The sequence below is a fragment of the Sebastes fasciatus genome, chromosome 6 (genome assembly GCF_043250625.1).
Source record: "Sebastes fasciatus isolate fSebFas1 chromosome 6, fSebFas1.pri, whole genome shotgun sequence".
Classification (NCBI taxonomy): Eukaryota; Metazoa; Chordata; class Actinopteri; order Perciformes; family Sebastidae; genus Sebastes; species Sebastes fasciatus.
Genome location: NC_133800.1, coordinates 25,302,722 through 25,418,736, shown reverse-complemented (window position 1 = coordinate 25,418,736; position 116,015 = coordinate 25,302,722). Strand labels below are relative to the sequence as shown.

The window sequence follows — 116,015 nt, the reverse complement described above, 5'->3', positions numbered from 1 at the left end:
TGTTTGGCAATGATTTCAATATTTTAGTCACAAAATCAACGCACGAGAAATCATATTTTTATTTTATAATATTTTTGACCGTTTTTATAATGAATGTACATATTTGTATTTGGATAATGTTTTTGTTATCTTATTAACATTGTTATTGATCTTATTTGTTATTATCTAAGTTTTGCTTGATTCATTATTATAATAAAACGACTCCATTTGGAGTCAAAATTATACAACTTTGTTGTTTTTTTTATTGATTTTATAGTGTGCACAATGGTAGAATCTGATGATGCACAGGGGAAATGTCATGGCCAAAGGCTCCATTGTGTGCACATAGCCTCCTGTAGTGGATATCAGTAGTATTTTATAACCAGATTCCCATTCAAGAGGTAGAAAACCCATTTGGCACACCGTTATTCATTTCCATATAATTTTTTGTCAAAGCCACAGGGAGCTACTGCAGAGTCTACAAAAATCTACAATATTAAGACCATTTCAAAGTTTTAAACGTAAAAATTCTAAATGTGTCCCAGTTTATTTCTGGTTGCAGTGTATGTGAATAACATCAGCAGCTGACAGGAAGTACACATGGACACAAGCTGTTGCCTAGCAACGCAATTCTGTTGCAATTCCGTTGCAATTCCGTCAAAATGTGCTAAAACGGAGCGTTTCAGACAGAGGGTAAATACAGGTATATTCAGGCAGACAGTATGAGGAAAATAAAGTTTTTTTTAAACATTGAAGTATGTAAACATGTTCTAGTAGAAACCCAAAATACAAGTATGAACCTGAAAATGAGCACGATATGAGACCTTTAAAGTGTGCATGCATTCATGCACATACAATTTGTTGATCCAGTATTGCCTGTCACTTTTATAAATATAATTAATCAAAAATACATTGTTTTTACATTTCTCTATAAAGACTTTACAAGTAGCCTACTACACATCCCTGTTTATGAATGCCCATAGTGTCACATGTTTTTTTATTTTGAAAGGCTGCAGCGGAAGCGTTGGGGTTGCTGTCTGTTGCCTTGACGACGGAGTGGTGGAGGTGGAGGGATGTGAGAGAGACAGCAGCGGGAGGAGGTGGAGTCTGTCCAGCCTTACATCTGGCCCGCTCTCCCTCTCTGTCACCCCGGGCCAAACCCGCCCAGCTCCTCTCTCTCACTCACTCTCCGCCTGTTCTCCTACACGGCTCGGCTCGGCTCGGCTCGGACTCACTCAGCACTAACTCACAACAACACACCACAGAGAGGACACGCAATGGAGACGGAAGGGAGCCAAAGCAGCCTAGTGTCCACCTCGGACTCCCCTCACGACCCCTGGTAACGAAAACTTAACTTTCCTCTACTTCTGCTCCAGAAACAAACCTGCTATTCTACAGGAGGAGAGTCTCTGGTGGTGTGCAGCCAGACTCACACACACCTCCACACAGAGAGCCTTCATGTGAAATCAGAGATATTACACTTGCAAAACCTCAATAACAACTTTGTTTTACTGTGTGACCCCTTAGATATTCATCTTTTTGAATTATAAAAATGCAAAAATATTTATCTTTTTTTTTTTTTCCACAGCAAAATGTTCATAGGTGGACTCAGCTGGCAAACAACACAAGGTAAATCTTTTTTCCACCACTCACAAAATGTCTTTTAAGAAGCCTAGCTGGCATGGATCTAATAGAAGCTTATTTGAAAAGCTGTATTTATTAATGTTTGCTTATGTTGTATTTGTTTATTTGTGTTATTTTGAGTATGAATCCTGCTCCCAGAATGAATGCACCCATTCAGAGATCCCATAGAATGAACGAGTGATTCTTGTGAAAACTCATTTAACAAAAAAAAGGGTGCAATTAGATTATTCAGTTTGTAGCAAGAAATTTAAGTTGGAATTATTATGTTTTTTTTAAGTCCATCATTTTATGCTTGACACATTTAATTGGAAAAAAAAACCTATGAAGTTTGGTGAGGGGAAATCTCAGCAGAGAGGAGGAAAAAAAAAAGTTGTGACTCTCTGTAGCCAAACTCCTTTGCTGATTTTATTAAAAAAAAAAGTTGTCATTTCGTGAATTAATCTTCTCTCAAACTTGTTTTTGGCTTTCCCAGAGGGTTTGAAGGAGTACTTCTGCAAGTACGGCGAGGTGAAGGAGTGTATGGTGATGCGAGATCCGGTTACTAAGCGCTCGAGGTGAGGGAGCCGCTGTGGAGGCCGGCTTTCTACGCCGGAGCTGAAAGTTTATCTGACCCTCCGTGATTCCTCTCTCTGCTCATAACATATCATTACATGCCAACATCAGTTTCTGTGTCATTAATACCTAACCCCCCCCCCCCCTCTCCGTATTCCTCCCCTGGTGTCTTCAGAGGGTTTGGATTCGTCACCTTTGTTGATCAGGCCGGCGTGGATAAAGTTTTGGCCCAAACCAGGCACGAGTTGGACTCAAAAACAGTGAGTTCTCTGTATTTACTTCCCACCACCGGCTAATCCCATTGCTCAGTGTTTGATTAGTGGATTTCCCAATAATCCGCTAGAGAGGTGTATCATTGCTACATTTTTAGTATGTTTACTGAGGCTCCACTGTGCTGATGTTTTTCCTCAAACTATGTCTCAGATGTGAGCACTTTTTACACGACTAGTGGAGGAGACACACGGGAGAATGTGCTCTCTCTCTCGCCTCAGCCAAAACAGGCAAGAAAATGTCACCCAGTGTCAATTTCCATAGAAACAAGAGGAACCAGACAGGGTTGCTCTCACTGCCAATCTTTGATTTGGCCTCTAGGAAGTTTTTTTTTTTCCTGCTTTATTTTCTGTCCCAAGGGGGTTGAATTGACCCCCTTTTAAAAAAAAGAAGTTTCTCAATGGAAGAAGCAAACGCAACCTGAAACCATCAAGGTGTGAAAGCAGCAACGAACCTCACAGCTTCCTGTTGATCTCACGAACACTGTGAGTGCAGTGATGATGAAGCCCTTCCACCTATGTGAATTGTAACTTAAAAAATGCATTAATCGCCTGTGTTGCAGTGTGAATGTGTGTGTGTATGTGTGTGTGTGTGTGTGTCTTTTTGTCAGTAATGAATGTGGGCCGGTCTGGGAACAATGTGGCCCGTTGGTCGCCATAGGGACCACTGCCCCCACCTCTCTCCTCTGTGGGAGTGGTGATGGCTGCTGGTTAGTCACTGTATTGAAATGAGGGGAGGCTATTTCTTCTTTCCCCCTTTTGTGCTCTGAGCGATGCACCTTCTCGAATCTTTGGGGGATAAGTGGAGGAGCTGAAGAAGGAAATAAGAAGGGAAAAAAAACAGGTTGTTTTTGCTGTAGAAAGTTACAAGGATATTAGTTTTGTTCTTATGAATCCAATATCAGGAAGTTGATTGATAGAGAAGTCAAATTGAATGTGTTTTTTTGTTGTTGTTGGTTTCCCCCAGTGCCCTACTGCTATAGTGTCACTTGCAGGCACAACAGCTATGACAAGTAGCGGCATCATGGTTGGACGCCACTAACTCGCCATGGGGTTTGTTTCCATAGTGACCCCCCTCCACTCCCCCACCCACCCCTCCACAGTTGAAGAATGGCTCTGTCACAAAAGAAAGGAAGATAACAATGCACATCGTTTACAATCATTTCTTGGAGACCAGAAATCAAGACGGCATAAACAGTCACAGATATTAGACGGTTTATCCTCGCGTCGCCTCTCCTAAAGAGCAACTTATTAAGTTTATTTATGGAAGACTCCAGAGATGACGAGTCCCTTTTTTTTTTAATTCTAGCTTCTCCTCTTAACTTGTGCATGTGTTGACCGTGCGCAGCCTCGTGGGTCGTGGCGGGGCCCCTTGTGGCCGGCAGTCGGGTGTGTCGGTCGGTGCCGTTTTGGTGGGGGGCTGTGGCAGCCTCTCAGCCTCTCAGAGAGTGTGTGTTTGGCGTGGAGAGGGCTCAGTGATCAGCCACAGGGGTTGGATGGTGAGTAGAGTAGGCCTTTTTAGACTGCTCACCCTGCCCCCCCCACCCCCGCCCTCTCCCTCTCTCTCATGCTAACAGGTTATCCTGTTAGAGAGGGGAGAGAAAAGTTCTCCAGTGGCAACAGAAAGAATGTGCCATGCTGTGACCGACTGAACCGCTCCGGCACTGGAATTAACGGAGCTTTGCACGGCCAAGAGGCTGAAGAGCAAATACAGTGCTGCAGAGGAATTTATTGGTACTTATTGTGTTGAAGGACAGACGCGGCCCCGGTTTTGACCAGTATAGGAAGGCAGGTTTTACTGTGATTTATGTAACTGCTGCTCCGTTAGTTGCCCCTTTGGGTGAACCTCCCAGCTTCCTGCTATCTGTAAAGTCAGTGACGGCCGATGCAAACTGCACCTTTGTGGGGACAAAGTTTCCATTCAATCGCGGCTCCAAGGTGCACGGCGCCGGACAACAAAGTCACACAGCTCTTTGCAGAGTTGCATCAGGCATATTTGTGGCCCCCCGTTAACCATTTCCATGCTGACCTGAGTGGAAAGAAGAAGAGGGGGGGAGGCAGGATAACCCCATCTGTGATTAGTATGGCTCTCCTAACTAATAGGATTGGAGTCAACAAGCTTGAGTTGTTCCTCAGAGATGTGGCCGCCCAATCGGTATGTTGCGTTAAGTGCACTCCCGGCTCAGGCTGGTGACAGGCAGCGCGCTCGGCCAACTGTTGCATAGCTGGGGATGGAGTTGGTCAAAGGGGATTGCCCTGATTTCATAAACCTCTCTTGGAATTACGTTCAGCTTCTAACTTGCTGTGAGTGCGGAGAGGTTAGGCCCCTGCCTCTATGACACCTTAAACATGTCTTTATAAAGGAGAAACAGGGTTTTTTTACGTTAAAGACCCCCTCCAGACTTGTTTTAAAACACTGCATGGAATAATAAGTTGTCTGATATGTTTTTTCCACAAAAAAAGTTTAATTACCTTATTAAAAATTCTCAAAATTATAGCTACTAATTCTCCCCCATTGAAAAAAAATCCAGAATATAAAATATTTTTTGTTTAAAAAGTTTAAAGGTCTTATTGATAAAATTTTTATGTAGATAAATATTAAAAAAATATATATATCCACAGAGCTTCTAGAAAGGTGCCTAATAAAAATATGTCTTTTCGTAAAAAACTATTATGATTGTGAATTGATCACGTTAAAAATTTTGGCGGGTCCAGAATGAATGTTTTGTTTATCTCTGTGGAAGATATCTGACGTTTGGTTCCCACTTTTAACAAGGCTTGTGAGCCAATAGTAAAACGACGTTGGTATCACGTGATATCTCTGGGTTGTCAGTGATCAAGTTGCCACTTGAAAAAACTGGGTTAAGTGCCTGGCAACCACTTGTTGTGAAGTGAATGCAGTGGAACGGAGGAGGGAGAATGCAACATCTAGTGGCTGAATGTTATACATTTTATCAATAGCACCTTTAACTGTTGGACACAAGATGTCTCTTACTTGACAAAAGAAAAAGTCCAGTCAAGTCAAGTTTCCACATCACACTTGTGTAAGTTGCACACCGGGCCACGATTGGCTGCCAGACTAGTTGTGTCACAAATCATGCTCGTACGTAAATGTTTTAAACTGTTAAATCTTAGGTAAGTACAAAAACTAAAGAGGCATCTCCCCTCATAAGATGCCTTTTAGTGTCAAACTCTGCACAGTGAAGCTCAAACGTCCTGGTGAAGTAAAGACCCAGACACACCAAACCGACATCAGAGAACTAGGGGTGACAAAGGCCGACTGTTGCGTCGCCTCACGTCGCCTTTGTTTTGGCCAAAAAGTTGCATTCGAACACACCGCAAAGACTACAGCCGACGGCCAGTTAGCATGTACGTTCTGCGCCTGTGTGAGGGGAAATAACTCTCCACACCAGCAGGCGGTGGTAGTCTGTATTTGTTATTCAAAAAGGGAAACCGGAAGACCGAGTACGGTGGATACACAAGCTGTTGTAGTGATACGTACATGAAAAATAGCAGCGTTTGCCGACCATTTTCACACCACTCTCACTCACCACTTAGCTTCATTCCATATGGCCATGTCGCTGTGAAAATATCCATGTGTTGGAATGATCAGATGAGATGAAAATGAAAAATGAAAAGAGCCTTCTGTGTTTTTCCTCTTGACTTTACTCGTTGTCTTGCTTTCCTCACGTCCGTTTCTCTTCTCGTGCACTGATTTGCTTAAGCTGAACAGCCAATCAGAGTGATTTCTCTCACCGACGAGCTCTGCCCCCGACTCCACATGCTGAAACGGCCAAAACACCTCCGACACGGGTCGACAAGAGCCGACAGACGCTCACAACGGCCCCAAACTGTCTGACGGCCGACCGTCGGCTTGGTGTGTCGGGGCCTTAACAAGAAGCAAAACAATCTTTTAAGCAGAGGGTGACTTTAAATACTTCTCTTGACTTTGCTGTGATTTTTTCCCCCCAACGACACAAACCGATTTCAGCCACTTTTATCTGTTTAACGTCCACAATTTCCTCCCCACGGATGTGCCTTGTGCTGCCATGTGTTTGATTTTGTTTGTGTGTGTGTGTGTCTGTTTGTTTTTGAATGTGCACAGGAGTGTTGGACATCAGGAGGGTTGGTGACCGGAGGTGACTATCAGAGTAGTCTAGCCACCATAGAAACTAAACAGTAGACTCTGCATCTGATCCTCCAGTCTTAGCCTATAGTCTTCTCACTCTGCTCTCTAGAACAGAAGAAAAAAAGAATAAAGAAAAAGCTTGCGGAGAACTTTTTATTCAAGTAGAAACAACACTGTTACCCTGACTCTGGTAAACGCATGTGGTTTACCTTAGAGGCTTTAGCTCTCTACTGTAGTTCAACTCTACCCTCTCATGGTTACGGACTAATCTTAGCGCTGTACTGTCTCACCATCTGTTAGTGTAACAGCAGTACAGTGTGGAGTAGTCTAGTTGTTCTCTAGATCTATTAGACCAGTATAGACTAATATAGAGGTCTCAAATTCCAATTTTACAGCCTGTCTGTGATTGCATCCTCATGGCATGGTGTGGTTCTCTCTCCAATCTTAACCTTGGTGATATTCAGTGGGCTCGACCACGTTATGTATCAATTTCTATTGTTGTTTTTGTTTGTAGATGTAGTGTTGAGATTAATATCAAAAAAAGGTTAAGCTGGTGTTTTTTTCCTGGGTGTAAACGTAAGGAGCTGCAGGGCAGAGGACGATCCGGATCACCTAAAAGCGTGCAGGAGGATGAATGGTCCCTGTTGTTGTCGTCGTCACTTCCCGTCAAAAGCAGGAGGGACGCAAAAACAAACAAACAAAATTGCCGTCAGTGTGGTTTGGTTGACAGCTCCCTCTCTCCTCTGTACCCCGTCTTCCTCCCCCTCCTCTCTTTCGGACACGCTTGTCCTCCCTCTCGGGCTCTCCTCGGCCGAGGTGAGGCGTGTTTGTGATTGTAGTGCCCGTGTGAGATTCCAGGAGATCACATGTCGCATGGTAGTGACGAGAGAGGCAGGGGTTCACTGGACATTCCCGGGCATTCCACCTGAGCACAGCTGCACACACGTACAATCTTTACATCATTCACATACCGGAATATAAACAAGCAAGAATGCATACCAAAAAAAATTATGTTGTACATAGATGCATAAACACACACACATCCTAATATACAATATATATACAATATATTTATTAATCAATAGGGCTGTCAGTCGATTCAAATAGTTAATCGTGATTAATCGTAAATTAATCACACTTCTTTTTATCTGTTCAAAATGTACATTAAAGGGAGATTTGTCAAGTATTTAATACTCTTATCAACATGGGAGTGGACAAATATGCTGCTTTATACAAATGTATGTATATATTTACTATTGGAAATCAATTAACAACTCAAAACATTGACAAATATTGTCCAGAAACCCTCACAGGTACTGCATTTAGCATAAAAAATATGCTCAAATCATAACATGGTAAACTCAAGCCCAACAGGCAACGTCAGTATGTCAGTTTGCTGACTTGACTATGACTTGCCTAGTTTGGTTTTCTAGTTTCATCTGACAGCAGGATCTTCACTCTAAAACTGATCTCGCTACAACCTAAAAATCGCAAGTTGCGTCAAAGAAATTAGTGGCGTTAAAACAAATTTGCGTTAACGCGTTATTATCGATAACTTTGACAGCCCTAATATTTATTTAGAACTGAGACGTTAACCTTTCATTTGCTGCTAGTTAGAATATTCTAACATAGATTATGGCAGAGATGGAAAAATGTGCCAACCAACCCCGGTCTCCCCTATCTGCCTTTGAGATTTTCTTTCCAGAAACAAAGTTACAGTTACTTTGGATGAATCACGGACCTCACCGTGACCAGCTTTCATTCAAACTACTTTCTACCAAATTAACAGTTCACCTAAGAGAACTGTTGACAGCGTGTTTTGTGGATAATTCAGAGTAACAGCGACATTGTTTCTCGAAAGAGACTTTTTTTATATATATAATTTGTAATTGCTGATGTCTCAGAACTTGGGTAAATAAAACCAAAACTATCTGCAACTAGATACCACTAGAAGAAGGATGTTTCTTTTAAAAATGTAATTTCTGTGAACCGACCATCATCACATACTGGATGTTAAATTGATCCCCCTTTACGTCATTTACCACCACATCGCTGTCTAATTACACACACATACACACACATCAACAAATGACAGCTGTGCGTTCAGACCAGGACATAGTCGGAACCTGGTTTACTGTCTCAAGTAGGTTATAATGAGAAAACATCACCAAAGTGTGTTGATTTGAGAACATACTGTGCGTTTGATGTCAACTTCACATTTATAAATGGTGTCATTGTGTTTTCCTGCACAGCGAGGCCCTAGAACGATAAGCCTTAAAAAAGAGACAGGTGTCTTTGACATCATGGCTTTGATTTAGGATCGGTGAATCCTAAATGGTGGTGCTAGGCCAAGAGGAGGATATATTACACCTTCATTAATGAGTCGTTAAAGAGTGAAAGATGAGGGTGTGATGTCAGAGTACGCCAAGGGAAGGCGACAGGTTGCTAGTTCAACTGTATCACGACGCAACGCTAAACCTGTCCTCTCTTTTTCTGTATTCTCTCCCACAGATTGATCCAAAGGTCGCATTCCCTCGCAGAGCGCAGCCCAAGGTGAGTCAAACCATCTCCCCCCTCCGTGTTAGTTGCATTGTTTACAGCAGGTGAGTGTGTGCGTGTCGAGCGCTTCAGTCTCTCATCGGGGCTAATACCTCGTAATCTGATGAACATGAGCGGCGCTGACATCACTGAACTGTTATGTGATCATGTGTTAACAAAAAGGTTCACAACTTTAGAGACACTCGTTATTGTTAAACCTACCTGAAGGTCTGTATTGTGTTTCAAGTACACTGTGTCCTGATCTTAGCCGGTTTGTCTCTTCCATTAACAACAACATGGTGTGAAATAGAAAAGGATAGATTAGTGAGGCAAACAGCATGAAGGAATACTGGTGTAGCCTTGTAACATTTACACCTTAAAGCTGCAGTCGGTAACTTTGAGCAAATATGATTGTTAATACAGCGGTCACTATATCCTGACAGTAGTGCATGAGACAGATAACCTGTGAAAAAATCATGTTCCTCTGTGTCCCCCTGTGCTCATAATGGCATTTGAAAGATATCAATGTGCCCAAAGGAAAACAACCAATCAGAGCCAAGCAGTCTCTACAGCAGCTGTCAATCACTGCTCGTGAAACACGCGACCTCCGACCAAACGGTCAAACAGCGATGATCAAATATGAATCACTGTAATGCCTATTTCTTGCCTCAAATGTTTTCAGAAACATATTTTAGTGCAGTAGCTTTCAAAGTGGGGTCCTTGAGGGGGCTCCAGGGCGTCCCCAGCAAAAAGGGGAATCATTTATTTTCACTATAATTTCATTCATAAGTAACACAATGACAGAATGTACGGCTATTGTGGTCATGGGTTTCATCCACTTTCTGTAATAAAACATCTAAAAGCAAAAATCCCATCAGTTGGGGGACAAAATATTATCAAATGATTGTTTAATTTGTGTCAGTTTAGGTGTCCGTGATGTGAAAAAGTTCGGGAACCACTGTTTTAGTGTACTATTATGCTGTAAAATGAGGAAGTTTGCTCTGGTTGGTGGGCGGTGCTTGGTATTTCCTCAGCTGATCTCAACATGGCTGCCGGGTCTCAAACTTTTTCAGTAATTTTACAGCTAAACATTACACTGCAAGATGTTTCTAAAAACATTTGAGTTGAGAAATAGGCATTACAGTAACAGAATATTGATTCATATTTGATCAGCGCTGCCTAGTTTGACCGTTTGATCGGAGTTTCGGGAGCAGTGATTGACAGCTGCTGTAGAGACTGCTCAGCTCTGATTGGTTGTTTTCGTTGGGGCACGGTGAAATTTTGCAAATGCCATTAGGAGCACTAGGAGGACACAGAGGAACATGATTTTTTTTCCATAGATTATCTGTCTCATGCACTACTGTCAGGATATAGTGACCGTTTTAAATAACTTTTTTATCATATTTGCTCAAAGTTACTGACTGCAGCTTTAACACAACAGATTCGCAGGCTGCGTCATAGTTTGTGGCATTGGCTCTGGTAACCCATCATGTGCCCCGCTGCAAAAAGTGCCACGTGTCAAGCGTTCACAATGATAAAACAAACACAAAAAACATAAAAGACAAACATGAATCACTGAAATTGCTGATTGTTCATGTCCCATGATGCATTGCACAATGGAAATGAAAGTGAATCGTTGCTAAAAAACGAAAAGAAAAAAGGTGGCTCTTGTAGACAGTGCAGAAAATAAAGAAATTAAGTAATAAATACTTGCAAAACATGTATTTTATTTGGAAATTTGTAATAATGTTCTAATGTCTTAGTTTGACTTACATATATACATCACTTGTTAGTACAAAACAGGCATTACTTGTATGCTTAAATTGCGTTACACTGTATATTGTGTAGTGGCAGTGTTATTGTTAATGGGTGTAAATCTAGCTGACAACCTGTTTCCTTGTATGTGATTCATCGCTGAACTCTTAGAAAAAATTTTATCCACTCACAGTCAACTAACAACAAGACATGTCGCATTTAGAGGATGTGTAAAAGTTTCATATCTCGTGTATATATATAAACTGTATATAGCCGCTGAAGGAAAACTGTTGTTAGAGGCTGCTTGTCTTCCCCTTTGAGTGACTAAGCTCATTTTTCCGTCTCGTCTCAAATAGCTATGAAAGAAAGAAAGAAAGTCAGTGAAAGTGATGCAAAAGACCAAAAATAATTACATGTGCCAAGTGTTTGCTGCACTCAGGATTTGCTTTGTGTCCAACACAGGCAATAGTGTGTTTTATTCAAAGACTGTGTGTGTGCTGCACGTGCAGCAAAGATCACACATAAAACAGAATTAGGTAACATTAAGAAATGAGTTTTGTGAGTAGGTTGAGGGAAAGTGTTTAACCCTCATTAGTCAGTGGACCTGACTAATAAAGCAAAATTATATATATATATAAAAAAATTATAATGATGAATGTGTGGGTTTATATTCAACATAATTACGGTTGGTCAGTGAAAAGTTGCATGATTCTTTTCAAGCCTCTCCTGAGATCACACACATACGTATATCGTACACTTTACAGATGAATGAATAGCAACCATGCGGTAAAAACACTTTATTTAATCACTCAAAACAACACATTACTCAGTTTTTATCTACCTACAAAAAAATTGTGATTGTTTATTGAGAGCAATATTTCCTTCAGATACTTTTATAGCACTTTGATACGACACATCTTGAACTGATCGCTTCACTAATGTTAAATAAAAGTGTGTAATTCTGTTTTCTTTTGCGCCAGATAATCAGAAAATTACAAATAAAATTGCAAGTTTAAATTCAGAGCTGAAGAAAGTGAAGTTTTCTTCTATTTTTCATCTAAATCAGCCTTTAACGAGAGGATGATGACTGTTGTGCTTGTGATTTTGGGGGCAGTAGTGGGAAAAGTAATAACTTGATTTTTGTGACGTAGAAAAAAATTACAGCATCAGTAAAAGTGATTGTATATATTTGTAATTTGTAATGTATTTATACGAGAGATAGATGTAATTATATGTATGTAAATAAATTATGAATAATATAAATTAATTAATTAATTATATGTATGTAAATAAATCCCCAATTTCCCCTCGGGGATCAATAAAGTATTTCTGATTCTAATTTCTAATAATTATAGTAACCTTTACAGTACTGTTAAGCTTTAAGCTGTTGCCCTTTTAAACTGCAATCCTAAAAGATATATCATTTAATTAAAAATGTATAAGAAGGTAACAGTCAGTCAGTAGAAAAACAAGTGTTTATCAGTGCCTTTCCTCCTCTTACAGTTAGTGACTCGAACCAAGAAGATCTTTGTGGGAGGCCTGTCAGTGAACACAACCATCGAGGATGTGAAACAGTACTTTGACCAGTTTGGGAAGGTGAGTGATGTTTAAGAGAGTGTTAAAGTTGTCGGGAGTATCAGCAATATTGATCAGAATGGATTACTTTTGTCGGTTATAATGGATTCACATAAGTTTGTCTCGTCGGCATTAGTGCGGAAACAAATCGACAGCTTAGTACCACATCCCACCAGCTCCGCCGAGTCTGATTCACCACAAATTCTCTGAGAAAAACTTCACTTTGGAGTCGAGCGACCGCCTTGAAGTGAAGGGGTTACTGCGAGGAGGTGGAGGAGGAGGAGGAGGGCGAGAAAGGAGGGAGAGAAAACGCTTTGGAAAGGGTAGGAAGGGAAAAATAACGAGGCTGAGAGGCTCCGGGAGCAGCAGGCGAAGTTAGAGGGACTTGAAGAGGGAGCAGAGAGAGAGAGAGAGGGGAGGGAGGGGGAGAAAAGTTTTGTAGTGAGTGTGTGGTGATGGTGAGGAAGGAGGAGGGATTATCAGAATCTGAATTAATCTGATGTAACAGCTGCTCCTACCCACAACCCCCTCCTGGCCCGTTACCGTGGTGACCTGGCTTGCCCATTGTCCCTAAGTAATTCTGTGGGTAAGGGGGTTTTGTTCTGGAGGAGGAGGGATGAGGTGGTGTTTGGGGGTGTTAGCATGAGTGTGTGTTGGGTGGGGGTCAACTCGGGAGTTCAGTACCAATAAACGCAAGTCGACTAAAGCTCAACAACCTGCAAACTTACCACTCAGGCTTCATTTTCTTAATGCATTTGTTTGTGTGTGCTTTTTATATTTCTATATTATAAAGTTTTTTTCCAAGTTGTTGGATATTTTGAGGACTCTGACAGACATGAGGCAGAGAATAGATGCTGGGCTGACAAAGGCACCGGCTAGAGAGGGAGGGCCTGATTGAGAGAGGTTTGCGGAGGCGTAAGAGAGGGAACTGGGGCAAAGATGGTGTTTGAGGGGGGGGGGGATTTACGGGCGCCATTATGCCTCTGTACAAAGCTGGACAAATATTTTGTTAGTTTGTCCAGAAGTTATCTGCATACTGGAAGTTTCTGGACACCCTTAAATGTGTCTTCTGATGTGAAACTGAGCTTCAGTAATATGTGTGATTTAAGTGCCATGTGAGGTTTTGGTTGATCACAACAAATTAGACAAAAAACAACAAAAATCATATAATTTTTTTCGGCAAATCGCAGGTGGACAATCTGCTCCTCGAGCCCTTGAAAACTTTTCAAAGTCAAACCGTCCGTTTTCAGCCGCCGCGTTTCCTGTCTGCGTGGCACTTTATTTTCAGTGCCAAAGGTTTGGCCTCGAGCTTCCCCGTGCTCCCTCCTCAATCATAACGTCGAGATGAATTTTGCCGAGAGAGATATCGAGGGATGGACGGTGAAATGTAGGCTCCAGCCATCCATGGAAGTTCCTGATTAGACTGCCTCACTGGACCTTTTGTGTCCCGTCCTGGTGAGGACAAAGGAGCGCGGAGAGGGATGGGCAGGGGATAACAGGGAAGATGAGAGGTGGGAAAAAAAAAAAAGGATAAGAGGGAATATTGTCCGGCGGTACGCCATTAAAATGCCCGGCGTTTGAAATATCAAGCAATGGTGTGCAATCAACTCAGTGTGCGGTGTTTTAGCAGGCACCGCGGGCGTTGTTGTGATGTTGTGATGTTGTGATTGCGTCCTCCAGGGCGGTTGGGTGTTCACGTTGGGATTGTATAGTTTGTTACCGACAGCTCAAATTCAGATCTCTAGCGTGAATCACATTCTTGGTGTTGCGGTCTTCTTGACCCTCGCTCTCTGTACAATTGATCGTTTAAAAATGTGGCAATCGGAGGAGTTTCCTACTGTCGGGCCTCTTAGATTAAAGCGTCAGCTAAAATGGCAAAAATATATTTGCAGAGATAGAGAGTTGAACATGTTGCAGGCGTTGAGCAAATGTCAGACTGGAGGGAAGCAGTGACTTGAGAAGCATCAGAGGAACAGGTCCTCTTTCACGCTGACACTCCTCACTCACCTTTGACCTTTCTGTAGGCAAACTGCCCTTGGGGGTCCACACACACACACACACACACACACTGTGTGCTGCGTGACTATGACAAATCATTCAGTGGACTATATCCAGTAAACTTATTATAGACCGAGAGCACAGATTAATTTACCAAATGTTTATTTGGACCTCTGTGTGCCGACCGGAGTATAAACATGTCAGCTTTTTACAAGAGAGAGGGGGAGAAGAAAACGGCAGAAGTCAACTTTGACATAAGAAACTCACTCCGTGTGTGTGTGTGTGTGTGTGCATAGAATAGACACCTGTGTCTTTGCTCTATAAAGGGAGGCCGGGCCGGAGGGAGAGGTCAAAGGGAGAAGAGGAGGAGGAATTATGGCTGACTGTGCCAACAAACAAAGCCTCCAGGCCTCTTTGTTCTCCCTCTCCTTTTGTCTCTTCTTTCTCCTCCCTTTCCACTTTGACCCAATCTTTTTCCCCCTCTCTTACAGGACTCTCTGTGCTCTCTTTCACCATATCTCCACCTGTCGCTATTCCTCTCGCTATCAGCTCTCCCCTCTCATCGAGTCTCCACCTGCCCACAGGATTCACCTTTCTGCTTGTGACTGGCTACTTTCTTTTTTTTTTCTTTTCCTTTTTTTGTCAGTGTTTCTCTCTTTGCGGCCCTCTTTGTCTGACTGGCACTCTCCCACTATTCATAAAGCATATTTGATGTTGGCTCGAGCTCTTTTATATGGACTTTTTGTACAGTTGCCATGGGAATGTCAAACTTTGGAGGGGGGGAGAAAGGCGGGCGGATTATGGGCTCTCTGTGAGAAGGATTGTGACCGGGGCAGTTTAGCAGTAAATAGGACTTCCAAGTTTTCATGCCACCCATTATGTCTGTGAGTCACATACAGCACCAGGGCTTGCTGTACAGTGTTTCTTCATATTTGCCTCCTCTTCGTAACCTGTCGCTCGTCTCCAGTCCTCTCCCTCCTCTCTCCCCCCTCCTTTCTGTCCATCTGTTGCTGAGCCTCCCTGCAGAACTTGAGAAGGGCTGAGGTCAGGCAATATGCCGCGTGGCGAGAGAGAGAGAGAGAGAGAGAGAGAGAGAGAGAGAGAGAGAGCGCCACCTAAAAAAACTGTTGTTTGTCTCCCCCCCAGGTCGACGATGCCATGCTCATGTTCGACAAGACCACCAACAGACACAGAGGTGAGACGGAGTGACCCATCTTCCTGTCCGTTCAATCCCCTACACCTCTCCTCCTCTTCGTTGTCGGTTTTACTACTCGTCCTCCAGTCCTTCCAGGGTATCTATTGATCACCCTCCACCCCCCACGGGCCTCCTTCCTGTGGGCTGAGCTGGAGGAGACGAACGGGGCTAGTCTAATTAGCCAGTCCGTTAATCTGGATCAGGATAAAGCCTCCTTAAGCACCTCCTCCCCACCCTGGGACTGATCGATTATGACAGCCTACCAGCTTTGCCCGGGCCTTCTGGCCAGGAAGGGAGGGAAGAAAGGATGAGTGCAGAATAGCAGCATTGAAAGGGGGGGAGTTGAAGGGGGGGGCAAATGTGTTAAGCGGCTATTACAGTACTGATTACTGGAGACTATTAGCCGTACTGCTGCACAGAAAAGGCCCACTGTCTAAATCCACCGTACTGTGTGAAATTGTCCAACTCATAAACTTGCCTTGCCCTCTCTCCAGGGTTTGGCTTCGTGACATTTGAGAACGAGGATGTGGTGGAGAAAGTCTGCGAGATCCACTTCCACGAGATCAACAACAAAATGGTGAGCAGCTCGATTTGTGAAAAAAACAAACAACACTCTTAATATTATGTAGAAACTAGAAGTACTGATTTGTCTTATGTCTGGAAACAGGTGGAGTGTAAGAAAGCTCAGCCCAAGGAGGTGATGTCCCCCACGGGCTCTGCCAGGGGGCGCTCTCGCGTGATGCCCTATGGAATGGACGCCTTCATGCTGGGCATTGGTATGCTAGGTAAGTTAGTATTGATCAGGACAGGAAGGATGTGGCGGCACATGAACATGACAATAAGTATTCCTGCACTAAGGCCGCAGCTGTCTCAAAGGTCACATGGGGCCTCATGGGGAGAAAGCTGACCACTTAACTGGGCTGCTTGACTCAGCTCACAACTCTCCACCATGCAGCCTTGATTATCCCGACCGCAGACTTTAGAAGTGGTGTGGGAAAAAAAGCCTCTTGTTTCGTAGAAACTGTTCACAACTGTGAATGTTAAGCTATATGCAGTGTTTTTTACTTGTCAATACCTGCAGCTAAACATATTCAATAAGGATGTCACAATACCAGAAATGTAGTAGTCAATACCAATAACTCGATACCGATTCGATAACACGGTAAAAAACAAAACAATGAATCCCATGTACGTCAACATACACTCCTTTATTACTGTTTGCATACTGGTTTTTGTTAGGAAATTAAGCAGGTCATAATTCCCTCTCTATTATCTATTTTGTATTGCTGTGAAAACCTCTCCTTCAAACAACTGTCCAAAAACTACATTTTATAAGATTACATTTGAACACATCATGATAACGTTATAATTTACCTTTGCCCAATACTAATTTTTACTTAATAGAGCTTCATAATGGAAATCAGTAGCACATCGAGACGAGAGCTAGCTAACTTTTAGCAGCCGGTAACCAGCACAGTGCTGCACAGAGCTAACCGCTGAAGTTATCTAGTTCCTATCCTGCCGATTTCAACATGGATTTGTAGTTCACAATTTAGCATTATCAGGGGGAAAGAATAGGGTGCCTTCTCTGGACACGTCGATAGTGAGTTTACGGCGTCCTGAACACATTTTCTATCGTCCCCGGGGACGACAGATGCCGTTTGTCTGGAGCCCCCCCCCCCCGGTACCATCACATCCCTAATATTCAAACTAGTAATAAGTCAGATACATCCCAGTTATACATTACATTATAGTTTCATAATGGTTAATATGTAATGAAAGTTTAAATTTCACATTTCAATGAGTGCTCCAGCAAGTTAGTATTGCACTTCCATAAAGTTTTGGGACTCATATGCTCCAATAACACTGGTTTCTACCTTTCCCATAATGCAATCCCTCAAACCACATACCTCTAGCTTGTAACACGGGCTTTCTGGTAAAAATGTCTTTGTCTCGAGCTCGAGCCGAGATAATCCTGATGACATCACCAGGGCATAAACATTTTGGAAATCTCCCTCCACATTTTACAACTGTTTTCACCTCAACCTGACTAATACTACTCCTCATGACGAGTAAACTCAGGTGTAAAATTCGTGGAATGGCCCTTTAATGATTTTACTTTCCTCGTTGCCGTGAACATTATCCCGTACAGTAGGGCCAACTCACTAACAGATCTGTATTGTACTCACAGCAGTCAGGACCTGTTAGTGCATCTAAAGCTAAACTTGCCACACCAATGCTGCCACCTACTGTTCAGTCTGAGAGCAGCACCTTCCTCTTCAGTATGTCACTGCTTTGAGCGGATATGCCACCACGCTTTAGAAAAATAAACTAAAATAGTTTTTTGTGGTGCTCCTAATCCATAACATTATTTTGTATCTGTCTGAATGTTGCTCTGAGGTCAGTTCTCCAGGTGTCAGTGTGTTGTATAAAAAGAAAATCTCTATGTAATGTGCACGGCTGAGAGTGAAACCGAAGACAAAAGACGGGAAGCTGCTCAGTCTTGTCCTTGTGTGAAGAAATCCAGAGCACAGGTGTAGAATATCACCCACCTGCGTGTCACAGACTGTACCAGGCTTCACTGTTAGGGGGCAGCACATCCACACTCCTGTTACTCAGTTTGTGCATGTAGGCGTTCGTTCACAGTCTATGATTGGTGTTTTTGCAGTGATCCAGATTTTAACAGCAATTATTATGTTTCCACAGGTTATCCAGGCTTCCAGACAGCCACCTACACCAGTCGGAGCTATGCTGGCATCACTCCTGGATACACCTACCAGTTCCCTGGTAATAACAGCACACTCTCTGCTCCCGACACACTCCGACTTGTTTCTGTCACATTAACTGAGAAATAGATACACAGCCATATTTAGTTTGCAGGTGTTCACCATTGTAGGTGATCGGTGACACATAAAAGTACATTTCTTAAGAGTTTGGCTCAGTGGTCACCTGTCATGCGGCACAGACACTAAAATCATCCTTGTGTCCCTTGTAGCACATACACACTCAAACATACACTATATTTAGGAATAGAAGGGAATGAAAGTTGTGCTTGTTATAGTTAAATAATCTTAAATGATTTGCAGCAAAGTCTTGATGTTGTTTACAAATTATGATAATACAATTTAAAAAAAGCTACCAGGTACTACTTATGTTCTGTGTTGGGCAACTTCACATTTAAAAAGAGTCAACGGCCATGTTAGCCGCTTTGTGTGGCTGGGATTAGGCACAGCGGTGCTAAATGCTAACATCAGCGTGCTAACATGCTGTCATTAAGCAGGTCATATTTAGAAGGTTCACTATCATAGTTTAGCGTGCTAGTATTTGCTAATTAGCACCAAACAAATTACATCTGAGGCTGATGGGAATGCCATTAGTTTTGAACTGAATATTATTTTAGCTTTTACATAGTTAACCCCTTAAAACCCACCTGCTGAATACAGTTGGGCTCATTTCCAGTGATACCCAATTTATGTAATTCCAAGACTGTTTAGGGACCCCAGTATGCAGAAATATTCAAATACACCATTTTTAAGAATAGCCGAAAATAACACATTTATCCTGTATTCAAAAAATGGCAGGGTTTTGCCCCAAACGGCATGTGATTATCATAAAGTGGGCATGCCTGTAAAGGGGAGACTTGTGGGTACCCATAGAACCCATTTTCATCCACATATCTTGAGGTCAGAGGTTAAGACACACCTTTGAAAATGGCCATGCCAGTTTTTCCTCGCCAAAATTTAGCGTAAGTTTGGAGCGTTATTTAGCAACAAGCTAGTATGACATGATTAGTACCAATGGATTTCTTAGGTTTTCTAGTTTCATCTGACACCAGGATCTTCACTCTAAAACTGAGCTCGCTACAACCTAAAAATCGCAAGTTGCGTCAAAGAAATTGGTGGTGTTAAAACAAATTTGCGTTAACGCATTATTATCGTTAACTCTGACAGCCCTAATATTTATTTAGAACTGAGACGTTAACCTTTCATTTGCTGCTAGTTAGAATATTCTAACATAGATTATGGAAGAGAAATATGGCAGAGAGGGAAAAATGTACCAACCAGTTAATTACCCTCCTTCCCAAGCTAGTATGACACGGATGCCAATGGATTCCTTAGGCTTTTCTAGTTTCATATGATGCCAGTACCTTCACTCTAACTCCACTCACTAAACCGAGTAACAACAAACAAAAAAAACAAAAAATGTGCTAACATCTGGCAGGCCATATCGAGGGCCCCGCTTTGCAAACCTCACAGCGACCCATCTAATAGTTGCAGCATAGCTTAATATGTATTTGTTTGTGTAGCCCCGTATTCGACGAAAGGATGATTTTGGTGTCAGTGCTCTTCTGAATTGATAAATAAACTTAATCCAGCATAGTTGTGTGTTGACCTGACAGTAGACACACTGTCACAAATACAAACATGTTTCCATAGAAGCACGTGAAACACTGTGAGTGTAAATGTCTGCTTGTAAATATCAAGGAGTGGAATTGTGTGCGTGTGTTTTTAGCATGGCAGTAGTTATTTCTACTTGAGTGTATGAAGATAATCTGATCCACAATTAGATGTTTTACATATTGATGAAATCAAAGCACACTCTTTAATTAAAGTTCTTAGTTTGTTTGACAAAATTGTAACATTTGCTGTATTTCTTGCTATTTAATACTGATTTTAACACCACTTTATTAACTATAAAGCGTTCTTCCATCCTTGAACTCCTGTTTGCATCCCTCAAACCTTGTGTACTCCGATATGTGCTCTCCATACCTCCTGTCGTCACCTCGGAGGTGTTTCCCTGCCTCTGTGTGTGTGTGTGTTTGTCCTTGCTGGCGGTGGTGGCGTGTGTGTCTCAACAGCACTCTGATGTTTCTGTTTTAGAGTTCCACTTAGAGAGGACTCCCCTTCTGACTTCACCCCACCCCCCTGAGCTCACAGGTCAGTCGGTCCCTCCTCTGGACTTTACAAGCAGCATGTTGTCAGTCTGCTACACTCTTTGGTTTGCATGTTTGTGTTTGTCGGTCCTCCTCAGTCTCTATCTTAAGGCAGGATTGCTGACAGTGATGAGGAAGGGTTCACGTTAAAGGCTCCCTGCAGTGACCTCACCGATCCCTCTGTCTTTGTTTTATATAATCATCAGCAGTACTTGTCATTGTAGTACTTAGTCATTGACACTTCTTACTTCTACTTCCTTGTATTCACAAAAGCTTTGTTGAATTTATCAGAAAGTTCGTGGGGTCACTGGAGTGAGACTTTAAGTCATGTTATTAGTTAGTTGTTATGTGTTTGCACACCAAGACATTTAACCTGGATCTTTGCCTTTCTGTCTCTGTAGCCATTCCTCTGACAGCATACGGACCAATGGCAGCAGCAGCGGCGGCAGCAGCAGTAGTTAGAGGTATGAACACTGATCATGACAATGCCATCATGTATCAGAAACAGCCTTGGTGATTTGGTGCATAACAATAAACAGGACAAAAGTTAAAAGACATAATATAAAATATAGAAATTTACAATAGAAAATATGAAATAAAAATATAAGAAATACACAAAAATATTAGAGTTACAACAATTAATCGACTAGTTGTCAACTATTAAATTTATCGTCAGCTAATTTATTTTGATAATCGGTTTCAGTAAATTTTCAAGAAAAAAAAGTAAAAATTCTCTGATTCCAGCTTATTAAATGTGAATATTTTCTGGTTTCTTTACTCCTCTATGACATTAATCGACAATGTAAATAATCGTTAGTTGCGGCCCTAAAAAATATATGTTTAAAGTGGAAGAGCTGCAGAGTTTGTGTAGGAATGTGCAAAGTATTGATTGATTTACAAAAGCAGTTTTGAAAATGGTTAAACTTTTTAGCCCATTTTCACCAGTACTTGCTTACTTTTCTTACTTAACACTAATATTGTTACACGATATGTAATTTAGTAGTGAGCAACGTGATGCTCTGCAGTATCAACTTCCCTTTTAGCTCCAAATTTGGTCTCCACCACCAACTCCTGAAGGAAATATCTGGCTTTTTAGCTGCAAAATGCTCCGCTATGTTCACCAGCTAGTCGCTAACTTTGTCTGTCAGCTGTTTGGTGCTGGGCAGCTAGTGTACAGTACAGAAAACAACGCTGATGAGAGCAGTCAGAGTGAACCAAAACAGTTAAATTGCGAAAGAATGAGCCAAAAGACGCTGAAATGCTCCATAGAGCTGACGGGAACTGCAACGTCAGGGGATAATTCTCTTTCTCGCTATGAGTGATCCTTTCGCACTACATGTGGTCATTGGATCCATTGTCATATAAGTGTATTGATTTTAGGCAATTTAAAATTTTACTTTTAGGCTCCAACCCTTCTCGCTCAGCTGGATTTTTAGGTACAAGCAGCCCGGGACCGATGGCAGATCTTTATGGAAACGCCGGTCAGGAGTCAGCTGTCAGCAGTTACCTCAGCGCTGCAAGCCCCTCCCCGAGCACTGGATTCAGCCACAGTTTGGGGGTAAGATGACCTCTCTACTGATTACTGTATTATCTCACGAAAATTCAGTTCTGTGATAGACCCATGGATGTATTATTAGAACTGGATACCGGACCCCAAGATGATAGCTTCCAGGTTTACTTCCGGAGTAGGCAGCCCACTGAATATGTGCAGTAGTGTTTCTCAGCCCATAGACCTTACATTGTGATAACATCACAGACTTTAAAATCGCTTTACTCGGCTCGATGAAAGTTTTACAAATATGAAACCTTCATGGATCAAAAATTCAGAATAGAAAGAGTCATAATCAACCTTGTTTGCAGTTCGAGGTGTCCTGTCAACAGTTTTACAGACGTCTCTTTTATAATGGTGGTCTATGGGGCACAGTGCTTTTTGGGCCGCAGGGGGATTTTTTGCTGCAATACTATCGAGGTGTCCACTGGAAGAAATTGGAAGCAAGGCTGAGTGGTGGCACCGTATCCAGATCTTAATATACATCCATGGGTTAGACTGGTTTCTGTCCCTGTTCCTCATCATATTTTAAAGCTTTAGGTCATGTGACTGTGGCATCCAATGAAATTACAGGTATGTTTCTATCCAAATGTAAAGTTTAAGGAAACAAGATTACATGATCAAAAGAGCCGCAACACTTATGTAACTCTGGTATAATCATGCCATGTTGTTGCTGCTTTCCCTTTACTATTATATTTAAGTTACTGTCTTGAATTGTTTTTTGAGGGGCAGCAGAGGAATTAAAGCAATGGTTCAACATTTTTTGAGAAATATGCTTGTTAGCTTTCTTGCTGAGAGTTAGATGAGAAGATTAATACGACTCATATGTCTGTCTATTAAGTATGAAGCTACATCCAGCAGCCAGTTAGCTTAGCTTAGCATAAAGACTGGCAACAGAGGGAAACCGCTAGCCTGGCCCTGTCCAAAGAGAACAATCCTTCTCATCTAAATCTCTGCAAGAAAGCAAGTAGTGCTGGGAAGTTTCTGGCATTGTTACTGATGATGAATCCACTATGCCATAAATAAAAAGAAGAAGAAGCAAAAGCAGGTCCAGCAACGCCCTCATTTATTTGTTTCATTCACCGCTCTGCTCCTCTTTAGCAATACATCTTCCACCATAGAACCTTTTTGTGATATTTTGGTGGTTTTTTTCCCCAAAATTTGTGACCTTATTCAAAATTTGCATTAAAACTAGTGAATGGAAATTCACTTATTCATGAGCATGTGCTTCTCAGCTGTGTGCCATCATGACTCAGGATGCATGCAGTTATTCTTTCCAACAAAAAACACTGCACCGCTCACTTCCCTGATTAGCACCTTCAACCCCGAAAGAAGAAATTCAGATTTGAGAATAGTTGAAATGAAAGCCTGAGAACAAAATAGTGAAGTTGAAACTTGTCTGCTTGCTCCCCACAGGGCCCGTTGATCGCCACGGCCTTCACTAACGGATATCACTGAGAGTGTAAGTCATTGTCTTGTTTTAAACATAAAGGACTGTTTCACTGGGAATCACCCTGTCAGTAACACAGGTGTGTTTTTTTTGGTGTCAGTGCAGAGCTGTAGACTGAGAGCTGGAAGGAGTTGAAGCTGCTTTGGAGCTGATCTTGGCCCGTCTCTGTCCAGTCCCCCTTTCCGGCTGGTGCAGCTGAACCTCCACCCCTCCACCCCGGTGTCAGCCTGAACCCAGCCCACCCTACTGACGCCTCACTAAACTCCACCTCCTGAGAAAAAAAAAGGTTCATAAAAGGAGCGAAAAGGTTTATCACTTCATGTAATAGCAACACATACAGATGCTGTATTTTTAGTCGGTTTTTTTTCTGTCGTTATGTTTCACCTTGCTGTTTTTTTTTTTGTGATGGCTGCATTGTTTTCTTTTTCTGTTTTGTTTTATTGGGTTATTTGAACCTGATCTCTCTGAGAGAAGAGGAGAAAAAGTCTCCAGGTGAAGCCTGTTTGAAGGTCAGGAGCTGTAATTTGTACTGGAAAACTGTATATTTGTCACTAGTTCATACTGAATTTTAACAAAAACATTTGTGATTAATACTATTTCTTGAAAATGTGTCACAAAGTGTATATCTTGGTAGGTTTTTAACAAAGACTTGTTACACTAATATTGGACGACAAAGGTCATTAGTCACAGTTACATAATAGGCCTACATGAGCTGTACAATTTTGTAAAATATTGTAAATATGACTCTGGTTTCTTGGGGGGGGGGCTCCGCTAATGTTTGTGTGTGGGAGGCTTTTGGAGGAAAAATACGATTGCTTCTTTCATCAATCCGTATGTGTTGGAAAGCTTGACTGTTACGTATCATAGTTTCACATGGAGGTCAAGAACATTTCAGTATGTTTGTCTGTCATTATTAGACCAGCCGCGTGCTGAGTTCCTCTCCGGGCATTTTATACAGGATGTGTCATTTGATTCTGTTACTGCATTTCAAAAACTGCCTCAGAGTTGAAACACTTTTGAGTTGAGCAGGAGAGAGGCTGAGTCTGGAGCAACACTTTACTTTTGGGGGATATCTAGGTGTGAAAATCCTCTATCAGGAAAGAGGGGGAAAAAAAAACATGCTGTTTTCTTACTTTTGTCATATTGTTGTTTTTAACTGTGATTTTCAATATGTGATGATTGTTTGTGAAGGGAAATGAAGGAGTAGTGTGCAGGAGCAGTCGTGTTATGACTGATCCGCACGGAAGGCTGCGTTGATGTTTGTGTGAGCGTGTCATATGGTTTTAATCACATTGGTTTCCAATGTGCCATGTGCTGTTTTTCTGGGGGGATTGTACCTCAGTTGCAAATGTGAAATTTTAATCTGACTTGTTTTTATTATTACATTAACATCTATGTCAAAGTGTGGATGGTTGAACCTTTTAGAAAGGTGGCTTTCCCCCCCTCCCAATCCATCACTGCATATCCACTGGAGGTCACAGACTGTAGCAATGTGACAGCTATTTTTAGACCAAAACAATTGTGTTCAGAGCTACTAGGACGTTGCACTGGCCGATCACGATAAATGTGTTCTCCCTCGAATGTTAGCTTAAGAACAAAGCACTCTCGATCTACGAATTACCGGGTTTTACATTTTGATACACTCGCTCACACTGCTGCGGGCTACCACGGTAGTTCATCCTTTGATGCTGTTTTCACTGAAAAATAACAATCTTGTCGACACTGTAACATTTTCTGATTTTCTTTTTTTTCCTGTCATGTTTATTCCTTTGAAAAAAAAAAAAAAACTTTTTAAAATTCCTAATAAATTATTTTAAAACATTCCATTTATGTGTACTGTTTGGCCTTTTTTGCACATTTTTTTGCATGTTTTATTTTTATTTTGAATGAGAAATACACAGAAATGCAAATTTGGCTAAAATATAATAATACATTTCACATTTGATAACGTGTTAATGCAAATCTTTTTTAACTGATTTCTTTAACGCATTAACGCAACTTGCGATTTTTCGGTTGTAGGGGGCTCAGTTATAAAACTAGAGTGAAGATACTGGTCTCATATGAAACTAGAAAACCTCAGAAATCAATGGTACCCAAACCTGCGCACAATTTTGGCGAGGAAAAACTGGCATGGCCATTTTCAAAGCGGTCCCTTGACCTCTGACCTCAAGATATGTGAATGAAAATGGGTTCTATGGGTACCCACAAGTTTCCCTTTACAGACATGCCCACTTTATGATAATCACATGCAGTTTGGGGCAAGTCATAGTCAAGTCAGCACACTGACATACTGACAGCTGTTGTTGCCTGTTGGGCTTGAGTTTGCCATGTTATGATTTGAGCATATTTTTTACCCTAAATGCAGTACCTGTGAGGGTTTCTGGATAATATTTGTCATTGTTTTGAGTTATTAATCGATTTCCAATAATACATATATATATGTATTTGCATAAAGCAAGCATATTTGTCCACTCCCATGTTTATAAGAGAATTAAATACTTGACAAATCTCCCTTTGAGGTACATTTTGAACAGATAAAAAAAGGTGTGATTAATTTGCGATTAATCACAATTAAATATTTGAATCGATTGACAGCCCAGCTATATATTTTATACTAAATTGCTATATACTTTCTAAGTTATAAAAAAACACAGTAAAATGCTTTCCATCTTTCATTTTCCCCCCCTTTTCCTGACACTGTTTCTAAGTAACAGCAGCATTCACTCTTCAGCAGCCTCTCATTCCCTCTTCCATCATCACTGCTCCACTGCCTTCCCTCCCAGTTGCCTCCTCCACCTCCACCCTCCCAGTGTCTCAGCCCTGTGCCTCGCCTCTCTGCTTTTTACTGTCTTGGGGGGGACAGCAGCCAGTCATGAACACCAAGTCCTCGCTGGACGGGAGCGCTGACCACCTGAAATCCGGGGAGGCTCAGGAGATCCCCCCTCTGAGGAACTATCTCTGCCTCACCATGTTCACCTGTTTCTGTCCTGCATGGCCCATCAACATTGTGGCGCTGGTTTTCTCTGTGCTGGTGAGTAATGCAACGCCGAGGGTCCTATTTATGAATAGTTACAGCATAACATACTGTTAGTGATGTTTTTATGAGGCTCAGTTATCTGCAGGCATCAATATGTGTCATGTCATTATAGAGAAGAGAGTAATAGTGGTGGGAATAAACACCAAGGAGGACATTATGGGATGATGGTTACCAGTAGTGGAATGTAACTAAGTAAATTTACTCAATTACTTAGGTACAATTTTGAGGTATTTGTACTTTACTTGAGTATCTCCATTTTATTAACTTTATACCTCTACTCCACTACATCTCAGAGGGAAATATTTGACACTTATAGTTACTTTTTATATTAAAAAAAAACATATATGATGCAGTACTTTACTATTAATCTACACAGTAGTATACAAAGTATCTAAAATTGGCTCCACATTGGTGAACTACAACATTAAAATGTATTAATTTGTGACAAAAACAGAATAATATAATATTCTATTATAATATAAAACTGTGATATGAGCCATTTTGCATAGTGAATACTTTTACTTTTGAGACTTTAAGTATATTTTGCTCATGATACTTAAATACTTTTACTTAAGTGACATTTTGAATGCAGGACTTTTACTTGTAATGGATTATTTTTACACTTGTATTTCTACTTTTACTTAAGTAAAAGATCTGAGTGCTTCTTCTACCACTAATGGTTACTACATGTCAGGATGTATTGTACATTAACACTTAATTGCCATTAATGTGGCTTGTCTGTCTATTGATCAAGCAGTAAACACATTATGTATTACTAAAAATGACTTCCTAGTTGCACTTAATCTGATGAGATACAGAAATAGCCTCTCCACTTCTGTCCATTTACAGTAATTAACAAATACTTTTACTGATGGGTGCTCAGATCAAATGTACTTCCAGTTTATGGACTATCCAAGTTTAAGTGTCAGATAGGAGCAACACATTTATGTCTGTCTCAAGTCTTTGAGCCTGTCTGAGGGGAGACAGGGAGAGTTGTGTTGAGTCGACGTGCCAACAGCAGCTGTTGCATCGTTGTAGCTGTGAGTAACAGGATGAGGCACAGCGATCCACTGTTTCTCATCGCTAATGACATTGGCGTCCATACAAATATGAATTAGGGATAACAAGAAAGGCAGGTGCAGGGAGAGAACCAGGCTTAATTTAGGTATCAAATGAACAAATAAATAAATAAAGAAAGAATGACTCTTGTCACCCCTGTAACTCTTTCTCACACAAAAACAATTTTCTTTATTTATATTATAAGAAATACAGTTATTTATGAAAATAAAAATCGTAACTTTGTCTTAAAACCATTGTGATGTCTGATGTGTGTTGCGGTTTACGAGGCTAGGGTTTTGGAGGGCTCCAATTCTGAATTTCCCCTATAGGGCACCAAAAGTGCTAGTGCCGGCCCTGTGTTCAGCACAGATTCCCATGAAAGACATGCGGCTATACTGCCTTATTGACACTGAAGGTGTTTCTTATACATGCCTGTCCAAAGAACCTTGAATTTCCCTTTCACTCACCCTACAGGCCCAAAGGAGCTACGACGAAGAGGACTACGACGGCTCCAAGCAGCTGGGTCGTAAAGCACTCCACCTGGGGATTGTCTCTTTCGTCATTGGCCTTGTGATCATCACTGCGAGCACCGTCGTGCACTTTACCACGGTATGAATGCAGCAGATTTATATATGCTTCCAAAAATGAACAGAAAGGATAGAGAGATTTCAAGTCTCTTTTTATTCCTCCCCCAGCATGTGGTGTGACCTCTTGAGGAGGAAGAGGAGGTGGAAGTGGAGAAGAGGTGATGGAGAGATCAGCTCCACAGGATGCAAAGCAGCTCCGCTTGGCTTCAGTGATCAACGGCTCCGGAGGTTTTGCAAGAGCTGGCAGAGTCTCACTGTGCTGCTGAATACATCTTTGTTTCAGCTGTTGTGTAAATGATATTGCAATGAAACTTCTTACAGTTTTTTTAATTGCAAAGTGAAAGGAATGACGCATCCTACCAGTACTCCCACTGAGGACACATGAGGCTTTTCTGTAACTAAAGACCTATGGTTTTACTTTTCCATTATATCTTATTGTTTACTGTAACTGAATGATTACTGGAAAATGTATCTAATGTTGGCATGTTGAAATATTGCTCTGCTTTAAGTTGTGGGCATAAAAATGCAAAATAAAAAGTCTGGTAAACAAACCAAAACTGCAAATAACATATGATTTAAAAGGAGTTTAATTTGAAAGTTACCTATTAAATAATCATATTTCCTGAGATTAAATAAAAACTAGTTCAGAAATGCAGATTTCCTAACTTGAGATGACCAAAATGTATATTTCTAACAATGACACAATCCATATTTCTGAAGGCATCAATGCAATATAATAACAGAGACAATGAATAGAATGATACAGCAACAATATGGTAAAATACTGCCCAATAGTAGTGGACCAACTGGCCTCAGTTCACACCCAGCTTTGACACCTGTTGTATTTTAATGAGTCTGAGGGATTGTGTGCTCTGATATGTAATATTAACACTGTTACAAGGCTAAAAATAAGAGCATATAATCTTCATGCTGCATGTGCAGTGATCCAACAAACTAATTACAGAGGAAATACAAGTTTAATCACCAACATATCAAGATTGAGGCCGGCACGGCACTCCTTCTGTGTGGAGTTTGCATGTTCTACCCGTGTTAGCGTGGGTTTTCTCCGGGTTCTCAGGTTTCCTCCCACAGTCCAAAGACATGCAGGTTAATTGTGGACTCTAAAATTGCCCATAGGTGTGAATGTGAGTGTGAATGGTTGTCTGTCTCTATGTGTCAGCCCCGTGATAGTCTGGCGCCCTGTCCAGGGTGTAACCCGCCTTCGCCCAATGTCAGCTGGGATCGGCTCCGGCGACCCTGAATAGGATAAGCGGTTACACATAATGGATGGATATCAAGATGGAGGGTTTGGAAGCATTTTCACTAAAAGTGTCTGATCCACATTTTCCTCTGTTTTTGTTGAAAACAGTTCTGTGATCTGTGCTCAGCAAAAGGCAGATCATAAATGGATGGCACCAGAACACTTTTGCCCAAAGAATCAACTAAAAAATCAACTTTTGTGGTTGTACTGTCAGACTGCAGCCATGTATCTTGGACACTCATGTGACGGAAGGAGCGGACTCGTCGCCTGATCACCACCTGCTGCTAGTGAGCTGGACGAGACGACAGGGAAAGCTGCTGGAAAGCCCCAAAAAATGCAGTGAGGATAAAGTGAAAATGTCAAGCGGAGGACCCTATACCTGCCAAATCATCAACTCTTACCCAATGAACTTTTCATACATTTTGAGGGAGGGCTGGTATAAAGAATCTGAGTTCAAAGCCTTCTTTGCTGAGGAGGCTGCTTGGAGTGATGTGTCAGAACGTCACCACGGCAACTCAAGAACTTGTGGCTGAAGAAGGAAGTCTCTCTTTCAAACCCACAGACAACCGAAGCATGGGAGAACTTTGGAGAACTGCTGACCTTCACTGAGGACAGAGATGACGAGAAAACACCTGAAGGAACTACTGACCCATTCAGTGGTAGGACATAAGGCAGGGCCGGTTTAAGGCAGAAGCCATATAGTCAATCGCCTAAGGCGCCACCTTCTGGGGGGTGCTGGGTGCTGGAGCTCTACTATCCAACCCCGAGAGGAGCACCAGGGTGACCTTTCCTAACACTGAAATACTGCTGACTCTCTGTTTTGATTATGAGTGTGTACAGTTACAGGCTTTAGACATGTGAATCACATCATGAAACAGGATAGCCGTGAGAACGCCTCGGACAAATCAGCGCGATATGGCAACAAGGACACTCACCCGCTGAGCAGCAGAAATCTAGCTGTCTGCTTTTACAGGCCTCTCACTGTAAGCCATAATACAAGAACACATTTAAATAAATCACACATCTATGAGCCAAAATAATGTTAAAATGTATATTCAGACCTTTTTCATTTAAAGGGTATATTTAAAATATATATATATATATAATATATATAAATATTTAGCATTTTAAAATGATTCTGCACACCTTTTACTCTCCCACAATCCAGCCCGACTAAAATCCCTTCAGATTTTTTCCATATTGTATTTTTATACACCCACAAAGTAAGCATTTGATCAGGCCTAAAGATGTCATATTATCCAGTAATGTACATGGAAAATAATCTGACGGTTGATCTGCACACATATGAGGCAGCGGCGGGCCGATCCATCCACTGTACGGGGCCAGGAATGAAGACTGGAGTTGATAAACAGTAGCAGACACCGTTTTAGCTAACTAACATATAGTCATGAACCCTGACCCCATGACGACACACGTTGACTACCAGCACTTTCATTTGCATGATGAGGCAGAAATGCATAAAGAAATGTAAAAAGAAATGTGTAAAGACAAAGAAAAGAATGCAGAAATAAATAAGTTTGGGGAAATAAATAAGGGGTGAAATGCAAAGGGAAAATAAATAAATAAATAAATACACACATTTGAAAATAAATGTAAAAATAAATGTAAAAATAAATGAATAAATAAATAAATACAACATAAATGCAAAAAATAAGTAAATCCATTTAAAAATCAATCAAATTAATACATAAATAAAACAATAAAAGGGAAAATTAAACAGATGAGTAAATAAGGGGAATAAGGGAATTAAGACAAAGATAAATAAATTAAGAAGCAAATTAAAACAGACATATCAATTTATGTCACATTTTATCAATTAATTAATGACTACATTTATTTGTAATTTTTTTAAATATTTAACATATATATATTTATATTAATTATATATATATATATTATTTATATATTTAAATGTAATATTATATATATATACATATTACATTTAAATATATAATATACTGTATATATATATATATATATATATTTATATAATTTATATATATATACAATATATATATATATATAATACATTTAATGACACATTTATTTATACATTTAATCATTTATTTATTCATTAATTTATTTATTTATGATTTTGTCAGGTTCTGTCCTCCATATCTACTATAATTATTACCTTTTATCTCTGTCATACAGAAATATAAATTAATTACTGATATAATTATCCTTATCAAACTATAAATTTGTTTTCAATCCAGAATACCAATTCATTACTTATAATATAACTTAATCACAATACCAATTCATTACTTACATATTTAACTTAATCATATTGACTAGTTGTCTTATTTGATGATAAAAAAAACTCATATTTCTGTTTTTGAAATAATGTTTTTTTTACTTCTAAATCATCTGCTGTCTTTACCCTGAACTAGTTGGCGACAATCGGGTTAAACTTTAACTGCGCTTGAGGACAGGAGGCGGAAGAGGTGTGTTTTATTCACACTGACACACATCGAGGTTTCCACTAAAGAGCGAAAACACACAAAGCCCAGCTGAGCTCAGAAAATCAGAAGAAGAGCTTTAGAGGTAAAAACGGGGGAAAGAAAGAAAGAAAGAGCGCAAACTTAAACACAAAGTAAGTGCTCATCTGTTGCGGGACTTCTCCTGTTCTCAGTCTGAGAGGAAAACTGCTGCAGTTCAGAGACGGAAACAACAACAGCAGCGAGACGAGCAGCAGACCTTTCTACAGCCAGAGACCTGAAACAGATGCACATGAGACCAGAGAGCTGCGTTTCATAACACTGCATCCAATCACACCTCATCTGGCACCATTCAGGTGGGTATTTGCATTCTGCTGGTTATGGGAGATGAAATGAACCTAGGAACAATCACAAGCGAAATATGCTAATGTTTGACCCCTGCTGGTCATCCAGTGACCCCTGTGGGGCTCCTGGTGGTACAAATTGTAGAGCAAGGGTGCCCAAACTTTTCCCTTGAAGGCCCAAAACTGGAGCTCAATGGAGGGTAACCGGGCCAAAATTAAACACCTATTGTATTGTATTGTATTGTATTGTATTGTATTATTAAGATGTAAAATGGTACTAGGATCCCAAGTTCCCTTAATTGAATATGTTTTACATAGTTAGCCCCTCAAAACCGACCTGCTGCATACAATTGGGCCCCTTTAATGCTATTTATGCATTTCCAAGACTGTTTAGGAACCCAGTATGTAGAAATATTAAAATATACTATTTTTAGAATAGGCAAAAATAACACATGTATACTGCATTCAAAGAACTGAATGATTTCCCCAAAACTGCATAGGATTATTATAATGTAGGCATGTCTGTAAAGGGGAGGCTCGTGGGTACCCATAGAACCCATTTTCATTCACATGTCTTGAGATCAGAGGTCAAGGGACACCTTGACAAATGGCCATGCCAGTTTTTCCCCTCCAACATTTAGCCCAACTTTAGAGTGTTAGCCTCCTTCCTGACAAGCTAGTATGACATGATATGGTACTAATGGAGTCCTTAGGTTTTCTAATTTCATATGATGCCACTCTCTTCTAACCATAAACCTGAGCCTGGTACGACCTCCAAAAGACGGTAAAGTCGGTTGGGTCTTTTAATAAAAAAGAAGAATTTGCTAACATCTGGCGGGCCAAATCAAACCTGATATTATATCTCAATATAAGGAAAACCTGTCTGCCATGGTGGCAGGTGACCTGATATTTGTACCTGCCACAGCCAACATTTACCCTGTTATTTGTCAAGTGGCAGGTGCTAATTTCATTCCCTGGATGTGTGTCTTGCAGTGTTTGATGCCACCAGCAGGATGGGGAACAGTAGCAGCGACCGGTCTGGTGGGGGTCAGGGTGAGAGGTCATACAGAGATGGACAACAAGGAGGGAAAGAGGCCCGTCCCAACATCCTGATGGACAGCACGGATGACGCAGACGCAGAAGACACAAAGGTAGAATACGTTTATCAAACCAGATATAATAACTTACAAACCCCATATTTTTGACTGTCCCATTACATTGAACTTGTGTTCTGCGTGTTTTTTTGCACATTAATTATAAATTGCGTATCATTAATATCATTTTAAGTACGTTTTTAGGTTGATTTTCATGAGATATGTTGAATATTTAATCCCCTTACCGTTCCGACTTCTTTTTTCTTTTTAGAGGGGTCAGGGTGGGGTTCAGGGGCAGATAAATATTCAACAGTAGATGTCACGTAAAAGTGGTGTACATCTTCTGAAAGCTGGGAACCTGAAGATTAATTTGAGGTGCAGCACTGTGTGTAAATAGTGAAAGTGTATAAAGGCTTAGAACATGATGATATAAATTTGTGATGGTCATTCCCATGCTCTGTTATGTCTCATAAATTGTTGCAGCAATTTTTGGGGTTGGTATCTTTTGTCACAAAGATTTGGTGCTAAATTTAACCTTTTTTTTTTTTTACTATTGAGAATTGATAAAAATGATCAATAATCCCTCCAAAATACCACATTAAGACACCAAGACCTTGACATCATGAATACAGTTGAGCTCATTGGATCCACAAGAGTCTCAGCTTTACAGTGATACCCAATTTATGCAATTCCAAGACTATTTAGGGACCCCAGTATGCGGAAATATTTAAACACATAATTTTAGTAAAGACGAAAATAAAACATTTGTATTGCATGCAAGAAACTGCATGTGATTATCATAATATGTCTGTAAAGGAGAGACTTGTGGGCATCCATTGAACCCATTTTCATTCACATATCTTGAGATCTGACTTACCTAAAACTCCGGACAGAAACCAAATATGAAATTGTCCAAAAAGCTTATATGTTAGGTCTGTTCTCATTTATGAGAAACGAAAATCAAAGTTTGCCAGAAAACACGCTGTTTTTCAGAAGCATAGAAACGAACAAAACCAGCCGACTCCGTCCTCAGCTCCCTCTCAGCTGTCAGGAAGTGTTGTGTTGTGGAGCAGAGGCTGAGGCTGAAGGCGCTCTTATTAACATGGATACAATAAATTGATATCATGCTGTCCAGGCTCCACAGGAAATACAGGAATTTTTGGCCTGGCAGCAGGACCTGGAGAGTGATAGCAAAAGTCCAACGCAGGCCAGACCCACGATGTTCAGGTGGCCGGGGGCCGCCAAAGAAGTCTTTGTGTCCGGCTCTTTTAACAACTGGGCCACCAAGATCCCGCTCAACAAAAGGTAGTTTGACTCAATGCTTCACAAGACTCCTGGATCTGTACGCACTGATGGAAATGTAACAACGTGATTGTCTTTTTAAAACCAGTCAGAAAAACTTTGCGGCTATTGTGGAGCTGCCAGAGGGGGAGCACCAGTACAAGTTCTGTGTAGACGGTCAGTGGACTTTGGATCCTAATGGGGTGAGTAAGTTTTAGAGGTCACCCACCTTTTTATATAACATGAAATAATACATCACCAATGTACTTGTATTTTTCCATGTTGGTACAAATGCTTACTCAACAAGTGTCGGTATCAAATTTCTGTTTACACTCTCTCCCAGGCTGTGACGACGTCTAAAACTGGCACAGTTAATAATGTCATCCAGGTGAGTAGGACTGACTTTGAAGTCTTTGACGCCCTCAGGATCGACTCTGAGGAAACTGCAGACATGTCAGGTACTGGCATCCATATTATTCATTAATAACTGCTTTCAGACCGGCCAGATATTATTAAAAGTGTTTTCATCTGCTTTAGATATTAGAATGTTGGCCTATATAAGAACAAATGACTAGTGTGACACTTAATCCGGTGTCGTAAAGCCAATGCATATAGTAAAGTTAAGTTATTATTTATTTATTTTTTATTTATTTATTTGAACATACATAAAACTGCACAAAATCCAGTCAATGAAAAAAAAAAATAATAACAGAAAAAGGAAGAAAGATCTAAACTAACATAATTTAAAAAATACAACAAAAGTTAAACAACAACAAGAGGCACACAAAATGTGTGGAAAAACCTAACCAAACAGTGGAAAACAATCCAATTAAACCAATGAAATACATACAAAAACAGTACAGAAAAAAAGAAAATATATCTAAACATATGAAAAGATAATTAGACATCATTAATTAAATGTGATGATAATTTCCTTTTAAAATGTTCTAAGGATAACGAGCTCTTGATGACGTGTATTTTGGTGTTCCATATTTGTACACCACGATATCTGAGGGAGTACTGGCCATGTTTTGTTTTATAAAAAGGCAGGTGAAGATGATTAACCTGTCTAGTATTGTGTGAAGGAATTAGATTTAAAGAAGTTGCTAAATGATGATGATAAAGAAGAAGGCAAGAACATATATATATATATATATAAACACACATATCTGATGAATATTCATGTCATAAATATTAATTATAAAAAAGGTAACTATAACATTTTTGAACAATGTCTGATTAATTTTCAAATTCATTGTATTAATCAGTGACTTATTCTTTTGATGTGAGGCTGTTTTAAAATAGTGTTGTGTGCTTGTTCTTTCCCAGACTTGTCCAGTTCCCCTCCCGGCCCCTACCTACAGGAAGCATATGTGACCAAGCCAGAGGACAAGATCAAGCATCCTCCTATCTTACCCCCCCACCTGCTACAAGTGCTGCTCAACAAGGACACAGGTATCTCTGTAAGTACCGGCTGCTCGTCTCAACGGTACACAGCACTCTATAGAAACCTGTTACGACAGCGTGCAATTTAGTCCCATTCATACTCTCTCTGAATCCTCATCAGTGTGACCCGACGCTACTTCCAGAGCCCAACCATGTGATGCTCAATCACCTGTACGCCCTCTCCATCAAGGTAACAAATCCTCCTGTAACATATGTGCTTTTTTATTATTATTGTTGTCCCTCGCAGGACAGGAAATCAGGGGGAAATTATTGTGTCAGACAAAATATCTTGGACAACATCAAATGGATTTTGATCAAACTGTCGGGACATATATACATGGCATTGGTTACTGTATAGGGACATACACATTATGGGCCCTGTTCGATAAATATCACTGGTTGTGGAGTTTATAATCGCTGTGGTGTATCGGTAAGAATACATGAGAAAGGTTTCTTGTTCTTTACTAGATGGCTGTGCAGGTTTACACTTGAATGAGTGTACAGTATGTGGTTTATCTTAACTGATGCACATAATCTCTTATACAGCCAGCAAGACAACCTTCATCCCACACATATGCATTGAACTCACTGCATTGAACTAGCAGACCAGACCACAAAGGCTAAATGAGCCAATATCCCACTTAACCACTCCACGTAGCTGATTGGCTCCTGACGTGCTGGTTCACATGCTGTCCAATGTAGTGAAGGGGCCTGAACTCCAAGTGAACTGCAAACCTTCTTAACAGGCCCTATATAAACGATCTATAGCTCCTGGTTCAAAGTGCATGGCGCAAGTACATTCAGGGTTGCGTCTGCATAATCTGGGCGCAAAGTAAGGCACAAGGGGCAAGGTTTTTTTTATTTAATCTCTTAATTAATCGTAGGTGTGTTTTGGGCGTAGCAGGAATTAAACCAATCAGAGTATCATCTCCCATTCCCTTTAAAAGCCAGGTGCGCCTGCACTGGGCGCATTGCTATTTGAAAGGTGGATTCGGCAAATTGGAGAAGCGAGTGGTTTCCTTCTAGGGAAACAAATCTGCTCGTGCGCGACGTGAAAGAGCGCGAGCAGATGTATGTGGTGCTTGGCCAGTGGACACTCTTTTTCCGCCGTCTCCTAATCCTCTGTCCCATCAACAACTCCATTTGACTGCATATGAGCAAATGCACTTATAACCTATTTAACCGATGCAGGCGGCACGGAGGGGCAAAATTTGCTCAGCCGTTGCCATGTTGAGAGCAATAGAAATGCTCCCAATCTCGCATTTAGCACCTTTAATATTTAATGACTTTCACTTGTTTTCTGTGGTAAAGCACACTTTTTTTTCACTTCTTTCTATTATTATGCACAATGCTTCTTTTTTTATTGCCAAAAAACACAATTTTCCATTTAAATCTGCTTGAACAGTGTGAACTTCAGCTATAAATCTAATTTGTATCCAAATACTGTTCTTGTCATTGTCTTTTAGGATGGAGTGATGGTCCTCAGTGCAACGCACCGATACAAAAAGAAGTATGTGACCACGCTTCTCTACAAACCAATATAATCCACAGAGCCATGACCCAGCCTCTTATTTTGAAACGCTAATAATTCCTCTGTTGTTGTACACAGCTGCCTTCGAATTGTTTTGTTAAAACTGCACCTAAATATCTTCCTGATATCATTCAAAACATTTGTTAAATATCTTTTTACCGTCCTGTAATTTTATAATCTAATAAAATATTGTAAAGTTAAACTTGCTGCAATGTTTGTCAATTTATGATCCAACGATGGTTACAACCTAAAGCTTCCTTACTTATGATAAAGTCAGTATCAACCAAAAACTCCAGGAGACATGAGAACAACAGGTGAATGTTTTTGATATTTTCATTTTAACTTCACTTGACCCAGATGTGTCAATAGAGTTTTAGTTGATAGAGCGACCAAACTTGATGCGTAAGTGGAAAGTTGCCAAAGCCTCAAGTGTTGCTTTACATATTTAAAGCTGCAGTAGGCAGAATATTTTTGGCATCATTCGTCAAAAATTCCATAATAACCTTTCAGCATATTGTAATTCAAGTGTTCTGAGAGAAAGCTAGATTTTGCACCTCCTCATGGCTCTGTTTTCAGGCTTTAGAAAATCTGGCCCGGGACGGAAGACTTTGGCCAATCACAGGTCATTTCAGAGAGAGAGTGTTCCTATTGGCTGTTCATTCAACGAAGGTAGCTGTCAATCAATCGCAAACTCCGATCAAACGGTCAAACTAGGCAACGCTTATCAAATATGAATCAATATTCTGTTACTGTAATGCCTATTTCTCGCTTTTCAGAAACATCTTGTAGTGTTCTGTTTAGCTGTAAAATGAGAAAGTTTGCTCCGGCTGGTGGGCGGTGCTTGGTATTTCCTCAACTGATCTCCACATGGCCACAAAAACTTTCTCATTTCACAGCTAAACAGTACACTACAAGATGTTTCTGAAAACATTTGAGGCGAGAAATAGACATTACAGTAACAGAATATTGATTCATATTTGGTTGATGATTTTTTTCAGATGACCTGTCTCATGCACTACTATCAGGATATAGTGACCGTTTCATAAAAATAAAGTTTTTTAATCATATTTGCTCCAATTCTACCCACTGCTGCTTCAAATGGTCTGATCTAAATGATCTGAAATTTTAAGAAACTGATGGAAAAATACAAAAGTGTAATGGTGCGATAAGCACAGCTGCAACCTACAAGCTCTCCAAACGTGAGCAAACAGACACGAGAACACGCAGAGGTTGAAATTCAACTGATGGTCTTCACACTGAGGATCTCGCTTGTCTATTTTATTTCAAACTGATGCCTTTGTACAAAATCAAACTCCTTTTACAGACGATTTTGTGTAGAAAATTATAAAGAAATTAAAATTTAAAAAGAAATATGTTAGAAATCCAACATTCTCTTGTATGTTTTTTTATGGGTTGTGTAACTCAGTTGACACAGTGGACTTTGGGATCCAGGTTCTTGTTTTCAGGGTTGTATGTGGCCTGAGCGAAGCAGTGAGCCGCCGCCCGATCGCACTCGCACACGGCAGCCTGGCACTTTCCGTTGGTGGCTGCGGAGTTGAGTCAGGAAATTGACAGATAGCTGCTCAATAATAACAACATGTGCAACTCACTCACTCACTCACTCACACACATATTATCACTAAGTGTCAGTGTGACAGTGCTCTGCAGTACTAGGAGAGCATTTGTTTGTACTGTAGGTACTCCTGGGAATCAAACCTCAATTCCCGGTTGTGTAATACCTATATATAGCTGTTTAAATACAGTGGTTGTATATACAGTACCTATACACAGATGAAGCCTTGTGTAATTTTCTCTGTTTGCAGTAAAGCTACAGTCTGCTATTCACTGAATACTGCCAATGCTGTACTTTTAACTAGCTGAAGAAATCCATACAAAAACTGGATTTAAAAAAACTCAAATATTTTTGTTTAATTCTTACGACGAAGTATTCGGGCCACATTGAGGAAAAAAAAAAAAAATGATATTTTGAGAATAAAGTTATAATATTACGAGAATAAAGTCATAAGTTTACGAGAAAAAAAGTCGTATTATGAGAAAAAGTCGTAGTATTCTGAGAATAAAGTCATAATATTATAAAGTAGTAATGTTATTTTAGAGGGGAAATAGAGCAGCCTGTGTGAAAATGAGGAACGTGGAGCATCTTGTGAAGTTATACTTTAGTATAGGTTTCACAAATACTTTTGGCACATCAGCACCACATTAATAATAATAATAATAATAATAATAACTTGGATTTATATAGCGCCTTTCAAGAAACCCAAGGACGCTTTAACATAGGCATAAATAAACACAACAAAAGGAACATAACAGTAGCTAGAGGCCATAGGCTTATTATATAAGTGTCAGGACCTTGAAAAGATTGTGCAAGAAACTGCGTTTATTCTGAAGAAAGAAACACACGACTTTTGTTTTCTCGTAAAGTTATTACTTTATTCCCGTAATATTACGACTTTATTCTTGAAATCTCCGATTCCCCCCCCTCAATGTGGCCCTAATACTCCGTCGTAAATTCTCAACGGTGTCATTGTAGAATTAAGGGCTGGGCAATACATCGATATTATATATATCGATATTGTGATATGAGACTGGATATCATCTTAGATAGATATCGTAATATGGCATGAATGTGGTCTTTTCCTGGTTTTAAAGGCTACATTGCAGTAAATTGATGTAATTTTCTGAACTTACCAGACTGTTCTAGCTGTTCTATTATTTGTCTTTAACTACTTAGTCATTATATCCACATTACTGATGATTATTTATCAAAAATCTCATTGTGTAAATATTTTGTGAAGGCATCAATAGTCAACCATACAATATAGTCGCAATATTGATATAGAGGTATTTGGTCAAAAATATCGTGATATTTAATTTTCTCCATATTGCCCAGCACTAGTAGAATTTCACCATTGAAAATATGTCAAATTTGATGTCTAAATGAGTGCGTTTAGTGGGGTCACATTCTTACCTGAGCAGGTCACTTGTTGATTTGAACAGGTGTAATCATAAACAAGAACATAGGGAAGGTCAAGGACAGCCGTGCATCCGGGAGCCGTTCTGCTCGCTTTATAGCAATCATCATGAACTTTGCAGCACCTGAGAATACAGGAGGAGACCCCTGAGTTACTTTTCATTCTTAAAATAACTACTGGAAAAACAAACATTGGCCAATGACTGCTTCCTACGCGTCCGATTCGTCCACCGGGCTTCCCGTCCCCCCTAAGCCGCACCAGCAGCCGTAATCATTGTACTTTATAGGGCTGACCCCAGGCTGAGGGCAGGAGATCATCCTCCCAAACTGCCACAAGGCCCTGGGCAGCAGGGCGCCGCTGGCCGCACAAGCTGGTAAAGACGTGTGAGACAGACGAATAAGAACACATGATGAATGAATCATGAGAAAAGGAATATCCTTAAAAGAATACACTGATACTGAAGTACCCTGGTAGATTAAAAAAAAACACTAATAGAAATAATATCACAATATTTACAATAAGAGTCATTTTAAGGAGTGTTACATATCGACAGTCTCACCGGTGAGAAGCAGCAGCAGCAGAGGAGCTGTGAGATTCATGGCTGCAGCCAAAAGAACATGTATTTTGGTGCAGCCTGTTTTTATATGACAGGAGGTGAGAGGAAACTAGAGATAAGAGGGAGACGAGAGGGCGGGGGCTTTAAATGAGCGGCTACTCCAAAGTTTCTACTTTATCTCAACGTGTATTTAACACCTTCAATTACAAAGTGTGTACAATTTGCAAATAAAACGTCTGATTTTAAATCCAGGAAAGAGAAGCAGTCAAAAGCCAGAGCAAACAAGAGGACCGACAGCTCACACTTTTGTTCTCACAAGATCACTTTTATTTCACATCTTCATTGAACTGATTCTGTCTTCATCACCTCTAGTGAGCAACCAGGAACAGATGCAGTATATTCCACAACCTCCACCAGTGATTATTTGTGAAGATATGTGAATGAAAATTACTGACATGCCCACTTTATGATAATCACATGCAGTTTTGGTCAAGTCATAGTGAAGTCAGCACACTGACACACTGACAGCTGTTGTTGCATGTTGGGCTGCAGTTTGCCATGTTATGATTTGAGTATATTTTTTATGCTAAATGCAGTACCTGTGAGGGTTTCTGGACAATATTTGTCATTGTTTTGTGTTAATTGATTTACAATAACATTTTGATCATTAATTTGCGATTAGTTGCGATTAAATATATGAATCGATTGACAGCCCTAAATAGAACATATAGTTGATGAAGACCTGTTGAAGTTTGTATTTTTTCACCATATTATTGTACATAAAAAGCTCAGGTTGCAGTTCTAAAGTGATCCCTCTTACAGTAGCTGAAGCTTTCAGGTAAATAATATAAGATATCCACATGAAATTCAACATGACAAGGCGGACAAGGACTCATTTATTCTCCCCTCTGCTGTGTAAATATCCAACACTTGGCAGAGTTCCCACGACTTTCCACTGCACCTGACTCAAGCCCTTTCAAGTGTCTTGTGTTATTACATAAAGAGACAATATATGATACAACATGACAACAATAATGAACCAAATGTGTATGTAAAAAAACATTGTGTGTGCATGTAAATGTGTATATGTTTGTGTAAGTATACTGTTTGTATACGTGTTACACATGTGTATACATACATGTTGCGTAATGTATAGAGTAGGAGATTGGGTGACTCTTGGCAATTGGCCAAAAGAGGACCACTTCTCGAAGTCGGGGGTCAATATAAGGCTTCAGCTTTACTCTCCACACCTCCACCTGCAAGATGCATCCGACTCACTGCCTCCTCATCCTGCTCGTCAGCCTCCCAGCCCGTGAGTACTCAATTGTCTGATTGATCAGCATCAGGGACATTTTGATTTCATGGTGGTTTTGCGATGGTTGCTATAGTTTGTGTCTCCGTTGTGTCTCTCATAGTGCTGTGTAACAGAGCCGTGTGGCAGTTCAGGAGGATGATCCTGTGCACCGTCCCCGACAGCTGGCCGTTAATGGACTACTCTGACTACGGCTGTTACTGTGGGCTTGGAGGCTCTGGCACACCTGTTGATGAGCTTGACAGGTAACACTGTTAATGGTGTTGTTGTTTCCTGCTCTGAAAGTGAAAGTCCCCTAACCCAGTGGTTCTCAACCTTTTTCATGTCAAGGACCCCTAAATTGATACACATTAGGTCACGGACCCCCATTTGATAAGATTTCTCTTCAGGGACCTCCATCTGAAAATATTTTGGTTGTTAGATATGATTAAGACCAGAATTGTAGTTGTCAACTACAGTTGAGCTTTGTGTATGTTGCAGATGCTGTCAGGTCCACGACCAGTGCTACACTGATGCCAAGCAGCACGACGATTGCTGGCCCATCTTTGACAACCCCTACACTGAACTGTACAGCTACAGGTGTGACAAGGCCAGCAAGACCATCACCTGCCTGAGTGAGTGTTCAACGACACTTCCAAACATAAGCAACTCTTAAATATTGAGTTTTTAGTAATGACATAACATTAATTTACGGATTTTCTAACAGAAATTTTTGAAATGATGTTTGTGACGGATTGAGAAAACATAATTTTTCATGCACTGGTCAATTTGAGATTTTGGGCTTTTTTGCTTCCATAACATGTTTTCTTTCAGACTAGTGGATAGAAAACATCCAAAATACACATTTAGGTGTTTAATTTACTACTTTGTCTATTTGTGTCTGTAGATTTCTCCTAAATTCACCAAAAATTAGCATTAGATAATGCCTCATTTGCATATTTAAACATTTCAGAAAACTTGTAATACAAAAATATTTGTGTTAATGTAAGTAATCAACTGGGGAAGTTTCATGGTGATATCTATCAGTTAAATGTTTCACCCCATTTACCTGTAGTGTCTTGCAAAATGTAGTGAATTTTACAATCCATATCTTAAAAGGCTGTTTAAATCTGTTTTAATAATTAATTTAGTTGATAAGAGTATTAAATACTTGACAAATCTCCCTTTAAGGTACATTTGGAACAGATAAGAAATGACTACGCGATTAATCGCGACTAAATATTTTAATCGTTTGACAGCCGTAGTTAAAAGTTTGACCCTAATCACCTGTAATGTCTCCCCTTAGAAATAAAAGTGTGTTGTCTCGTGCCTGTTTTTGTTCTCCCTCACTCGACTGCTGCTCTCCTCTGTCTTTGGCATTTAGATAACAACGATCCCTGTGAGACGTTCATCTGTGAGTGTGACAGGAAAGCAGCCATGTGCTTCGCCAAGGCAGATTACAATGAAGGAAATGAACACCTTCCCAGTGGGCGCTGCAAGTGAGCCGAGGGCATCGGAGAGAAACAAGTGTTTCTTTAGTAAAGATCAACAAGCGTCATTGTGTTCATAGTTACTGTTTTATTGTCCAACAGATGCCTCACACATGTACTGTATATGCAACTTTTATCCCTTTTTGTGACTCACAAAATTAATAAATTTAAATCAAGTACATCATTTCCATCAGTCTTAATTTGACCCATTATTTTCCAACACATCAGGCCTGTCATGCTGGTGAGGGTTCACTAGCTCAGACGGTCTCGCTGTCTCTCAAGCCCTGGTTTCACAGATGTATCGATACAGCAGGTTGCAGTCTGCGTCATTCCACATCTTGCGTTTCTGTATCTGAGAAGCGTGAAGCTGTCCGCAGTCCTCCCCGTTCTCTCTGTAGTCCCAGTTGTCAGGCTGACCTTCATCCCAGAAACTGAACACAAACAGAGGGAGGACAACAAACAATTGATATGCTACACATAGTTTGACACATCAAAACAGTTCTCGTAAGTTTCCTCTTACGTTGGGTTTGAATTGAAGTCGGTTCCATCCACCCAGCTCCAGTGTCCCTCGTGTTGTCGCTCCACAAGTCCAATCCAATAGTTATATTGGATTTCAACTATTTTTGAAATGTAGTCCTAGAAATAATAATAATAAAAAAAAATAGCAACAGGTTATTTGAGGCCTTTGTTGATTCTGAGAAATGTTATTCTGTGTGTGTGCTGCTTATCAGAGCTCTGTATTAGGACATTCAACCTGTGGAGCCTCACAGTAGCAAACAGACAGCTTAAAGGGACAGTGTGTAGGATTTGGTGGCATCTAGTGGTGTGGTTGCAGATTGCAACCAACTGAGTACCCCTCCGCTCACTCCTCCCTTTCCAAGACTGCGGTAACGTGAGTCGCCGAGTGCAAAACCGTTGTAACGCAGTCCACCTCGCTTAGAGGCCATCCTTACCATATTAACACTACTTTAGGAGCAATAGAAGTCAGATGCAGTACTGTTTTGCACTTTGCGGTTCACATTACCGCAGTTTCACAAGCGTGCCGGAGAACTACGGTGGCCTTCAGGTAACGTAAAAACGAGAAAGGCTCTCTCTAGAGCCAGTGTTTGGTTTGTCCGTTCTGGGCAACTGTAGAAACATGGCGGGGCAACGTGTAGATATGAAGGGCTCATGCTAAGCTAACGAAAACCCGGTAGCGTCTAGAAGGGAACCCGCAAGATGGGGAAACTCTCGTGATATGGTTAAGATTAGGCATTGATCTTGAATAGTTAAGGTTAGGATAGGTTGTCGGGCAGCGAGTCTCATCAGAGTTTTTTGTAAGTTTTTGCAGATCTCAGATCGGATTTCGCAATTTGTGGGTTACCTTCTAGACACGACCCAAAAACACAACCATTCTTAGTTTCATACACTAACGAAAACATAGTTATGAATATTATATTCCATTTCTGCTAATAGATCCCCGAAATGTTACACACTGTTCCTTTAAGAATATATGGAACCAAACTGGTGTAAACTTAAAACCTCACCAGTTCCTCCACATTATTGATAACCGCCAGGTGTCCTCCACGTGTTCGGCACTGCTCCTCTGCGTTCCTCCAGGTCACGCCGGAGGTGGATAGCAGGTAGCAGCTCCTCTCGAAAGACACCCATCCTTCCCTACATGATCCTGGTTTGATGAAGATTAAGACAAGTCAAGAGAGTCTGAATGAGGAAAAACACTGAATTTTACTATGCGTCTGTGCCGGCGAGCAATGTTTTTGGGTCGTCTGTCCGTCTATATGTCCGTCTGAACCATTCTTGTGATCGCGATATCTCAGGAACGCCTTGAGCGAATTTCTTCAAATTTGGCACAAACTGATTGGAATCTGGTGGTCAAAGGTCACTGTGACCTCACAAGACACATTTTTGGCCATAACTCAAGAATTAATTTGTTGATCATGACAATGTCACACAAATACATTATAAAACGACGAAGTGGAGACATGGATGTAAACTGCAACTTGACTGGTTGGCGGACACATACAACCACAAGGAGGTAATTCTAGTTGATATGAAAGGATTCAGTGTTTACCTCGAACTGGGACAAGTTTCGGTAAGAGGACCTCCACCACAGGTTTTGCAGCTTTAGTATGGAAGCCCAAAAAAAAAAAAAGTTTTACAGAGGGCACCGATTGTACTGTACATCATTATATCCACACTTGAAAACCAACCCCTGACCTGATCCGATCGATGCCATTGGTTTCCCATGGTTGATTCTCTCGAGGTGGAGTTTGACATCAGTGATTTCCTTGTTTAACAGGGAGACTTTGAGATACAAAAAAAATGTATATATGATTAAACAAAGAATGTGAATTATCTGAAAAATGTTATTAATGAATCAGCTTCACTCGAGAGTTCATAGAGTTCGCACATTTGATCCCAGTGACCATCAGCAGGATTAACAGCAGCAGCACCAGGACTCCGTAGAGGACACAAACCACTATGCTCTTCATACCTGCAAACACTGACAGACATGTTTTCATAGTTTAAGGTCACATCTGAAATTATTGAATCAAAATGAAATGACGTGCATGTTTTACCCGTTTGTACAGTGGTTCTGGGCTCTCCATGGACAGTGCTGCTATCAGACGACCCAAACTGGTGATACTGAGTCTCCATTACTGAAAGACAGCAGATTCTCTTAGAAATGGCTTTTTTTTTAGACTTTTAAAATGATTATTTCTAACAATAATTCTGTCATTTGTGATTTGTAAAAGACAAAATTGTAGTTGATAATAAAATTATTTAGCCATAGTCATGAGACTCTCGGCAAATAAGAGGTCATCTAAATCTCTCTTGTTTGTTCTGAAGTCGAACATGTTAACTATTAACGGCTCAATAAATATAAGAGAATTCTGTCATGATATACTGTATAATACACACACACATGTTCAAACACATACAGCTAACTTCACTAAATGCTTTGCTAAATTCAAATTATGATATAAAAGCATTGTCTTCGTTGATATCGCGACTATTCAGTGTAATATTCGTGGTGCTATTTGTGCATTAATGCACGTTTCTACACAGTTATGGACTTCCATAAATGTTGAAAAGCATGATTGCAAAGTCATTACAAGAACAAACATATAACAACGTGAACATTTATCACTTACCTTCATCAACCAGAAGATCTCTGAATCTCTCTGGTTGGACTCTGACCATGAGATCACACAAAGTCCTCCCCTTTAAAGAGAAACACTTCTGAATTTGAATTAGAAAAATGTTGTTTTTTTTAACACGCCTGCAATTATTGAGTTATAATTTATCATTATCTACTGTACCATAATCAAACACAGGGAGTTTGTTGCATTCCCTGTGATGTGTGAGGTGTTTACCTGACATGAAGGGAATTACGGGGAAAAGACTGAGAGAATTTAGGGGATATAACAATTGTGACACACACATTACACAAATTAATTTCCTTTTCATTATTATTGTAAGTTTGAATTACCACTATGTATGTCTGTAAGTGAAAACCGGCTACCCCATACCTTAAAATAGTGGTTCACAACCTGTTTTGTGACTTAATACAAAACAATGTATTCTTGCAATCTCTATGAGGTGCATTTCATTCATCACAGAGTGATTTCCCCTTCTCAGTCTGTTTTATTTGGATCAGTTTTAGAGGCCTGAAGGAGTAAAGTATACATTATTCCACAAGAAAAAATTTAAAACATCCAAAAAATTCACATAATTTTGTTTTGTTTTGCAGAATTTAGTTTTTGTGAATGTGTGTGTGAATGGTGAATGTTGGCATGTAGTGTAAAGCGCTTTGAGTGGTCGTAAGACTAGAAAGGCGCTATATAAATGCATTCACCATTGCCTTATGGTGATGTTTTATGATTTTTCCACATTTTTATGTGAAATGCCCATGAACCCACAATGGCAAAACAGCAACCTTGAACTGAGTTTTTTCCAGCTGAGTCTCTGTAGTTCTAGTGATGTGTCGTCGCGAACGAGCCGGCTCTTTTAAGTGAACGATAAGAGCCGGCTCCCGTCCAAGAGCCGTTTTTTTTTTCTTTCTTTAATTAATTCAAGGCAGAATGATATGATGATCTTCTCCGCGCCACGGGCACTCCATGCACTGACTGTGAATGAATGTTGTGTTAATGACGTCCGTGCGACCCATCAGGTGATGACAGACGAGGATCATACACGGGGCGGCGCGCTGAAGGTCGACAGGTACAGAGCAGGAGGGAGAGGAGGAGAGAAGGAGAGAGAGAGAGTGCGGTGCGCGAATAGCAGACAAGATGAGTGACAGTTGGAAACGAAGCAGCATGTCAAATTATGGTATTCTGGAAATTACAAGGCTTATTAGTATAATTATATTGAATAATTTAAGTGATATATGTGCACACATACTAATAATAGGTCAAAACAGCTAAAGCTAGATTTGGCTGAATTATAAAAGGCAGAAGTGGTAAAATGAAGAGCCGTTTGGGAGCCGAAAGAGCCGGCTCTTCTTGGTGAGCTGAGCCGAATGATCTGGCTCACTAAAAAGAGCCGGAATTCCCATCACTATGTAGTTCACAGTCTCGCCTCTAGGTGGCCCAGTAGAGCTGTCTAGCCTCTACGTCACAACTCCATACCACGTGACTGCTCCATACAAACAGCTTCCGGTTCCGCTCTGCCTCTACAGACAGTAAGATGTCTTCTCTCGGACGCGTCTCTCAGATGTTCCTGAGGTCTTCTCTCTCTCAGAGCCGGCGTCAGCTCTCTGCTGCTGCTGCTGCTGCTGGAGGACACTCCGAGCAGGCAGGTGAGTGTATCACCTCATTCATTCATCCTCTGGTTGTAGTTAACGTCATGTATCTGTGACGTTGTGACGTTGTGACCTTGCTGAGCTAACTAGCATTAGCATCCTTGAGAGGACAGGACACAGAAGAAGCTGCTCAAAACATCAGCTTTACAACATGAAGATGTTCTCATTTCATCCTGCCACCTCATTAAAACAATCACGCAGTCATTCATAAAGTCTTAGTGTAGTTTCAGTGTACTTTAGTGTGTTGTTTACATGGCTTTAAAGTGGAGCAGGAACACTGACTTAGCTAGCAAGAGCTAAAGAGCAACAACAACCGTAAACACATGTCCCCTCAGGTCTATAGATAGGAGCCACTAATGTAATCATTTCTCCAGCTTCAAGGTCGTAGAAAGTAGAAAGGTAAGGAACAACAGTTAGGATAAGACAGGGGTCAGCCACATGTGGCTCTTTAGCTCCTCTCCAGTGGCTCCCTGTGGATTTATAGAAATGGAAATGAATAACTGTTTTTTGTTTACATTTTTATTTTTATTTATCATTGATGTAGGTCTATGGTACGACAGAGAATTAGGGCCATATTGAGGAAAAAAGTTGTAATATTATAATAATAAAGTCAGAAGTTTAAGAGAAAATTTTTTTAGTGTTATGAGAATAAAGTCATAATTTTATAAAAAAAGTAATTTTACTTGTGGTTTTCTTTTTTCTCGTAATATTCTGACGTTATTCTCGTAATAATACAACTTTTTTTTCTGCTAAAGTTACGACTTTATTCTGGAAATCTCAGATGTTTTTCCCCTCAATGTGGCCCTAATACTCGTACATCTGCTCTTTGGCCCTCACTGCATTAGACTTATATACTTAGACTATAAACTGTGTTACCTTCATCACAATGATCAAATGTTTTGCGGCTCCAGACAGATTTCTTTTTCTTCTTTTTTTGCCTAAAATGGCTCTTTTGATAGTAAAGGTTTCTGACCCCTGATCAAAGGTAAGGAGCAACAGTTAGGCTAAACTAAACAACTTGGTCCTGAAGATATGAGCATATAACAGTTAGTCTACTTTATAGAGAGGGGTAACAAGTACAAGACAAAACTAAATAGGATTCTCACGAGCAAAATTAACGAGTATATAGTTTTTTTTTAAATAAATGAGATGGAGAGAAAACCCAGCAGACATTATTTGAAGAAGGGCGTTTAACTACTTTCTCACTTAAAAATATGAATATGAATCATGTTGCTTAGTAAAAGGATCATATTAATAATATCCAGCTAGTGAGATGATCATATCTTTTAAAGGCAGATCAAAAAGCTTGGTGTTGAAAGTCACCTTTAGTTAACAGCAGGTCAAGGTAGCATTAAGTGGCTCAATAATACCTCTGACCTAGATGATCACCAAACAATACATTTATTCAGTCAAAAATGAATGAATAAAAGTAATAACTTTTAATATAAACTCCCCATTGATGCATATATTGATGGAAATAATTGCTGAAACTCACCTAAGATGACAAGATTGCAACGTTACAGGGGAAAACATTTTTTTGCAGCATATAATTGTTGTCTTTTGCAGACAGTGGTAGTAGAAACTACTGCATTCACGTTTTCATTGTTAATCCGATCTACAGTAATTACATATATTAGGATTGTCCATAATGTGTGTCAGATAAAATCAGTCATTCAAGTATTTAATACTCTTATCAACATGGGAGTGGGAAAATATGCAGGCTTTACGCTAATATATGTATATATTTGTTATTGGAAATCAATTAACACAAAACCATGACAAATATTGTCCAGAAACCCTCACAGGTACTGCATTTAGCATAAAAAATATGCTCAAATCATAACATGTCAAACTGCAGCCCAACAGGCAACAACAGCTGCAGGGACCCCTTTGAAAATGGCCATGTCATGTTTTCCTCATCAAAATGTAGCGCATATTTGGAGCGTTATTTAGCCTCTTTCTTGACAGGCTAGTATGACATGGATTCCTTAGGTTTTTAGTTTCATATAATACCAGTATCTTCACTACAACCCGCTACAACCTAAAAATCGCAAGTTGCATTAATGCGTTAAAGAAATTAGTGGCGTTCAAACAAATTTGCGTTAACGCGTTATTATCGCATAAACTTTGACAGCACTAGTTCAAAATTTAGTTGGTTTTGACTGGCCTTAACTGGGAGGCGAGAGATTAAATCTGGAGGCTCCCCACCACAATACCATTTGCATCATCGTGACAATCAACCCACACAATTTAAAGCAGATTTATGAATTGGCATTTAAAGGACTAAGTCAAGCATTATTCTTTTCTCTGTGTATATTTTGCATATTCCTGCAAAAAAACTACTACTACAAAAATGGTACAGCTCTTTCATTCAAATAACAGATGTATCGTTCATATTTTTATAGTATATTTTTATCATATTTTTGTTGTATTTGTTTCTTGGCATCTGCTTTACTTGTATTTATTTTTATTTTCTCTTACTATGCTTAATGTTATGCACCAAAACACCTAAGCAAATTCCTTGTATGTGAAAACCTTCTTTATGAATAGTAGCTTCCAGAGATATAAGCTGGTGGTATTCCACATTTTAGTTATGGTAAAGACCACACTCTGGGTAATAGCATAAAGTCACCTAACTAACATTTATTTTGTCTAACATTTCATAATGTTAAACTTGGTGAGTGCAAATTTGAAACATCGTAATGAAACAACATTTTCTTACTTCCCAAGGGAGCGTCTTGCGTCTTAAAAATCTCATTAATTTTCAACAATCTTAGTGTGGTGGGATTTCAAATGGCTTTTTTTGTCAAACTAATCATTATTGTCTTTCTCTTCCAGCCAGGACATGGAAGATCCTCTCTTTCGTGGTTGCCCTACCTGGTGTTGCGGTGTGCATGTTGAACATGTACTTGAAAGAGCAGCAGCATACCCATGAACAGCCGGAGTTTGTCCCTTACTCCCACCTTCGCATTCGCAGCAAGGTCTGACTTTAGGCAACTTGAATAATTCACATTCCAAAATGACCTTCTTAAATGCCGCAATTATCTATATTTTGACTTAATCATTTGTTGCCTAAATTATTCTTTCTTACAGCGTTTCCCTTGGGGAGATGGCACCAAATCCCTTTTCCACAACCCACACGCGAATGCCCTACCTGACGGCTATGAGGGCCACGATGAATAAACCCTTCCTCCAGACCTCATAACTGGCACAGGGACCAGTCCTCCATCAGCATTTGTTACTGGACCACACTTCCATTACATACAGTACAACTCCTCATTTTTGTTGTTTACCGCTGTGCTCTCAACATGGAGCACCCGAGCCAACAGTTTCTTTACTCTGGACCATTAAGCAAAATGTCAGACTGATACTGAATTAACATAAATAAAATAATATTATTACCTCAATTCATGTTTTATTGATTGTGTGTTGATGTGATGCAGGGTTCCAGGTTTTCCACCCTCAGTGTATTGAAACAAATAGGCCTTTTTCACAGCAAACACGTCGACAGGTCGCAGCAGAAAAAGGTGTAAATAATAAATAAAGGATGGTTGGATTTCGTTCAGCTACTTCAGTTTCGGGGTCCTGGTATTGTGCCTGCTGGCTCACCGTCACACTGCCATGGGTTACTGCGACATAACAATGGAGACATTTTTAAAGGGCACCTGTTATGTGTATTTTCAGGTGCATAGTTGTATTTTGGGTTTCAAGTAGAAGCGCTTTATTCTTCTCATACCGGCTGTGCTGCAGCACCTCTTTTCACCACTCTTTCGGACTCAGCTCCACTCTAACTAGCTTTGTTTGCAGGCGTGCCAAACTAGCCGCTGGGCAGGTATTATACACGTGTTACTCTGACATCACCACGTTATGGAAAAAAAGGCAGGACTTCACGTGAGGCGTTTAGGAGCAGTGTTTCTGTGGGAGAGAGTAACTCCCTTTGGCTTGGACTTTGAGCTTTATAACTTTGCAGACCTTTTACATGCACAAACTATATAAAGAAAAGGGCAACAGCACAATAGGTCTCCTTTAATGATATTAGTGACATCTGCACCTTTCCAATCTCACTTTCTTTTTAATTTATTGGCTATTTAAAGGCCCTGGTTCACCCACACAGGTGATTTCACTTATCTGGCTTATTTTCAGGACTGTAGGCGTGTACAGACTTTGACTTTCTCCCTCATTCACACTTGTTAAGGTGGGATAAAAATTTATAATTTCTCAAACGTAAATGAAGTACCAGCGATGCGACATAATCCCCAGCCTTTGAATTCATGTGCTTTTTCACAGTTGGAATATTTTTACATAATTCCGTACACAGAATCCGGCTTGTGTTTGAAAGTTTGAATTCAGGGTCTGAAAAAAAAATGGTTAAATTGGAAATATAGTGAATTCAATAGGCCTTTTTTCACAGCAGACATTTTTGACTTGTCATAGTTGGAAAAGCACAGGTGTTACTAATGATGGCTCTGTTGTGTTCAGGGCTCCGCAGCGAGAAACGTTATCGTCTCTGACCGGGTGCCGGTGTCTTCCTGTGGCTGCGGTCGGAGACGATAACGTTTCTTTTCCTGCTTCAGCCCCGGAGTCTGAAGCAGGAAAAGCCAACACTAGGATCAGCAGTGATTCATAGAGAGACCTTCGTCTGGTCAGCTAACATTACTGCCAAGCAGGTGAAATATAGAGTGATATTGTGGTTTTAGCTGACGTGTGTCGCCTCTCTGTTTTGAGCGATGCTCGTTCATGTCTATTTAGAGCGAGCAAGCGCGAATCCAACGCTGACTTTCATTGACTTAACGGCCACAGGTGTCGCTGATAAGAAGCATTTCTGAAAGTTACAAACAGTCCCTTTAAACCTGCTTTATAATATAAAAAAATAAAAGGAAATCTTACTTTTTAAAATATGGGACCTTTAAGCCTTTTTCACAGCAGACATTTTTGACTTGTCATAATTGTCCTCATCTGTTATTTCACATTATAATTATTGCATGCATTTAGAAGACATTTCCTTTATATGGCACAATGATTAACATCTAGTAAGATGCTCTGGACCGGTTTCACGTGACTCCCCTCTTTGTTGCAGACTCCACCTCTTTCACGTGAACGCGCCTTAAGCCGAATTAGAAAATCCAGGGTTAACAAAGCTCGCTGATGTCCAGCTGCATAACACCGCTTTCCACCGTCTTTTTCCTCATTTCCGTCGCTCAGACAGTTAATGGTTGATGTGAAGCGTACCGTGACTAACTGTCGCATTTATTAAGGTCGGGTTTGATCCGTTTTGACGAACGCGTGGGGTTAAGATCTGATTACTAAATCTAGCATTGAAACATCTCGGATAACTGCGCGCACCCGCTCAGCCACAGAGGGAAGAGCAATCGAACACCGAGACACGGATCACCATCCATGAACACAGACAGAGGTGAGGAGACCTTTCTCATGATGTCATAATAACAAACTATACAGAAAGAAAAATCATTTTGACTCTCATAAATGTTAAGAATGTATAAAAAATAAAAATATATTTTTTTTTGTTGTGTTTTTACAGATTTCCTAATGATGAAAAAACATGAGAGGGCACATTTTTTCAGCTCTAAAGAGCAGGAACTCATTTTGAAGTTGTATGAAGAAGAGAGAGAGATATTGACAGCCAAATCCAACACTACCAGTGCCTCTAAGCTGAGAGAGGAAGCCTGGCAGAGGATTGCTGATAAAATAAACGCGTAAGAAGACTTATTCACATAAGTCAATATGTTGGTTATATTATGTTTTATTTTATTTTCTGAAGAAATGCTTCTACTTACATGTAAACTGGAGGGTTAGAAACCTAGTAAAGAAATATTACATTTAATTTCAGGGGATATACATTTTATTTATTGATTATTTTCTTTTAGCTTTTGCTGTATTTACTGATTTAAAATACACTTGTAGCTTCTGCATGTTTTTTATGTGCATATATTTTATTTATAACTGTATTTTGTTATATGTGTATACTCTACACAATACACATAGGCAAAGCATGGACGCTAATTGTCACTCTAATATTTGGACTTGAACTTTCAAAGAATTGCTGATACATAACCATTTTATTATTTTCCAGTGTATCGGACAGCGGCTACAAAAGGACGTGGCAGCAAGTGAAAGTCAAACATAAAAATATAGTGCAAACAGGTATTGTTATTGCAAGTCTACATTTCCAGTGATTATAATGACCAGGGGAGTATTTTTTAACCTCTAAAATCTATCCTTTTACAGCAAAAAGAAGACAGGTGGAGGTGATGAGGAATGAGGGGGGATCAGCAACCCCGTCGCTGACCTCTGCAGAGGAGGATGTGATGCAGCACAAAGACAACAGGCTGAGAGTGGAGGTCCTCCCTGGGGGCGCTTGTATCGAGCCACTGACTGGATCTGACAGCTCTTTTATTAGTGGTAGGTGTACTTAATGTCTGATTGAAACCCCTTCAGGATTTCCCCAAAATCTAACTCAATGTTGGGCTCTACCCATACAGTGTCAGGCCATCCTGTCCTCCTCCTGCCTATAACAAAAACTGAACCAGAGAGCTTGAGCAGCGATGAGACAGACATCAGTGACACTCATTTTGAAGGGGTGAGTGCTTTTGTCTTTTGAATACTTAAAGGGGACCTATTATGCTTTTGCGCTTTTCCCCCTTCCTTGTGTTTTTGTGCATGTAAAAGGTCTGCAAAGTTACAAAGCTCAAAGTACATGCCAAAGGGAGTTACTTTCCCCCACAGAAACACTGCTCCTAAACTGCCTGAAACGCCTCGCTTGAAGTCTTGCCTTTTCTTCCGTAACGTGGTGACGGCATAATTCCTGCCTAGCGGCTAGTTTGGCACACCCTCAAACAAAGCTAGTTAGAGCGGAGCTGGAGCAGAGTACGAAAAGTTAGGTTCAGCTGACCAATCAGAGCAGACTGGGCTTTTGGGAGGGGTGGGGTTTATACTTGCACGAGACACCGTGGTGCGAGCCTCCGTAGCATGCACAAAGGGGTTTTTGCTCAGCGTGTTGTTTGTTGCAATATGCTCCGAAACGCCAGGAGGCGTAGAAACAAAATATAATATAAGATAAGCAAGAAGTCAACGAGTGATACCGGGAAGGAAAGTAGGCTGCCTGGCAACAATTGTAAACAATAAATACTGACATACGTACCGCCAAACATTGCATTTGTGTACTGTGAAATATTACTGTCGCTTACCTCTAAGTCAAAATTACTTTCTTTCCATGAGGCCTTTTTTTTAAAAGCCGTGATGACATCATTTTCTGACGCTACAGCGACAATAAACCAGGCTTAAAGCGTTTTTTTTTTTAGTTTTTTTTACATTAAAGCATGTAAACATGTTCTTATAGAAACCCAAAATACAAGCAGGCTATGAAAATAAGCATAATAGGTCCTCTTTAACACATGGATGTTTTTTTTGGTAGGATATTCACAGTAGCAGCTTCCAGGAGAGGGTCAACTCAGCGTGTCCTGCAACTGGTGGAAGAAAGGCCGAGGTGAGTTCTATTATGTCAGCAGTGGGTTATGGGTAATAACAAAGAATAAGAACAATATGAGCTCATGTGTTGTTTCATTTCTTCTGCAGAGACGGACAGAAGACATAAGAGCCCTTTACTGCTGCTACCTCAAGAAGGAGATAGAGAACCGTGACCAACAGATGGCATACAGAGCACTTAAAATGAGGAAGTTGGAGAAAGAGATTTTATTACTTGATAAGCAGCTGATGTGACCATGCAAAGAAATGCTAATGTTTTTATATCAGTGTTATATTATGTTTAAACATGATTTATTTAAGGTCAGAGTTAACTGCAATGGTGGGCAACAAAGTCTCTTGCAATTCTGCCATTCATTTGTGCCGGACCCTTTGTTATTGTTGCAGTATTACACTGTGCAGCTCTACATATGCAACAGTACAGAGGGCCTACACTATCTAGCGCAGTCCGCAGACTGTGATAATATTGGAATCTTTCCTTTAGTTGCCCAAAGGTCATTTCAATCCCGTCATTGTCTCAGCAAGAGTTGACCCAAGGTGGGCTTGAGGCCCAGTGAGACTTCAGGTTAGTGTCATGAAGAAGTGGAGTCCCCTGTGGAGGTGCTGTGTAAACCCTGTGCCCCAGGAGGATTCATTATCACGTGAGTTACTGTGCATTGACACACTTAACTGCTCTCCAGCACATTGGATTTCAAAATGAATTTATGAAACAACGAAAGACTAAGCAAGTGAAACAAATGCTCTGTTGGATTGAGATCAGGGAACTTCTAGTCAAGACCATTTTTTTGGTTGCTTTGTGTGTACGATTTGGACACATTGTGGTCAGCCACACATCACTTTGCTTAAACATTCAGAATAAGATGTGGAATCACCGATAATGTGAAGAGAAAAAGTCATTGGCTCATATTAATTTATAAAAGTCTTCATTTTAATTATCAATTTTTTTTTTTTTATGAATTGGTGCAATTGTTGTTTTTGTTTATTATTTGTGTTTTTTATCATCCTTTGTATGTAAAACATAATAATTTGTGAAATGTAAAACAATATATTGTAGCCTATCTCAAGGCTCTTGGAAACAATGACATTTTCTTTTCAGTTTGTTCAATATCTGTAGTCCAGAAAGTGATTAAGGTCATAGGGACATAAGGTAATTAAAAAAATATATATCAGTAATTATGATGATGAATAAAACACAACCATGTTTTTTTTCAAAATGTTGATGATGGTCGTACAAAAATATACCTAATTAATCTCATGTAATTTTTCACCTGTTGCTTGGATTTAGTTCAAATTACCCTGACCTCCGCACTACACCTTAAAGCAATATAAATATCAAGCTATGTATTTATTATAAAACTAGAGCATAGAGGCTACATTACATTTTTTCAACATATGACTTTTTTTTAATGACATTTTTCGTCCCTCCAGTTGTATCTCTCCTGAACCCTGGGAGGAGACACTCGTCTCACTCCACTGTCGGGCATCGATGTGAGGATGGGAATTGAACCCTGCGCTGCCGCAGCCAGAACCGGGAACTTAGCAACCAAGCCACCAATGCCACGCGCACTTGAGACTGTTCTCTTCGTGTATTTGACTTCGTCATTAGAAGTTAGACCTGAAAACAGACTGTGTCACATAAGGATCGAACGCACAACCTCCAGTATTCCAACCATATTCTACCACACTGAGCTATCTGACCAGTTACACTGATGAAGTGTTTGTTATTGTATTTGACTTCGTCATTAGAAGTTAGAACTGAAAACAGACTCTGCCATATAAGGATCAAACCCACAACCTCCAGTATTCCAACCCGATATTTACCAGACTGAGCTATCTGACCGGATACACTGATGTAGTGTTTGTTACTGTATTTGACTTTCTCATTTAAAGTTATCTCTCAAAACTCACAGTGTCACATAAGGATTGAACGCACAACCTCTATTATTCCAAACAGATATCTACTGCCCTGAGCTAATTCACAAGTCACAGTATAGCATGTGAAAAAAGAGTACAAAAAAGTCAAAGTATAGTATAACGAAAAAAAAGTCATTGGAGAGTATCCCAAAAAAAGTCATAGTTTATAGAGTATGTTGAAAAAAAGTAATAAAAAAAAGTCATTATATAAATTTTAGTATGTTGAAAAAACTCATAGCATAGTATGTTGGAAAAAGTGGTAAAAAAGTAATATTATAGTATTTCGGAAAAAGTGGTAAAAATTGTATGTCGTAAAAAGCGATAAAAAAGTCATAGTATGTCGAAAAAGTCATAGTATAGTAGGTCAAAAAAGTCATAGTACAGTATGTCGTAAAAAGTGGTAAAAAAAGTCATAGTATAGTATGTCAAAAAAGTCATAGTATAGTATGTTGAAAAAAGTGGTAAAAAAAGTCATAGTATAATATGTCGAAAGAAATCTATAAATAACCAGTCCCCATGTTGTGCCATGTTGTAGAAGATGCTATTGGAGAGCAGTGGCTGTGACTTTGTCCTGATAGTTCTTTGTTTGTTTTGTAATCTTTGGCATTGGCACAAACCCAGACCTCTCCAATGTGCGTAATTTACGCACAGCAGCCTGCAGAGAGGAGCGAGAGGAGGGGGAGTTCACTTGGACTGTTTCTGCATGGTCCTAGTGCGTGCAAAATCTCCTTTTTTTGTTTGTTTGTTTGTTTTAATATAACGTTATTTTTCGGACTGTAAAAAGTGGAGGGGTCCTATTGTGCCTTCTGAAAAAGTGGGGGGTCCCCATGTAAATGACGCCCTTGCTCCAGCTGCAGCAGCGTCTCTGCAGCATGCATGCATAAAGAGAGCTGCAGCACAAAGTGTCTCTGCACTCCTGCACGCAGGTTTGGGCAAATGCAAGATGACTGACTGCTTACCGACTTATTTATTGGGAAACACAATTTTACCTGCAACGATTAAGACTCGATCTAGGCTATAAACCTGAATCCTGACTTCAGAAGGACTAAATGCATCCCCTGATCTCTCCCTAGCAGCTGACTCCAGGTCTGATCGAGCTTTACTGCAGCCATTGGCTGACAGAGCTGTGCGCGGTCACGCTCAACTTCTGAAGACATTCTCAATCGAGCATTAAAAATAGGATTCATCATGGCTTCAAAGGGAGATGTGCAGTAAAACATATCTTGCCCATTTATAGCGCCATGTACAGTCAATGTAATGCACATGTGACATTCCCTGATTATTACATGGCTGGCTGTGTTTTCTTTTCTTTTTGAATAGTGTAAAATCATGTTATTTATGGTATTCTCCTTATGAATTACCAGTATGTAAAAATAAAACAGAATTTGAACAGAATTAAGCCTATTAAAATAGCAGCTGACATTACAATACTGTGCAATATTTTCAGGTGGAATTTCATTTCATTCTCACTGTGCAATATCATTTTCCACTTGTGCAATTTTGTTAATAGTCTGTTTATTGTCAATACTGTATATACTGCTCCTATTTTTATGCTTCCATCTATTTAAATGGTTCATATTTTGTTACACTTTGTTTCTCTCTTTCTATATATACATATATACATATATATATACATATATGTATATATATATGTATATATATATATACATATATATGTATATATACATATATGTATATATGTATATATACATATATATGTATATATGTATATATATATATATAGAGAGAGAGAGATTTTGCATAGAAAGCATAATCATATAAAATATGATCCATTGCTCCAGATTGAGATAAAAGTTTATTTTTAGTATAATATAATTTAATATATTTAATTATTGTTGTTGTTGTTGTTGTTGTTGTTGTTGTTGTTGTTGTTGTTATTATTATTATTATTATTATTATTATTATTATTATTATTATTATTATTATTATTATTATTATTTTGTATCATTTATTTTGTATAATTAATTTAAATTATATCATTTATAGTATATCAAAAATAAAGTGAAATGCTGCTTACACAGTAATGCATCAGTAATGATAATGTCTTGAAATGGAAGTTTTTACTTTTGCATTTACATTTTATAGCCTGCTTAAAGTAAAATATGTAAATCCTGTATTTATTTATTCTACCACTAGGTATAGGGCTTGTTGAGTGTTTCTTTAATGGCCCACTAGTTTGTCCCAGTGAGCTCGCCATACTTTCACATGACTTCCACTACGTGTGACTGACTGACCCGCATTCCTCAATTGGCAGCAGCCCTGCTGTCATACTGACTCGTTTTAGAGGCGAATAAACACAAACAGTGGATGGAAACGTTATCCATCGCTGTCCTGGGTGTGATATGTAGCTAATCGTCTACATCTTTATGTTTTTTTAAGTGCCAAACAGCTGTGCATCGGAGGATTTGTAACATCTCAGGAGTTCGCAGCTAAAATCTTCAGTTCTACTTTTTTTTGTGCATCTTCAGTTCTGTCGTGTTGGAAATACATGGATGCAAAGATAAACTGATGACTGAGCGACCACTGGCTGTTTCTGTGCTTCGTGTTGGTGATGGCTGAGCTTCTTATTCCTCCAGACTCGAGAAGGTGAGATCAGCTGAGACTCAGTTTTACTGCAGAAAGCAGCTGTAATCTGCAGGATAGACCTGTAAACATTCACCTCTGATCACTGAGGTCTGGAGCTGATGGTCACATCTAACCACTACTCTGATCTTGTCATGTGCATTCTCTGCCCCACCTCTCACCCTAAAAATGAAATAATACAGATTATTATTGGAAACCAAACATAAATGTTTTACATGAAACGTGAACTGCACATTACAGATGTGCTGACATTTCTGTTACACATGGAAAATCAAACATATGCTGGAGCATCACAACAGCTACTTTAAGAAATGTTTGCAATTTGGCCTTTCTTGTCAAGCATATGAATAAATGATTGAATGAAACAATGGTCTGTTAATTGATTAAATTAATTAATTAATTAATTGATTAATTCTCCAGTCCATGTCCAGGGAAGCCAAACACACTGCTCTGAAGCCAACAACTGTGTTTGCTTTTTAACTATTAAAAGGAACAGTGTGTAACATTTCAGGGGATCTATTTATTCAGAACTTCATTCAGAAGTTTTCATTAGTGCATAATCACCTGAAACTTGTGTTTTCGTTAGCTTAGAATGAGCCCTTCATATCTACATAGGGAGCGGCAAGGTCTATGGAAAGGAGGCTGGGTCACGCATCATCAACGCGTCATATCTTTGGGGGTACAACACATGCGCAGTAAAATCTCGCTGAAATTGAGCCAATCGCAACGCACGACCGCAGCTTCAGTTACACTGTGCATGTATTATACCCCATACCTCAATACCCATGTCCGCCCGTGACTCAGCCTCCTTTCCATAGTCCACCATGTTCCTCCACCATGTTTCTACAGTAGCCCAGAAGGGACTAACCAAACTCTGACTCTAGAGAGAGCCTCTCGTTTTTACGTTACCTTAAGGCCACCGTAGTTCTCCGACATGCTTGTGAAACTGCATTAACGTGAGCCGCAGAGTGCAAAACCGTGGTACCGCCAGCCGCCATCTGACTTCCGTTGCTCCTAAAGTAGTGTTATTATGGTAAGGATGACCTCTGAGCGAGGCGAACGGCGTTACTACGGTTTTGCACTCGGCGGCTCACGTTACCACAGTCTTGGAAAGGGAGGAGTGAGCGGAGGGGTACTCAGTTGGTTGCAATCTGCAACCGCACCACTAGATGCTGCCAAATCCTACACACTGTACCTTTAAATGAAGACATTTCTTTGTGTATTTATTCTGCAGGTGTAGTTATTTCTTCCTCTATGATGGATCCAGAGTCAGAGGAGAGGGGGACCCTACAAGAGAGGGAATCTGCTACTTCTACCCGGAAGAGGTTGGACTTTCACACACTTGTTGCATGTTAGGTTGTACTGTTTAGTATGATGATGATCGCCCAGTGCTCGTTTGTGTTTATATTTCAACCCATAGCGTTTAGTTCTGTAACCTCAAAGTTGCATGTATTCCTGTCAGACCCCTTTAGATAAGCAGGAGCTGCTCTGTGGTCAGCTTGCCGGCGCCTGCCGCTGTGTCTCTGAACTCTCCTCCTCCCCTGTGCGCATACTGAGGCTGCGCCGCAACACGTTTGCAATCCGTATGAAAGATGACTTCTTCTGGGTGAGTGAGCACACACAGCTGGTCCAGCTGCAACTTTTCAAGATATCTCTGACTTTTTTTTTTCTCCTAAAAATGAGTCTTGGATAGTTATTTTTGGGGCTATCTTTTTGTTCCTCCCAGGCTCTGGGCTGCTCAGTCGAAGTCCCCAACGTCAGCGTCTGTGAGCTCCTGGATCAGCTCATAAACCTCTTTTGTTTCTACAATGGCTCTGTCCGACAGAGCTACCAGGTACACTTTTCAGTTGTCTAGTAGTCTTATACCATAGTAGTCTTGTTTTTATCTGCTCTATCCCAGAGTGATTAAAAGGGCAGTGTGTAGGATTTGGGGGCATCTAGCGGTTATGCTGCACATCGCAACCAACTGGAACTTCTTCCGTGTGTCGAGTGTGTAGGAGAACTACGGTGGTTGATGCTAAAACATGAATATGGGGTGATTATACACTCATTTCTTTAACGCATTACCGTAACTTGCGTTTTTTTAGGTTGTAGTGGGCTCAGTTTTAAAGCTAGAGTGAAGATACTGGCATCATATGAAACTAAAAAACTGAGGAATCTAGTGGTACCAACCATGTCATACTGTCGCAAAGGAGGTTAAATAACGCTCCAAACTTACACTAAATTTTGACGAGAAAAAACTGGCATGGCCATTTTCAAAGGGGTCCCTTGACCTCTGACCTCAAGATATGTGAATGAAAATGGGTTCTATGGGTACCCACGAGTCTCCCCTTTACAGACATGCCCACTTTATGATAATCACATGCAGTTTGGGGCAAGTCATAGTCAAGTCAGCACACTGACACACTGACAGCTGTTGTTGCCTGTTGGGCTTGAGTTTGCCACGTTATGATTTTAGCATATTTTTTAAGAAAGACTTGCATCTGCATCAAGTTGTAGACCAACGTAATAGAGCAATCTACAGAGTAAAAGTCACATAAAAAAGAGAAACTAGTCAATAAGTTTCAAACTGGCAGGTTTTTTTTCTTCAAAATTGTTTCTTTTTAAAAGTTGCATGTTGTAATTTTTAAACTTTTTTTGCGCTGCAGCTCAACAGTCGGGAAACTCTGGCTAATCGTTGGGCGCTGTACCTCTCACACCTACAGTCAGGATCCTCAGATCTTCATCACGTCTTCAGCTGCTTGAGAACCATCGACTCGACTAATGTACGCACACAAATGTTGTCACGGTTCCACATTTAACCTGCAGTTTCATAGATGTTCTCGGACAGGATGTGTCACAATGTCCTGTGGTATTGTGGTATTGTGGTATTGTGGTATTGCGTAAGAAGTGCTCAGTGTGGCAAACTATCTGCACACTTGTTGCACCTAGAGACTACATTTTGATTAGCACAAGCTGCCTGACAAATGCCAATAAATCCTGGATCTTTCTGGCTGTTGTTGGTGCAATTTTCTAGCTTTTGCAAAATAAACTGTGACTGAGAAGTCTGTCACATTATGCAATAGCTGACAGGATTATAAAACTTTATTTTCCAGTATTTGCAGTGTCTTGTATTAGTGTAACAATTGAACTATAAAGTTATGATCTTCTAAATTGTCTAGTTATCACCTTCCACTTTCTGTTTTTTACATGAGCTGAAAGGTAACCATTTGAATTCTTGTCTGCAGGTTGACCCACTTCTCCTTCTCAAAGCTGCCCTCATTCTTCAGGCCTGTCAGCGCTGCCCTCTAGTGTCAGCAGGCTGTATTCTTTTCAGAGGACGGTGAGCTGACATTTTAAGTCTATATCTACCAGTCAGCGGGATAGTTTTTTAATAACAGGTTTTGAAATCTGACTTTTCTGCCATTTCTCTGCAGAGTTGTGAGCACACAGATGTCTCCAGACCTCACAATGAAGGTGATGGTTCATGAGAGTGAAACATACACCAAGGTAGGACATGACGGTGGGACCAAATGCTGTCCTAAAGCTTTTCTCACCTAACAGTTGTGCATGAAACGCTTGAAAGAGTAAACTAATCACTAGCCTAGCAAGCTGTCATTTTTACAATCTTTTGCACTCACTTTAATTGAACTAAATAATGGAATGGAATAATAGTACTTCTGTTTGGCTGAGAACATGCCAAGGACCCTTTAACAGGCCACTTTGAAACCCATTTTAGTAGCAGTAATTTAGGCTACCTAATGGTACGTGTCCACAGGATCCATCCTTTTCAGGCTTCCCATTCATTGTCAATATAAACAGCTGTGCATTGTAGTAGCGTTGCGTTTCGAGATATGGACCGTTACGTTGCCCGCTCCTCATTTGCAAAAATTTGAGGACTAGGCTACTTTATGCAAATCAGGGGCGTCTGGCAAATTATTTGCTAATTTTTTATCTGTTCAAAATGTACCTTAAAGGGAGATTTGTCAAGTATTTAATACTCTTATCATCATGGGAGTGGGCAAATATGCTGCTTTATACAAATGTATATATATTTATCATTGGAAATCAATTAACAACACAAAATAATTACAAGTATTGTCCAGAAACCCTCACAGGTACTGCATTTAGCATAAAAAATATGCTCAAATCATAACATGGCAAACTCAAGCCCAACAGACAACAACAGCTGTCAGTGTGTCAGTGTGCTGACTTGACTATGACTTGCCCCAAACTGCATGTGATTATCATAAAGTGGGCATGTCTGTAAAGGGGAGACTCGTGGGTACCCATAGAACCCATTTTCATTCACATACAGTACCTTGAGGTCAGAGGTCAGCCCTTTGACAGCCCTACAATAAACTGAAATCAAAAGGATGCCAAAGTAACTACATAATGACGTCTGCAACACGACAAGCAAACAGCTTTTAAAATGCTTGTTTTCTGAATGGAGTTTGGCTTGATCAGTGCCAGGCTATGCTAACATTGTAGCTGCTCCATCAACGCTCAACATAACGTCATCTAGGCAGAAATACGACAGCGATGTTGTTGTTTATACTATAGACCGTCTGTGTTTTATACACGTACATTTATACACAGAGTTTCGCCCGGTCTCTGTTCAAATATGATGTACTATCGTAGCTCTGGGTGCGCACAGACGGCTACAATACTTTTTTCCTCCATTTCTGATTCATCAACGTCAGGACGTCAGGACGTCAGTGACGACAGGAGGAGAATCTCAACGCTGATAGGCTTTTGCGACAGCGTCACGCAAATTTCTTGCTCAAGTTTAAATATTTCAACTTGCACGAATCTCACAAATTTTGCATATTGTCGTCCTTCGCGTCGCCCGGTGTGAACTCGCGTCTATTTGTCTCTTTGCATTGACTTTGTATGTAATCGTGCCGCATGAAAAGTTCACTTTGTGTTTGGTATGAATGCCCCATGACTCTTGACAATGTTAAACTATTCCCTTAACAGAAAAAAGTCTTAAGCCAGTGTTTTAAATTTGATGCAGGCCCAGAAACCCAACGGGCCGAGTACCTTCAGCTCATTTGGCAGTGCCATCAGCTCCACTACCGTGTTCCTGACAATGTCTGAACTCCAGTACCTGCAATCTGCCCCCGTCGACAAAGACTTCAGGTAGCGTCTTCCCTTAATGAGCTCCAGTTCTGTTTGTGTGACATTTCCAGAGAATACTGAGTGTCTCAAACCGTTTTCCAATCCTCCAGTTCCCACTCTACACCGCACAAAATCATCCCCCCGAAGAAGACCCGCCTGTCAAGAACGTTATCTGGCACTCCCTCCACTGAGTCGGAGCCATCTGACCCAGGTTCCTCCCAGTCCTCTCAGAGGTTATCCCTCAGCCCTCGCTTGTCAGAAAGCTCCATGCTTCCATTGCAGAGCGCCGCTGATCCCTCACCGCCATCGCTCAAGCCTCCTTTCTCAAACGGGAAACACTCCCCCGAAGCTGAGGAAGAAGTGCTGGAAGAATCGCATTATCACAGCTTTCACAGCAACGGAGGCGGAGTCAGTCCGATGCATAACGAAGGAGACGGCTCATTGTTGGGAGAAAACTCCCATCTAAATGGAGGTGGAGGCGGAGGAGATGGTGATGGAGATGGTGATGGAGACGCAGGACACTGTGGGACAGCGTTTGACCTCAGAGGGGCTGAGGAATCCCACGACGGTGAGGTTTCGGAAGAGGCTGACAGAAGTGGCGGCTGTGGGAGTGTCCAGGGCCACGAGGCGGAGATACCAGATCCTCCTACTTGCTCTGGTGCTTTTGACCGCCCAGAGGAGTGTCCGCTGATTCCCATGACGCTGTACGTGCACCGGGTCAAAGGCCTGGTGCTGGCTCTGCTGGTGGAGCCGCACTTCTCGAGCGACACAGCTTCTGTGGAGGAAGTGGTGAGAAACGACGGCAACCCTAATAATAATAATTTCTCTCATTTTTTGTCACATATTGAAAGTTTGTGAGCAAAAAAACACTAAAAGATACTTCATGACACAGCTGAATGTAACACATCGCAATGAATCCAGCAGCTGTGCACTAATATTGCCTTTGTAATGCTAACGCATGGCTCCTCCTTTATGGTTTGCATCCAGTATCACAGCAGCCTGGCGTCACTCAACGGACTAGAGGCCCATCTGAGGACTATCTCTCCAGCGGCCCCGGGCGCTCCAGGACCCTACATATTTGCCCATTTTGACTGCATTCAGAGCACGATGACAAGTGAGGCTCCTGCGACACTCTGACACATCTCCTTTCTTCATTCACTCTTTGACTCTCTGTGTTTATCTTTACTCACTCTGCATCTTTTTTCTGATAATTCTGTCTTTTCCAGTTTCCCAGTTTCCTTCTAGAGTGAGTATCTTCTGCCCCACCATCTCTACCTTGGGGACTAGGAGGGGGGTGGGAGTTTATATTTGTCTTTGCATGAGCTAATGGCTAATTAGTAAGACTGTGATCAGCATTCCTTTGTGCGTCAGGCATGCTTGTCCAGGTTAATGTGCCACCGCGGTACTGAGTCTCTTGTTATTGTGTGTCTCTGCAGCCAACCTGTCTGGTCGACCAGGGGGAGCCCCGGAGCGTCCTTTTGTGAGAGCCACATCGCTTCTTCACTCGCATTTCTGTAACACTGGAACTCTGCAGGAGGCTATTATCAGGTCAGTACGGCAGTAACGTGATGATGGTGGTGGTGGTTTGGGGGGGGAGGAGTAGAAGTAGAAGTCGGGGGTAGGGGGTTGGATCTGTCATCATCGTGTCCATCATCACATCCCACCAATCCCTGAATGTTCTTCTTCTAGATCACACTCACATTTAATGGAAAAGAAAGTCCCATTGTTTTTATGACGTCATTGTGTCACTTTGCTCTTTTGTGTTGCGCGTCATCGTCCCGCATGCTTGAAATGGAAATGTGCAATTTTCACCGCAGGAGTGCCGGAGCTGCTGTGTATGGAACCCGCAGCGTGGCCCAGGAGACTTACTTCCAGCAGCACGGGGGATCGCTGAGGAACTCCGGCATCCCCAACCACCAGGACAGTGCCTTCTCGCTGCCCGGCAAGGCCCGACACAGACTGATGAAACACGGGGTCAACCTGCTCTGACGGGACGGCGACGGCGTGACATCTGCTCTCAGTGCTCAAGAGGAGCTGTATTTCGTTGAACTGCCCTGTGAGTAACATTAAAATCAACAGAGAACATAACTTAAAGATTCCTCTGTGGTTCACTTGTTCCCACAGCAGATTGTACGATGCTAGCACACCTTATGGCACTCACATTCATAGCAGAACTTTTTTTAAATTGTATAATAAATGACAGAGAAGATGGTTGGTAAAGGTTTTGCTGAGTAAGTTTTGTTTATAATGAAGTTTTAATTTCACCTATTCCCGTGCTTGTTTGGGTCCAATTTGTCTGAATTCTATTTCTGTTTGCTCAAACACATTACCTTTTGTATTGAGAAGCAAAATTTGTTGCCGTATTAAGCTCCTGTTTACACACATTTTGCACCCTTTTCACCAGATATTTTCCGTTCAGTCACGTCCTCAACGCAGCGAATGTAGTAATTCCTCTTACTTGTATTTATTCATTTAATAGGAAATGTAGACTAAAGCAAGATTAAATCTACTTTGTGTATTTGTACAGAATCATTCTTTTCCTTGCTGCACACAAAACTGTATTACACAAATTTATAAAATAATCCAAAAAATAGTTTTTTATAAAAAAATGTCTATTTATTTGAAATCAACTCTTTGGTAGCATAAAAAATGTTATTTAACTATTCGGCTCTTAGATCTAGTGTGTTTTTTTTTTGTTTTTGAATGTGTCATTTGTTAAAAAAGAAAGAAAGAAAAGAATGCCTGCATTGTAATGTTTGCTGAGTTGAGATCCACTGTGATACTGTAGTGCATTATTAGTGGGAATTAAATGAATACATGATCCTCTCAATGTTGAGTCTTGTGAGCTACTTTGGTAAATGCTTGTTTAAAGCCACAGGGGCGACACAGGGCCTTATTAGGGCCATCAGCGGCCTGCATGTGACCCTGCAATCCCAAACCCATTGTTCTCCTCCTCGGGCTTAACGCCTCGTTGCAAAAATGGTCACAAGTGGCCCAGAAGAAGAAGGACAAGTGCGCTATTTGAAAAGCCAAACACATGCACTGTTAAGAATTTCCCAGTAAAATAACAATAAAGAACTGGCAGCAGGGTTGCCTTTATGTTACTGTAAAATTACCATTATAATACTGTCGCTGAAATTTACAGCTTTTTACTGTTAATGAAAAATACAGTTTGAAATGTTTTTTTTTTAATTAATTTCACAGTATTTTACAGTTAATTTACTGTATAAGATACATTATATAGCTGTTTTCCACCTTTCTTTTACATTATCTTACTGATTTGTTTTAATGCACTATTTAGGTTTTATTTTTTACATTATTTTTGACTAAATTAATAGACTTAGCAGGTTACAGACATAGGAGTAGTCACACTAAATACAATTGTTTACACTGCAGTGGCAGAGGACGCATTGTTATTATCAGATTGTTGATTATTGCAAAACCAAAACGCCCAATTCTTACTTTTTTCTGGCAATTTATTTGTTTTATTTTCTCTCAAAGGATTCTGCTTCCTATTACCCAACTGAGTTATATCCTCTCAAAACCATCCGAATTAATATTTAAGATGGTAGTTTTTTACAGTTGGTGTCCCAGCAAAAGTCATGTGACCTGTAGAAGTGACCTTAAGTAAAACACTGAATGTCCCAGATAAGAATTTCACCTATAATAGTAACACAAAGATGTAATTTAAACTGATTAGTCCAGTCACCTCCATCGATTCATGTCATTCAGCAGTTTAATATTAAACACTACCATGCTATATGTTGTATGTAAAGTCAGAATCAGGTCTGATGATGCCAAACAAACACACAAATCACACAAATGCCTAAAGAATGTCTGTTTTTAGGTTAATACTGTAATTGTTTACAGTGTGCTCATAAAAAAACGTTGTTATTCACGTTCTGTGCCCAATGTTTCTGCTCTATACGCTGTTGTGAATACGTTCTTGATGTTTCTAGATATGGAGTCATTAGAGTCATTAGCTGAGGAGCTGAATGTGAATGGTCTCTTCAGGGCGCCTCATTATGCAGGCGCGTTAAAAGAAAGCAGCAGGGGGGTAAATGGGTGGTTAAGGGCTCGAACAAAAAGAGGGGCAGGGTCTGTGAGGAGGGTCAGGATTCAAATTATAAGTGGGAAGATGTCCCCATTGTCAGTGGGGTATATAGCAAGCTGAGAGAGAGATTGAGAAAGAGAGAGAGAAAGAGAGAGGGAGAGAGAGAGAGAAGTTCCCCATCAGTGAAGCTCCATTTGGGCCAGGATTTAGAAACATCACCATGGCCTCTTCCTCCTCGCACTGCTTTTGGATCGCTCTGTTTCTTCTCTCAGGTCACATTGGAGTATTGGGTCGAGCTTTGCGACACGCAGATGAATCCTCTGGATCAACTCTACGCACGGACGCGTCTAGGCGGTGCGCAGAGCTGGCTGCGCCTTGGCTGCTGGAGAACACGCACCAAGCTGCAGAAGATGATGATGATGAAGCGACGCGGTTGCAGGTCCGCGTTAGGCCTTTCACACCGGGAGCCTCCTCACAGGGCCCGGTGGTTTTCCCAGGAAAATCTCTGTTCAGCTTTGTGCGACGGGTTTACCACTGCTGTCAAGAAGGAGTCCACTGCAGGAACGTGAAGGGGATTCAAGGACGACTGAGAGGAGGTAAGGCAAAGAAGTTCCAGCTAAAACACATGTTGCCATGTCTTTATAAACTTTGGCTTATACTGCTGAACTGAAATTAGTTGTGTTAGTCCGGGTACACATTTACAAAGAGATGGCACAGATGGGCTGCATCAGAAAAAGTGAAGATCAGGTTTATCTTCCATGTGCTTTAAAGGGACTGTTTGTAACTTTTTACACGTATAAATCTACCAGGTCGGGATCCCATGCGCGCTCGCGTGTGGCCGTGTCTCTCCTCCTCTGCTTGCCTTCCCTCACACACCGCGCTCGTTCTCGCTGTCTTGCTCCACCTGTACACGTGCATGCGTGCACACTCCACACTGCAGAAGAGTTAGTAGCCCTGAGAATATCTAGTGAATGTACAGTGGACGTTTGTGCAGAAATAACTGCTGCAGCTCCTCCAGACCAACAGAGGTTTCCCGTGTCTTGTGAAGTGACGGGGCTCCGCAGAGAGAAACATTATTGTCTCGACCGGGTGCCGTTGTCTCCCTGTGGTCGCAGTCGGGAGGCGATAACGTTTCTCTTCCTGCTTCAGCCCCGGCACTGCCACGCTTTTCCTGCTTCAGCCTCCGAAAGCCAACACTAGGATCAGCAGTGATTCATGTAGAGACCTTCGTCTGGTCAGCTAACATTACTGCCGAGCAGGTGAAATATAGTGATATTGTGGTTTTAGCTGACATGTGTCGCCTCTCTGTTTTGAGCGATGCTCGTTCATGTCTATTTAGAGCGAGCAAGCGCGAGCCTGACGCTGACCTTCGTTGACTTAACGGCCACAGGTGTCGCTGTTAACAAGCATTTCTGAAAGTTACAAATAGTCCCTTTTAATACCACTAATTGTAGCTCAATGCAACATAAAAAGGTAAAAAATAATAGTACTGTAACCACAGGAGCTGGTATTTCCTCAAGTGGACTAGAGGGCAAACCTCTAAAAGTGGTGGAAAAACTACACCAAAACACATAATTTCCATCACTTAATTTAAGGTTGAATGTATTTCTTGACTATTAAATTTGTATTAATTAATACATTAATAACTGTATTTATAGAGCAGTTTTCATACAAGAGATGTAGCTCAAAAGTGCTTTGCGAAAGAAAATAAAAATGGAACACATTCAAACAAGGTCAGATAGGCAATAAAATAGACAGTAGATGCTAAAATAGTGAAATTAAAAACAGAGAACATTAAGAATAATAAAAAAGAGAATTAGTAAAAGGAAAAAAAAAGCTGTATGGAATTTAAAATGTATAAAAGAGCTTCATTGCCCATTAAGGGTATTTACATTCATCATCATTGCCCATCCAGTTAACATGCAGAGAGGATAGGGATGAATGAGCAGGAAAAAACGATGCAGCATCAAATAGCCATATGCAAACCTACAGTGTTAAGAGTGACACTGTGCAGGAATGTCATAGAAGCTGTAGAAGTGAAAGCTGATGTGCATGAAAAGCAGATTGGGAGGACATTAATGGCTTGATTAATGCAGCTGTATAGAGGACCGTGTTATCTGCATACAAATGAGTCTTTAGCTGGCTTACTGTCCCCTCCAAGAAGCGTTGAGACATCCTGCTGACAGATTAACAAGGTATTAGAAGTGAAAACATCACCTCTTTGGTGGAGATCCTACTCAGATCCCTGGGATTTATTAAACTATAGAGCCTGGCATGAGTTGTGTGTGTGTTGCTCTGTGACATGAAATGCTTTGTCTTACCTGACTCCATCTTCTTCTTCTCCTCAGGCACAGATGTGGAGTTTCTCTACACCAGGGAGATTTTATCATTGACGGTTACGAGAGCCGAGCTACACCTCCAGCTTTCCAACCCACAACATCTGGATATCCATCCTCTGCTTTCATCAATGGCAAAGCGAGACCTTCCTACAAGGTAAAAATGTTTTTACTTTTTACCAAGACTTACTCATTTCAGTCAAAAAAAGCCTCGGAAGACAAAAAACAACTTGACTGATGGGCTCTGGGAGTGTCAGGCCTGGTTGTAACCCCTGTTGTCTCTCGCCTCCTTCAGGTACAGTTTGTGGTCGCGGGGCAACACAGTGGAGCTGAGAGTGGATCTGCTGTTCCTCATCCAGAGTCTGCAGGAGGCGGCGGGTGGTGCCGGAGGGGGTCCCAGCTTGGCGAACATGCGGCGGGTGGCGTTTTCTTCCAGGGGGCATCCACCAGGAGGGGCTCTGCAGGACACCGATGGTGACGTGTGGGGTGATGAGGTCGGCGGCACTCTGCCTGCTCTGAAGCTGGGCCTGGTTCTAGGCTGCAGTCAGGCTGGATCAGGGGTGTCCTGCGGAGCCGGCGGCGTTCACCTCTCACACACACCCTTCATGGCTCTGTACTACAGATGAAGTCAAACTGACACTGGACTGCATGGAAATCATCTGGTTGAAACTATTTTCTATCTGAAAAGACACACAGCCTCAAAGTTTACAAGGAAAATGATGCACTTCAATGTCAAATCTATTAATTTATAAATGTTATTTTTTTTGTAAATATATATATGTTAATAGTGAATATGATATACTGTAACTCTATGGAGTCATTCTTTTGGTTATTAAAGCACGATCTAACAATGGCTCGTGACATAAAGAGTGTGGCCATTTCTGTTTGTGGTATAGGGCTGTCAATTGATTAAAATATCAATTGCGATCAATCGCATGATTGTCTATAGTTAATCGTGATTAATCTCACATTTCTTATCTGTTCAAAATGTATCTTAAAGGGAGATTTGTCAAGTATTCAATACTCTTATCAACATGAGTGGGCAAATATGCTGCTTTATGCAAATGTATGTATATATTTATTATTGGAAATCAATTAACGACACAAAACAATGACAAATATTGTCCAGAATCCCTCACAGGTACTGCATTTAGCATAAAAGATATGCTCAAATCATAACATAGTACTCAAGCCCAACAGGCAACAACAGCTGTCAGTGTGCTGACTTGACTATGACTTGCCCAAACTCTGTGATTATCATAAAGTGGGCATGTCTGTAAAGGGGAGACTCGTGGGTACCCATAGAACCCATTTTCATTCACATATCTTGAGGTCAGAGGTCAAGGGACCCCTTTGAAAATGGCCAAAATTTAGCACAAGTAGGAGCTTATTTAGCCTCCTTTGCGACAAGCACTCTAGCTTTAAAACTGAGTCTGCTACAACCTAAAAATTGCAAATTGCGTTAATGAGTTAAAGAAATTAGTGGCTAAAACTAATTAGCGTTATCGCGTTAACTTTGACAGCCATGGTTTCGGTCATGATTCAGTCTGCTTTGTTCAGCTGTGTTCCTCTTTTGGATATTCTGGTCCCGATACCATTGAGATATGTGGTTCTATTTAAAGAGGTTTTCACAGTTGGTGGGAGAAGGTGGAAAAAACAACACCTGGACAAACAAAGAGGCCTGTGCATGTGCCGTGACCCTGCTGAACTGCAGGGTCACAGTGACTACTCTGTCAGGAAATATTGTTAGACTGTTTAAGTTTCTAAGTTGCAGAGTTCCAAAATGCTTCACACTTTGGATGCTGTGAAGTCAAGAGATCTCACAAAGTAATCAACGGCAACTCAAGGGTGTCGGGAGTGGAAAAACAGCAGCACCACATTCTGATAAAATAGCACATTTATTAAAAAGAGACAGCATTTATAAGCATTTTCCCATTTTTGCAGATATACGCCACATCAGAGAAAGATCAGGGGTCTCGAATACATTTCTCAGTCCACCTGCTGCTGCCTGCAGCCCCCGAGAGGAGCTTTTATCCATCCAATACAGTAGGACTCATGTTTGAGCGCACACTCGCGGTCTCGCACACTCGCGCTGTGTGATCGGCGGACGTCAGACCATGGGTGGTCTGCTGCCTGGACGATGGACACGTTGGCAGATGTTTTTGCTGTTCAAATTTGTCTCAGTTTAAATTCATCTCACATGTTCAGTTGCTTTGATAATGAGGAAAAGAAAAGGAGAAACAGCAACAAGCTGGCAATGGTCATCTGAAACAAATCTACATTAATTACAGAGCGACTAAAATGACTTTTTTTTAAGAATGGAAATTGGAAGATGGTGTCATGGCAGGGGGATAATGAGTGGGGATGACAAATCTGATGACAAGACATGACATGTTTTCCTCCCCTGGTTTATTCACTGCTTTACCAGGCGAGAAAAACAGAAGAAAGAAATGGAGAACCTTTAGCGTCACAACAGGACACTGTTTAAGAATTTGGATGGGATGGCAGCAATTCTTTGGTTCTCGTGTGAAAAAAAAAACACAGAGCAGATCTTCATTCCACTCTAGTTCATGAAATTGTGAGATGTATTGACAATAACAGGTCCAACAAAGGCTGATGAGAAGCTAAATAGACTGTTTGAAACATACATTTAATACAGTTATCTCACTAACCTTCCCATTTGTTTCTGACTGGCTTTGCTCCGAGAAAAGTTGAGGTTCGAGATAAATAATTCTACTGACAGACGTCCGTTACTCCTAACAAGAGCTGTTTGTGTGGAATGAAAATCGAGCCCAGAAAAGTGTGTTTTAACAGAGAAGGAAGGAAGAAAAAAAAAAAAAAGAGGCTAATTTGATTTAAGCCAAAACAAAAAAGAGCAACCTCAAGGCGAATGATGGTAAAGCACAATGTATTCAATAATTCAAGGCAACAAAGACAAACACACAAAAAAAACAACATGATCTTAAAATACATGAGGCAGTGCAAAAAATGTCACACCAATAAAATATCAAGTTTTAAAAACTCAAAACAAAACAGATCCTGAGAAAAAAATTCAAACATACAAATCCAAGCGCATTATAAAATATCTCCAGATCAGCCCCACTCCGATTTAAATTATATATAATAGAATGGAAGATCCCACATTTTCAGACATAATCTCATTTATTTGACTCTCCGACAGTCAGTTCATATGGCTGTCCGTCGCGAAAAAAACAACAATTTTATACTCTGTACCGACAACCGTTCCGCCCCAGAAGAAAGGCCACTTCCTCAAGAGAAAATCAAAGAAACCCTAACACCTCAGCTACAACACAAAAGTGATGAGAACAAAATGGCTTTCACACGATCAAATAAAGTGTGATTTTGTACCTTATATACACACGCAGCTGTGTAGACTTGCAAAGGAACAGAACACGGTGACTTTGGTGCTGAATTAAATGAAAATGTTGCATCTTTTCAAAGGAAAAAAAAAAATATGAATTTCAAAATAAAAGAGAAAAAAAAAACAACTGACTGAATATTTTCTGGCATTAACTTCTTGCCCGCCATCAATCAAAATGGGAAGGAGGAGTGAGGAAGGATCCACAACACCTGAATTATTAACCGTTTTTTTTTTTTTTCAAGTACTGCTTATGGCAACAGCAATACTGGCAGGGGGGTGTCGGGGGGGACATTTAAGACGCATTAGTGAAACAGGCAAAGTTACAAAATCGTCCTTGGAGTAGAGCTAAGCACTTGAGGGAGGTAACTAGATACATAAATAGGAGGGTTCACAACACAACTCTACTAAAAATGAAGAACAAAGCTGCTTTTCAGACATGGAAAGCAAAAAGGGACACCATTGTCCAAAAGCTGAGACTGAAACACAGGCGAAGTGGACTCTGATAATGCGGCCATGTCGGGGAGAAAAAAGGCTCAAAGATAGATTAAGATAGATAAAGATTTGTCCCCAGGTTGTTCAATCAATTCAAGGACCAGAACAAGTAGCTTAATTGCACTGAAAAGTTCACACTGAATTAACAAAATGGTACGGTCCACATTAAAAAGGTGTTAGACGGCAGATTTGAAAAGGCAGAGTGAAGGATGTGGAGAATGCAATAAGTGTTGGTTTATGAGTAAACATTTGATTTTCTACTTACACCGATGTTGTGCTTTCTCATCTCTGACTGCAGGTGGGTGAGCTTTTGGGGATGTATGAAACAAGTGCATTGACTGGCACAGATTCTCACGGTTTATTATATTAACATGGAGCTGCAGCGGCCTGTTCTCTCAGTTTCAAATAACACGGAGGGCTGAGGTTTCATGGCCCGTCAGAGTCAACACAGCATTCTGTTTCAAATCAAAAAACACAAATTTATGACAAAAAACAAAACAAAAAAACTATTACAACCGTCCTCCCAGTTAGCCACCGATGTAAAAAAGTGGCAAACACTCTATCCCTCTGAATTAGAGGTGCACCGATACCGGATTGGATATCAGGCCGATACTGACTCAAATAGCTGGATCGGATATCAGTGACAATGGTGCCAATCTATTCAATTCAATTCTATGTTTACATACTATATACTGGAATTTTAATTTCTGTTGAAGTTTTGACTAATTAGTTGATGCATTAAAAAGGTTTACACTTGAATTGTGATGGACTGGCGACCTGTCCAGGGTGTACCCTGCCTTCGCCCAATGTCGGATGGGATCGGCTCCAGCCCCCCCGCGACCCCTAACGGGATAAGCGGTTGCAGATGGATGGATGGACACTTGAATTGTAATTCTTGTTAATTCCGATTTTATTTTACCAAGTTGCTGTATGATTTATTAATTAAATAATTAATAACAATTCAGTACATTTATATGTATTTTGTTGTATATTTTATATGAGACATGAAAGAATGATCCCAGTCACTTCCACGCAGTGAGGCATACAGCTTATTAATTAAACACTGGCTTCGGATCGGTACTCGTTGTTGCTATGGACTGAAAAAGTTGGATCGGTGCATCCCTACTCTGAATCAATTAAATTTTGATAAGTGAGGGGTACTGTGCATCCAAATATACCCAATTTAAAACACTCGCCACAGAGCAGAGGCCTCGCAGAATTGTATTTTGCAAGCTATTTGTCAAATTAAACAGGCCACCAAGTTTTCCTTTTCCAACAAAATAAAAAAAGATATTCTTTGGTGAAACAAAAAGGCAGGCATGCATACTTAACGAACGAATAGAAAAAGGCAAAGCTCGTAGAAAATACAGTGATGTAAAGATCCTGACTTCACTTGAGCTGAAGCATTTCACAGCATAAACTTTGACTGAAAGAAACCGTTCCACATTCTCACTTTGCAATGTTTGAACTTTAAAATGGATCCTTCCTTGAAAAGGACTTTGAATTTGCGATCACTGTTGAGGACACGTTTAATGGCCCTGAATCAGAATTTTTGGTGGAACAATGCCAAATAAGTCTATCAAACTTTATCACACGTCACCAACAGATTTGTGAAAAACAACCTATATTTATGTAAAAGGCAAGCCGACTTAGACAGCAAATAATCCCGCCAGCTACAGAGCTGGTTCAACGCCAATTTCTTTCAACGACTCATGGCAAGTAGATGATGGCACGTCAACGAAAGGACAAACTAGATCTGAGTGGAAAGACACAAAAATGCAACAAAATGGGAGCCTGTGAAATGGCAACTGTATTTCCACCAACTACTTAACCAATTTCTAAGCAGCACCACTTCCAATTTGAAGGTAACACGTCTGACCGGATGCAGAGCAAGAGTGTTAAACAGAGTGCTTCCTTGCTACACCCAGTACAAAACGATGCTTTTGCTTTATAAAACGGGCCCAGACCAATCGCTCCTGAGCATCCCTTAGCTGCTGAAATGTAGTTTCAAACCGTGAAGACTGGCGTCTGTAAATCCTGCACAGTCTCTGAGTGGAAATGACTAACATTGTTCAAAACTGTCAGCAGAGGTGGATGCGAAACACATTCACAAAGAAGCGCACGGCATACACTTCCTACATCTCCTTTTCTTGCCTAAACGGTAGAATTCGACGTCAGCGGTTGCTTCCGTCGCGAAGTGGCTTTCCGAAAAGTTATTGTCTCTTGTTGTCCTGTCGTCAAGATGTTCTCCGAGCTCTCTCCTGTGTGTACGCCTTTACCTGTGCTGCTGTTGCCACTTTGTCCCCCCCCCCCCCCGTTACCCCCCACACCCCACCCCCCTTCTCCCTCTCCAAAGTCTCACGTCCGTCTTGTCTGTTTGACGTCCCCTCGGTCGCTAGTTGGAGCTCACAGCCGACAGAGGCAGAACAGTGTGGGGATGAACACCCCGAACGCCACAAGGATGGGAAACATTAGGCTGCTGTTGTCTGCTGCGTATGGGTTTGGTGTTCGGGGGCCCGACTGGACCCTGGTCTTGGTACCTGCTGGGACCTTTCTCTTCCCACCTTCCTCGCCTCCCTCGGTATCCTCCTCTTCTTCCTCCTCTTCCTCTGGCTTCTCCAAGCCAGGGTGAGGCTGAAGTTTTGGCACATCTGTCCAGTAAGAAAGCGTTAAGGGAAAACAGGGGCGCTTAGTCCAAATTACATACAAAGAAATTGGCACACAAATGGATGTATCAAAGTGGCCTTTGCACACCAAGTCAGGTTATTCTTTTTTTTTTTTAAATACGGCATCCGATACAAATCGTTATGCACACTGGAAACCCTGCACACTGAGTCCAATGCATTTTATATAGGGCTGTCAAAGTTAACGCGATAATAAGGAAATTACCTTTGTTTACATTACATCTATTTTACCTATTTTATTACTCTAGTGCATTACCTCTGTTTATATTTATTTATTACATCTACTTCACCTGTTTTATTTGCTTTATAACTGTGTGTGTTTTAGCCGTTATATTGTTTTATCTGCCTTGTTTAGTCTTGTCAAGTATTTGTTTTAAAGCACTGACTAGAAGTGGCAGCTGTGAATCTCGTTGTATTTAATACGATGACAATAAAGCTTTCCATTCTATTCTTAACGCAAATTTGTTTTAACGCCACTAATTTCTTTAACACAATCGATCTTTTGGAGGTTGTAGAGGGCTCAGTTTTAAAGCTAGAGTGAAGATACTGGTATCATATGAAAACTGAAGGAATCCAATGGTCGCTAAAAACTTACGCAAAATTTTGGCAATGATTAAAACAATAATTACGTGGGTGCAATGGATAGCGCTAGTCCCAAATGGGGCTAATGAATCAATTATATTAGTAAGAAGCTATCGTTTAGCTGCTACAGGGCACAATCTCTACCGTCTAATCTTTCGTACATCCTTTGTTTTGCGACCATCGATTCCATCGCTACCTGTTCTGCAATCACCTGCCAGAATCTATCTTTAAATTCCACATCTGTTTGTTTGTTATGAATTGATTTATGCTGGGAGATAAATGAACAAAGTGTATCAGCTTATCAGATGCCATTTTAAGGGATGACGTTTGCATTTACTGTGGCTCTGAGAAGGTCAACCAACTCTGATGGATGTGAAAAAACGCCGAAAATCTAAATGATGGCCGAAAGTTTCGGATTCGGTGTGTAAACATGATTGACACAACATTAGGTCGTATTTATTTTTAAACGTGTGACAATTTCAGATGAAAAATACAGACTTGGTGTGCAAAGGCCTTTAGTCTACAACTACGGTACTAGAATGAGTACATCTGGTTGAGCAAGACATTGTGATCTACTCAGTAGACTGAGTTTTTATGTAACATGTAAGGGTATGTTTGCAGTCTCATGACTCACCATCTAAAGTCCCCTTCATTACATAGAGAGCGCAGACCTTGGGGTTGTCATAATAACCCTGGAACAGAGTGAAAGGTTATTTAATATCATACAGGAGTGAATATAAACCTTGTTTCTAACAATGATCCATAAATCTGTTTTGCTTTCAAGAAACACTGAATTAATGATTGGAGCACCGTTATCTGAGTAAGGTGCTCAATTTGACACAAACACAACCATTAAAAATGCCTCCCTTCTTTCATTTTCTTCTAAATTTATCACAGCGTGATGAAAGAATCAACATTTGGTGCAGGTGGATTTCCGCTGAACAAGTGGACAGGGCAAAACAAAAACACCTGTGCTAGAGAGGTTTCGGCATTTCATTGTTAGGACAGTTTTAACGTTTGCAGAAAGAGCGGACAGTGTGTCCCATTTGTATCTTTTTAAAGAGAGAAAATGCAGAGAGGGCCAGCGATCTACAAAAAAAAATTAAAAGAAGAATGAGGTCACTGCAGGAAAAGCTTTTTTAAAGTGTGCCACCCTACAGTTCTACAAACCCATTGCCAAAATCGTTCATTTGTCAGAACACAGAATACTAATCATACACATATTGTGCGAATGGCCTGCAGCAAGTTCCAAAACTAACACACCGAATGAAAGGTTATCGCTCTAATTGTGATGTTCTGCTGTATTGGAAGTACTGCAGTGGTGCGAATATGGGCTAAGTAAACAAGTACGTCAAATACATGTTGACAAGATAATTCTAATTGAAAGTCAGTCTGTGGCAATAACTGCACTTAATAACGCATTTTAGTTTTGGGCATTTGATAAAGTATTGCTCATATAGTCATGGGCATTTTTGCCAGGTTTTGCAGCAGGAGAAATTAAAGGTGCTATATATGATATTCAGAGCATTAATTTAGCATCAAACAACGACTTGCTATGTAAAGATATAGAGAAGTAATGTCTACCTGAGCAGAGAATGAAGTCGCTCTCCCTCTGTGTGAGTTACTGCGGCTACAGCTGATAACGCTGTCCCGACTGACGGCACCCACCCTCCAACTCCCCCCTCAGGTTAACACTGTTAGTTCTGTCCGGACTGTTGCCATTGTTTTCGGTGATAGCGCGGTTAGCACCGTTAGCTGCCGCCGCCATGTTGAGAGCCGTACAGAGGCAATAGAAATGCTCCCAATCTCGCATTTAGCACCTTTAAACTTATGCCGATACACAAGTCATCCACTCTTTCTAAAATGCCTCTCCTTACGGCACTCCGTACTACACTATCAGTCGATAAAAGGTCGTGCCAATGGTAACAGAAGTAGTCTCACATGGTGCTGTATTGATTGTGAGGAGGACAAAAAGGGAAATGTAACACACATCAGCTTGTAGGAGGCGTCTAAAAAGTAGAGCGTGGATGTTGGATAATGTGAAGGGGAGACACTTTACCAAATGACCAACGCTTCAGCAGGCCCACCACGGTAGGAGCTGCTAGATGTATTACCAGAGAGTAAAATGTGACAAGGAAAAAGGTGACAGGATTAGTAACCTCATTACAAAGATAGCAATGGATAAGAGGCGATTCCATTTGTTTAGGGTGATGGATTCATGGCTGTCATAGCTTAATTTAGAGCCAGAGATCTAGAGCAACCACTAACTTGAAGAAGGGGTAAATAGCGGAAAATATGAAACCGGATTCACAAACAGTAGTTGTTTGGTGAGAACTAGAGAGGAAAGTTAATTGCTGCACTACATGACAAGCAAACAAATATGATAAAAGGACAACCAGATGTGAGACTGTTGCCAGTCATTTGCATGGCCCACACACACTCCAAACTGGCTGTCAAAAGCCCTTTCAGGCATGGAGTTCATTATGTAAATGTGCTGTCGATTTTACATGTCGGTCTTGTGTTAGAATAAGAGTCGCTTTGCTATACAAGTCGTGATGGTAATTTCCCACCGGGCTCATGGCTGAAATGAATGCCATCGTATTAAAAGGAACAGTTCAACATTTTGGGAAATACTCTTAATTGCAAATAACTAGCTTTACTATCTCTTATTTATTCAGCGTACAAAAAACAAACTGGAAAGACGACAAGCTGTTGTCTTTATACAGATTAAACAAACAAGATACGAATGGTAGTTTGTTATCTTTGGACAGAGCCAGCAAGCTGTTTCCAGTCTTTATGCTAAGCTAAGCTAACCAGCTGCCGAGGGTATTCATATTTAACAGACAATAAAGTGGTATCCATCTTTTCATCTAACATTCAGCAAGAAAGAGAATAATTCGCATTTCCAAAAATGTCCAACTATTGCTTTAAATCTTGTCACTAAGTATGTTCTTACTGTTACTGAAGTAGTTGTTTTTATGACTACACTACCTTCTCTTTACGTCCTTTCATTATAAAAAAATGACTTGTGTACAACTGATTATTCTCCCAACCTCTGTCCATCACACATAACTGCCCATTGTCATCTTAAAATACATGAAACACTATTTCACAAAGAAAAATAAATTAATAAATGAGAAAATTGACCCTTCCTAAGTCCCGCCTCTATTTGCTCTGTGCTCCAATAACAGTTGAGCAAACTTGGAACCCGGCAAAACCTCGGACAACTTTCCCTTTTCCTGTTATGGGTTATACTATACTGTATGCTACATCTATTCAATGTATGTAACGGCCTTGTTTAGACCTGGCATTAACATGCATCTTGAATGACCACTTGTGATCGGATCTCACTTCCCCGCTCTATATGCAAAAAAACACGTCGTAAACACATGGCTAATACAGCAGACGTTGTGACGTAAGATTACAGGAATGTCAGTAGTAATATTCTACATATCCGTGAATTCAGATACATTTTATTAACATCAAAATATAAGGTTATTGTACCGGTGGTCCCCTGGGACCTCTGTGATGCCGACCCCGCCGCCTTTGCTAGGCAACGGCAAGGTACAGAGCTTCAGAGAACCGGAGAGGAGAGTAAGCGAGCGAGCAGGCGAGTGGGAGTCTGCTCTGTGCAGAGCACCGGAACAGAAACACCACCAACACCATCACTGATAATCTGATAATAATGCACTTCCTGCGCTTAGTCTGATAAACTGTAGATATGTAGCCCATAGATAAGATATATTTTAACAAAATACAGCTGTACCGACAGAATACAGTAGTGCACAGAAGTCGTTTCCATGCCACGAGACGGACAAGCGCTCGCATCTGCCTGAATATTCGTAGAGACCCGCGGTTTCCCAGCGGGATGTCAGTTTAGTAGGCGGTCCTTAATGTGATCCAGGACACATTTGCTTACACACTGCTAAAAGAATGTGGCCATATGCAGCCCAGACCACCTCCGAATGTGGTCTGAGCAGCTTGAGTGCATTCGCATCTGTACTTAGAGCGGTCCACTTGTGATCGGATCACCCAGGACGTATGTTAATACCAGGTCTGAACAGGGCCTAAGTCACATTACATTGGTGTCACAATCTTCACAGACACATTACATTGCAATAGTAACAGTTACTATGAGGAGATTTTATTTTGTGCTGATTTTGGCGGCCCCTGTGGACAAAAGCGGTAGTGTTTCCGAGCATCGGAGTCCCTTTAGAAAACCTCTCATTTTACGGTGCTGCTGCCGGGCGCGGAGCTCTCTACCTCCTGCTGGAGCTTCGACCGCAGGTCACTGCCGGATGCCCCGCTACAGTTTTGAGCTGAAGAAGTTTCTGGTGAACCGGCATGATTATATCCGATTTTGTTCCTTATCTCTGCTTCCTGCCGCCCCACAGTATGTTGAAGTATGTTTCTTTTTGTCAAACTTGTCTGACCTAGCAACAGTAACTAAGGGGGGCGGGACTTAGGATCTGTCATTTGACCTGCTAGGACACCATTTTTATACACAAGTTGGGTTGAATAAAGTCTTATAAAAAGATGCAATTATTATCAAAACTCTTGACACTTGAATAGATTTTTTTTTTTTAAAAGGAACAATCTACTGTCGTAACATGACTTGCCACGACATAACATGGTTTAACGGCTCACCTTTACAAACTCCACCGTGAGCTTGCCGTTGAAAGTGGACACCTCTCCTTGCACGCTCAGCTTGCCACGTCTAATTGAGAAGGACACTATCTCATCATGAGCGGTACTGTGACCCACTCGCTCAAAGATATCCAGGTCCTTCACCACCACATGACCGTTTAGACGGACGTCAAACACCTAGAAAAACATATTCCCAAATCAGCAATGATTAACAGCTAATCCACACACAGCTTAACATTCATGGCTGCAACAATGGAGTACTAATGGGTATTCAAACAGCTCCCATATGTCTGAACACCAGTGTGCAGTGAAATGTATATTAAAACAGAAAAAAGGAATGACATGCCTTTATTAAATGCTACACTAGAACATCTCTGATTCATTCATTCCCATACCTTTTGCTGTGACTGGGCGAAGTAAACTTCTGCATACTTCATAACTAGTATATAGTCTCCTTCCTCACGAATGGGGATATCATATCCAAAAGTGTCCTCATTGTAGCGCTCCGTCTGATACAGAATCTGGTCCTCAGGACTGGAGCGCAGTATTGGCAGACGCACCCCATAATCAGATGCTATACAAAGGAGAACAGCATCAGGTTCAGTCAGCTGCATTACTGGAAAACTGATCATGTTTTAAGTCCGGCAAAGCAAAGCACCACATTGCACAGGCTCTGACCTTTTCCTGCACTCAATGGAATACAGTGCCCTTCTGTCTCAAATGGCATAGTTACCACACCAGTGTTCAATCCAACTTGCTATTAAAGTGCCTCATAACTACAGGCAAGAATGACTCTCTCTACAGCACAATTTTTGATCATATCATCACCTGCTTCCTCTCTACATGCTGAGAGAGAGAGAGGGGGCGGAGCTGTAGTCGTCTATGCTGACTCCACATTAGTTTGTGGTTAGTGGCGGAAGTCAGGCCATGAGCAGAGGTTTTTTTTGACAGAAATGTAGGTTTTTACCTTCACAATGTCATTTCTCAGCAGGTGAAGAAGCACCAAGCAAAGACACACACTACACTCATCTTAGCAGCTATTAACACCAACTCACATTTGCCAAGTTTCCCTTCCAATGGGTCCTTTTTGAAGTGAATCCCGTGCACGTCTATATGCGATTCACCCCCGCAGTTTACAGCCCAGATGACCCTCTCTGCAAGGCTGAGGCCGCCGCCACCGTCCGCCCAACACTGCTCAGCCAGCAGCGACAGCACCGCTGCAACCAGCCCGGCGACGAGCTGCACCGTGACCCGCTGCATTGCCACACTGACACAGGCAATGGTCCTATAGAGAAACACACAGAAAAGACATACACGGCATCAGTATCTTGCAGGATATAACTCCTCCGTTGCTGTACGGAAGTAACCCCTTTCCACATGTTAACATTAACCACATTAGCTAGCAACAAGGAGCTAGCCTAGTTTGTCTTTGCTTGACATGCAACATGATATCTGATACCTGCAGTAGCACGAGCACAAAAAGCACACACAGGAAATAAAATAGTATTACAGCTTCACAAATATCATGATGTGTTAATTAAGCAAACTAACAGATGAAATAGCAGCGAGTCACGTTGGTAGCTAGATGCTAACCTACCTGTCTAACCAGTAATACTTGAGTCTGAATGAGAGCCCGGCTAATGTTCATAGAAACTTACCTTCCTCTTTCCACAGATGTCCTGTCTTTTAACTCGTTTCACCCCCCCAATTGTGTAGGATTATCTCTTGCTGATGCAGTGTACTTAGATACTGTAAGGTAACTTTACTGGTGAGGAGATCTCTGCTCAGTTGCTGGTGGCAACAAGCCTGCTACACTACTGACTTTCATTCAATGTGTGAGTGCAGCCTAACTACTGCTGCGAGCTTACAGTGGGCTGCTGCCAGTTTGCAAGGAGGCGGGGCTTAAGCAAGAAGTGCTACCTAACATGACAGTTCCCCATTTGGGCCCAATGAGTGACGCGTACTCTGTCCAATCACATCCTCCCGTTTCCTGAACCATTAAAACACCATTTCATATCATAAGCCCCAATCACATCCTACTTTGTTATATCAATGTACAAATGACGACTTTTTAAAAAAAATTTTTTTACATTTTTGTCAAGAATATAATAGGTCATAGGTCATATAACTATATGACAACCATATGACAACTATTAGGACTTTTAAGAAATTTAAACATGCACTATCTGGCGCACTTTACACTCACTTTACACTATACATCCTATATACCACTTTATTGCTGACTGCACATATGTACATATTACATTTATTTATTTATTGTACATTCTACATTTATTTATTGACGGACTGTACACACTATGTTCACCCATTCACTCTGTATCTTTTATATCTCTATTATTGTCTTTATAATTTTTGTATACCTTTACCTCTCCTGTGATTCACTCTGTTTGCTGATGTTGCTGCTTTGACACCTGAATTTCCCTCCGGGGATTAATAAAGGTTCATCTTATCTTATATATATAGACAGAATGGCAAGTTTACACTTCATTCATTCATTCATTCATTCTCACTGTGCAATATCATTTTCCACTTGTGCAATTTTGTTAATAGTCTGTTTATTGTCAATACTGTATATACTGCTCCTATTTTTATACCTGCTAATGCATCTTGTTTTTTGCACTATCCCCTTTGCTGCTGTACACTGCAAATTTACCCACTGCGGGACTAATAAAGGAATATCTTATCTTATCTTATCTTAAAGTGTGGATTTGGTTTAGTTTTAAGTTTAAAAAGTGAGCTATATACTGTGCTAAAAATATAAAAATATAAAAAATAAAACTTTACAGTTATATATGCTGTTTGTACTTTCATATTCATATTGTACTTACATTTCATATAATAGCCCAATCACATCCTATTTTTGTTATATCAATGTACAAATGATGACTTTTAATACATTTTGCCAAGAATATAATAGGTCATATAACTATATATATAGACAGAATGGCAAGTTTACACTTCATTCATTCATTCATTCATTAATTCTCACTGTGCAATATCATTTTCCAATTGTGCAATTTTGTTAATAGTCTGTTAATTGTCAATACTGTATATACTGCTCCTATTTTTATACTTCCTTCTATTTAAATGGTTCATATTTTGTTACACTTTGTTTAGCTCTTTTTTTTTACTGTGTTAGCTGATGTATCTTGTTTTTTGCACTATCCCCTTTGCTGCTGTACACTGATTTTACCAAATTTACCCACTGCGGGACTAATAAAGGAATATCTTATCTTATCTTATCTTACAGTGTGGATCTGGTTTAGTTTTAAGTTTAAAAAAGTGAGCTATAGACTGTGCAAGAAAATAGCTGAAGTAAAATAAAACCACCAATATGCTAAAAAAAGGTGAATTTTACAGTTATATATGCTGTTTGTACTTCCTTTATTTATTTTATGTTGTTTAAGTGCTTTCCTTTGGGTTTATCACTCCACCATTTAATATAATAGCCCAATCACATCCTATTTTTGTTATATCAATGTACAAATGATGACTTTTAATACATTTTGCCAAGAATATAATAGGTCATATAACTATAAATATAGACAGAATGGCAAGTTTACCACTTATAGTGTGGATCTGGTTCAGTTTTAAGTTTAAAAAAGTGAGCTATAGTGTGTGCAAGAAAATAGCTGAACTAAAATGAAACCACCAATATGCAAAAAAAATAAAATAAAAAGGGGGCATTTTACAGTTATGGATGCAATTTGTACTTCCTTTTATTTATCTTATGTTGTTTAAGTGCTTTCCTTTGGGTTTTATCACTCCAAACCTACAAGAGGGGTATTAAAGTAGGATATATATCTTTTTTATCTATCTTTTATTTATTTTTTTAGATATAGTAATATTACACGTGTCCTTTAAAAAATCTCCACGCCCCCCTTCTTCCGGTATGATATGGCCCGAGTCTTGTCCAATCAGAAGAGTCCAACGCAGCGCGCACACGCTGCACTCGACAGTTGACCAGAGAGGGAATGAATGAAGATAGTTGCTATGGCAACAGCAATACCTCTTTGGATGACAGGTGTTTTAGTACACAGTAAACATATGTTGAAATACCAGGAAGCATCCACACAACCCTGTATAGTTATATTTAATATTTGCAATACATTCACAGCAAACTGCTTCAAAGTCATAATGCTTACACAAAGTACTTTGCATAAGCATAATGTGCAAATAGTTGCTGCTATATTTCTATCTAGAAGACAAGTGGCCCAGAGGCAGCATGTAATAGTGCAGCTTTATCGTGGGTGTTGCTATGCCTGCAATAACCTCCTCTATTCTTTCCACATGAAAACTAATTCTTGCACTGATCATTTTAGTGTAATGTCAATGTCTTTCCTTTACTATGGTGTTCATGTGTTGCTAAATAGCTGGAGCATAATAGGGAAATAAAATTACTGCAGTTGCTTGATGCATACTGTGTATCTATGTGATGTGTTTTTAGTTGCATGTGTCACTAATGAATATATATAGAATATAAAAAATTAAAGCAGAATTAGTGAAAGGTCACACAGGGACAGTTATTTACAGTTATTTCCATGGGATGATTTGCACGGTGATTGTTCTGCAGTGTTTCTGCAGGTAAAGTGTATCCAGCCAGCAGTCTTACCAGAGACCTGTATGAATAATAGATATTATAAGGAGGTTTGTCCTCGAGACATGCAGTGACAGCACACAGTGCTTTACTAATATAGGCTACTGATAAGGACATTTTGACATATAAGAGGTGCAGCATGAAATTTAAGGTCCATACCAAAACAAGCTGATGTCAACAAATTTTTGTGAGTATGTATGTATATACTACTATATTGTGTTTTCTTTGGCAACATCACCACAGAAGAAAAGGGGCTCAAATGTAAACACCTTTTTTATTTTTCTACAGTTAACTTGGCGAAATATTTTTTGTTTACTTTGTTAGACAAAAATGCAAATCTGCATATATACTGAATTTAATAAATTTCTCTCTTTGGCATGCATAAAAATTGCTTCGACGACACAGATGTGTGGAACGTTACCACAACTACAATCATATTGACGTTGACATACAGTACAGGTACAACATGATCACATCCACTGTAAATACAGTTCACATATGTCATTCCTACTGTATGATCGCAGACAGATTAGTATGGATAGACAATATATATACTAAGACTCTAGGTATTCAAACCTGTGAGCATCGAAAGACAGGATGCTGCAAACCGGAGCTGTGCATCTTTGTGAATCGTGTTCAACTGTCCTTGATATACTGTAGTGAATAACATATATGAAAAGCATTTCAGAGCTCGGTTTCTCATTAATATCAGAGATCTGCTTCTTTGTTGCATGTATTGTTAGACAGTGATGCTTTTATAGGACTCGACTGGCACAGAGAAAACTCACAGATGGTCACACAGTTACAATACAGGTGTTATATTGCCACATGGGTTCCTGGTTGGAGCCCCGATGTCACACAAAGGACATACAATTTCTAATATAACACAAACTGTGTGAAAACATACAGAAATGTTCAACAGCGCACTGACCTTTTACATCTTTTCTACAGGCATTCAGGCTCACATCCTGACTTTGTTGTACATTGAAGGCGACATTTTGCAAGACTTTTTTTTTTTTTTTTTTTACCACGCAGAGGATGAGACAAGACACCAGCAATCTATCCACACAGGAAGTTATTTAGTGAGAATTAAAGTGCAAAAACATAGGTTGGACAATCGTCAGCTAGGCTACAGCAAATTCGGCCTCAGTTGAACTGGAGACTTTTCAGGAAGAACACTTATTGACTGAAAGTGTGAGGTGAACTCCTCGCTCTGTAACATTCAAGGAGTTTTGATTCCAGTGTCATTCAGATTCGGATGGCTCAGAGAGATCTCAGCATGTCCTACTGGTGTACTTGGTCAAGTATGGAGAAGGACACAGCTTCATATTCAGGACCGATCATTTTATGATCTTAGCGAGACATCATTCGTACAAACTCTGTGGAGAGAGAGAGAGGAAGATAAGGACAAAATGCAACAGTTGCACTGAACTGTAAAGCAGTGGATCACAAACTATTTTCCCTTGAAGCTCCCCCTACTTGTATCTAAGAAAAGCTGCAAATTTGTTTTAACACCACTGATTTTATTAACGCATTAACGCAATCGATATTTATAACCATGTCATACTAGCTTGTTGCAAAGGAGTTTAAATAACGCTCCAAACTTATTAATCATGATTAATCATGGATAATCATGCGATTAATTGTGATTAAATATTTTAACTGATTGACAGCCCTAATAAATGCAGATACGTAATATGATATGATCTTTTTTTGTAACAACATTAATTAATTTACTATTGTAGTGTTAGAGCTGAAATAGATGTTTTGTTATTGTAGTTAAATAAATGTAATGTATGGTGTTGTTAGATTGCTTCTAGACCGCCCCATTTACATAGGGCCTCGCTTTGTGTGCGTCAAGCTGGTAGAGCAAATAGGTTTTTGACCGCAGTGAAAATGTTGTTTTTGAAAGGCTTAACACCAACAAATATGAATTGAAGCTGCATATTTCATTAGATTTTATAATTAGAAGTAGCAAAGTATAATATATCTTTTTAAATAGTATATTTTATATACAGACTTTTGTAAAAATTATCCAGGAAGTGTGTTATCATGATTTGACAACCTCAGAGCAGACAAATCCTGGCGCACTGCCTGTGATCTTCGGTGTCTCCCTACGGACCCCAAGTTGGGAACCACTGCTCCACAGGATACCTGAGTAGTCTGAAAAATGGGATTTACCTTCAAAGTCAACAAGCCCGTCACCATTCAGGTCAACATCCCTCAGGATATCTTCTACCTCCTTTAGACCCACCTGGGAAAAAAAGGTTAGCAGGAGTTTAGTGGGGCACTACACACACAGCGGGTATTCATACAAGTGGTAAAGAGACTCTGGTTGCGTCGGAAATTCCAGTATGCAAACGCTGGACACTGTGGAGGACGGAACCTACCTAAATCACTCAATAAATAAATAAATGTCATTAAATAAAGCAAAAATAATATTAAAAATAAATGTAGCCTAAATTAATCGATGAAATGTGGCATACATTTATATTTCTGCTTTAATTTGCTTCTTTGTTTATTTATCTTTGTATTAATTCCCTTATTTATTTACTCTTCTGTTTGTTCTGTTTCCCCTGTTATTTATTTATGTATTTATTTTTGATACATTTTTGAATGTGTTTGTTTATTTTGAAATTATATTTTATTCATTTTATATTTATTTCTAAATAGATGTATTTATATATGTATTTATGCATTTATTTATTTATTTATCCACAATTTTCCCTTTGCATTTCACACCTTATTTATTCCCCCAAACTTATTTATTACGCATTTCTTTTTACATGTCTTTACACATTTCTTTATGGATTTTTGCCTTATTACAGAAATAAGGGGGCTGTCACTCAACATGTGTCATGGGGTCAGAGTGCATAGATCGACTATATGCTAGCCAGGCAGCTGCATTCCAGCTAAAAAAATTAATTAAAAAATAAATGAATAAATTATAAAATAAATAAAAATTAAAAATTAAAATTAAATTAAATTAAAATTAAAAATTTGCAAATTAAAGCAGAAATGTCAATTAATGTCACATTTTAATGACATATTTATTTATTTATTTATTTTGGCAGGTTCTGTCTTCCATACAGAGGCATAAATATCCCACAATTCAGGGCGGTAGTGACAAAAAAGTTCATAACAGACGTTGACGGACAGCTCTGTAACATCAACAATGCTTCAGTTTAAGTATAAGATTTCACTTTGCTAGACGTAATAGATGTTTCAAATTAGCCAATCCTCGTTTTTGGTCACAAGTTACCATGGTTACACATCTCCAAACAGCAAGAAGGGTCTCAGGAAGTGACAACGTAAATTACTGCCCAGTGCGTCCGAAAAAATACATACTACTGTTTATTCACATAAAAGTATGTTAACTGATAGTGCACATATTGGATGTGTAGTGCATAGTATGTGATTTCGGACGCAGCCTCTGTTCTCTCTCTGATCCAACTCTTACCTGTTGGCCCAACAACTTCCTCATTGCATCTCGGAGCTCAGATGTGCTAATGGCACCATCTCCATTAGTGTCAAACTGCGAACAAAAAAAAGAGAAACAACATAAAAAATGGAAAAGTAAATAGTAAAAAAAATCTCACAACACGACCAGAGCTACAGAAAGCAGATATCTAAACTTGAATCCAGAGACTCTTACCTCTCTAAACGCATCTTTCAACTCTTTTATTCCAATCATGTCTGCTGTTTCGGCGAGGAGTTTTGGGCCCATCAACTCTACAAAATCCTCAAAATCAACATGACCTCCCACTTAAGAAAAAGAGATTTTGGAACAGAATTTTAAACCACAATACACATACAGGATACAACTGTAAGTATGACATATAAGTACACAAGTTAAGTCCTTACAGTTCATGTTTATCTGTTGACTCAGTTCGATCAGCTCCATTTCAGTGGGCATGTATCCCATAGTTCTCATACAGTTTCCAAGGTCTTTACAGCTGATGAAACCGTCCTTGTCCTTGTCAAACTCTTTGAAAGCATCTCGCAACTCTGTTCAGCAACAACAGAAATAGTATTAGCAATTGTATGACTTTCATTTTACTTAAAACATGTCCTTCATTTCATTTGACGTTTGTTCTGTGAAGCACTTTGACAAACCTCTGTTGTTTAATCATTTTAAAATACATTTTGTCAAAGAAAGAGAGAACATTAAAGAAAGAGAAACTTACCATCCATTTCCTCTGGCCGCAGCTCTCTGTCCTATTAAGAAATGACATTTAATCATTGGTCAGTACAAAACCAAAAGCGGTCCTCGTGATCACACATCATAACAAACACAACTCGTCTGTGTATGAGCTACGTCCAAACATACCTCCGACAACGCTGTGACTCGAGTGATGCCCAAACCTAAATCGTCGATCTTCTCCATAACAAACCCTCAGTCTTCTTGTGAACCTCAACTTAAAGACGCCTAACGGTATAAGGTGTTAACAGGGGACTGAAACTGTCTCACATCTTGATGACAAAATCTCCAAGTATGAATAGGCTGATCCCCATGACTGGGAACCATAACCCTCCGAGTTCACAGAAGAATGCGAATGTTTCTCTTTTTTTTCCAAGAGCTTGCTTACAATGAACGCATCCTTTAAAGGGCAGAGAGAGAGGTAGACATATCCCAGAACCCTCAGGGGTTAACAGCGGGAACAGTGTGAAGTCTAAACACAACACTGAGTGTTGACGTCAGGCCCGAAGAGCTGTCTGACCGGAACCGCTGACATAGAAAACACAGGAGGCACATGCACCAGCCGGTCTAACATGTGTGCTCCATCAGCGCACTCCATCACTGTCAGTTCATCAACCATCATCTCTTACAGTGACATGTCACAGGCCTCATCCATTTACTCACGTGCAAAAACCTCCATTACTGTGTTGTTTTCATTGAGACTTTAAAGAGGACCTATTATGCTTTTATGCTTTTCCCCTTTCCTTTAGCGTGTTATATCGTTTTTTTGTGCATGTAAAAGGCCTGCAAAGTTACAAAGCCCAAAGTCCATGCCAAAGGGAGTTACTCTCCCCCACAGAAACACTGCTCCTGAACTGCCTGAAACGCTTTACTTGAAGTCCCGCCTTTTCTTCCGTAACGTGGTGATGTCACCAAGAAACACTTTTGCATAATACCTGCCTAGCAGCTAGTTTGGCACGGCCTCAAACAAAGCTAGTTAGAGCGAACCTAAAATACAAATATGAACCTGGAAAAAAGCATAATAGGTCCTCTTTAAAGTACAAAATATTAAGGCCGCTCAGTCTTTTCATGCAATTCACCTGCCATTACTATACATCGATTGATCAGTAGCCATATAATAGTGTAGACAAGGAGATATATGAGCTGTGCAGATGGGGTTGAAACTGAGTAACAGGAAGTTGATCTTAACGGAAAACATGCTAATTAGCTTTCTTGCTAAGAGTTAGATAAGAACATTGATACCACTCCCATGTCTGCGCAGTAAATTTGAGGCTACAGCCAGCAGCCAACATTTTCAACTGTCAGACATGACAGTGCGATCAATCTTTTTATCTAACTCTTTGCAAGAAAGCAAATAAAGCATTGCATTTATGCACAAGCTCCCAAACACTACTTTAGTTATTCGCGAGCTTTCAGCTCAGTTGTTTTCCAAACCTGTGTGTTCCCTACTGACAGCTGGCAAGACACCAGTCAAAAGCAGCAGGAGTGGAAATAGTAGAATATTATGATAGAAAGTAACTGAAACGGTCTCAACAATATAGCGGTGATTGTGGCAGCTTGTTTGGTAATGATAGAAATCCTATCCAGGTTGGATATAATGCTGGTGTAAATACAGACAGATATAGATGAAAAAGGATGTTTGTCCAGACTTACGTACAGACTGCCTGCACGTGGCCATGCCTTTACTCAGGTAGACACAGGTTTGCAACTGTACGTTGCTCAGGAAAACGCAGTGTTGTGTCACAGAAACAATGGACTCCTGATAAGGCCCAAGACACCGTGACTGGCCCATCTCCTCACAGGACAGCACCCCTCTGAACCTCCTCTCAGCATCCTGGAGCATCTTTCCAGAGGGGTGCAGAGACAGTGTTAGAGATCTGCAGCAGCTTCTGAGCACAGTGCAATAAAGATACAAGTTGAGAGACGATGTGTGACAGTCAATGTAGACTCTCTATATTCTTGAATCAGATATACGTTAAATACGAAGACAGAAGTGTAGTCTGTAAAAGTATTATGTGCGTGTGTGTAGAGAGAAACAATGTCGAAATATGAAAACATGGCAGAAATGCATAAATAAAACAGCATGTTGCCAACTTTCCACTCATCATTCATAACAATTTACTCGCCACGTTGTAGGGACTGGCACCTCACACCTATACACTGTCACAGGAACAGTAAACACACCGAGAAGCAGAGAAAAGACGAGCTAAAGCTCCAGGGAACAGGCTACATGTGTTCACAAAAGACATTAAGACACACTTCCTTCTGTGGGACTTACAGTACTTTTTGGAAAATAGTTCCTGTTGCACTCGAGACGTGCAGTTTCAGAGTAACTTCCATTTCATAAAGTCATTTCCACCACCAACCACCATTAAACAATGTAGATATTAATACTCCAAACTCTAGAATAATCATGATATTTGCCTGTTTTTGTAAAGATGTCTCACAGAAACAGGATATCGTGAAATACACATAAAATAATTCTAAATCAAATTTGCAATAAGATGACTGACGTCATCAGCATGACTGTGAGCAGAAAGAAGAAATGCAACAGCACACAAGTCTTTGTTAGAATACTGTCTAGTTTCATTTACCAGTTTCACTTTCAACACCCACCAAACAAACTGAGAAAGACAGGCTGTAATGGTGCATCACGCTGAAAACAATCCTACCGTCCTCAGAGGCCAGTGTAAGCAGTTTCCCATGCCAGAGGAGAAAAGAGGCGCTAAAAAGGACCATGAGGACCTTTTCTCCGGTAAGTTTGCAGTTTGGATTTTGCAAACAAAAGCAAGACCCATGAAGACTGGGGTGCTAACCTACAGCTGGCTGAAAAAACAGTGAACCGCACTGTACTGCCCTGTCTGGAGTAAGTGAATGTAGCAGTAGTAAGAGCAGCCAGTGACACGGAGAGAGAGAGAGAGAGAGAGAGAGAGAGAGAGGAGTGAGGACGAGAGACTAAATGAGAGAGGGAAGTGGGCCAAGGAGGGAAACAGAATTATGCCTATTAAAGGAAAAGAAGGTGATCCACTGCCTGCGAGATATTTCACCTCAACTGTCACAACGACCGAACTGCAGACAATTCAAAGCGGATTCCCAGACACCGAGACAAGAGAAATGGGTGTCAGCTTTCCTGCGGGAACATATAGTAATGCAAGCAAGTGACCTTTTGCTTCAGGGTCACGCACATATTGTGAGTGGTTTGCTCTTTCCAGGCTGTGAAAATCAGTACCAGGCAAGTTTACAAGAACACGCCGTAATAACCTATTTCCAGTCTCCTCACCTGCACTCTTGACTAATTTGTCAGTTTGCAGCCTTGAGATTGCATTATATTTGCACTTTATATTCTGCATGTGCCTTTGTTTTTCTAGCTTTACACGTCATCCTCTGCCCTCTGCAGGCAAAGACAAGGTCACTCTGACCTACAGCAGCCACAGGACACCAAAGAGAAACGTATAAAGACGTCAACTGTGTGAAGAATACTGTGTAGTCCATCTGTTAGTGAAACTTACATCTACAGTGTGTATATATATATCTGCAGAATACAGATGAGGTAATCTATTCCCTGCACAGAACATTAGTGAGGATATGGTTCCCTTCATGAAAGGTTTCCAACAGTTCTCATCCCTGATTACCATCTGTTCACATGTAGTTCCTTTTTGTCGAAACACTAAAAATGCACTTTACTTTGAATGCATTGTTCAGACAAAAATGCCAAAGATGACACACATTGAGTGACAACCCCTCATTTGCATAATGAGGCAGAAATGCATAAAGAAATGTAAAAAGAAATCTGTAATGAAATGTATGAAATATAAGAAGAGGAATACAGAAATAAATAGGTTTGGGGAAATAAATAAGGGGTGGAAGGGGAAATCATGCAAAAATAAATACACACATTTAAAAATAAATATTAAATAAATAATAAATAAAAAAAATAAAAAAATACATTTAAAAAATAATAAAAATAAATAAATAAAATGGAAAATTAAACAGAAGAGTAAATAAATAAGGGTATAAAGGTACAAAAGGGTACAACGATAAATAAATAAAGAAGCAAATTAAAACAGAAATATCAATTTATGTAACATTTTATAAATTAATTAATGGCTACATGTATTTTTAATATTATTTTTGTCACATTTAATGACATATTTATATATTTATAGGGTCACTTATTTATTTATGGATTTATTTTTGATTTTGGTAGGTTCCATCCTCCATATTCTCCATCCAGCAGTCTCATCAAAGACCTTTTGGAGGTCACACTAATGTTTTCACAGAGCTGCTCGCAGACTGACTCACAGGTTATTTGTAGAATAGGCTTTCATACTATAAGTACCAGAAGATCTCTCTCCACACAAAGCCACAATGGACTATACCCGTGTTCCAGTACTGAGTCTATTTTACAGTGAAGATCCTTCCTGATTTTGAATCACATCCTGATTCACGATCAGATTAAATTCCAAATACCATACATGGCAAGAAAGAGACACTGACTTCTGAGGAAGAGCCTGGGAAAATGCCCTCAATAAACAACACATCAGGAGTTTTAAAGCAGCGAGGTGGAGCTTTGTGAGGATTTGCAAATATAAAACTAAAACTGGTTTGCTTTAACAGACTTATTATGCAAAATCACACCACTGATTGAGGATCCAAGCATATTAAACTGAGCTCTTTTCTTCTGTGCGAATAGACTTAAGGCTCAAAATAGAACCGACAAGAACATCAAAGTGATTTCCTTCAAACACAATGATAAATATCTTTGTCTTTGACTAAATACACATTAGCACATCAGAGATTTTCCACCTTCTCCTTTCCATACTAGCACATTTCACCTGCCCCAGCAGCACATCCACTTCAATAGGAGAGGTCTGCCTGATTGAGAGGGTCTGTAGGAGGTGGTGCAGTATTTACAAATTACATAAGAAATGGATGTTGTAGAAGAAGCTTTTCCCTGCTCAGTCTGACCAGTAATGACAGTGTTTGCCGAACTGCATCACAGAGTACATTAGCGTATATTGATCGTAAACAGGACGTCAGCGTATAGCCAGAAGCCACACTTAACCGCTTCACATCTAGGTGCACTTTTGTAGAATAACAAAGCACTATTTTCTGCATGAATTTAAAGCATTTTAGAATAGACTTTACCAATTAAGTTTTACATAAATTAGGATTTGGGTTTGGGGTGTCACTGTCACAGCTTGTCGGGGGCCCCAAAATTTCCAGGAGCATCCCTGCACTTCACCCTAAAACTCTTCACATGAATTTACTGAACAATTGTGGAGGTGATTTATAACTTAGATAAAAAAAAAATAAAGCACCTGACTAATCCATTAATGTCCCTGCATGTATTTCAGGGCCCTTACCTGCCCAAACAGTGAATTGAGGATAGTGCGTAAATTGATGTCTGATGCAGAAGAAGCCACGCTGGACCTCCGGGAGCGTCGAGAGGACCTGCTGGACAGCTGGACCAGGGAGCAGGAGGACGGGGACGGACTGCTGACCCCACCGACCCCTTTATGGTCCCTCACATGCTCACAGAGAGGAGCCCTGTCGTCGTTGCTGTCCGACAGAGAGGGCACCCTGCAGGGGACCGGGCGGGGGTGCGCTGCGTGGCACCGACGGGGATGCTCTTGTTCAGGTGGTCCTGATGCTGCAGGTGATGATGCTGATGCTGCAGGAGCATCAGGTGGTGGTGGTGGCCGGTCCTCCCGGGCTGCATGCTTCCTGTGGTGGTGGTGCCGGTGTGTGGGCTTGGATGACCTGCAGCGCTCCCTCACACCGTTTGGCTCTGCCGGGTCGGGAACTTGGCTATGGGGGGCATGCGTCTTGCACTTGCCCCGACTGGCTGCATTATTACTGCTGCTGTCCTGGCTGCTGCCGATGATGGAGGGATGGCACAGGGGTCTCCGGGCACTGATGTCGCACTCGGCCGACCAGAAGGACTCCTCTGCTTTGCTGCTGCTGCTCTGGAATGGAGCGTTGGGACGGTGGTGATGCTGGTGCTGATGCTGATGCTGGTGCTGATGCTGACTCCTCCGGCTCTCCGCGGTGCGTTCAGGGAGTATCGGTCTCCTCGCCGCCGCAGAAGAGGAAGATTTCAGTAAGGAGGTCGTGGATTCAGATTTTGCAAAGGAGGAGCTCATTGCTGCTGCTGCTGCTGCGGATCTGGTCTATAGTAGTCTGTCTCGGTGGGTTGATATCATCGGCATCCGTTTCCTCGCCATCGTCGACCCATGTTTAGCGTATATAGCAGAGAGCCTAAATGACCGCGTGAAGTTGGGCTACATTTCACCACCTGATGTGCTGTGTGCGGCAGCGCGGTCGGAGCGCGCGTCGCTGTAGCGCGCGTCACCTCTTCATTGATGTGGATGCTGCTCTCTGGCATCGTGGCGGTGACGTGGGTGTGGACGGTAGTAACATAGAGCCTAGTGGTCGGCAAACTTTTCCATGACAGAAAAAGACAGACCTAATAGATCAGTTTACATCGACCACATATATAGATGGAAATGTGCCTCATGAGGAACTGAATTGACATAATGCAAAATGAAACCAAAACAAAATGATTCTGGGTTTAGACACAACATCCAAAAATTATATAATAATTGAATATATATATATATATGTAAATATATATACATATATACATACATACATACATACATACATATATATATATATATTATTTAACCTTTATTTAATCAGGTTAGTCCCATTGAGATTAAGGGAGACCTGGCCAAGACGGTCAGCAGCAATAACACAAAGTTGCAGACACAGACACAAATAGAGGCCCCATATAGGCCTGGCAACAATAACAGCCTTTGTGAAGCCATTGCTGGATTTTTGTTAGGACAGTGGCAGCAAAGTGTTAATTCAGCTGTAGCCTATTTTTTCCCCCGTTATGGTTGGTGTTGTGTTGTATAACATTGTTCTTTTAACAGTATATTGTGGGGTCAATTATCATTCACACCACACTATTGTATCCTTCCAGAACCAGATTAACCTTCTATATGGCCTCAGGGCTAAAACGAGCCACAAACCAACCAGTAATTCTACTCTGAAATGACTCATGCACCAAGCAGGTTTGTGTATGGGAGTTAGTTTGGGATCATTTTGACTGAATACAAATCTGTTTAACCCTCATCCTACCGACCAAGAATAAACTACTGTAAGAAACAACCATCGTATCAAAATTAGGGCTGTCAATCGGTTAAAATATTTAATTGCAATTAATCGTATGATTGTCCATAGTTAATCGCAATTAATCACAAATTAATCTAATTTTTTGTCTGTTCAACATGTACCATAAAGGGAGATTTGTCAAGTATTTAATACTCTTATTAACATGGGAGTGGGCAGATATGCTTGCTTTATGCAAATGTATGTATATATTTTTTATTGGAAACCAATTAACAACACAAAACAATGACAAATATTGTCCAGAAACCCTCACAGGTACTGCATTTAGCATAAAAAATATGCTCAAATCATAACATGGAAAGCTCAAACCCAACAGGCAACAACAGCTGTCAGTGTGTCAGTGTGCTGACTTGCCTATGGCTTGCCCCAAACTGCATGTGATTATCATAAAGTGGGCATGTCTGTAAAGGGGAGACTCGTGGGTATCCATTCACCTACCTTGAGGTCAGAGGTCAAGGGACCCCTTTCAAAATGGCCATGCCAGTTTTTGCCACTTGTTATTATTGTTTTAACTTTGACAGCCCTAATTATTATTTATGTAATTAAAGTCATCTGAAGAAGAAAGAAAACCCTCAGATTATTGTTATTTGAGGAAAGTTACAGTTAATTAGCATATTGTGTAAAACGAAAACAGACAGAGCTCATGAGGAAATCTGTGTCTGCTGCATCTGTCCTTCAAAATGACTGCCCCCCTTAAGGACACTTTCAGTTTGTAATCGTGCTTTAGAGGTGCACATTACCAATCAATTCTGTAATGGATCAAATTACCACAAAGTAATTGCCACATCCATCCATCCATTATCTGTAACCGCTTTTCCTGTTCAGGGTCGCGGGGGGGCTGGAGCTGATCTCAGCTGACATTGGGGGAAGGCGAGGTACACCCTGGACAGGTCGCCAGACTATCACAGGGCTGACACATAGAGACAGACAACCATTCACGCTAGTCAACAATTAACCTAACCTGCATGTCTTTGGACTGTGGGAGGAAACCAGAGAACCTGGAGAAAACCCACGCTAACACAGGGAGAACATGTAAACTCCACAAAGAAAGGTAATTGACACATATTATTACTGCTGTATGTAGCCTACATTCCCTACAGCTCGTCTGCATTTGAATGAAATTAAAGGGGAACTACGCCCATTTTCAAAATTCATACATGTTGTTCCTATGGTCTAAGACAGTCCAAAAATATAAGTAAACATGAACAACTCTCTCCCAAATCCAAAAACTCCAACTTGTGAGGTCAGAGGGTATAAAGCGTGTAACTGCTCCATAGACAATGAATGGGGAAAGATATTACAGATTACACTGAGAGCACCCAGGGGAAAGATCTGAGTATATGGGAACATTTTCTGTTTCACCACTGAGAACACTACGATAGAATAAAGCTCATTTGGGTATAAAAATTAAAACAAACATTTTGTGGGTCCATAAAATCAGTGTCCCATTCATTGTCTACGGAGCAACTCCAGACTTTACATCCTATGACATCACAAGTTTGAGACTTTCTCTAGTTTCTGGCTTTGAGAGAGACGAGCTCAAGTTCACAAATAATGATTACAATTTCCTAGACCATGGAAATAACAAATTGGAATTCTTATTGTTTCCCATTAAAGTCAAATTAAGCTATTCTTCACTTTGTCAGGGGCACACAGGACCCCGTCAGCTACACCTAGAGGTCCCTGGACTCCACTACAGCTAATTATTATACTATATTTATAAGAGACATATTATTACGTTGCATGTCTTCTTATTTAAACTCTACGTGGGCATATAGCTCAAAGGATAATCCTTGTGCATACATACTATGTGAGCTTCAAGTGGTTTTCCCCTCCCACAATGTTGCTCTCTCTCTCTCTCTCTCAAGCACATTACATACACTGCTGGTGTAATTAGTACACTGGGCAGTACTGTAACAATAACTACTATAGTGTACTTTATGCAAGAGCTGTGACACCAAAACAAAACAATTATGTGCCTATAAAACATACAACTTATGAATACAATCACTAACGGCTTTCTTATGAATTCTGTGTTATTACTGGCATCAATCTCACATCAACATGAGCCTCCATCCACTAAACACACCGTGCACCTTTAGACAAACTCAACTGTGATCAGAAGAGGCAAAGATTTCCCCAGTGAAGGATGCTGACTAGTGTTAGGAATCCTGGATGCAGATAGAGCCAAATATTAACCCCTTTATATATATTCTTTATGAACCCAGTGCAACACTACTGTTTGTATTTAACATGATGTTATCATTACCTCTGCATTTTAGTGCTTCTTGCTCCTCCAGAGGCAGTGCAGGTCTGACAAGAAATATCACAGCTGAGGAAACAGAGCAACGACAACATCATTGTGTGCCTACGCCTCCCTGTGTCACCATTATAAAACTGCACCTGGCTGAAAAGAGGCAATCTATTCTGTTCCCTTGCTTGAGTGTATTATTAATACCAGAGAGGGCTTTATTCTTCTCTACCACTAAACTACTCAGCTCCAGCAGTATGTTTTAATCAGTATTTGAGATTTAGTGTAAGAGCTGTGTGAGATGCAGTAGTTTAAAGGCACAGTGTGTAGGATTTGGCGGCATCTAGTGGTGTGGTTGCAGATCGCAACCAACTGAAACTTCCCCCTGTGTGCCAAGCAAGTAGGAGAACTAGAGCGTGAGCGTATAGAGAGCGCTATCCAAAAAAGCTGCCATCCTTATGAAAACATCCACATGAGTTGAAATCATTAACCCTACCAACCTTCCACATATTTAAACTTAAAGGGCAACCAACTGAGTACCCCTCCGCTAACTCCTCCCTTTCCAAGACTGCGGTAATGTGATTCACAGAGTGCAAAACCGTGGTAACGCCGTTCGCCTCGCTCAGAGGCCATCCTTACCATGATAACACTACTTCAGGAGCAACGGAAGTCAGACGGCGGTTGGCGTTACCACGGTTTCGATTCTTAGTTTCAGGTGATTATACACTAACGGAAACATAATTATGAATACTATATTCCACTTCTGCTAATAGATCTCCCTAAATGTTGCACACTTCCTTTAAAGAATGAAATGGTTGGTTCAGCAGACTGGACTAAAGAACATTCATACAGTGTGAAGTCGACCTCTTGTTTCACATCTGTGTAAAAGTGACACCTCTGACAACAGCTGGTTAAATAAGATACTCGACCATTTATTAAATGTACAGAAATACTGTTCAAAATCCACACGAGAATGTGTTAAAGGACAAATCCTTAATCCTAATGTAAACAAAATGGTTGCCCCATCACACACTGTATATGTAAAGCAAATGCTTTGGGAATGACAGTTTTCATACTCTTTAAGTGGATTAACAGCACTCTTGATTTTGAACCTAATCATGGACAGCTCAATGTGAGTGTCGGTGTTGCCCCATGTTGTAAACAGCTTGTAAATCATTTTGTAAACATTAGAATTGAATAGATGGGTGTCTTGAATTATGATGTACTCGTAAAGCTGCTGAAGATTAATTTCCACTACCTTTTTGTGCACATATATCCATGAAGTGCTGTTGAAGAATTAAAGATCGTGGCTTTAATAATGGATGCCGCTGCAAAATTACAGTGATTAAAAATAAATACGTCACAGAACAACAGAGATAGTACTTCATAAACATTTTACAGAATCTACAAATTGAATCTATCAAAATGATTTTGTGTCCAGCGTTTTGAGAACGGGGAATGAAATGCGATCGCTTTAGCTGTAAATCAAGACAACACAATAGTTATATTGAAGACAATCATCTCAAACCATCTCAGACCGTTCCATTTTCTTTTTCTACCTCAACCCTATTTACAGAAATACAAACCTGATATCAAATACAACCAAATTACAAGAGTTTAGTAAATTTACCAAAAACGCTCCATCTCCATTGTTACAGCACAGGCCGACTCACACGATTTGACCTAAAAATGTGCTTATCTAACCATGTCTTGTGAAAGCAGGATAGATTTTTCAAAGGGGAGCACAATAAACTACCACACCGGCAGGAGTCATGACAGAGACATTAGCTGCGTCTGTAAACATTCATGTCATGATCAACATTGGGCCTCAGTTATCACACTTCTATCGAAACACATAGATATGATAGACAATATGAAAAATGTCTTTGATTGGTTGATTAATTAATTAATTAAAGGTGCAGTGTGTAGGATCTGGCGCCATCTAGTGGTGAGGTTGCATATTGCAACCAACTGAAACTTCTCCCATGTGCCAAGCATGTAGGAGAACAACAGTGGCCGACACGAAAACGTGAAAACGCTCATGTCCCTATATGAGAGCCCTATACAAGAAGGCTGCCATCCTTGTCTAATATTATAGTTTGCTCTTGGTTTGTAAAATGTGCCGCTCTGCTGACAGTAGACTTGTCCATGTTAGCGATTGGTCAGATGCTGCAAAAACCCGCCCCTTTTATGTGAACACGCTCGTAGCAAGATGGAGAAACCCTGGGTTGATTTACCGAGTTGATAACCACCGTTTGTTAGGGTTAGTTAAGCCAGATAACGAGAAGATACCCTGGTTATGTTGAACTTGCTTCACAGTACAGGCCTCAGGTGCCAATGGTTAGCTAAGGTTGCCTACCCCTGTTCTAAGGTAACAAAAACACAACGATTCGTATTTTCAGGTGATTAAACATTAAAGAAAACATGTTGTTTTTCTTTCGGTTGGGGTCGGTTAGGGTTCACCACAGCGGCTCATTGATCCGCACATTGATTTGGCTTTTGGTTTTACGCCGGATGCCCTTCTTGATGCAACCCCCCTAGGGGGGGAATACATATTTTGGTGGTGGGAGGAAACCGGAGAACCCGGAGGAAACCCACACGAACACGGGGAGAATATGCAAACTCCACACAGAAAGGAGGTGAAAGCACTAACACACTAAAGAAAACATACTTCTTAATATTATATTCCATTTCTGCTACACACTGGTCCTTTACTACGTTCTTTAGTAACACCGATATAACACTTTCTGCAATTCATTTAGTTTAGATATCTATTAACAGTTGCCAGTTCAGCCATAAAGCCCCAGTTGTGCCTAAAATGACATTTACAGAATGACACTGCATTTGCTTATTTATCATTTATCAGTATAAAACTGCACATTTTTATTATCTGTTTCAATGAGTTTATGACGACCTTTTGAACAGTAGGGCCAAAATCATCCAGCAATGATCCCTCGGCTTCAGCTTTAGCTTTACTTTAGCTGTGATTTGATGTAAATGAGCACTACGATCACGGAAATTATGTCTCCATTCTGCAAGCAAGAGATTTTCCACTCATTCGTGAAAATTCAAACAGTCGAAAGTGTGTCCCACATTGGAAAGTGGGTGTTTTTGAAATGGAAAAAAAATGTGCAAACGCACTGACAATCGTGTTTTGGTTTGACTCAGAATTTGTATCTTAAGCGTGACTGGATATGTTGAGTAATATAAAAAGTTCAGTGATCTTTTTTTTTTTTTTTTTTTAGCCCTTGGGGAAATGTATGTAGGTGTTACAGTTAGTGTAAAAGAATTAGTGTTAGATGTTAGATGTAAAGTAATACCACCAATACAGGGCCCATCAATGCTTAACTAAATGACTCCAATTCATGTCCATTCATTAAGTGAAGCATAACTACAAGATCGTAAGAGCTGTTCATCATATCTGTAATGTCATCACAGTCTCACGGCAGTTCGTGAAATAGTCACTAGATCTAATCTATTTGATTTGTGTACATAGATACGAATTTCCCTTTTTTTCATGACACGCACGACTTTCAACAATTTATGTTTTGTGCGTTGTCCTACGAATGTCCAGCAACATGTGTCAATTTCCACCCCAGTCTTATTAAAGTAAAACCACTTAGTTTAGGTTTAGGAATAGACCGACTTGGTTAGGCTTAGGCAACAAAACTACTTAGTTGGGTTTAGGAATAGATCACGGTTTGGGTTAAAATATCACCGGAAGTGCCGTGACTTAAGTACAGAAGTTACGTAACAAAAAAGTACTTAGATAGCTTTAAGAAAAGATCATAGTTTGGGTTAAAATGACAAATAAATCAACTTTGACTTTACTTTGAATTACGTGGATTCCATACAAATTGATTTCCTGCTCATGAAACAAATGTGAAATTTGTGTCATGTACACAAATCAATACATTCAATTTCGTGACTATTTCACGAACTGCTGTGCGACTGGGCTGGTAATGTACTTTGCTCTCCATCAACATACTGTTGAACTCTTTCAAGAAGCAACCAAAATAAAGCTTATACGAGCAGCACAATGAATCTTAGATAGAAATAATTTTTGCTCCAGAACTGGCTCAAAGTTAGAGGGAAATGTGGAAAAATATATTTGATGGGAACTGCTTGCTAGGCAAAGTTGTTCCTGTTCAGTCACATCATTCATCTTTAATGCCAATGCATTGAACATTCAAAGATTTGAAATAAAATAACGCCAAATAAGCTAAAATGTCCCTGCCACGGTGTTAATGCACATGAATTAAATGGCTGCATGAACAATCGTGCTCCTACTGAGTTTTGAAAAATGTACTTTCAAGTGTGGCTGTCTTCTACACAACTACACAGGCAAAAACATGATGGATAAAAGAGGCCCAATGTTTGGTCATTTGCTAAGAAGAGTTATGAGAGATACTGTATGAGATGGAGAATATGTACACAGTGGATGTGAGAGGTGGTCTGGAGGCAGAAAAAGAGGTGCTCCCCAAATCCTACAGACACTTCCCTAAACGCCATCTGTCTCTTGGTCAGACATGGTTTCTCACTCACACCTATTTCCCTTCCTTGTCCTCTAAGCGGCCTGGGGTGAAAATGTAGTCCAAGGCTTGTCTCTCGGCGGCGGCCACGTTCGGGTGCCAGAGGTCCACCATGAAGACCACCCTGGGGCCGTCCTCTGCGCCGCCTGCACACAAACAGACACATAGCAACAGGAAAACCAAGAATATTGTCATGATCTTGATGTAAAATCCCATCAGACTCATATTAAAGAGGTCCTATTATGCTCATTTACAGGTGCTTACTTGTGTTTTTGGGTTTCTACCCCCAAAAGCCCAGTCTGCCCACTGTTTGGTTGGTCAACCCAATCAAACTTTTCGGACTCCGCTCCAGCTCCGCTCTAACTAGCTTTGTTTGAGGGAGGGTCAAACTAGCCGTTATGCCAATGTGTTACTTGGTGGCGTCACCATGTTATGGAAGGAAAGGCGAGACTTCAAACGAGGCATTTCAGGCAGTTCAGGAGCAGTGTTTCTGTTGGGGAGGGTAAAGCTTTGTATATACTCGCGCGCGACACCGTGGCGTGGGCCTCCGTATATGGCGTGCTCACTATGAGCATGCACAGAGACGTTTATGCTCAGCGTGTTGTTCTTTGCAATATGCTCTGAAATGCCAGAAGGCATACAAACAAAATATTCTGTGGATAAGCAAGAAGTCAACGAGTGGTACCAGAGCGGAAAGTAGACTGGCTGGCAACAGTAGTAAAACTTGCAAAGCCTTCGTGCACCACGTGAAAGCTGGGAGACCATAAATCAAGCTTTACTCCCTTTGGCGTGAACTTTGAGCTTTGTAACTTTGCAGATCTTTTACAAGCACAAAAAAGCAATATAACATAATAGCATAATAGGACTCCTTTAAAAGGCTCTCAGTTGGCCTAATATTGGATTATACCATTTTTAGGTCAATCCTCCTTAAAAGGAATAAATAAGAAAGGGACCGAGTGCAATAAAAGATTCAGTTTTAATCCCTTCTTACCCTCGTGGAAGGCCCTGTGGAGGAAGGAGTCATCAAAAAGCAGACAGCTGCCCTCAGACCAGCACTGTGGCTCTCCACCAACTACAAGCTCACAGGAAGGGGGCACTCTGAGACCTGCCAGAGAAAAATAATAACAAGTCCATGTGTCATTATGGAACAGCAAAGCATTTTGTGTTGCTAAACAATCTCCCAGGTGACACATCCCAGAAAAAATGCCCTCCTCTTAGAGTCTCCTGTATTATTACAGTATTCTGTTTAAAGCATCTTACGAAAGACCCCGTCTACAACAATAAACGTCACTATTTATAGCCACCTCACGGGGAACAGTTGGAAATAGAATCAAACCTCATGTGCAGTGAATACGAAAAAATATAATCACACAAGCCGCTAAATTTCAGCCATGTGCAATCATGACCCATGAGGATCCAGATGTTCAGTCTGAACACCACAGCAGCTGTTTCACCTCTCTATTTAAATGTGCTTATTCTTTTTTTAGTCATCTGCTGTTGTGTTAAGTTGAATGCACACCGAGCCTCAGACATCACATGGTTGAATCGGCTCACTAAACGGTTCTCTCTCTTACCCAGGTGGCAGCGCAGCCGGACGTTTGTTGGACCGTAATGCTCCGTGATCAGAGCTCCAGGCGTCAGCACGGAGAAGCAGGCGTTTCCGAACACGTTGTTGGCGATGAAGGTGCGCAGCTGGCCCAGAACCCTCCAGGCCCGCGGGCACCTCCTGACGTTAAGAACCAGAGGGGTGCCTTGGTTGACCAGGTAGTAGGTCCACCACTGGCCGCGGGGAGTGTTGTTGGATTTCCACCCCGGCGGCAGCGAGGAGCCGCTGCGGGCCGGAGGCTGGTGGTAGATGCTCTCGAACTCGGCCAGAAGGGCGGGGAAGCTCTGCTCCAGCAGCTCCACGTCGTGTCTCTGCACTTCTCTGGAGAAGAACGGAGCCGACGGCAGGTCTGGGAGGAAGAAGACCTCTGGCCGCTGGATGGTCGGTCGACTGTTGAGGTATCGGCCTTGATCGCGGACTCCTTTGTGCACCCTGCCCATACCTGACCAGGTGTAGCGCTTGGCGTAATCCTGCAGGCTGTGATAGAGCCTCTGGTTCAGACTCTCCCCGGCGCTGGTGCATCGGAAGCACTCCGACGACTGGCAGAAAGCGAAGCCGTTCTGCTCTTCCAGCATCGACCCGTGCTTCCCTTTGCCCCTGCCGCGGCAGTCTGAACTCATGAAGCCCCCCACCACCCCTCCGATTCGGCTTGGCCCGGCCAGATACCTCCCACGCAGCGGGCTGGAGCCATGCTCCCGGCCCACCCTGTAACAATACCACATAAACAGCAGCAGCACACACATGGCTATGGCGAAAGCACAGATCTCACACTCCCTTATAGACTGCATCCCTCCAGCCACCATCTCCCTCACGTTCTCTAGTGACCACTCCATCTCGGCTCCTTTCTTCTGGATTGCTGAATCTGACGCGGGGGGTGAGGTGGAAAGAAAAGTGCCGTTGAAAGATCAGTTAACACGTCTTTTCTTGATGGCTTTAAACCACACACAGGGCGTTAGGGAGTCTAGTGTCAAGCAGCTCTTATCGCCCCCCCTATGGTAAACAGTCTGCTGATTTGATCTGACACACTCGCTCCTCAGTGCTAACATTTCAGCACTCTGCAGCGAGGGAAGGTTTCTCCTTGCATGATGTCTGGCTGTGCGGTATTCGTGTTGCCTCCCTCTCTCGTCTCTCTTTCAGACAAACGCAGACAGACACCGCGCCTTAGGGTGATCCGTTCCCTGCAAAACAAAGACAGAAGGAAGAGAAAGAGGGGTGAGGAGGATACTGTGATACTGACATTTAGGAGGGATGCTGCGTGCGATTGACTTTACTGTTAATGTGTCGGCATGCAGAATGAGTTAAACTGATGGCACACAATTTGCTTTTTGCGTCTGCGAAACACATCTTCCATCTCAAGAGTTTGAGAAAATTCCCATCCTGTATGCACCACAAAGTCTACACCTGCTGAAACTCCCACACACAGACTGCACCCCCGTAAACACACACTTTGAACACAATCTGGTATCCACACACTCCTCCCGTACTGCACTGTATAAAACCATGAGTCATGGGCACATTGCTTGCATTTAACACAAATCTCTCCCATTTTTTTATATGTTTTTTTGCGCACCAGACCAAAAACAGTGAATTATGTAAACTTAAGCTATGTGTTGATGCCCACCCACATGTATATAATTGGCATTCATGGGTTTGCTCAGCAGGAGCTGCATAAATGGATCCTCAGGGTGGAGGGAGGGAGGGAGGGGGCGAGCTGTACGCTGCTTTAGTAAAAAAAAAGAAAAAGAAAAAAAGACTGGATTACATGATTATATAATGATAATGGACCAGCAGCCAAAAACGCGCAGAGTGCAATGCGTCAACTGTGATCTGAACTCCACGATGCTCCCTCCTCGCCAAAAATGGTCGGGTAATCCTGCTCCAATAGATCCTCCCCTGCATCCTGCATCCTGTCTGACAGCATCAAGACGCCCACACATCTCTCCCACCCAACCCCACTGCTTTTAAGGCAGACTGGCCATCAAACCCAACCATGAAGCCATCTAAAACACACACACACCCTGCCTTATTCCCAACACTGGTTCCATGTAATCTCCCCATCACAAGCTCTGCTGCCACCAAGATGCCATGCAAACTGATGACCAAGGTATTGATGAGCAATGAGCAATGGAAAAAAAACAAAAAACATAAGCAAGATCGCAGTAGCTTCCTTGTCTACGTGGATGTTTATTTGCGTGCACAGGTTTTTTTTTGTTGCATCCATACCTACTCAACATTCATGGCTGTGTGTTGCCAATGGAGAGGATGAGAGGCGCACAGGTGTTTCTCCGGCTGAAGCTGCGCACCACTGCAGTGCACAAGGTAGACGGATATCACTCGGCAACATTATAGGAAATATCTCCAGGATGCACAAAAGAAGAGTCCTTAATAGGAGTCGACACCCATCTTGTAGCAGAAGAGGAGGAAGATGATGAAGCTGTCTGTTGTCTGTCCAACCGACGGTTCGACTCCCCCTCTGTCTGTCTCTCTGTCTGTCTGTCTGTCTGTGATGGACAGCAGCGTCTTCCGACAATATTGTTGTAAATACTGAAGCTCCGTCAAGGGAAGCCACCCAGAAGTCAAGTAACCAGAGGAATACACAGCAGTATTTCTGGTACGGATTTTCAAAATAAATGTCTCAGTGAAATCTGTCCAAAACAAAGCACTGGAGTTCCAAAACTCCTCCCATCTCTCTCTATGCGAGGCAATGGTGCAACAGTTTATGGCTAAAAGTCAAAACACTGTAACACAAGCAGCTATTTCAACAGCAATTAAGAACAATTCATTTTTTTATTTTTTGTTATTATTATTATTATTATTATTTTCTTCCTCTTTTTTTGGCGACAGTTTTGTAGCCAAAGTAGCAATATGGCAGGGACGGACTGGTAACCAGACCAACCTCTAAGAAACCATGGGGTGATGTAAAGAAACAACAACTGGCAAGGCCATTTTCAAAGGGGTCCCTTGACCTCTGACCGTTGTTGAATCAGAAATGGAGGAAAACAATATTGTAGCCGTTTGTGGGTACCCACGAGTCTCCCCTTTACAGACATGCCCACCTTATGATAATCACATGCAGTTTGGGGCAAGTCATAGTCAAGTCAGCACACTGACACACTGACAGCTGTTGTTGCCTGTTGGGCTTGAGTTTGCCATGATTTGAGCACATTGTTTATGCTAAATGCAGTACCTGTGAGGGTTTCTGGACAATATTTGTCATTATTTTGTGTTGTTAATTGATTTCCAGTAATAAATATATACGTATATTTGCATACAGCAAGCATATTTAACCACTCCCATGTTGATAAGAGTATTAAATACTTGAAAAATCTCCCTTTAAGGTACATTTTGAAGAGATAAAAATGGGCGATTAATTTGCAAATAAGATAACCTTTAAAACAATATTTTTCTCCAATAGCAGCATTTTTCACTATTTTCTAACAATTTGTAGACGAAACGATTTTCAATTGAAAAAGGAAATTGATTAATTGAGGAAATAACTAGCAGATTAATTGACAATGAAAATATTTTTTTTAATCATCATATCATGTTTTACTTTGAAGGGGAAATCGCCTTATATCCGGTATTACTCTGGTAATCTCTATATGACTTGACTCAATTGAAAGCCTCCCTCTTCCGTATGCCTCATGGCTCGCCCATCGACTGCTGTTTGATATAACTGCAGACAGCATTTCCCAAGATGCATTGCGACTTGCCTGGGTCGTTCACAGCAGTCATAGAAAAGTAGTTTGATGGTGATAGTTTATGACACTATAATATGGCAACATGGTTAACAACTTTTCCTAGAAGGACCCAACTGCAGGCCCCAATCTTGGAGATCCTACACTCACACACATTGGTTTCATACCAGGGGCCCCAAATTCTGTTGCACTGTATATAAGAAATAGGAAATTCTTAATCCTGGAGCGAGAATACTCGTAGAACAAATACAGCAGCATAACATTGATTACAAGATATCCGTTGTAGTTATAATCTGTTGCAGTTTCCTGTTGATTACCAGTCTGACATGCCATGGCTTGTTTGTGCGGATATGACTTTTCCTAAATAACAAAAGTTAACAGTCGCCTACATATTTCCGCTTGTCATAAGATTAGGATTTATTGCCGCAGGGTTCCAGTTGGAAAAGCTTGTTTCACTGAGTTATCTGGAGCTTTGCTGATTAAAACACAAGAATCCTCTCAAATCTGGAACATGGAAATATGTAAAAACACCGTTTTTCCTCAGCCAGGTTACCCCAATAATTTAGTACATTTCTGGAACACACATTTAAAAACATTTCTAAACTTTTTTGTTTGCATTTCTCAGTGAACTCAAAGACCTTTTGTGATTGCTAAACACTGACTGTGAAGGTGGGGACATTTTTTGTTTTCATTTGGATCATTGTGCCTATGTGTATACTGTTATAGGTCCATCACCTTGCTGTGTGAGTGCCATAGGGGTATGTCCAGAGTTTTGAGGTGAAACCAGGGGCGTAGCACAACATTCTGTACCCTGTGCAAAGGCATTCTCTATGGGCCCCTCCCTGCATCCACAGATATCCATCTTTGTGGCCCCTCCGCACATGAGGGGCCCTGTGTTCTCAGTCCCGTTAGATTTGTGAACGAATCATTCTTTTTGATGCCATCCGGTTTGCTTAGAACACTGCATAGCTATATCTAAGGAATTCAAAGCATGTAGGCTACTGTGTTATCAGCACTGCTTTATCTATTAGCATGCACACACATAAAGAGACGGGGTGCTGTGAAGCCCCCGGTAGGAGCCGCGAGCCACCTTCACCCCGGGCCTTTCCAAGCCGGCCCTGAGACGCTCCCACGAGAGGATCCTCCCACACCAAGCGGTCGTCACTGACCCGCTGAGATTCAAGTGTAAAAATATTTTCGGTTCATTATGAAACTGTGGTAGGCCAACCTAGACTGTCTGTAATTAATGGGAAACACTTAACTTGACAACGACACCCACAAACATTCAACCAGAGTGAATAACACGAGTGACAAGAGGACAGCACTGTTAGTGAGAGAGAGGAGGCGGAGCTATGGGGGTTGTTGGTGAACCAAAAGAGTTGTTTATGAGTTGGTTCGCTAGTGGCGAGTGAATGACACAAACTGGGTTACTTAAAGGGGTGGGTCCGAGATTTATTTTTGTATTTTTTGAGGTCTTCATATCATTCTGTAGCTTCCAAGTGGTTTTCCCTATTTATTCAAATCCGAACATTCAAATTTTGGTCGAAGTACGTATGTTTTAGCGTCAAAATGCTATTTTCCCAAGCCCTAAAAACCCTTTTCCAGCACATGACCTGACGTAGGTTTCTATTTGATGACGCTGCTACATATAGACTAAAGTATATATTAAGCATTGGTTATATTTTCCGCAAGGACGGCCGCACGGACATGAGCTGACGTGGAATCGTGACGAGGAAACTTTTTGGATCTTTTATACTCCGTGCAGGTTTCTCCTCGCGGCAAACCGACATACTACCTCCGCGTAGTTAGAAAAATTTGGATGTGCACGGACAGGCGAAGACCTGCCGCAGGGAGGGAAGGGCTGTGTCTGATGGTGTGACGTCAAATCCCGCTAGTAACTTAGATGGCGGTTGGCATGCTCCCAGTTTGAAGAAGTAGACAGGAGTACCAGCACGGAAGCTAAGCAATGTACTGCTGTGGACGCCATGTTAGTGCGATCTGAAAGTCACGCAATAACACAAAACAAACTAACCGATCGATGAAGCGGTAGACCAGCATCTCCTGTGTTCTGCGAGATAAAAATAACTGTTTTCATGAATGTAGTCTGGTGGCTTTGGAGACAGCGATATAACGGCTTCAGTTCCCCATCGGAGAGGGCTGTCTGACAGCAACATAAAGCGGTGAAAATATTAAAAATATAGCGCACACTTAAAGGGACTGTTTGTAACTTTTTACACGTATAATTCTACCGGGTCGGGATCCCATGCGCTCGCGTGAGACCGGAGTCTCTGCTCCTCTGCCTGCTTGCCTTCACTCACGCACAGCGCGCGTTCTCGCTGTCTCGCTCCACCTCTACACGTGCATGCACGCTCACTACACACTGCAGAAGAGACACCGGCGGATACGATAACGTTTCTTTTCCTGCTTCAGCCTCCGGGGCTGAAGCAGGAAAAGCCAACACTAGGATCAGCAATGATTCATGGAGAGACCTTCGTCTGGTCAGCTAACATTACTGCCAAGCAGGTGAAATATAAAGTGATATTGTGGTTTTAGCTGACGTGTGGCCTCACTGTAATGAGCGAAGCTCGTTCATGTTTATTTAGAGCGAGCAAGCGCGAGCAACAGGATGCTGACTTTCGTTGACTTAATGGCCACAGGTGTCGCTGTTAACAAGCATTTCTGAAAGTTACAAACAGTCCCTTTAAACCAGTGGTCTCAAACTCAATTTACCTGGGGGCCGCTGGAGGCAGAGTCTGGGTGAGGCTGGGCTGCATCAGGTATTCCACAAAAAAATCTTTGTTAAAAAAAAAAAAATCTTCTCAAACGTCATTATTAACAGTTCTTTAACTTGAATGGGTTCTTCTGAACATTAACTGTCCTGAACATGAATGGAACATTGAAGAACATGAACGGTTCTTCTGAACATGGCCTCTATTGCGTCTCCCACTTTTCCTGAAATTGTCTGTGCTCGTCACCAACCTTTCTCTTCACTGCAGGCTTTGAAAAAGACATGATTGGGGCTGTGTGACAAGATATATATTCATTCCACTTGGTGTCACTCCGCAATAAAGTTGTGCCTGCTGTGTTTGTGTTGCTCTGCAATTACACCACCAAACCGCTAGTTGGCGGCGGCGTCTCTATGAGTTTCCTTCTTCTTCTTGTACTACAAACAGAAACTGAGCGGAGTTGGAGCTAATAACTGTTGAACCACAGAACTTTTACTGATATTACTGCAACGCCGAAAAGAGAAAATATATCTGAGTGGATTTGTGTGAACAAACATTGAAAAGATGGAGGCAGAGAGAAGTAGAACTTGGTCCTGGCCGCTCAGCATCGCTGAGAGACTGGACCAATCACAGCTGTTGCGGTCTGCGTCGCCGCGACGTGTAGTTACATGTCTGGAGAGGTGCACGTCAGGCTACGGCGTCGATTCAACGCAGAAGTATAAATCAAGCTTTAATCAAGCTTATGCGATGTTACACGGGCGCCGCCACAGTTGTTGTGAAATGTTTCTCTGCTTGCATCAAGCCCGGCCGATTGCCCGTCCCCGGGAGCCATATACCCCGCTGTGATTGGTAGGTTCGTTCAGCTCGGGCTCGCGCAACAAAGGGACCTTCCACGGCAAACTGCCATTAACATAAAACTCGCGGGCCGAGGGCGCCTGGTTAGCTCAGTCGGTAGAACGGGCGCCCATGTAACAAGACTTGGTCCTGACCGCGGCGGCCCGGGAATCCGGCCTGTGGCCCTTTCCGCATCCACTCTCTCTCTCCCCCCTTTCCAAGACTATATCCACTGTCCTGTCAATAAAAATG

At 40.9% G+C, this 116,015-nt stretch overlaps 13 protein-coding genes across 19 annotated transcripts; 8 read left to right on the top strand and 5 right to left on the bottom strand.

The window, feature by feature from the left end:
- Positions 1-1,053: 1,053 nt before the first annotated feature.
- Positions 1,054-25,392, top strand: msi1b (musashi RNA binding protein 1b). 3 transcript variants are annotated; one of them, XM_074638742.1, is made up of 15 exons: positions 1,054-1,318; positions 1,568-1,608; positions 2,096-2,177; positions 2,351-2,435; positions 9,085-9,126; positions 12,370-12,462; positions 15,586-15,634; positions 16,129-16,211; positions 16,302-16,419; positions 18,341-18,421; positions 20,515-20,571; positions 20,969-21,031; positions 21,971-22,125; positions 23,533-23,578; positions 23,672-25,392. In XM_074638742.1, the coding sequence occupies exons 1-14, from the start codon at positions 1,257-1,259 to the stop codon at positions 23,572-23,574; spliced, it is 1,053 nt and encodes a 350-aa protein (XP_074494843.1). In that variant the 5' UTR covers positions 1,054-1,256; the 3' UTR covers positions 23,575-23,578; positions 23,672-25,392. The 3 variants fall into 3 exon arrangements, with proteins under 3 accessions (XP_074494843.1, XP_074494844.1, XP_074494845.1); XM_074638743.1 differs by having other exon boundaries at positions 1,057-1,318; positions 21,992-22,125; positions 23,667-25,392; XM_074638744.1 differs by having other exon boundaries at positions 1,061-1,318; positions 23,667-25,392.
- Positions 25,393-26,334: 942 nt separating this feature from the next.
- LOC141770207 (transmembrane protein 233-like) lies at positions 26,335-28,493 on the top strand. The gene is made up of 3 exons (XM_074639847.1): positions 26,335-26,597; positions 28,137-28,271; positions 28,358-28,493. The coding sequence occupies exons 1-3, from the start codon at positions 26,439-26,441 to the stop codon at positions 28,367-28,369; spliced, it is 306 nt and encodes a 101-aa protein (XP_074495948.1). The 5' UTR covers positions 26,335-26,438; the 3' UTR covers positions 28,370-28,493.
- A 3,483-nt stretch (positions 28,494-31,976) lies between these two features.
- On the top strand, positions 31,977-37,870 carry prkab1b (protein kinase, AMP-activated, beta 1 non-catalytic subunit, b). Its single transcript, XM_074638740.1, has 8 exons — positions 31,977-32,328; positions 33,310-33,467; positions 34,546-34,715; positions 34,801-34,894; positions 35,035-35,149; positions 36,021-36,154; positions 36,259-36,327; positions 37,604-37,870. The coding sequence occupies exons 2-8, from the start codon at positions 33,330-33,332 to the stop codon at positions 37,679-37,681; spliced, it is 798 nt and encodes a 265-aa protein (XP_074494841.1). The 5' UTR covers positions 31,977-32,328; positions 33,310-33,329; the 3' UTR covers positions 37,682-37,870.
- Positions 37,871-38,931: 1,061 nt separating this feature from the next.
- Positions 38,932-41,348, bottom strand: LOC141769548 (phospholipase A2, minor isoenzyme-like). Its single transcript, XM_074638741.1, has 4 exons — positions 41,221-41,348; positions 40,875-41,031; positions 40,658-40,785; positions 38,932-39,215 (listed from the first exon to the last, which is right to left on the bottom strand). The coding sequence occupies exons 1-4, from the start codon at positions 41,258-41,260 to the stop codon at positions 39,091-39,093; spliced, it is 450 nt and encodes a 149-aa protein (XP_074494842.1). The 5' UTR covers positions 41,261-41,348; the 3' UTR covers positions 38,932-39,090.
- A 791-nt stretch (positions 41,349-42,139) lies between these two features.
- On the top strand, positions 42,140-44,042 carry pla2g1b (phospholipase A2, group IB (pancreas)). Its single transcript, XM_074638739.1, has 3 exons — positions 42,140-42,774; positions 43,010-43,143; positions 43,893-44,042. Exons 1-3 carry the CDS (start codon positions 42,593-42,595, stop codon positions 44,009-44,011), a joined length of 435 nt encoding a protein of 144 aa, XP_074494840.1. The 5' UTR covers positions 42,140-42,592; the 3' UTR covers positions 44,012-44,042.
- A 24-nt stretch (positions 44,043-44,066) lies between these two features.
- asgrl1 (asialoglycoprotein receptor-like 1) lies at positions 44,067-47,203 on the bottom strand. The gene is made up of 8 exons (XM_074638737.1): positions 47,154-47,203; positions 46,578-46,678; positions 46,409-46,501; positions 46,216-46,302; positions 46,070-46,120; positions 45,525-45,664; positions 44,519-44,634; positions 44,067-44,429 (listed from the first exon to the last, which is right to left on the bottom strand). Exons 2-8 carry the CDS (start codon positions 46,654-46,656, stop codon positions 44,276-44,278), a joined length of 720 nt encoding a protein of 239 aa, XP_074494838.1. The 5' UTR covers positions 46,657-46,678; positions 47,154-47,203; the 3' UTR covers positions 44,067-44,275.
- A 1,432-nt stretch (positions 47,204-48,635) lies between these two features.
- cox6a1 (cytochrome c oxidase subunit 6A1) lies at positions 48,636-52,209 on the top strand. Its single transcript, XM_074638736.1, has 3 exons — positions 48,636-48,799; positions 51,641-51,783; positions 51,896-52,209. Exons 1-3 carry the CDS (start codon positions 48,688-48,690, stop codon positions 51,983-51,985), a joined length of 345 nt encoding a protein of 114 aa, XP_074494837.1. The 5' UTR covers positions 48,636-48,687; the 3' UTR covers positions 51,986-52,209.
- Positions 52,210-53,908: 1,699 nt separating this feature from the next.
- LOC141769543 (uncharacterized) lies at positions 53,909-58,335 on the top strand. Its single transcript, XM_074638735.1, has 7 exons — positions 53,909-54,215; positions 54,342-54,516; positions 54,894-54,964; positions 55,049-55,222; positions 55,303-55,400; positions 56,235-56,306; positions 56,396-58,335. The coding sequence occupies exons 1-7, from the start codon at positions 54,200-54,202 to the stop codon at positions 56,537-56,539; spliced, it is 750 nt and encodes a 249-aa protein (XP_074494836.1). The 5' UTR covers positions 53,909-54,199; the 3' UTR covers positions 56,540-58,335.
- A 2,103-nt stretch (positions 58,336-60,438) lies between these two features.
- hps4 (HPS4 biogenesis of lysosomal organelles complex 3 subunit 2) lies at positions 60,439-68,750 on the top strand. Of its 2 annotated transcripts, XR_012594315.1 has the most exons (13): positions 60,439-60,823; positions 62,055-62,145; positions 62,283-62,426; positions 62,547-62,654; positions 63,469-63,585; positions 64,048-64,142; positions 64,237-64,309; positions 65,817-65,941; positions 66,031-66,709; positions 66,908-67,034; positions 67,147-67,166; positions 67,357-67,468; positions 67,738-67,876. XR_012594315.1 is itself a non-coding variant. In XM_074638769.1 (12 exons), the coding sequence occupies exons 1-12, from the start codon at positions 60,789-60,791 to the stop codon at positions 67,907-67,909; spliced, it is 1,878 nt and encodes a 625-aa protein (XP_074494870.1). In that variant the 5' UTR covers positions 60,441-60,788; the 3' UTR covers positions 67,910-68,750. The 2 variants fall into 2 exon arrangements, 1 of the variants encoding a protein (XP_074494870.1); XM_074638769.1 differs by lacking the exon at positions 67,147-67,166 and having other exon boundaries at positions 60,441-60,823; positions 67,738-68,750.
- A 499-nt stretch (positions 68,751-69,249) lies between these two features.
- On the top strand, positions 69,250-73,163 carry LOC141769567 (uncharacterized). The gene is made up of 3 exons (XM_074638773.1): positions 69,250-70,570; positions 72,323-72,467; positions 72,606-73,163. Exons 1-3 carry the CDS (start codon positions 70,195-70,197, stop codon positions 72,934-72,936), a joined length of 852 nt encoding a protein of 283 aa, XP_074494874.1. The 5' UTR covers positions 69,250-70,194; the 3' UTR covers positions 72,937-73,163.
- A 1,026-nt stretch (positions 73,164-74,189) lies between these two features.
- mlec (malectin) lies at positions 74,190-85,938 on the bottom strand. Its single transcript, XM_074638734.1, has 7 exons — positions 85,756-85,938; positions 85,153-85,382; positions 84,493-84,671; positions 84,098-84,274; positions 80,085-80,142; positions 77,066-78,835; positions 74,190-76,937 (listed from the first exon to the last, which is right to left on the bottom strand). The coding sequence occupies exons 2-6, from the start codon at positions 85,355-85,357 to the stop codon at positions 78,591-78,593; spliced, it is 864 nt and encodes a 287-aa protein (XP_074494835.1). The 5' UTR covers positions 85,358-85,382; positions 85,756-85,938; the 3' UTR covers positions 74,190-76,937; positions 77,066-78,590.
- Positions 85,939-88,970: 3,032 nt separating this feature from the next.
- cabp1a (calcium binding protein 1a) lies at positions 88,971-99,407 on the bottom strand. Of its 3 annotated transcripts, XM_074638767.1 has the most exons (8): positions 95,589-96,437; positions 94,574-94,759; positions 92,903-92,933; positions 92,580-92,723; positions 92,371-92,480; positions 92,176-92,250; positions 90,897-90,969; positions 88,971-90,094 (listed from the first exon to the last, which is right to left on the bottom strand). In XM_074638767.1, exons 1-8 carry the CDS (start codon positions 95,712-95,714, stop codon positions 90,069-90,071), a joined length of 771 nt encoding a protein of 256 aa, XP_074494868.1. In that variant the 5' UTR covers positions 95,715-96,437; the 3' UTR covers positions 88,971-90,068. The 3 variants fall into 3 exon arrangements, with proteins under 3 accessions (XP_074494868.1, XP_074494867.1, XP_074494869.1); XM_074638766.1 differs by lacking the exons at positions 94,574-94,759; positions 95,589-96,437 and adding an exon at positions 98,283-99,407; XM_074638768.1 differs by lacking the exons at positions 94,574-94,759; positions 95,589-96,437 and adding an exon at positions 93,046-94,516.
- A 3,868-nt stretch (positions 99,408-103,275) lies between these two features.
- Positions 103,276-111,074, bottom strand: LOC141769540 (aspartate beta-hydroxylase domain-containing protein 2-like). Of its 2 annotated transcripts, none has more exons than XM_074638732.1 (4): positions 110,729-111,074; positions 108,474-109,683; positions 107,891-108,004; positions 103,276-107,045 (listed from the first exon to the last, which is right to left on the bottom strand). In XM_074638732.1, the coding sequence occupies exons 2-4, from the start codon at positions 109,336-109,338 to the stop codon at positions 106,915-106,917; spliced, it is 1,110 nt and encodes a 369-aa protein (XP_074494833.1). In that variant the 5' UTR covers positions 109,339-109,683; positions 110,729-111,074; the 3' UTR covers positions 103,276-106,914. The 2 variants fall into 2 exon arrangements, with proteins under 2 accessions (XP_074494833.1, XP_074494834.1); XM_074638733.1 differs by having other exon boundaries at positions 110,733-111,044.
- Between the last annotated feature and the right edge of the window lie 4,941 nt (positions 111,075-116,015).

Excerpts from the sequence above, each read along its gene's own strand:
- prkab1b (XM_074638740.1), top strand. The coding sequence starts at position 33,330 with ATGGGGAACAGTAGCAGCGACCGGTCTGGTGGGGGTCAGGGTGAGAGG. Across the intron at positions 34,716-34,800 it reads AAGATCCCGCTCAACAAAAG|TCAGAAAAACTTTGCGGCTA; the intron begins GTAGTTTGACTC and ends TTTTAAAACCAG. Across the intron at positions 36,155-36,258 it reads ACAAGGACACAGGTATCTCT|TGTGACCCGACGCTACTTCC; the intron begins GTAAGTACCGGC and ends AATCCTCATCAG.
- LOC141770207 (XM_074639847.1), top strand. The coding sequence starts at position 26,439 with ATGAACACCAAGTCCTCGCTGGACGGGAGCGCTGACCACCTGAAATCC. Across the intron at positions 26,598-28,136 it reads CGCTGGTTTTCTCTGTGCTG|GCCCAAAGGAGCTACGACGA; the intron begins GTGAGTAATGCA and ends CTCACCCTACAG.
- LOC141769540 (XM_074638732.1), bottom strand. The coding sequence starts at position 109,338 with ATGGAGTGGTCACTAGAGAACGTGAGGGAGATGGTGGCTGGAGGGATG. Across the intron at positions 108,005-108,473 it reads CCGGCTGCGCTGCCACCTGG|GTCTCAGAGTGCCCCCTTCC; the intron begins GTAAGAGAGAGA and ends TTTCTCTGGCAG. Across the intron at positions 107,046-107,890 it reads CCACAGGGCCTTCCACGAGG|GCGGCGCAGAGGACGGCCCC; the intron begins GTAAGAAGGGAT and ends GTTTGTGTGCAG.
- hps4 (XM_074638769.1), top strand. The coding sequence starts at position 60,789 with ATGGCTGAGCTTCTTATTCCTCCAGACTCGAGAAG. Across the intron at positions 62,427-62,546 it reads TGAAAGATGACTTCTTCTGG|GCTCTGGGCTGCTCAGTCGA; the intron begins GTGAGTGAGCAC and ends TGTTCCTCCCAG. Across the intron at positions 63,586-64,047 it reads GAACCATCGACTCGACTAAT|GTTGACCCACTTCTCCTTCT; the intron begins GTACGCACACAA and ends TCTTGTCTGCAG.
- pla2g1b (XM_074638739.1), top strand. The coding sequence starts at position 42,593 with ATGGTTGCTATAGTTTGTGTCTCCGTTGTGTCTCTCATAGTGCTGTGT. Across the intron at positions 42,775-43,009 it reads CCTGTTGATGAGCTTGACAG|ATGCTGTCAGGTCCACGACC; the intron begins GTAACACTGTTA and ends TGTATGTTGCAG. Across the intron at positions 43,144-43,892 it reads CAAGACCATCACCTGCCTGA|ATAACAACGATCCCTGTGAG; the intron begins GTGAGTGTTCAA and ends TTTGGCATTTAG.
- msi1b (XM_074638742.1), top strand. The coding sequence starts at position 1,257 with ATGGAGACGGAAGGGAGCCAAAGCAGCCTAGTGTCCACCTCGGACTCC. Across the intron at positions 12,463-15,585 it reads ACTTTGACCAGTTTGGGAAG|GTCGACGATGCCATGCTCAT; the intron begins GTGAGTGATGTT and ends TCTCCCCCCCAG. Across the intron at positions 22,126-23,532 it reads GATTCAGCCACAGTTTGGGG|GGCCCGTTGATCGCCACGGC; the intron begins GTAAGATGACCT and ends TGCTCCCCACAG.
- cox6a1 (XM_074638736.1), top strand. The coding sequence starts at position 48,688 with ATGTCTTCTCTCGGACGCGTCTCTCAGATGTTCCTGAGGTCTTCTCTC. Across the intron at positions 48,800-51,640 it reads AGGACACTCCGAGCAGGCAG|CCAGGACATGGAAGATCCTC; the intron begins GTGAGTGTATCA and ends TTTCTCTTCCAG. Across the intron at positions 51,784-51,895 it reads ACCTTCGCATTCGCAGCAAG|CGTTTCCCTTGGGGAGATGG; the intron begins GTCTGACTTTAG and ends TCTTTCTTACAG.
- mlec (XM_074638734.1), bottom strand. The coding sequence starts at position 85,357 with ATGCAGCGGGTCACGGTGCAGCTCGTCGCCGGGCTGGTTGCAGCGGTG. Across the intron at positions 84,672-85,152 it reads GGAAGGGAAACTTGGCAAAT|CATCTGATTATGGGGTGCGT; the intron begins GTGAGTTGGTGT and ends TCCTTTGTATAG. Across the intron at positions 80,143-84,097 it reads TCACGGTGGAGTTTGTAAAG|GGTTATTATGACAACCCCAA; the intron begins GTGAGCCGTTAA and ends ACTCTGTTCCAG.
- asgrl1 (XM_074638737.1), bottom strand. The coding sequence starts at position 46,656 with ATGGAGACTCAGTATCACCAGTTTGGGTCGTCTGATAGCAGCACTGTC. Across the intron at positions 46,502-46,577 it reads CAGAACCACTGTACAAACGG|TGTTTGCAGGTATGAAGAGC; the intron begins GTAAAACATGCA and ends CATGTCTGTCAG. Across the intron at positions 44,635-45,524 it reads TCAATAATGTGGAGGAACTG|GACTACATTTCAAAAATAGT; the intron begins GTGAGGTTTTAA and ends TATTATTTCTAG.
- LOC141769548 (XM_074638741.1), bottom strand. The coding sequence starts at position 41,260 with ATGAATCTCACAGCTCCTCTGCTGCTGCTGCTTCTCACCG. Across the intron at positions 41,032-41,220 it reads GCTGCTGCTGCTTCTCACCG|CTTGTGCGGCCAGCGGCGCC; the intron begins GTGAGACTGTCG and ends CGTCTTTACCAG. Across the intron at positions 40,786-40,874 it reads CCGGTGGACGAATCGGACGC|GTGCTGCAAAGTTCATGATG; the intron begins GTAGGAAGCAGT and ends CTGTATTCTCAG.
- LOC141769567 (XM_074638773.1), top strand. The coding sequence starts at position 70,195 with ATGGCCTCTTCCTCCTCGCACTGCTTTTGGATCGCTCTGTTTCTTCTC. Across the intron at positions 70,571-72,322 it reads TCAAGGACGACTGAGAGGAG|GCACAGATGTGGAGTTTCTC; the intron begins GTAAGGCAAAGA and ends TCTTCTCCTCAG. Across the intron at positions 72,468-72,605 it reads AAGCGAGACCTTCCTACAAG|GTACAGTTTGTGGTCGCGGG; the intron begins GTAAAAATGTTT and ends CGCCTCCTTCAG.
- LOC141769543 (XM_074638735.1), top strand. Across the intron at positions 54,965-55,048 it reads TAAAAATATAGTGCAAACAG|CAAAAAGAAGACAGGTGGAG; the intron begins GTATTGTTATTG and ends ATCCTTTTACAG. Across the intron at positions 55,401-56,234 it reads GTGACACTCATTTTGAAGGG|GATATTCACAGTAGCAGCTT; the intron begins GTGAGTGCTTTT and ends TTTTTTTGGTAG.
- cabp1a (XM_074638766.1), bottom strand. The coding sequence starts at position 99,062 with ATGAGCTCCTCCTTTGCAAAATCTGAATCCACGACCTCCTTACTGAAA. Across the intron at positions 92,481-92,579 it reads TCAACAGATAAACATGAACT|TGGGAGGTCATGTTGATTTT; the intron begins GTAAGGACTTAA and ends CTTTTTCTTAAG. Across the intron at positions 90,970-92,175 it reads GGAAGTTGTTGGGCCAACAG|GTGGGTCTAAAGGAGGTAGA; the intron begins GTAAGAGTTGGA and ends TTTTTTTCCCAG.